General features: G+C 39.9%; 5 protein-coding genes across 5 annotated transcripts; 4 read left to right on the top strand and 1 right to left on the bottom strand.

The window, feature by feature from the left end:
* The first annotated feature begins 14,516 nt into the window (after window positions 1–14,516).
* LOC134628928 (extracellular serine/threonine protein kinase FAM20C-like) lies at window positions 14,517–48,872 on the top strand. Its single transcript, XM_063475765.1, has 10 exons — window positions 14,517–14,965; window positions 16,747–16,922; window positions 20,331–20,409; window positions 20,666–20,758; window positions 20,941–21,056; window positions 21,249–21,429; window positions 22,676–22,785; window positions 47,872–47,953; window positions 48,056–48,115; window positions 48,599–48,872. The coding sequence occupies exons 1-10, from the start codon at window positions 14,517–14,519 to the stop codon at window positions 48,870–48,872; spliced, it is 1,620 nt and encodes a 539-aa protein (XP_063331835.1).
* Window positions 24,258–47,446, top strand: LOC134628798 (dynein heavy chain domain-containing protein 1). The gene is made up of 43 exons (XM_063475561.1): window positions 24,258–24,628; window positions 24,832–25,029; window positions 25,134–25,337; window positions 25,443–25,553; window positions 25,634–25,790; window positions 25,889–26,140; window positions 26,404–26,547; window positions 28,608–28,713; window positions 28,860–29,068; window positions 29,159–29,402; window positions 29,649–29,806; window positions 30,246–30,371; window positions 30,503–30,779; window positions 30,897–31,024; window positions 31,449–31,647; window positions 31,737–31,828; window positions 31,974–32,196; window positions 32,323–32,448; window positions 32,567–32,664; window positions 32,763–35,880; window positions 35,971–36,055; window positions 36,187–36,346; window positions 36,442–36,724; window positions 36,837–38,235; window positions 38,479–38,584; window positions 38,748–38,862; window positions 38,959–39,145; window positions 39,429–39,531; window positions 39,726–39,854; window positions 40,041–40,232; window positions 40,431–40,850; window positions 40,946–41,369; window positions 42,355–42,453; window positions 42,541–42,717; window positions 42,913–43,091; window positions 43,473–44,465; window positions 44,556–44,730; window positions 44,835–44,909; window positions 45,419–45,635; window positions 45,755–45,846; window positions 45,923–46,072; window positions 46,293–46,915; window positions 47,011–47,446. The coding sequence occupies exons 1-43, from the start codon at window positions 24,258–24,260 to the stop codon at window positions 47,437–47,439; spliced, it is 13,353 nt and encodes a 4,450-aa protein (XP_063331631.1). The 3' UTR covers window positions 47,440–47,446.
* A 1,476-nt stretch (window positions 48,873–50,348) lies between the features above and the next one.
* On the top strand, window positions 50,349–59,057 carry baiap2l2b (BAR/IMD domain containing adaptor protein 2 like 2b). Its single transcript, XM_063475147.1, has 14 exons — window positions 50,349–50,402; window positions 50,627–50,702; window positions 51,455–51,541; window positions 52,253–52,314; window positions 52,903–52,974; window positions 53,631–53,720; window positions 53,893–54,024; window positions 55,487–55,591; window positions 56,203–56,305; window positions 56,507–56,714; window positions 57,346–57,411; window positions 57,653–57,989; window positions 58,105–58,148; window positions 58,555–59,057. The coding sequence occupies exons 1-14, from the start codon at window positions 50,349–50,351 to the stop codon at window positions 58,628–58,630; spliced, it is 1,512 nt and encodes a 503-aa protein (XP_063331217.1). The 3' UTR covers window positions 58,631–59,057.
* A 1,725-nt stretch (window positions 59,058–60,782) lies between these two features.
* Window positions 60,783–106,309, bottom strand: LOC134628467 (parvalbumin-7-like). Its single transcript, XM_063475146.1, has 5 exons — window positions 106,165–106,309; window positions 62,783–62,851; window positions 62,489–62,618; window positions 62,236–62,345; window positions 60,783–61,417 (listed from the first exon to the last, which is right to left on the bottom strand). The coding sequence occupies exons 1-5, from the start codon at window positions 106,169–106,171 to the stop codon at window positions 61,392–61,394; spliced, it is 342 nt and encodes a 113-aa protein (XP_063331216.1). The 5' UTR covers window positions 106,172–106,309; the 3' UTR covers window positions 60,783–61,391.
* ncf4 (neutrophil cytosolic factor 4) lies at window positions 80,396–117,238 on the top strand. The gene is made up of 10 exons (XM_063475145.1): window positions 80,396–80,517; window positions 80,827–80,911; window positions 81,024–81,183; window positions 89,204–89,274; window positions 89,960–90,087; window positions 96,002–96,053; window positions 106,311–106,409; window positions 112,812–112,963; window positions 113,763–113,828; window positions 116,874–117,238. Exons 1-10 carry the CDS (start codon window positions 80,486–80,488, stop codon window positions 117,079–117,081), a joined length of 1,053 nt encoding a protein of 350 aa, XP_063331215.1. The 5' UTR covers window positions 80,396–80,485; the 3' UTR covers window positions 117,082–117,238.
* Window positions 117,239–131,234: the final 13,996 nt, after the last annotated feature.

Below are 131,234 nucleotides of genomic sequence, written 5' to 3'. Positions count from 1 at the left end.
AGAGATAAGGTTTAAAGAATATTTGCTCTGGCCCGAAAACGCCATATTTTCTCTAATGGCATGTTGAATATAAACACTGCTCTCATGCTAATGTTAAACTCAGCCCTGAAATGAAAGGTCCGGTGCTCTAAACCCATCAGCCACAAGATTAAAGGTGATGTTTACAACATTAATAACCTTGTTTCAATGATTTCCTAGGAGACCACAGGTCCTGACATTTATATGGGTGTTAGTTTTACACTTGGCACAAGCCTGACTAAACCCACTGCAGTCCCTCACTGGACTCAAGAACCACAACAAACACTCTTAGGTGTTGACTTGGCCTCCAAAGAATTATCATAAAGCTATTTTTAGATGTAAAACGCAGCTACTTACATATTTGAGACAAATTACTGTGAGTTGGAAAGCACCAGCTGCAGATGATTACTAACTGTGGCCTCACAAAGTGAGCCAATTTGCTCAGTTTTGTGGTAAATGTGTACAAATAATACACTGCTCAGAAAAAATGTACACTTTGAAACACATCAGATCTCAATGGGAAAAAAAGATGTTGGATATTTATACTGATATGGACTGGGTAATGTGTTCAGTTTGAATACATGGCACAAAATGAAAATGGTCAACCTACAGAGGGCTGAATTAAAAGAAAATCAAAGTGGAGAAATTATGCAGAGTCCTTTTGTTAAAATCTCATTGCAGTGACTCAAAATGATATCAGTAGTTTGTATTGCTCACACATGCTTGTATGCATGCCCGACAACATGAGGGCATGTTCCTAATAAGATGATGGATGGTGTCCTGGAGGATTTCCTGTCAGATATAGACGAGGACATCTCTGAGCTCCTGGAGAGTGTGAGGTGTAGCCTGGCAGTGTCGGATGGACCAAAGCATAATGTACCAGAGATGGTCTATCAGATTCACGTCAGGTTAGCCTGGGGGCGAGTCAGTGGTATCAGTTCCTTCATCCTCCAGGAACTGCCTGCATACTCTCGCCACATGAGGTCAGGTATTGTCATGCAGCAGGAGGAACCCAGGACCCACTGGACCAGCGTAGGGTCTCACAGCGTGTCCAAGGATTTCATCCTGATACCTAATGGCAGTCAGGGTGCCGTTACCTAGCCTGTAGAGGTCTGTGTCCCTCTCCATAGATATACCTGCCCAGACCATCACTGACCCACATCAAGCTGGTTATGCTGAACTATGTTGCAGACACTATAACGTTCTCCATGGCTTCTCCAGACCCTGTGCTCAGGGTGAACTTGCTCTCATCTGTGAAAAGCACAGGGTACCAATGTTAGACCTGCCAGTTCTGGTATTTTATGAGAAATGCCATTTGGGCTCCACAGTTCCGGGCAGTGAGCACAGGGCTCATTGGAGGACGTCTGCCACCCTCATGAAGTCTGTTTCTGATTGTTTGGTCAGAGAAATTCACTCCAGTATCCTGCTGGAGGTCATTTTGTAGCTCTGGCAGTGCTCATCCTGTTCCTCCTTGCACAAAGGAGCAGATACAAGTCCTGTTTATTGGCTAAGGACCTTTTGCGGTCCTGTCCAGCTCTCCTAAAGTAACTGCTTGTCTGCTTGGGAATGGAATAGAATAGAATAGCCCTTTATTGTCAGTGTACATGTACAATAAAATTGTGGATTTCCTCTGTGCTCCCGAGACTGTGCTGGGAGACATAACAAACCATCTGGCAATGATACAAATACATGTGGTATGAACTATCTGTACCATCAGTAGTGACACTGACCCTAGCCAAATGCAAAACTAATGAAAAAACAGCCAGGAGAGATGAGGAGGGAAAAATGTCATTGCCCTGCAGCTGTAAAACCATTCCTGTTTTGGGGTTTGTCTCATTGTGGCCCCTTTAGTGCACCTGCTGTTCATTTCATTAACACCAAAGCAGATGAAACTGCCTTGGTGTTAATGAACAACCCTCTCTGCTACTTAACTGAGCAGATCAATATCCCAGAGGTTTAACTGGCTTGATTCCTTACTCTGATTTAAAAGTGTTCCATTCAGTTTTTTGACCAGTGGCTTTAAAAACTCAAAGATGTGAAGCCTGTCTGCCAAATGGGAAGAATTCTGTTGTGACTCAATCAAGTGTCTGTTTGCTTTCAAAGTGTGCAGAGGGCTTTTTTTGGCTCAGCATTGGAGGGAGAGAAACCGCCTTTATTGACAGATTAGCAGTATCTTGCAGCTTCTGCCACAGTTTTTGTGCACCCAAAGCACCATGACCCCACACTGGGTCAGTCTGCACTCACAAATACTACAATGCTTGCCAAGCTGTCCTTTTACCTTCGCTTTTATGTCCACACTGTTGTCTGCAGTGTCACCATATTTTCATCTTATGAAGGTAATGGTGACAAATATGTCTATTTTTCTGGCTGTCCCCTACTAGTTCAGCAAAAAACAAAACAAAAAGTTGTCTCCTTCAAAACAGAGGTACAGGCCCGTTTATATATTAGCTCTAAAACTAGCACACATATATAGTAATAAAACACACAGTTCTTCTGGGTATGCCTCTAATGTCTCTCTGGAGGCTTTGGTGTTTTTGTCCGCATGCCTCAGAGTGAGTTTTCTCCTTTAAGAGGTGAATATCTTTCATCAAATCTGATTTTTATTTGAAATTTTTTGTTGAAATGCCAGAAATCATTAAGTATTCCTCAAAGTATGAGCCAAGAAGTCAGCTGGCACAGCTCTAACAGTTTAAAATATCGCTAATCTCATAGCTCTCTGTCTAATCATACTGGATCAGTTGCAGTATGTATTCTTGATGATCTGCATATTAGATTTTACAGACATTTTATGCTGAACACCGTTCTTGACACAACCCATTTATCCAGAGGTGATCAGCTATGGCGTATATAGACATGTACAGAGAAGGGATGGTGGGTATATTAGCTAAACCATGCTGAATGTGGAGATGCCCTGAAGGAGGAACAGAGGAAGACCATAGAGAAGATTCATCGACTGGCCTCTAAAATCTATGCATGGGGGACCACTCTTTAGGGTATACAGCATTAGTGGAAATTAGCTACCTTTTACTTCTATTCCAGTAGAGCTAGAGAAACCGATTCTATGGAAAATGATTATGGACACTGAAAAAAGGGATAAAAAAAGGAGCAGAAAAGTCAGAATTCTGACATTAATCTCAGAATTGTGACCCGGCTCCAGAAAATGGATTGATGAATGGATAGATAATGAATGTGGCGGGAGCCATAACTGTAATTACAATGGTAATAATAGCTGTGCTACAGTGAGCCCATAGAAATGACAAGTACACTTGGCTATATCTTTGCCACAATAATGATTAGATGCCCTGAGCTGTTGCATACTGAGTTGGTGCAGCAGCTCTGTGTGCTTGTGAGTTTGGCTGTTGCTCACTGTTGGCTCAGTGAGGGCAGAGGTAGCACAGTTGTCATCTTCACTGTTCAGGATTCTTTGTGCTCCGTGCTCTGATGTCTCTGGCCACACAGTTCTGTTCTTTTGACCTTTAGTCTTGCCACCTAATCAGAAACACCTCTATCCCCACTGCCCGTCCAGTGCGAGTCCAACTAAACTAAACGTGCATCTTCCCCACTCAATAAAAACGTAACAAAATATATGCAGTAGACTATTCAGTCAATAATTCCAGCAGCATTTCTAAATTCTGATTAGGTGGACAGCCTACAGCCTGCCTCCATAGTCGCCCACCTCCTCTTCTAAACACACCGACCTCTGAAGCATGCAGATCCCTCCACTGAGCTGAATATGTTGTGATGTCTCAGACTGCACACATCAATCCCACACACTCGTGCTTGACCCTGCTCTACACAGGAGGAGGTCAGGCTTGCAGCTGGGCTCCTTCTTAACCCCTGGTCAACAGCTACACTCAGTAATACAATATAGCAGGCCACAGCCCTGCTGTTCTCTGTAAACTGATTTGTTGTGTAGCGGTCATTAATACAAGTAATAACCGATGTGAAAAATTCCTCAAATTCTCTTTGAAAACCAGCTTTTGTAGAGATTATCTGGTTTTGGAATGTCACCTTTACAATACCATAGGACAGGTGATCAGTCAGCTTCCTGCTGTTCATGTGTAGCATGACTTAACACACTATGCAATATTAATAAAAAATAATAAACACTTGTAACACTAAAATGTTTCCCTTCTGGTGAAAAAAGCCTCTGTTCTATGCAGTTTATATAGACTGTTCCAATTTTAGAATCTCTACAGTAAGACCCCTTCTTCTGCGATTCTCCATTAGCGTGACAACCATTGTAAACACCTCAGCTTAATGGCTGACATGGATTTGACAGGGATACGCGTGGATTTGCTTGGGCTGAAGCCAGCGTAATACAATGACAGGTTCACCCAGATTCGCCCGGCCCGTTTTTATGTGAAGGAGCCTGTTTGCTGTGCAATTATTGTAACAACGCTCAGATTAATCCCGCGGGTCCTGTGACAGTAAACATTTATTCCACCCTGTGATGCACCTCATTCATTATTCACCTCAGACAGTCTTTATAAATCTCCTCCTTCTCCTTGTGTCTCCTTGCGTTGTTAAATATTTATACAGTGAACCACGGAGTCACGCTGCTGGTTTGCTTAGTGTCAGCGCTGCGATGCTGTCTTCCACAGCGCACGGAGAAAAGGGTTATTATCCAGCAAGAGGCTCTTTGGAGCTGTCATTGAATTTACAGGCACATTGTCACCTGGGGACAGTGTTAAATAGCTTGTACACATCTCTAAAATACAACACAACCAATGCACATGGTGCTGTGTTTCCTGCTGATTAGAACAGTCTCTTTTTAAATATTGCATACTGCGCGCAGTTCCACAATGCCAAATTTAGCAGTTCGCAAGTGCGAGTTGATGAATAACTGAACAGACTCTCTTGTTCTATAGTTGGCACTGGTTGATGTCTTTACTCTTAAAATAGCCATTTGTGAGCAATTTCTGACCCAAAACATTGGGTGGTGGTTTATAATAAAGATGAGCCTACCAACATTTCTAACATGTAAATAATTGACATTTTTTCACCACATGTGACTACTCTTCTTCTGTCGCTGCTCCCTTTAGGGTTTGCCGCAGCAGATCATCTGCCTCCTTCTCACCCTATCCCTAACATTCTGTCATACCAACCCTCTCTGAGGTCTTCCTGTTTTTCCTGGCAATATATCCACTATTCCTCCTGTGCACATGTCCAAACCATCTCACTCTTGCTTCTCTAACATTGTCTCCAAACCCTTCAGCCTGAGGTGTCCTTCTGATGTACTCATTTTTTATCCTATCCCTCTGTCACTGACTACTCTGCATTTGTGATTATTTGGTATTTTAACTTTGCGTTTTCATTACACTAATACCAAGTTCTGTTGCATTCATAAAGTTATAGGACTAAAATGACAACCTTTGTTAGTTATTACTTTTTTATTACCAACAAAGCGGCGCATTTATGAAACAGACTGGCAATAAAGCTCTGCAGGGTGGAGTGAGTCCCATCTGTGTTTGTGAAAATGAATGAAATTAAAAGTAGCCTATTTTGATTAAAAAAATAACAGCCTAATAGTTTCAAGAATATTAAAATGCAATAAATAAATAAATAAATACGCAGGACAGCTGGGATAGGCTATGACCCTAAATTGGATAAATGGAAAAAAATGAATGGATGAATACTTTCAATAAAATTTTGAAGTCTCAGGTCACACATATTGATGAGCCAGGAGCTTTGGAAAGGTTACATTCTTTGTTTTCCCTCTCCGACTTTAAATTTTATGATTTGGAACTAATAGCTTGGGTGACTCATGACTACTTATTTAAGGTTCATCAAAAGAGGATAATGTGTCAGGAAGATGCAGTCAGTGATACAGATTTACTTCGGTTAACAACTTTTACAGTTGGAGAATGTAAGATAAATAAGATTTTACCATACATGCCCCCGTCCTTTGGCTCCTCAGTGTGTTGGCATTGAGGAGCCAAAAACATAATGTTTCCACCTCCGTGCTTGGCTGTAGGGATCGTGTTCTTTGGTTCATACTCAGCCCTTCTCAGCAAGCTGAGCTGATGCCAACGAGTTTGATATTGTTTTCCACCAACCACAGCACTTTCTCCAAAGCCTTCTCTGAATCATGTTTACTGGCAACCCTAAGACAGGCCTGCACATGTGCCTTGTGGAGGATGGAGACCTTCTGGATGCTGCAAGATTTGAGGCCATTACAGCATAGTGTGTCACCAATGGTTTCCTTAGTGACTGTGGTCCCAACTGTCTCCAGATCATTAATAAGGTCTTTTTGTGCAGTTTTGGGTTGTTTTGGCACCTTCTCATCATCATTCTCACCCCATGAGTCAAGCTGTTGCATGGATTTTGGGCCATTTTATATTTCTTCTATTTCTGAATAGTCACACCAACAGTTGTCACCATCTCAACAAGCTTCTTGCTGGTTTCTGTTGCCTGGCCAAGCTGTTTACATGGTCTTGTGCCCCATCTGAGCTTTATAAAGGTCTACAATCTTGTCCTTGATGTCCTTTGACAACTCTTTGGTCTTGTCCATGGTGGTCACACTTTTGTGATTTTGTTTAAAAATTGTTTTACTTTTGTGAATTCCTTCAGGAGTATTAATCTACACGGGATTACTCAGGCTCAGGAGCCCCATAATTTAGAGACCTTTCCAGTGCTAAATTGCAACACCTGGTAGCAAGACCTTACCGCTATGTATAAATTTTAATGCTAACGTGTAGTCTTGGAGCCACCATCTGGTGACAGGAAGTTGGCATTGTTCTTACTTGGGGTTCCAAGTAAGCAGAGTCAAGTTGAAAATGTGATGAAAATGTCAGCAGATTGCATGCCAACATTTGCCCTGGGAACGATGTCACTGGATATGGCATAAGAATGAGTCCTTTACAAAAATCAAACCTGCCATTTTTGAGACCCGGCTATAGAGGAAATTGCCGCTGCCTTCTCTGGCTTTCTTCTTTTACCCTGAGTCTGAGAAAAAGGCACAGACCAAGCAGCATGTATGCTGTCACCTTAATATCCTCTATTTTTGTGTTTTGTTTTCATCTTCAGGCCGCCTTGCTATAATGACCCCACCCACATTAAGCTTTTACTGAATTTTAATGGAAAATGACCAAAACCGAGTAGAGCTGAGTCAAGCTTAGCAGGTGATAATGGAAAAGAGACTATAGTGGACACAGGTAGAGATCTGTATCTTCTTTTTTCAACATCCTGAAAGAGTTCAAGACTGAAGACGTCTATAGGCTGCTCACAGATTGACTAATACTAAAGACCTGAAGGAAAATGCATAGTTATCTTATTTATGTAATTAAACTAGAAAATATTACTTGTTGAATCTTTATGTTCTCTTCTTCTAGTCATATTAGTTGCGTGAACTACATAAAGGGAGATACAGAGATCACATATTAAAGTTGATCTTTTCCAGCCCTCCTCAAAGTAAAAACAAAGAAGGAAGAATAATTCAGTAAATTGTGAAGAAAGCTCTTTAACCATCATCTAGGGAAAGATTAAAGAGCATTACAGCAGTGTCCTTTGTTTTTCCTAGATGTCCCTGAAAGCATAGCAGTGGTGAGCCTTTTATTCATCTTGTCATGGCAACAGTCAGCGGGCAAACCACACGTGAAATGGGGTTTTATTATCCACGAAACTACACCAAACATTAGTCCTCTAACTGTTGATGCCGAACTTCAATCAGTTTTTTTTTCTTTTTGTCATCACACTGTGTCCTCATTTGAAGCATCTCTCTGTGTTGGAAAAGCTCAGTGCTGTCTCTTAGCAACCTCCTTACCACCTGTGATGGTGAGCGGAAGGTTGGAGCGTCCCTGGGTGTGTGTGTGTTAGTGAATGACACAGGAGGTAAAACACAAAAGAAACCCTTTGGTGCTTGAAAATATAGTGAGTGACAACTCTCAAAATTCAGTAGCTAGTACTGAAAAATGAGGATAAGTGAAAAGAGAGAATGTGGCCTTTTAGAGGTTCAAAAATTCCACAGATTCACAAAGGTGCAGAGAGTTGGAGGGCAGAAGAGTGAGAGGAGAGTGTCAGGAGACAGCATTTAGAGATGGGGGGGGTGGTGACAGAGGATGACAGAAGAGAGCAGGAGGGATAAATCTTTCATCTGAACATTGCTAGCGGCTTCCTTTTTTATGAGAAATAGGAAACACAATCCAATATTAATATGAGCGTGCGCATGTGGGTCTTTTTGCAAATGTGTGCGTGAGTCAGCCCCAGCTCTGACCAGCGCTAGATGTGGCTGTGCATTTCATTAGCTCTTCTCCAGACTGACATAAAAGGGAGTCATGAGTTTTTGGAAAATAGAGAGGCCGGTGAAATCAAATGATAGTAAAAACATGGAGGGGATTTTTTTTAAAAAGAAGAGATGTTTCAGTGTACGTGAGGATAAAACCTAAAAGGGTTTGATTATAAGAGAAACAGAGAGCGGTGGATCACATGAAAAGTAAGTCACAGAAGAGAAGCAAATAAAAGGTTGGAAGGAAAGACAACCAAGTAGCAGTTGGATTGCTGCTTGAGTCCGAGCTTATGATTTATTTCTTTCATTATCTTGAAATTTTTTTGTTACACCTGTAAAATTTGTGAGTTAAACTAAGAGGCCGAATACAAATTACATCTTGTTAGTGGCTTGGAGCGGGGGGGGTGTTGTTGAAATATGATCTGCACTGAGGACGGTAGAAACTTTGAAAACCACATGAAATACAAACCATATTCACTAGCTGCAAGGCTAAACAAAGATGCCGCTTCAATTAAATAAGCAGGGGGGCAAAAGAGTTCAAGCACTCTCTAAATTTAATTCAAAGTGGCCATAGATCCAGTTACTGAATTATCATCCTCAGCAACGTGGTGGATTTTTTAAAAATTGATATATAAATCATTGTTGGGTTTCTTATGTTTTTTTTTATTATTACGTTATACTGGCTCACAGAGAGTTTATAGTTTGTGTTCACATGGACAGGAACATACCTTTGAAATAGTGGTTGAAAAGGTTTGTTACACTGGAGTGATAAGAAAAGAGAAATCTCTATACGATCCAGTCATCAGTAACCCATATCTGATTTAAATGAGCGCAAGCCTTCTTTCAAGGTTGTCACCATGTGTACCTCTGCATGGTATTTGCTACTTTTAGAGTGCCCCAATGAAGTGCAATTGTACACAAAGAATACTTGATACACGTGACCTACCCCAGTCATTGTCTTCTTGCCTCTGGTTCCTTTTCCTCAAAGCAACATTTAAGCTGGAGGGTTCTTGTTTTGACGTACTAGACAAGTTCCATTTTTTACCATGATAGGAAGAGTTGCATAACATACATACATGCATGCATACATTTTTAAGTTCCATCCATCCATTTTCTTGCTGTAATCTAATTCTGAGTCATGGTGGGTTTGAAGCTTATCCTAGCTGTCATAGGGCAAAAGACGGGGATACACCACAGCCAGGTGGCCAGTCTATTTTAGGGCTAACAGAGAGGCAAAAAAGCCTCTCTCACACACAGACAATCACACCTACAGCCAATTTAGAGCACTGATATCTTTGGACAAACAGGTACATGGAGAACATGCAAGCTCCATATAGGGGAGTCCTAGGCAGCCAGCGGATTCAAACTTAGGAACTTCTTTTTTTGAGGTGACAGTCTTAACCACCACATAATCCTGTTGCCCGGTAAAAAGTGTTTACCTTAATTAATTTAGTGTAATTAAAAGGACACAAAGCATCAAAACAGACATGTTGTACTTATTTTACCTTTTTTTGTTAGCAGCCTTTAAAGTCACCTTATTGCAATCCAACTCAAGACCTACCTAATGGTTTAGAGCAGGGGTGGGCGACTCCAGGCCTCGAGGGCCGGTGTCCTGCAGGTTTTAGATTTCACCCTGGGTCAACACACCTGAATCAAATTCATTACCAGCCCCCTTGAGAACTTCAAGAAATGTTGAGGAGCCATTTAAATCAGCTGTGTTGGATCAAGGACACATCTAAATCCTGCAGGACACCGGCCCTCGAGGCCTGGAGTTGCTCACCCCTGGTTTAGAGTGTCCTCCTCCACGATAAAAAAAAAACAACCATTCAGGGAACATATTTTGAAAGAAGGCTTTTCAGCTCTTAAGTGTCGGAGACCTGGATGGTATGCCAAGGACCATTAAAGTAGCTCTTGAATACTGTGACGGTCATCATCAACTAAGACACTTTAAAGTGACTTTACTAAACACACGCATAGTTCCACACAAAAAGAATATTAAAAAAATATTTCAACTATTGAATGGACTGCTATCAAAATTGGTGCATGGAATCCACACTACACAATTTAAGCTGAACTTTAGCTTCTGCTTCAGTGGATGTGAGTGGAAATGAGTCATAAATGTCAAGTCGAGCCAACATTTATTCATGACTTGAGCTTTAACTGGAGAGAGAAGGGGTAAAAAAGGAGAGAGACTTTAGGAAAATAACAGAAATAACTAGAACTCCAGGTGGACTGAAATGAGTCAGTGGCGGAGCAAAAGATAAACACAGGCAAGCATAAACAGTAGAAGTGGCCTGACATTCAAGTATCGATACCAATGATGGTATTGGTATCGATATGATAATAGTGAGATGGGCTGCCCTGTGTCACCCCTCTTCAGTAGTTTTCCACTAATTCTAGTGTTCTGTCCTCCCCTCCCCTCCTCGTAACTGTGGCTAAGGCAGCTCTTACACCTCATTTTATGACAGGCAGACACCCACTGTCAATAGATTCCTCACCCTATACAGTTACACACCAAAGTTTATAGCTAAACCAACTCATTTGGCACTTCAGAGGACGGGTTCAGCAACTTAATTTCATTCTTGAGAACTTTAAGGCCAAATGAAATGCTTTGAGAATAAATGTCCACAATTGTCATTTAAACAGGGGTTGACAACGTCATCCTAACAAAACACACTCTTACAAATCATTTCCTGCTCTTCTAATCTCCAACCACCCTCTATTATCTAAGCAAACCTAAGCACATTCTATTCTAATCGCTGGTTTATTCTACTCACAATGGATGAATAAAATTTGCAGAAGAGCACCACTGCACACACAATCCACTGTAAGCTAACATACAGCTAGCATCTAAACTCTCTGAGTTTAAGCCTAGGGCTAGCCTCACTTTGGCTGTCCAGGGGTGAATTCAACTTAAGGCAAAAAAATGTAGTTTACACCAAGATTATCTCGTTCTTTGACTTACACACAAATGCCTGTAAACTCTGTGAAACTTTCCAGTTAGCCTCAGCTATGGGCTACCTCTTTAGGTAGAGCTAATAGCACAATAATAACGCCTACGTTAAATTCCTCATTTCAGCACAGTTGTTGCATTTACTAACAAAAGCTCCCCTTTCCTTGATTGCAGAAGAGCTCTGTAATAAACGGTGATAAACGTTCACCCCTACCTTTTCACTGTTTGGACATTGTCTCCTTTTTTCTCATCCATCCAGTAATGAAAATGAGACTTAAAATAATCCTTTACCTTTGGGTATTCATCACATGCAAAAATATTTTTGAATTCCTCCAGTCTCCAACAGCTTTCAGCCCCACTGTGGGTTTTATAATGTGTACTTCTGTTTCTTCATTTGCATTTAGTTCATATTGTTATCCAAAACGTCGATGTTTTATAAATGATGATAAATAATTAAAAGAAAACAATCACCTCTGAGAATAGAGGAAAATCCTCAAAGTAAATCTATTTTAATTATTCTATTAAGCTGATATAGATGAGTCACGATGTCAGCACATACCATATAGGTGGGTGCGACACGTGGATTTTGGGGAGTGCTCCCATATCGTTCACGTGGATCTCTCTACACGATCACACGCATACACACACAGACTTTAAAAAGTCATGCTTCACAGAAACAGTGTATCCTGTGGGACTTTGAACGAGTCCTGAGGTACTTGAATCAAAGTCTCAGCAGAAACGCACATGCAGAATATGAAACATCTGTCTCGCCCACTGCCTGATTAAGAAGTCTGCTGCGGTGATGCTTCCAACAGACTGAAGATAAACTGATATGTATCTGGCACATTTCCACAAAATTTAGGACACTGTGTAAAATGTGAATTCAATGATTTCTAATAACTTAAAGCCTACAGGCATCCCTCTGTGTAATCAGATTTCATTATAAAGACATCTACAGAAAACAGTACTGAATATTAGTGATATTGCATTTAAAAAAACAGTGGGAATCACTGCATGAATTTAAGAACACTTCCAAAAATTAACTCTACCATGCCAAGAAATACCAAGAAGATCCAGCCTGCTGCAGAAAGACTTCTGTCCTTCATTTCAGGAGAAAGGAACAGTTAAGAAACAGACATGCATACATACACTACGATCATTTCAACAACAAGATATATGAAGGAAGCCACGTAAAACACGTTGGAGGCTCTGCCATGGTTTCGGCTGCATTTCAGCCAGTGCCATTGGAAATCTTGTCTAAACTGATGGAATTGTGCATGCAGAAAAGTACCATCAGATTTGAATCTACCATGCAATACCATCTGGAAAGCATCTGGTTGGCTACACACTCATTTTTTAGCATGACAATGATCCCAAGCACATTGTCAAAGCAATACAAGTGAACATGGATAGAAAAACACACAATAGAACATTATCAATCATGCACGAGTCTCAACAGAATCTCAACATCTCAGCGTTTTTGAAGCAGTGTGGGACCATCTTGACAGATCAGCGCAAAAGGCAGCCAACATCCAAAGAAGAGCTTCGAATGTCCTTCCAGAAGCCTGGAGAACTATTCCTGAAGATTTCTTAAGGAAATTAGAAGAAAGCTTACCTTAGGGAGTTCATGATATGTTGAAGAATAAAGATGGTCATACCTCATTAGAATTATATAAACTATTTTTAACCTTAAATATTGTATATGAGTATGTTTGCATGTTTCAATGCATTGCTGCACTTATTTCCCATTTTCCTATCAAAATGGAGGTGTTGGAGCAACATATAGTGCAGTTCAGACGACAGAAAAAACTTTGCTTATTTCAACAGGCCAGTGCCAAAGCACATTCCTACAGAGTGTGGTGAAAAGAAGAGGTGATGCAACGTAGTGGTAAACACGCTCTTGTCACAGGGATTTAAAAAAATCATGTCACTGCTATCAAGTTCAGAATGAAAACATGTTTTTTCTCCATATCAACATTAATATTTTCTCATAGTACTTTTCACATAAAATATACATGATTTGCAAAGACAGCACAGTGGTCCAGTAGTGTGAAAGGTTTGTGTTGTGGTCTTTTGTGTTGTGTCACATTAAATTGGATAAGCAGTTAAGATAATGGATGAATGGAGAGTTTAATTCTCGCTTTCTGGCCTTTTTCTTTTGCAAGCTTCCCAAAATAATGAACATTTAAGTAATTTAAGTAACATTTTGAATCAGTCTGATAATCCGAAAACACCCTGAGCCTAGCCCCCTGAATAGGTTACAAAATTTCAATAAGATGCACAAATAACAGCTAATCTAATACTCTTTAGTAAAGGGTTCTGCAAGATAAAGTATTCTGTCACTTGACTCTGCTCTGCTCTAGCATTTTGTGCGTTTGTATGGTTTAGAAAGATGTGTCTTTCTCATGAGTAACTGTGTGTGAACTGAATGTTCTCCATGGAATAAAGTTCATCTTGTTATCTGAAAGTGTGAATAAGGTGTTCTTCAAAGAGTCTTCATCTCTATATTGTCATTGGATCTGAGACAAGCCCGAAGCTTTCAGCTGAAAGCTAGAAGTTTCCTGCACACAGACAGAAGAGCAAAACTTGATTTGGAAAGTCCTGAAATGAAGGACAGAAGTCTTTCTGCGGCAGTAGCAATATAGCCATGCTTATTGTAAGGACAGACAAAATCAGGCTTTAAAACTGAAAACTTATTTAAACTGTGTAAAGATTTAGTAGATTTCGGTGTATTTATTAGGTTTTTTTTTTGCCATACGCTACATTTTTTGCTTTTACTCTTGTCAGAGAAAGATGATGTTATACAGGGCAAATGCTTTACCCCCCAACCCCCTTTCCCCCAATCACTTGGGTTAAAAGAGATGAGTAAACACACTGATTTATTTCCAGATCACTTTAACCTGGCACCACTCCTGGTAGCATGTAGATAAAGAAAACAACTGGGTAAAGGCTGACTGGATACTGAATCTCTTTATTATTCCTCTGGGAAAGACACTAACAACAGCTGAGAGGTGTCAGGCAACATTTAAAAGGTTTGTGTACGTCACTCTTTACTCACATTTTCTCTTCATATGCAAGATGGAGACTCCTGTGATTCATGAATGCATTACAAGGTCAAATTAGTAGAAGAGCAGGTGAAGGAATATGAGCCTTTATCAAGGCTATGTTCTACTTAATACTGGTATTTTGCTTTTTTGGTATGTTTTTGCTTTAAATTTTACACTTTGCTAATGTATCATTAAAAATCTTCTTCCATTTTCTTTTCTCCCCCTCATGCATTCACCTCTCCTCGTTCTTTATTACTCTCTTTTCAGTAGGATGATGTGGCGTATACGCCGGCGCTCCAGGACAATCTGTCTGTCCTTGGCCTTCATCACCATTTTCATTCACCTCCTCCTGGCTCTTGTTTCATTTTCCATTTACCACCAGCCTTGTGACACCCCACTGCCACCCAGGACACACATTCCGAGAGACCTGGCACACACCAACTACACCTCTGTGGTGAGCAGAGGTCCAGCTGAGCTACCAACTGATAATATACAAAGAGATTCTTCCCATAAAGATGGAAAGAAGATGGTTAAGAGTCATGTACGACCACTTTCTGACAAAGAAGGCAAAAATGCCTCAATTGAGTCAGACTTGCTAAAGCTGGAAGCGTTGTTTGGTCACCCACTTTACAACACCCCCAGCCCTCCTGTCCCTGAAGAGGACTGGCTGCTGAGGGTGAAACCAAAAGTCAAGGCGAGTGAGAGGAGCTCCCAGAGGTGGTCAGTATGATGCAGTTAATATGCAAAGACCGTATGCTTGTGACTACGTGCTTCCTTTGACAGCATCACTCCTCAACACCACAACCAAAAGTACTTTAGCTTTCTAAAACCACTTTCCTTCACCAATCTTTGCTTTGGATATTTTGCTTTAGCACCTTTCAGTTCATATTCAGCTCAGTTTTACTTTGTTACTGGAATGTCTCATACAGTTAAATTCATAATTTGCTGGATAAAGATGCAGTTTTTGTAGTTTTCGGTCTGTAAAACATCCCAGTGGAGTTTAAGTCAAACTAATACATGATTGAAGGGCAGAATTTCAGCTGTGTTTCCTTCCTTGAGTTGCATAGGAATAATTCTGTCATCGTGCAGGTCTTTTGGTCACAATGAACTAACCAAGGGATTCTTTTCTTTTTAATAATGTGCCGGATTGTTGACTGACCCCTTAATTCTTAATTCTTTGATAGATGTATCTATTGTTTCAGCATAATGATAGCCTCCCTCACTTACACTCCTCCTTGGGCCTCATATTTGAACTAACACCAAAAAGCTATGAATTGAATCAACCTCAGATGTTATTTCTGCTCCATTTGTCATGAAATAATAAGAGAACAGACATCCCCTGGCCATATATTGCTTTTCAATTGATCGTATGCATAAAAATGGCCTTGTATAAAAATCTGTCTTTAATTCCTAAAGAGTTCATGCACAGTTTTAAAAAAACAAAAGATAGAAAAAAGAATTAAAGCAGAGAGTGTGCAGTACAGTCAAATACTAACTGTTTAATTGAAAATCCACTGTGGTGTATGGAGGCAGAAGTACAAAAAATGTATCTATGTCCTAAAAATTATGAGCCTAACTGTAAGTGCAAAACTGTAAACTGTACAAACTGTTTCCACAGGCCACACACACAATAACAACAAGACATTAGATGAAGCAATAAAAAGCTATAACCTAATCACTGTATTTCTAATTTCACAGTATTCCACAGTAATTCTGGTTTTATTGCACCTCTTTGTATATTCCTCTGAAAACATGGTCAGTCAAGATTTTCACCAGATGGGTGAGACTGCAGGGAGCACACACAGTATCTTGTTGCTGCTGACAGTGTTGCTCCATGTATTCAGCTACTGTGGCCCATGTTGATGTAGCCTAAGCAAAACTAAACATATGGGCTACAGTTTTCACAGGCACAACAAGAAATGTGAAGATGCAGTGCTGGCTTTGTGAAACACACTGAATATGCTGCAGTTGCTGCTGATGAAAGCGCTCCCAGCTGGCTCCTGTTTTACATTTGGCCTCGCTTCTGCGTGCTCTGTTGACGTCTTTAAGCGTTCATTGCAACTATAGTAAAGCAATCAACGTGTCTAACAGTAGGTAATCTTCAAGTAATTCCTCTCCCCTTCAGTTGTCTTTTCCTCAGCTTGGTTCTGATCTGTGCGTCTGTTTAACAGTGAGCAGACACACCCACACACATAGACGGTGAAACAGCGAGCAGAGGAGAGCAGTGACACAGCAGAGGCTCTCAGCTAGAATAAAACTAAAAACTTAAAAAGTGCTCATCAGTTAGGTAAATAACACTGACTGACTGTGCTCCACTTGTCTCTCTCGCTTTTATAATGTAGTGTGGGAGGCCGCTCTTAGTGAACAGTGGTATGGGTTGCAGTTCTCTAGTCATGAATGGTCATGACTGGATGAATGTGTGTCTAATTTTAAAATGCTTGGTCAAAGTAGAAGAGTGCTTTGTAGGTGCATTTCATTCACAAAATGCAATCATTATTCAGGGTGAGTGCGAGCCAGGACGGCTATGAGGATGTTCACTGGAACAGCAGCAGTAGCAGCCACCCTCCATGGCTGCGCTTTCACCTGGGCATCTCCCGCTGGCAGCTCTACCCCCATCATGACCCCAACATGGAGCCCCTGATGCAGCAGCTCGCCACGCACCGCATCGTCAGCGCAGGTGTGATATTCAGCTTCCCAGTTTTATGTTTTTCTTTTGGGCGATCTAGTAAACGCCTCTTTATATTGCTTTCCTTTTGCTGTTATTCAACAGTATCAATGTATGGTTACAGCAGAGCCTGATGCTATTACTCCAACCACATGCTGATGATGAGGTGTCAGACAACCATGGGCTGGGTGTTTTCAGAGTAGCAAACAGAAGCATCTGAGTCAGTTTTTAGTTGAGATAAATAAATTGGTGTGTTAAAGACTGCAGCCTGCTTATGAAATGACTTGAAAAGAAGGAAGAGTAAGAGCAGAATAAAGAGCAGGCTTGTTGTGAATGTGTGACACCTGAGGTTTAGGGCCCGTCTTTCAATTTTAGATTCACTGTGAAGTTTCAGTGAAATGAAAGCCACTGTGAGGGACCTTGGGGGCTCAGCAGAGGATGAGCAGGAGTACTTGAACTACTGACCATGTAGCAAACTTAAAAATACATGTTTCTTTATGTTTGAACTTCTACACTGTGTGCTCCAATAAAGTTGGGGGGGGGGGGGGGGGGGGGGGCTTTTTGGATGGTCCACAAACACGACTTACTTGTCAAAAAGTGTAACAGTATAACAGTATATACTATCAATCATTATGTACGGTGCTGTGAAAGTGTTTGCCCCTTCCTGATTTCCTAGGTCACATTTGAGTGTTACACAAAGATAACCCGAGTAAATATAAAACGCAGATGATCCCCAGGACTTTTGGGAAAATAGTCTGTGGACTGAAGAGACAAAAGATTAACCTTTTAGAAGGTTTGATCCTCATAACATCTCCTGTAAAAGTAACACAGCAATTCATGAAAAGAACATCATATCAGCAGTCAAGCATGGTGGTGGTAGTGTGATGGGCTGTAGTTGCTTTGCTTCTTCAAGACAAGGACTACTTCATGTAATTGATGGAAACATGAATTCTGCTCTCTGCAGGAAAATCTTGAAAAAGAATGTTCATGTCCTGATCTGAAACGTATCAGCACGTCTACTTCTGAATGATTAAAAAACAAAACAAAATGAAGGCCCAGTCAAAGTCCAGACTCCAATCTGGCGGAGATGCTTTGACCTTATTCACGCTTGAAAACCATCCAGTGCGGCTGAATTATAACAATTCTGCAAAGAAAAGTCAGAATTCCTCCACAGTGATATGAAAGGCTCTTTGTCAGTTATCACAAACACTTAATTGCTGTTCTTTCTGCCAATGGTGGCACAATCAGTTACTGGGTTTAGGGGGCGATTAGTTTTTCGCACAGGGCCAGGAAGGGGTTTTTCTATTTACTTGGGTTGTCTCTGCATAATATGAAACATTTTTTGATGATCTGAAAAGTGTGACGCTGTGCAGAAAACTAAGAAATTGGGAAAGCGAAAATACTTTTTCACAGCACCATCTGTCTATTGGTGCTATGAAGTTGGGATAAAATATCATATCAAAATATATTCTATTACTTCCTGTTATGATAGGTAATGGTGGTGTCAGTGATGGTGTCAAATATTCAAATTTTTCTTGAAAAATGCTCTTGCTGTAAATAGATCCCTGTATAACCTTATTCACCAGAGTCAGGTCTTGATTACTATTTTTTTTCCAAAATAAACCGAAGGAAATTTAACAAGAAGAAACTCACAAATAGCAGTGAACTGAATCACACATACAGTACATGAGAAATACAATGTGATACTAACATGGTAACATATTCAACGGTCCTCAAAAATAGTGAAGTGCAGTCTTGACCTTCCATCTCCAACAAAACTATATTACCAGAGCTGCTCCAGTACATTCAGCAGCAATATCTCTCTAAAATTTGCTAACATTACCCACCCAAAGCTAGTGGTCATACCAAACAGACATAGCTTGGGCAGAAAAACTCTGAGTGTTGACGTAGGATGTATTTCACTGATTGGATTCAGCATTTAATTTGTAGTAGGAACAAAATGTTATTTCAGCTCTGAAAGACAATATAGCCTTGGTTGAACAAGGCTATATTGTTCACATGGCATGGTATGTGAATGAAACTTCATACAACCTTGTTAAAAGAAACCATTGTTGAAAAGCACAAGGCCGCACACTCCATGTGTGTAAATAATTGTAGGATTCCAGAAGAGATTCACAGAGATTCACTAAAACTACAGTTGTTTGTATCGTAGCACAGTTGCAAGCATAATTGTGAAAAGCTTTAACCTTTTGTACATTTGTAAATTCAGTTCAGGATCACTTAGATTTGGATTTTTTAAAAATTCTTAGGATTGCTTTATAAAGTTTTTCCAGAGTAGCCTTCCAGAAAAAATGCAAATAAAGGACAGGGTTCTTCTTAAAATGTTACTGCATTTTCTATCTGTACAGTGCTAAAAAATGAGAATACGATTTTATCCATCCATTCATCCATCCATCCATCCATCCATCCATCCATCCATCCATCCATTTTCTTCCATTTATCCAGTTTAGGGTTCTGTGTGATGGAGCCTCTCCCAGTTGTTATACGGTGAGAGTCAGGCGACTTCCTGGCCATATTGCCTGTCTGTTTCTATAAAATGCAGTCTTGTGAAAAACTAAGAATAATTCAGTAGCTTGTAGAACCACCTTTAGCAGTTATAATTTGAATAATTGAATTTATTCAGTCAGGTGAAGGCCTGCACATTGACTGGGTCATAGCAGCACCTCTTTTTCAGTCATTCTGTTCTAGATTTGATGCTGTGCTTGGGATCAAGATCCTGTTGCATGACCCAGTTTTAGTTGTCAGACAGACGGCCTGACACATTTGACCCTAAAATAATTGTTATACATTGTTAGTTCATGGTCAACACAATGACTGCCTGGTGCTCCGAAATGTAACATTTAACATGCTACTGAGGCTTGTAGAGTCTGAGATGTAGCTCTTGGGTTTTTTGCAGTTTTTCTGAGCATTACAGGGTCTGACCTGACCTGGGTTGAGTTTTCTGGGACGTCCACTCCTGAGTCGATTGTGTTAACACACACCTGAAAACTTCTTAAGTAGTGGCTGCTACTTACCCTCTTAACTGTGGAGACAGTAAGAGTGTGCTTAGGTTTTTACAGCACTGCATAGCCACATGACCTAATAATGCTGTTTGTAGTAGATATACATTGTCTTTTGTGAAGTTTCAATATTACAACTCCATATGTTTATATGTACTATGTGTGAGAAATACATTGTGTAGACATTTTGGTGTTTATCCTCAAATGTTTTGTGTGTGTGTGTGTGTGTGTGTGTGTGTGTGTGTGTGTGTGTGTGTGTGTGTGTGTGTGTGTGTGCTTTTTCCTGAAAAATGGCCAGTGTATTGTCACAGCATGGCCTATTATTTGTGTGTATCTGTGTGTTTGTGTGTGTATGTATGCACTTTGTTGCTATGGTAACATCCTCTGTATTGTATTCCAGTGCAGAAATCTGGGGGTACTCAGTTGAAGTTGGTGATGTCATTTCCCAACTATGGACAAGCCATGTTCAAGCCCATGAAGTAAGCTGCTAATGGCAAACCCCTACACAATCATCATAGCTCTCAGTGTGTATAAAATGACTCCTTTATGGCCTCTTGAAACAAGAACAATAAGTGGAGATGGGAAACATGGATGCCTAAGTCGTCAGACAGCTGTATTGTTTGAGTGAATAGTAGAAAAAAATTGTCTCAAACTCCTACTGTCTGTGCGCTTATACAAATCTAGTGAGTCAATAAATAGACTCTTTCTGATGTGCATTTTTATCTTTACTGACAGGCAGGAGAGAGATGAAGAAACCAACTACAACCTGTACTATTTCTCTGACTTTGAGCGGCACAATGCAGAAATTGCAGCTTTTCATCTGGATAGGTATCAAGTCAAATTTCTCTTATCCAAAAGAGCACCACAAGGGAAACGGTGAACAAAATAGCCACATAAAAAGATGGAAGTTATGTAACACTATTATAGTTTCTTATCTCTTCCCTTTTTGGGGGGTTCTTTTATCTCTGCACTTAATCCTCATCTCACACTTTGTTTCACACTCTCTGCAGGATTTTGGGTTACAGGAGAATCCCCCCTGTGGCTGGGAGGCTGGTGGATGTGGTCAAGGAGATCAAAGACGTCACTACTGACCGCAAGCTGGCACGAACCTTTTTTACCTCCCCTGGTAACACTCCAGTACACCCTTTATTAATTCAGCAGGCTTTAAACGCCCTCATAATTCAACCTATTATAAATTCATTTTATTTGTCATATTTTTCCATCACCAAAAACATTTTTTATGCCATTTTTCCTGTCATTTTTTTCCTGTTCATTTGCTTGCTTTTCTCCTTCTCCGTGCACCTTTGGCTCCCCCTAGTGGGGAATGAGTGCTTCTACGGCCAGTGCTCCTACTACTGCTCAACAGAGCACGCTGTGTGTGGCCGCCCCAGGGACCTGGAGGGCTCCTTGGCTGTCATGCTACCAGATCTCTCCCTGGCAAGGCGCAGGACCTGGAGATCTCCCTGGAGACGTTCCTACAGCCGAAGCAAGCTGGCAAAGTTAGTGGACACCCTGGGCTGTCCAGCCATAGAGAAAACAAATGTGCTCAGTGATAAAGAAAAGCTTACACCCTGCACTATATTAGTACAACGTTATTAATACAGTGTTTACAGTGGTGATGAAAAGTTTTAGCAGTGGCATAAATTTTATACACTTTGCCACCTAATTTGTTTTGTTTCTATGGTGTAGCAAATAGCAAACATAAGCATGTCATAACTCTAACTGTCATAACTGGCAAATAAATCAAAGATATGCAAAGAGTCAGCATTAAAGTGTCGACACTTGTGCTTCATAACTACTGCAGTTCCCTGTGGCAGGCTGGATATTAGCTTGTGAACCAAATCCTGTTTCCTTGGTGATTCCATTCCTGCCTGGTCTGTGCATGAAGCTGGTGATGGTTTGTTGGCTGATTGCTGACTATTTGCATTCATTTGGTTTATTCGCCAATCAAAGTCATTGAAAAATACGAGAAGCCCATGAGTAACTATTTGTATTTGGTTTGTAAAATTCACAATACAATTCATAGCGTGTTTTAGCACCTCCTGGCCAACATGCACAACTTCACACTAAACTCTGGACTGCTTCTTTGCCAGCTGCTCTTCATACTCATCTTCCTTCCCACCGCACTACTGCAGAAATAAGAGAGGCAAAATCAGAGGCTGTGAAACAGCTGTGCCAGCCAGCCTCTCCTGGCACTGCCCCCTGAAACCTCTGCTCCACCTCTCCCCCTGCAGCTGAGCTACAATCATACCCCATTACTGCAATGCTTACCAAGTGCTGCAGGATTTAGTATCCCAGCATCTTCTAAACTCCCATCCCATGTAGCCTGCTGTTCTTGTCATACTGTCTCCTGAAACAGAACTGCTAACCTGTAGGTTTACTTACCTAAAGTATAAGTTCCTTCCAAATATCTAACTGCTGTTTAGTCTTACGTATCCTGTAAAAACAGATTAGAAATCCTACATTTAGAAACTACCTGCAGTTCCCAGATAGCTGTCCTCATATTTCCTACACTTGACACTTCTGTATAAGTAGGCTGTGAACTTAATGTTCATTTCTTTAACAGAAACTCATAAACCTTTGATTAATTACGCTGTACATCATGGGATGTAATTAACATGATTTAGTTTTCTGCTGGAGGTGATCATTCAATCCATTTGAATAATGAGCTGTGGCTCATTTGAATGCTAATAAAAAGCTGGATGTTCCTGCTCTATTTTATCTTACAAAGAACGTGGTTTTCAGGTGGGAGACAGAACCCGAGTACTGCTCCATGGTGAAAAAGACGCCGCCGTACGACAAGGGCACGCGACTGGTGGACTTCATAGACATGGTCATACTGGACTTCTTGATGAGTATGTTTTTGTCTGTTGCATTGTCCAGATTGGATTTTTAAAGGATGAATTTCTGTTACAGATGACCCAGCAAACAAGGGAACCTTCAGGGAATGTTCCCTAAAGGTTCCCTGAAAGTTACATTGCCGCTCTCTCTCGCTCTCTCTCTCTCTCTCTCACACACACATAGTGCCTTGCCTTCATAGTAAAGCTTGTGAAACAACATTTTTCATAGCAGGCAGTTTGACATCTATTAGGAGAGGAAAAAAAACTTCTTGCCATGTGGTGGAAAAGTGAAGTCATCAGTAATATTTAAAATACGCTATATTCCACCTGTGATTTTATTTTCCCAAGTATAATAAAAAAATATCTATTAGAGATTGGGGTTTAGGCCTATTTTCTGAGTATGAAAAGATGCTGTTTATAACATTGATTATATTACATTAAATATAACTTTTATAAGACACTTAATAAACGCTCTGCCACCTAAAAACATCCAAAAAATGTCATACATTGTTTCCTGCTGCTACATTATTACGCCGAAAAGCAGCGAGGTTAAATGTCACCACGAACAGTTTAAACTCGGCGTGCTTGACTTTCTCAATCAGACCAACTCTGCAGACCAGCGTAAGCGTCTGTGCGTTACCGTGCCAACGAGCCTTCGTAGTAACAACTTCACAGGTAAGACTCGCCGAAGTATTTGTTAGTTCTTAGTTTAATATTTGGTTTATTAAAAGTAGTTTTTTGAGCTTCGGAGCTAACGCCCGCTGCTTTCTAGTTGTGTCAACGCTGAGCTTCACTGTAAGTCCGTCAAACTTGGTTAAGGACTACGTCTTTAGTTTACTAAAGTATTTGTTAACTTTTTATAACAAGTTTAGCAACTTGCTAGCGAAGCACGGCGTTAGCTTATTTGAGGCTCGTCTCCTTATGCTTATTTAAATGATAAAATGTCATTTTCAATTCCACGATCTGCAGTTATATACTGTATCCAAGAGTCTCTTTGTGTGTTGTTTATTTGTGTTGGATGTACTTGCACTAGACAGTGGTTTTACTCGATTTAAATTTGAGAGACTTCCTCAATTTTATCAGAAAGTCCGACTTTTTAAACGTATTGTAGTGCCGTCATCCCCCTGCTATTGTGTACAGCATTCTTTTTTATTTATTCAATGAAAAGCTTTGAATGAACATCTGTGTGAATGTGGAACTGGTTTAACTAGAAAGAAGTATAAGTAGTAGTACTTTAAAGCTATTCACTACCTAAAATTGTGTTTGCTGCTTACAATCGGCATACAATTTCATATGCAGTACATCTGTCTACAGTTTTAAAGCTTAGTTAAAAATGCAGGGTTTATATATTGTGCCAGTATGGTTTGTGATTCAGACTTAATTTACCTATTTGTCCCCCTCCCCAGAAATTCCAGAGTAAGTCCTATTGCATGATTAACACCGGTTTGTGACACAAGAGCTGCTGATGGTATTTCCGGGAGATCAGCATGTTTGCTGCCAACTCACAGGAAAGATCCCGTGATGGATCGTCTCAGAGCCGTGGTAAAGATGTTGCTAGGCCTGGTCACAAGGCGAAGAAAAAGACTCACTCTCCTAAAGTGACTTTACCACCTCTGTGCCCGGAGCCGTTTCGTCTCTTATCAGCTTCTGCAGCCAAGCCCCTGTTCAGTTGTTCCTCTCTCCTCAAAAATGTCCACTCTGATGGACATTTGTCATTGGCAGACTTGCCTCATATTATTGCTAAAGTAGGACCTGGGATAGCCATAGGCGACACAAAATGGAAAGAAGGACCTCAATTAATGGCTTCAACACTAGGGACAGAAATCCCTGTTAGAATTACTCAGTCAACAACAGAGAGGTACATAATAATACTTACAGATAATTAGACTTTGCCTTTTGTGATACTTTTCAATACAGTATTTGATGGGTGTAAGTGTCATTCCAGATAGCATTTATGTTAAAGATAGTTATAATTTATAGCATCAACAAATAAAATTGTTGTCACACTTCCTGTAAATGAGAGAAACTCCTAAATGAATTTCTTGTGTTTTATTTTTTCAGTATTCAGGAAAAAGGTGAATCAAAAACAGCCAAAGCTTGCAAGTATAAAAAGATAGCAACCTTGAAACATGGGAGGGCTACCAAACCAAGTATATCTCCCCTCACTGGCGCAGAAGTTGTTCAAATTTTGGTTCAGAAAAGAGACCTGGGAGAATATGAGATTTATTACCTCAAAACAGTAGATGGGGATGCTTACAGGTAAAGATGAGAAAGGATATTTAACATTTGAGTTGAGTTTCATGGTTTGGTAAATCTTCCCTTGTCAAACCATAAATCCACTGCCGCATGTCCTTTGTTTTTAGACCCTATAACCTGCGAGTTGTCCATTCCAGTGAAGCTGGTCCTGAGCACTATATCTTCACCCCTGAAACTGTCCTGCATGTTACCCAGACGGGTATTGGTGGAACTGTCAGTCTGGCAGAGTGGTATAGACAATATGTGCTGTGGACAGATTTGCAGAAAATTGCATTTTTCAGGGACTTTAGACTGCAGAAAGCTTTTTTCTGGTAATAAATGTTAATTTTATACCTTTTGCATAACTCAGTGTATAAACTATTTCCTTTTTTCTTTACATTTATTGTTTCCTTTGAATTGTATGTTTTTTTTCCCAGGTGGCATCAAAACACGCGCAAGAGAATTTTTCAGCGCCGGAGCAAGAATCTGGAGGACATGCTGCTCATAGCTGTACCTCAGTTCAGGAATGCCCTGCATCTATTAAAAGGGTGAGTTAAAGCCAGCCACAGTCTAAAGTTTTCAACTTTGAGACAGGTTCAGATTTTCAACAATAAAATATCTTTGACAGAGTAATTGAAGAACTAAAAGAGACACACTGGATGCCTCTGGATGTCTGTGAAGGCTACACATTGACAGAATTCAAGAACATACTGATAAGCAAGAATCAAGAGTGTCTGCAGATATTGGAGAAGTTATCACAGTATCACACTCTCACCCTAAATATGGTACTACACGACAGTCAACTTTTATGGTTTCATCATAAGAGAGAACAAAGCCTTTTTTTTTAATCAAATGATCTCTAAAGACAATTTTATATCCTCAGGTGAAAGAAGACAGCTATAAGAAACACCAGGAGCTGCAGCTACACTTAAAACTTGCTAACGATCCAAAGAGCTTCCACAAACCCATACATTTGCTCATGGCTCATCAGCGCAAGCTAAAGAAAGAGTTGGCCCAGTCTGAAAGCACCTTGAAGAAATTGGGAAATTTTGCAGCTCTTGTGCATCAGATGATTGTGCAGAGTCTCGTGACAGTCATACTGGAAGATGCTATTTCATTTCTCGATCTATTAAAGGTTTAAAATGAACTCTTATTAACTCTGTTTGTGGATGGAAAAAATGTTGATTTTAGCTGTACAAGTCTTTATTTTTCTCTTTCACCCAGTATTTTCATTGTTTACTGTTCTCAAACAATAACCAGAAGAATTACTAATATAAACCTACAATAACTGTGGAGCACCACTGCTGCATGAAGTAACAGATGATGTGTTAGATGAAGTAAAATGACAATGAAGTTATATTTAATGAAATTAACTTTATGTGTATTTTCATTTGTTAGAGGGAGGAACTGCCAAAGCGCTCTCTCTTCCACACCGAGCTGCGTTTCAGTGCTGATAATCAGCTGACGGTGGAGCCGCCAATGCATCTATTCAAAGAAGCAGTGAGCCAAGCACTTCTCACTGTAGGCGACTCTATTATTCAGGTAATTTTCATGCTTCAGCAGTGCATGCATACACAGGAGCAGTTTTCCTTTTTTGTGATTTGGTTTTCATTTCTGCAACATAATCATCATGTACAGTGGGGGAAATAATTATTTGATCCTCTGCTGAATTTGTAAGTTTGGTCACTTCCAAAGAAATGAACAGTTTCTAATTTTGAATGTCACTGTATAAAATAAGCATTCCATCCTCAAGCAAAATACAACTTAGTTCTTGGTGAAGAAGAACAGCGGTAACACGTTTCTTCTACTTGGTCACCAGGTTTGCACACATCTCTTTAAATCCTTTAGGTTTTGCTGCTGCTTGGTAACTCAAATCTTCAGCTCCTCCAACAGATTTTCTACAAGATTGGGTCCGGAGACTGGACCCACAACATTTTTCTTTTTCCAAACACAAAGACCTTGATTTTGGTTTCATTTGACTGCAGCACTTTCAAACCTTCTGACCAACGTTTGATCATTAACAAGCTCCTATGATGTAGTTTTGGGCGGATCCACCACCTTTCTCATGATCAACTCCACAAGTCTACAGTCTTGTCCCTGACATCTCCAAAAATTGATTCTGTTCATCTGGACGTAGCGTTTTGTGGGAGGAACGTTTCGTCACTCATCCAAGTGATTTCTTCAGTCTCAGCTGACTGCAGTTTTCCCCAAATCTTATAAACAGTACATTTGCATAATGACTGAAACCAGCCCAGTGAAGGAACAATGGGCTGGGAGGTCAGTTCCTTAATCATAATTATGCAAATTTGTCTTGCTCGTCTTTGCAACAACCACTGGTCAGTGGTTGTTGATCAATGGTCATGAGAATTTGCATAATTATGATTAAGGAACTGACCTCCCAGCCCATTGTTCCTTCACTGGGCTGGTTTCAGTCATTATGCAAATGTACTGTTTATAAGATTGGGGAAACCTGCAGTCAGCTGAGACTGAAGAAATCACTTGGATGAGTGACGAAACGTTTCTCCCACAAAACGCTACGTCCACATGAACAGAATCAACTTTTGGAGATTTACTTTCCTGGATGATTGAGAATGCATCAAGACCTTGTCCCTGACATCTTTTCACAGCTCTTTGGCCTTGCCCATTGTGGTAGGAAAGTTGGATTTGTCATAACTAATGGACTGATTAGACTCAAGATGCAGACTCGGAGGAATTAAAGTGAGATAACAACAGAATGTGACAACAGAAGGATTTCCAGTTACTGATTCCTAAGCTCTGGTTCAGACAGGTCCGCAGAATATTTCTCCACAGGAATTCTGTCTCTCGCTGTAACTCACTCTGAAATTACACAGAGAAGAACAAGCAGGTGAGCCAACTTCTCTGTTTCCAGTTTAATGATCAGGCGACAAATGAAGGTCCTCCATCCTAAGTAGTGAGCACCTGATCAATACTGATCACACGATTACCAACATGGGAATTAATCAACTCAGTTGCGCTGACCTGAAGGGCAGGAAGCAGGGGAGAAACATGCCACTGAAACACAAGGTGTGGTTAGTCATTCACACAGACACACACATGCACTCACACACAAAGAAAGGACAGATAGAAATTGCAAAGAGGAGCAAGACGAAATGAATGAGCCAGCACAGGAGGACTGGAGGACCATGACAGGAATGTAAGTGGTGTGCTTTGACTGATTGGTTGTAATCTTTGTGCCATGAGGGCTGCGTTTTAAGGCAGAAAATAGTTATTTAACTCAATAACATACAGATTACTTTAACTTTTATATAATTTTTTTTTTCTGGATTTTTTTGAGGTTGATATTCTGTCTCTCTCCATTAAAATAAAACTACCATAAAAAATAGAAACTGTTTATTTCTTTGTGAATAAGCAAACTTACAAAGTCAGCAGGGGTCAAATAATTGTTTCTCTCGCTCTATGTTCTGTGAATAAGCCTGATTTTAATTTGGCCTTTGAGACTGTCTGCTTGTGTTTACTTCACATCAAACAATTATGCATAGTATAATCACATCAGTGTTTTCTTTATGTTTAGTCAAGCAGCAGCCATGAGTTTGTCTCACATCAGCTTTCATTACTTGTAGAAATGTGATGACTGCGGGTTTTTCCTAGAGGTCAGCAAAGATGTGTTAATCTCTGCTCAGGATTTAGACCATGACTTCAGCTATATTAACCCTTCTGTAAATACAGGTATGACCTTTTGTATTGGCGTGTTACGGCACTTAATGTTTCCTTTATATGAGCTCCTTCTGATATAACCTCTCAGTATTGATGTGAAAATGTGCCTGGGCCTGGTCTAAAAGTGTCACGGATTTCTTTATTTTTTTCATACCCAGTGGACAAAAACACTGATGGGAGCACTAGTCAGTTTCTGAGAGACATGTCAACTTGCTGGCAGACACTGCCTAAAGTTGCTTTTCCAGTGGTGCAAGGCAACATGGTGCATGGCTGCTACTCTCCTCTCTCCAAAATCCAGTTAGAGTGGCACATCAGCATCAATGACATCACAAAAGAAGTTGAGAAAGAGCAGTCTAAGATCATGCAGGCAAGACTGTCACTTTCAAGTTCAAGTGTCACTTTCAAACATTAATCAAACAATTACATTTATACAGGTATTTTGTTTTTCTCTGGACAGGAAGTCGAACTAGAGATCCAACAGCTGTATGAGAGCTACGCATGGATGGTGCAGATCCATTTGTTTATTTGTCAGTGGAGTCGAGCCTCTTTGGAATCCATGAGGGGTCGGCCTGCGTCAGTGTACGAGGAGAACATTAGCAAGGTGCGCAACTGGGCTGAAAGAATCAGTGCAGCTGACTCATCATTTTCTTCCTCCAATCAGCTGTTTGTCATCCACTGCACCCACACAAAGGAAGCTCTAGGTATGTCTTCATTGAATGAAATGGAAACTGTATCTTGAGTGTAGCTTGAAGATTCAATTACATTCATATACAAGGACCTTTCTTTTGGTCAATTCAGCATAGCTTCAAAAAGGAGGAACTAATTGTTCAGTGACTTTTTAAAACCGTGAAGTGCTTTAATGTTCTGTCCCTCGGTAGATAAATTCATTACTTACGCTTTGTTCTTCATGATAAATGCCCTCCTCGTCTCTCCCTGTGTTTCTCCAGGGCAACGGCTGAGGTTCATCGAAGAGGAAGTGCAAGAGCAACTAGTTGAGCAGATAAGGATGGAGTCAGAGAGCCTCATATCATATTTGGAGGGAGCTACGGCTGAACTCAAGACAGCACACCAAGACTTGCATGACTTCTCAAAATATGCTCTTAGGGTACAGAAACTTTTTAAAATTACTTATTTGCAAAAAAGTATAGAATGTGATAAAATATAGGAAAAACAGATAGATAATCTTTTAAGGGAGGAGAAAAAGAGTCCTCAGTAAAGACTTTAGGCTACTTTTTTGTGTTGTACCCAAAGAAGGTTGGTGGTCAGAACATTCACATCCTCTGGAGGCACCTCTTGTCTTGTCTCTTGACTTCAGCTAAATTATTTACATCAAAGACTGCTTTGTCAGGGTAAATGTGTTCTGAATTTAGATTCCTTTATCCAGGTGATGCTTACTGCATTAAGATATACATGCTGTTTTTTGAAGGCGCAGTAGTGAAGAACCCTAGTCTCTCTCTCTCTCTCTCTGGCTGTCTGTCTGTTGTTAAATTCTATTTAAGCAAAATTATAAATCAAAATGTAAATCAAAAATTTTCCTTTGACAGGTGAGGGAATTTATGAAGGTCTTGCCTGACAAACAGAAACATTTGGAGTACATTCACTCTCTTCAAAACACGATTTGCATGAACTATAGGAATATGACAGAGACGGAGCTGACTGTGGAAGAAAAGGTCTGAATGCAAATGCAAAGAAATGGCAAATACGCTATAAATAAACACAATATTAAGTGTATCATAGCTTTACATGGGATGTGAGTGTGCTCAGGTAACGGCTCGTGCTTCTGTTTGTGTTTTATATTTAGATGCTGAACTTGTGGAATTGCTTTATTCCCCTGTTGAAGGAAGCAGACGACCTTGTTTGCCGCCATCATCCTTCAATGGCTAAAGCACTGGACATGATGTTCTCATTTCTGTTCTGTGACCTTAAAAATATTGTCTCTGACTCTACATCTGGACCCTTCCTTGATCCTGGCCAAAATGCCAAAGAGATGATGTCCAAACTGAACTACATGTGCATGCACATAAACACTCTCAGTGCAAAGCTGGAACTGCTTAGTAGGAACAGTCAAGAGATGGGAGGTGAGTTGATGCTATATTTTGAATATTTGAAGGATTGAAAGGTTTGGTTTGGTGAAGATTAAACAAACAGGTGCTTACAAAAAGCATGTTTATTCTCTCTATTCTGCTTCCTATTAGAACATACAATAGATCTCACCGTATTGACCATAGATGTTCAGAAGGTCATAGCCCGCAAAGACTTGTGGGAACTGGTAGCAGTGTATACTACATGGCTGGAAGAATGGAAGCCAATGCTTTTTAGTGAGGTAACATGAAATAAATCTTTTTCTCTGTTAAACATATTCAGAGTCAAGAACCGCTTCTCATGCTAATGAGATGACATCTTTTATTTCTTTGGACAAAAACATTGCAATGGGGTATGGCAATCACAGGTTACCCCATGATACAGTCATGTAAGGCCACGGCTATGCTAAATGTACATAATGGCTAAAATCATTTTTGATGCTTCTGTACTGGTTAATCCACCAGTATGCGCAAGCTCAATAATCAAAATGATACTTTTACTGCTAAAATATAATTAATGTTATATGTGATTTTTTTAATCTGCTGTTTTACAAAAACAGCAGATTTTATTTAAACTGTATAGATGTATAAATGTTTTGTTATTATAGCAAACTCTGAGGTATAAATATTTCCAACAGACAACTAACACATGCGTTTTTCTGTCAGGTTGTGGTCTCTGAAGCTCAGGATAAAATTACAGAGTGGAAGGAGCAGGCTCAATCTTTAACAATCACCATACCTGCCAGTGATGCAGTGCTGCAGAAGATTTTAGGATCTCTGGAAAACATAAGCCATCAGCTTTTAGTCCTGGCCAAGCTACAGAGCCCCACATTGAAAGGAAAACACTGGAGAGCCATTTTAGAAGGTCAGAGAGTGTGCCTATGCTATAGCACTTTCATACTTCTGAAATCACAGTAAATGTAATAGAACTGAAATATATGTTCTCTTTTGCAGACCTGGGCCTAAAATATAAATCAGAGAAGAATGTGACTGTTGCTGATCTCATGTCTCAACAAGTTGAAAGTCATCAGAATCTGATTGACAAGGTAGAACACGAGAGAGGTTTTAACTAGAGCAAGCTTTGGCAGTTCTGCTAAAGGGAAATAACAGGCAAACAGTCTGCTAAAATAGTTGCTTTTGAAAACACACAAGCTGAATCTGACATAAGACGCTGCGTTTTTATTTTGTCAGATATGCAGATGTGCACAAAGGGAGTGTGACATGAAGCAGACTTTCCAAAAGCTTTGTCACAGTTGGGAAGGCAAACTCTTTCAGTTGGATGTATTTGCTCCCCTTTGCGTGGAACCACAGTGCAAACACACTGGACTAACAAAGAAGGAGAAGACCACAGAAGGCACCGTTCTCAATGTGCTAACTGACAGGAAACACCCCAGTGATCCTAGATTTACTATAGGTGAGGCTCTAGTCACTGTAAGCATCATTTTTGAATTACCTTCTAGCTGCCCTGCTTGGAGGAAATGTGCATTTGGTATATTCAGCTTACATGTTGCTTACATTTGCTTTGTGTTTCCTCACTCAGATCTGGGAGTACACTTTGCTGAGATTGAGAGCAGTTTGATGATGCTGTCCACAATGTTAAAGTCCCCATACAGTGTTGAGTTCAGGCTGCCGCTGGAGGACTGGATTCAAACACTACAAGAACTTGGTAAAGCGGCAACTAATTTTATCTTTAAAATTTGAAAGACTAAGAGAGAATTTATCTTAATGTCCATAAAAAGTTCAAACAGACTTGTATGAATTATTTTCCATTCAAATATTTTTAGAGAAGCTGCTTGCTTTACTTGAAAGATATCAGCAAATGTGGGCCTTCTTAACCAATGTGCTTGGTGGGACATTTTTCCGTACTCAAAGAGTGGACCTGGTAAGTTCCTGTGCCTTAAACCTGTCATGAATGACAGTTGATGAAGTCAGTGTGTTTGATTAATGATGATTTTTTTAAATCTTTTTTTTTTTTTATAGCTGAAGCATTTTCAACCAGTTGATGAGACATTCGAGGAAATGATGACCTCTATATCAAACGAACCCCGTGTGTTGAACTTAGTTTCCACTGAAACAATTGACAGATTTTGTGGTGATAGCCTTTGCCAGGTTCTTCTTAATGGTTTATCTGCAATGGAAGTCATTTCAAAACAAATGTCAGATCTTCTTGATGACCTCTGTGAAGAGTGTCCCAGATTCTGGTTTTTGAGTGAAGGGGAAGTGATGCAGATACTCTCTTTGGACCCAACACCTTTTGAATTTCAACCCTTTGTTCAAAAAAGCTTTAAAGGGGTTAATTTGCTTGAAGTTGACTGTGAAATACGAAGAGATGGTGATTCTATATCTGAGTGCCAAAGGCAGATGAAGGTGCTGGGTGTTTTTGGCAGCTTCCAAGAACATGTTGCCTTTCAGTCTCCTTTAGAACCAAATGCAGACACCTTGAAGTGGTTCTGTAACTTTGAGAAAGAATTAAAGTTGACCATGGTACAGCTTCTGACACAGTGTGCTGTTGTGAGAAAACAGCTCGAACCATCCAGTCAAAATTTAGCAAGTGATACGAAAGCTAGAGACAACCAGCTCCCCAGTGCAGTAGCTGTGCTGGGCCTGCTTTCTGAATATCCTCTTGAGTGCCTTCTGGTGGTGGAGAAGGCAATCTGGTGCAGCGTTGTTCTACAAGCTTTCCAAGAATCGAGCTCAGTGAAGTTCAGCACCATAAAGGCACATATCTCTGCAAAGCTGAAAGACCTTAGCCATTATATAAGAGATGGAGTCACAGGATCTAAAACTGGAACTCAAGTTTCCAAGTACACAATGATGTGTCTGCGTGCTTTACTGCAGCTTACAATGAGTCATGCAGAGCAACTACATCGACTCATGGATGTTCCGTGTGCGCGGGAGTCATCTTTTGAATGGCTGAGTTGTATGAAATATTATATTAACTCAGAGGAGAATAATGATCCAACATGCTTTGTGGATATTTTGGGCCATCAAATCCAGTACAGCTTTGAATACTCTGGCCCATTAGAGTCGGAGATGGTGCATACCCCTTGCACAGACCGGGCAATACTAGGGATTCTCATTGCTCTGACAACCTACAGATGTTGTTCTGTGGGTGGCCCTTCCATGTCTGGAAAGAAAAATACTGTGATCCAGTTAGGAAAAGCGCTGGGGCGACAGGTTGTCCTAAAACAGTGTTATCCAAGCATGACGCCTCGTGTTATTCAGCGGATGTTGGCAGGGGCCCTTCAGGCAGGGGCATGGCTTGTGTTGAACTCTGTGGACTTGCTAACACACAGTGATCTGTCGATACTAGGACAGCATCTAGTTGACATACACCAGTCATTCAACATGTTAAGAAGAAATAAAAAAGAGAGGCTAAATTGTGAGAAAGAGATAAAAATTTCTGATGGGGTCGCGGGGTTCACAAATGCTGCTGAGTCAGAATGTCACATGACACTTGCAGGAAAACACATTTCTGCCAGTCTCAGCTATGGATGTGTTGCCATCTCGTCAAAAGGAAATATATCTACAGTTCCTGAAAGTCTGCGATTTGCTACAAGATCTGTTGCATTAACACATCCAGATTACAGAATAATTGCAGAAGTAATGCTAACTTCCATTGGTTTTTCAGACGCCATGTCATTAAGTCAACGTCTGGTGTCCCTCATTAGCCTGGCTCAAGAGTCCCATTGTCTACCTGATCTTTTCTCTGACAATGACAGCTGCTTTCTTGTTATCCTGCAAAAGATCATCTCAGCTTCTGAAAGACATTTGCAGCAGGTTGTAAGGGAACGAGAAAATTCAAAGGAGTCCAAAGATTCACTCGACACTGATCTTATGTCTTCACAAAATGAGCCTATCAAACCTTTTGAGGAGGACGGAAGGAAAACTGAAAAGCCTCCAAAGTCACACCGTTGTTATTTGACGGTTGTACAAAGTTTAATGGAAGAGGAAGCAATTGTCAGAGCCATTCTTTCTGTACTGCCACCCGAGAAGAAAGGCACCTCACAGTTCTATATCCTTTTCAAAGACGCTTTTCCTATAGCATGCCAGTTTCCGCTTGTCCAACAATTTATTGAAGAAGCTGAAAAGAACCAACTTGAAGATGCACTTAGAGAAGAAATACAACAAAAACACTTCTGTTGTGACACAGACATCATTTGCAATGCTCTTACACTCTACCAGACCATGAAATTGTCTCAGGCAGTTTTGCTTATAGGGCCCCCCGGGAGCGGAAAGAGCACTTGTTACGCTGCTCTGACTGGAGCACTGAATAGCCTGGCTGCTGAGTCAGTGGAGTTGGTTTTTGACAAGGACAATACGATTGAAGCAGGCTCTCCACAGGCAGATCAAAAGATATCTCTTTCAAACTGGAGCTTTGTTGAAACTTTAGTCTTATTTCCTAACGCTATGTCCCATGATGAGATATTTGGCTGCTTCTGTGAAAAGAGAGGATGGATAGATGGAGCTCTGGCAAAGGTGCTGCGAGATGCAGGACGGCGTGAGCATGCAAGCTTTAAACTCTGTAACAATGAGAAGAAAACTGATGAGACAGTAGTAGTGAAGTGGCTGGTAATGGATGGGGAGCCTGTGGGGCAGCCCGGCTGGTTAGATTACCTAACCACACTGTGCAGTTCTCAGGATGCCTTTCTGGGTCTGTCGTCAGGTGAGACATTGTTGTCTCAGTCAAAACTAAAGCTGCTTATGGAAGTCACTGACCTATGCAATGCAAGCCCCTCTGCAGTGACCCGCTGCAGCCTTGTTTATGTCACAGGAGATGATCTGTGGAAGTCTGTGTGGAAGAGTGAAATTGATGCTCTCTCCTTTAAATACAAACTAGATCACAGAATTGTGAAAATGTGGAATCACTTGGCTGAAGATCTTTTCTCTAGCACCCTTCATTTGCTTGGGCAAAGGAGTTTAACCTCTGCAATCCACGCTAAAAGAAAATCTTGCAAAGCCCCTACATACGGACTGCAAGAAGTCATGTCATTTGTCAGGATCCTGCATGCCCTCCTACAACATTTTGGAAAGGAAGTAGAAAAACCTGAGTCAGTGGCACATATCGACACAAGAGGTAAAATAACTTCTCACAAATGTAAAACCCTGTAAGCATGGCATAATTATGTTACCCTTACAAAAACGTCATGTCTTTCCCCTCTACCAGATATGCCTCCAGCAGCCACAGGTGCCCAAAGTAAGCAGGAGCAGCTCAGCAGAAACATTTTTCTCCTGGCTTATATCTGGGGATTTGGTGGTCGCCTCCATTCTCGGTAAGATTTTTTTTTATTAAACTTTTTTACTTGGTCACACATTATATATTTATACATACTGAGTTCTACTACCGCCTGTCAATATTACTCTCTGTAACCAGTGTTCTTCATATATTTCTGTTTTTATTTAGCCACTGGCCACAGTTTGATTTATTAGCCCGCCAAGTGCTCCTAACTTGCAGATACAAAGTTGTGGTCCCTGATGAAGTCAGTGTGTATGAACACTTCTTTAGTATTGACACTAAGATGTGCCCCAAGAATACGCTGTCGACAGGCTCTGTCATTCCAATGGTTTGTACTTAACATTGTACCTACTATACTTAGAATACATACAGTATTTGTCGCTGCTTCTGAATATTTACAGGTGTCTCAAATGTTTTTCATAGTACAGGAAATACACATATCTCCTGAACCTCATGCTGGAGGCAAAGCAGCCAGTTTTGGTTTCTGGAGAGCCTGGCTCTGGAAAAACCACACTGTGCCAAACTGTGCTGACTTTTGACAAGCCGCACATTAACCTACCAGCTAGTCCACTTCTGAGCTCCAGAGACTTGCACACTATACTGAAAAGCATCAGATGCCAGAAGAACTGTAAAGAGACTACTGGCTTCATGGCAAACCAGCCACGCTTGTTTTTGTTTGTTGATGATTTACATGAAGCCCCTTGTGGTGAGTAACAAAATTTATAACAGAATTTATGTGAATTTATGTTCAGTTTGAACCAGATTTTGTACAGTGTGATTCTTTATGTTGTCATTATTCCTGTCATTTTTGTTCATAGATGTCTTTGGAACGTCTGCAATGGCTCTAGAGACACTAAGACAGAGTATTTCAAAAGGAGAGATTCTAACATTTGACACCTACAGCTCCAAGTTGTTACAGTCGGGAACTATCAGCTACCTGGCTGCATGCTGTATATCTGGATTGGATCATTCCCACAGCGGTGTTATATCCCCACGGCTCTCACGCCTGTTTTCTATCTTTGTGCTTGATGGCGTATCCCCAGACATTTTAATGTCTATCTATTCTCCCTGGCTAAAAATCTGGCTCAGTGAAATGCCACTTAATAGGCACATTGGTGAGGATATGTCATCTTCCATCGTCACTGCTACTAATGAGCTGTATCATGCAGTAAGTGACAGATTTCAGCCCTCTGTGCAGAGGCCTCATTTCATATTTTCCCATCGTGATCTTCAGAAGGTGTTTCAGGGGATGTACCTATGGAGGTCTGTAATCTCAAACAAGGAGAACAAGGAGGTTTCACAACCAGGCTTTCCTCCAGCATCGGTTCTCAACATAGTACAGGTATGGATGCACGAGTGCATGCGTACTTTCAGTGACAGGTTGTGCTCAGAGGATGATAGAAAAACTGTTGTGTCACTCATAGCCAAGACAGCAGCAACACACTATGGAATGAAACTGGCTAATGAAATTGATGGGGACAGTCAGCCAGCAGGTGAAAATACAGACCCTGTAGATCTGCCTAAAGATCTAAACCAGCAAAGCCAATTGCACAGCGCATTAACTAAGCCTGAAAACATCCTTCAGCAGCCACAGATTCTTCAGTATTTGGAAGACACGATGGCACAACTTGCGTTTGGTCCTGATCTCTCTGAGGCCCTTAAGTCGATAAAACAGCAACAATATTTTAAATTTAGCCCTTCTTATCAGGAGCAAGACCTTGATACGCTAGTGCAAAAGCTGTGTGCACTCACGGACGGAAAAGAAGAAGGTGAAGGACCTGACTGCAGCATCACAACCAAATACATTGTACACAGACAGAGGGTGAGTCAGTTGTTACACATTATCAGGGCTTTGCTGCTACCTCGAGGTCATGGAGTGCTGATTGGCTCAGATAGGGGCACAGGCCGCAAAACCACTGTCCGTTTAGCTGCCCACCTTACAGGCTATGAGTTATTGGAGATACATGCTGGTAATCAAAATAATCTTCATGAAATCCTGAAAGAAGCTGGGAATAAGACTAGGTCGGATGGAATCAGTGTCATCATACTGGTCCATGAGGAAATCAGCCAGTCTGTCAGAGAAGAATTACTGGTACTGATGGCTCACGGTGCCTGTCCAGCACTCTTCACCGACGAAGAGCTGAGGGACCTTGTTTCCAGAATGACTGCAGCAAAATACTCACAAAGATATCTTATGGACAACTGGATGTTTGAGAAGTAAGATGAAAAAGTAGCTGATCTAATGCTCATCATGTTAGAGCTAGATTATCACCACATAACTCTCCCAAAACAGACCTAAATACGTTTGGTATAGTCAGTATGTAACATTCAGTTATACTGTAGATTTGGAAAAAACATTTATAAGAAGGGATATATTGGAAAAAATGTTTTGCAGTCAGTTTTAAAGCCAATGTGTGCAAACATTTAAACCAGATGTACTCTTTTTCTTTTTTAACAAAGGCGTTTGAGTCAAGTCCACAGAAATATCCACGTATTCCTGCTAATGCCATACAGCATGTCAGAAAGCACTGACATACCTTTCAAAAATGAAGCCCAAAGCTGGGTTGTAAGTATTTTTATCGAAACCTATGCTTTTATTTCATACCAAAAACACAACTCAAATACTAAACTACTTTTGAAAGTCTGCAGTGTGGCCAAAAGAGCTAACAACTTTTCAAATTGGCTCAGGGTTTATTCCTAATTTAATTTGCACATTATTTGTTGTACAGGGACAAATGGCCAAGGCCCTCAGGCACAGCTGTTGTGTTGAGGTGTACCAGCCGTGGTCTAACCAGTCTTTGGTGGAAGTTGCTGTTCAGTGCCTCAAAACAAGCCCTTGTAAAAGTGAGACACAACATCAGGATTAATCTAAACCCCTTCTTTTTTGTTTTTCTCTCAACTGTAGTGAGACATTACCTTTGTCCTTTTCTTTTTATTAAGTGGTTCGAGAACGCTCAGAGGCCAGCCTGTCTGTGGCTATGGCAGGGATCCATCGGTCTGCATACCAGTATGCTTCTGTCCTTCTAAGAAATCAGCCTTTCAGTCCTCGGACTTATATGGAATTCATTGCCCACTTTGGTTACCTCTGCAGCCTCCTGCACAAGCAGTGCCAGGACAAAGCCAACAGGTACCTCTGAGACCAGGAGGTTTCCCTCTTTTCCTTCCTTTATCTCCATTGTTTGATATCCTGCTGCACATATAACAACACATTTGTGAAAATATTTCTGTGAGCACCTTTTTTCCTGTTAAAGCCAAATTATAGCTGCTACAAAAAGCACAAATTTATAGCACAACTGTACCACAGACTACATCCTCTACAAAATGTCACACAGCTACATTAATCACAGTAACCAAAACCAGCAGGCTAACATCCTATTATGTTTTTTAATATTTATATATATATTTTTTAGAATTGCTGCTGCTGTGTCTCGTTTGGATGCAGTGAACAACATATCCATGCAGCGTAAAGAGCACTTAATAAGTGTGCAGAAGATGGTTTCTGAAACAGAAAAGGTAGAGTGGAGAACTTGTTTTAGTTGCTGGTCTGCCTGTCTACTACACAAGGTTATTCACATTGAAAAGTTTTAAAGAACACTCAGCTAATATTTCAGTTTAAATATGCAGCATTCGGTTTATAGCACATCTGCAGCAAAAAATGATTTGTTTAACTACATGCACATCACGCCTCCCTCCTCTCTGTCCTGCAGCGTGAGAAAGAGCTCCTTCAAGCTGTAGAAGATCATAAGAAACTGTTTGAGGAAGCCTGTGAGAAGTGCGCTGCAGAGGAAAATCAACTGTGTTACCTGGAAGAGCAGATTAATCAGGCTCAAAAACAGGTCAACTTGTTTTCTTTTTGTTACAATAAGTAGCTCTAAATCCTTGAAATAATTGAAAGCATTTCTTCACCCATTATAAAATACTTTTTTATTCATTTGAGGTAGTTTGACAGAAAAAACTGGGAACATTTAATAGTAGTGTTTCACAAAAATGAACTTTAGGTTCATATGTAATTTTTTCCCCAGATAAAACCCGCATTCTTGTCAGGCCTTCAGATTCTTAAGTGTTTGGATCCATCGGATGTGGAGGAGGTGCGCCACTACAGAGACCCACCTGTGGGAGTTGTGAAAGTCATGGATGCTATTTGTTTGCTGTTTAGTCATCCACCGGGCTGGGAAAGTGCTAAACAACTTCTTTCCCAAGCAGACTTTTTCCAGGTGGGAAGGAAAATGTCTTGCAGCAAATTTGTTATAGATTTCATTGATTGCAGTGGTCAGTAAATTAAATAGAGTATCACAAGTGGGTAAAGATAAATCTAAAGTTGTGCCATCATTTATCAGTTTGTGTAGTTATGTTCCAGTTTCTTTGTCAATGTAACTTTGAGGCTTTAATCTTGCTAACGTCTCCTTGTGCAGGAGCTGGAATATTTTGACCGCTACAACCTGACGAATGAACAGCTGCAACAGCTTGGGCAGATAGTTCACAGTCCCCAGTTTGTGCCTGAGGCTGTGCGAGAGGTCAGTAAGGCCTGCGAATCCCTTTGTCGATGGGTCCAGGCTGTGTATGAGTACTGCTGTGTTCAGCAGCGAGTGTTCCTAAAGCAGCAGTTGGAGGTGCAGGCTGCAGAGACGAGAAGTCGGTTGAATCGAGCTGAGCAGCGCAAGCAGGAGGTATACAGCTCACTGGAGGCCACTGAGCTTCATCTGCAGTGTGTTCAAAATGACCTAATGGAACAACTGATGCTGCTACATGAAGCTGAAAGTGCAGAGCAAGAAGCTTCTGCATGTGCTGGGCAGTGTGAGACGTATGGCAAAGTTTGGAGGGCTGCTGCTCAGGTAATTCGCAAACATTGTCCATCACTTGAACATTTAACATACTTATTTTGTATGTTTCTTTATTGAAAATGATTTTTTCTCCATTTTCTGTCTAGGATACAGAGGTACATAATCAAAACGTGCAAGGAAACGCCCTCCTCTTGGCTGCGATCATCTCGTATTTAGGCCCTTTTGGACCTGATGCACGCACAGAACTGCTGCGCAAGTGGCAGACTCTGTGCCAGATAGGAAGCATCGACATAAACCCCAACGACCCCAGAACCTCTCTGTTTACACAGTTAGACACTGTATCTGGTTCCTCATCTCTTGGTTTTCCCATCCCTGTAACTGAGAGGTTGCAGTTGCCTTTGGGTCAGGCATTAGGGATGAATGAGTGGCAAACTGAAGACACTCTCTCTGCCAGGCTGGTGGTTAAGCTGTTGCTGTGTGGATACAGAAGTACCTACATCCAGCACTGGCCTCTACTAGCAGACAGCCAGCAACATCTGGAGATGAATTTTCAAAATAGGCTCATCCCAGGTATGTGCCTGCATTTACAAAATGTCCTTAGTCAGTTAAAACATTTAAAACATGATTAATTTAGGCATGCACCCCACAGAACCTCTGAAGGTGTGCTGTGCTATTATCCGTTAGCTTCTTTGCAGAAGACCATTAGATTCTGTAACGTGTGAGATAGGACCTCCATGAATTGCACTTGCTGTTCTAACAAATCCCACAGATGTTTGGTCAGATTGGATGAGTCAAGTCCTTGAACACTTTTGGGACATTCATCAAAGCTGAAGTTGTTGAATTGTAGCATTTTGTATGAGTATGCTGAAAGAGGCAATAGGAAAGACTGTCGCCATGAAAGGGTGTACATGGTGTAAACAGTGTTTATGTAGGTAGAATGCGCAAAACTAGTAGCTGCATGAATGCAATCTCAGCTCTTCCAGCACTACACAGAGAAGGCAGAGACTCTACTGGCCTGCTACCTTCTTTTAGTTCAATATGCTGCCATCTCATCACCAGATGGTAAATGGTATTCATCAGACCAGCCCTTCTGCTCTTGTTCTATTGTTTAGTTCCAACAATCATGTGTCTAGTGTAGATGCTTGTCTACAAGGATCAACATGGAGAACATTGATATGAAGTAGCAAACAGGAAGTTGTGCGTAGAGTGAACATCCCACAAGACTTGCTTTTCTGGAGACTTTTATCTAGCCATCACAGTTTGTTTGTTACAGTGTAACACATGCATGTTTTTATACTTCTGACACATCAGTTTTAAGAATTGACTGTTCACTTTTTGTCTAATATACTCCCTTCATAGGTGACACAAGATAAGCAATGTTACTCACTTCACCTGTTAGTGGTTTGATTGCTGTGGCTGATTGTTTTGTCCACTGCATGCTTGTTACCCTTTTTATTTCTATACAAATTTTTTATGATTTTTAAATCACACAACTCCATGTAACACAGTGTCTGAATTGTATTGGACCATTGCATGATAAATATCTACTCATCAGGAAAGAACACAAAGCTTGAGGAAGAAATGGATTTTGGGATGGTAATTTGTGGAGATGACGTGGAACTGGTGCACAAGCTGGACCAGGCTGCTGAGAAAGGTGACTTAAGAAAAATATAAGTGAAAGCTCTAAGTGATAGTCTGTTTTCTTCACCATAATAATCATTTTTAATCTTTTGTTTTGTAGGTTTGAGAGTACTGGTTACTCATGTGGAGCGTGCAATCCCCAATCTTCAATTCCTGGCCAAGTTGTCACGTCCTGCTGGATGTTACTTTCCAGGATTAAATCAACCTATTCAGATGGTCCATCCTGAGTTTTGCCTCTTCCTCAGCACATGTCTGCCGATTAGACTACTTAACAGTGGTTAGTTTGATTAGTGGCGACAATTTAACTTTACACCAGATTTCATTCCTGATTTTATTTGTAGAGCAAGTAAAATAAATGACATTTGTCTTGGTTAACACCAAATGTTAATGTAGAGACTAGGTAAACTAGATCCTCTTCTGGAAATTCTCTGGAAAACTTTTAGTTAGTAGTTGTCTTGTTCTTGTTCTGTAGGGATCCATCCATCTATCTTGGCTCAGGTACGTGTGGTTGACCTTTCTCTGAGCTCAGAACACATCCCAGAGCTGATGCTGACACAGCTGCCGCAGCCTGAGTGTAAAGAGCTGCTGATTCAACACTTGCAATTCCAGAATTACAAACAGGAGCTGCGGGAGAAACTGGCCACAGAGGAGGTGACTAGGCCAGCCTTTTGCATCATACTGATGCCAAGTGACTTACCTTGTGTTAAACAAAACAGTACTGAATGTAAAGTAGTTTAAAACCCAATCCATCATGGTCATATAAGGAGCTTGCTTATGCTGTAATTTTTCTGAAAATTGTGCATTTTATATCATGTCATGTTTATGTTATAAGCTGAACACATTCATGCAGAATATTTAGTCCTGACTTTTATTGTTCATTTTATCAATGGTATTGTACTTTGTACCAGTTGTGTCCTGAATTTCTAAGGTTGGTTGTATTTTTTTTCAGTCAAACTGCAGTGTCAGCTTTAAGTCTTACCTGAAAGTTTTGTTATGTTAAATTTTAATAGCTATTTCCGATTCTCATCTTAGGACGCTCTAATGGGTTACATCCTGCAGTCTAACACTGTCCTGCTGCAAGACCCGGATTTTCTTCCCCGTGTAAAAGTTTGTCAAGAAGTGATGAAGAAGCTGCAGGATGAGATGAAGCAGCTGAGGGAGCAGCTGGAGCACCATGAGTCCCTGCTGGCAGTGCCTCGCCACTTCGTGAGGCTGGGTGCCGCCCTCTACCAGACCCTGCAGGCTGTGTCCAGTCTTTCCCCTGCCTATTATTTCTCCCTACATGGCTTCATCACTGTGATGCAAGAAGCTTTCACTGGGAAGGACAGGATAATAGGGAAAGTTCCAGGGAGCATAATACAAGAGTTGATAAATACGATAGTAGTCAAAGTGCTGGTACAATACAGGCCTTGTCTTTTCAAGACCCATGCTGCTGTTCTGAAGCTGCTTGTGTCTTTGGCCCTGCTCCAGCACAACCAGCTGTGCTCTGAGGGTGAGAGGTTGGCCTTCCTCATAGGCCTTGGAGACACACAGCATCCTGGGACTGATTCACCATCCGCCATCGCTGATCTTCCCAGCTGGATTTCCCCACTTATCCACTCAGAGCTACTTCGCTTGGAAAAGATTCCTTCATTCAGAGGCCTAATTGCCTCACTCTGTGCTTCCCCGAAGCAATGGCAGGAGTACCTTCACTTTCCTTCCTCTACAGTGTTAGGGCCCATTCCCTGTCGTTCTCACTGCCATCTCTCTTTGCTGCAGCGGGCTCTCCTCTGGAAGACCATGATCCCCGACTGCTTGGAGGGACTAGCAGATGCCATAAATGCCTGTCAACTCTGCCTGCCTCAAAAGAAAACAGAGACTGAAGCCCCTCTCATTGGGAACCCAGAGGCATTCTCACTATATTTGGTCAAACATAAGGAGCCCATCATTCTTACATTGCCCAATCCAAATAGAGATATGCAGATAAGCATTGAGCCTCTTTGTTTAATAAACCAGTTGGCTAAATGTGTACCAGGAAAAAAAGAGGTGACAGCACAGTTTTGTTTTTTTTAATTTCTGCTATTATAGAGTTTCACCTGTAATACAGTGCTTGATGCATTTCTTCCTATGCTTTAGGTTCAGGTGAAAGTCCTTTCCTTTTGGACTCTCTGTGACAGAAATCTCTTCCTTTCAATGCTGGACAAAGCTGCTAATGACGGCCACTGGTTGGTGTTTAACAACAGTCATCTGTTAGAACAACTGGATGATGACGTAGCGGCTAAACTCAGTCATTTAATCTCCTCAGTCAAAGGTAGGGGGTAAATCAAAATCAGTTTAAATTTATTTATAGAACTTGTCCAGTCTTTATGTTTGTGGATTCTTCTGCCTACTTATGTGCCTCATCCTATTATACAGAGAAGCCTTGTCTGATTCACCCCTGCTTCCGATTGTGGTTTATAACTCAAGAAAACACATCACACCTCATACCAGGTAGATCTATTATGTTGCTGCTTTTTCAAATATTCATTTCCATCTGTTCTATTTTACTCTAAATGTGACCCTAATTTATGAAATGAAGATCTTGTTGTACTGAAGCATACTTTTGTCTTGACAGTGAACAACTGTTAAAAGTAGCATCACTGTTGGTCCATTCAGCTTGAAGATTAAAATGTAACTCTGTACTTTAGTACACTTCCAACCTTTTACAGTGTAAGGAGAGCTATTTTCCACAGGTATATGTAAAAGATTCCTAAAGTGAAGCTTTTGCATAGACCATGTTATGGTTTGTTTTTAGTGACAGAGTGTTTTATGTAGGTCGGCAGTGACCAAAGGTGCACTTACACATTTTGTTTCTCCTATGCTCCTTTTCCAGTGAGTAATATTGGCTGGCGTGCTGGAAATGTGTGTTGTAAATGTGCTTTCAGAAAAACAGCTACTCCAGTTTTGCTCTTGTTATAATAATCATAATGATTGAAATGACTGTCTTTATTTTTAAACAGCATCAGTGCGAATGTGTGCTCTGCATCTGGTCTGTGACTCTTCCTGGGGTCTGAAGGAGGAGCTGAGCTGTTCTTTGCGACAGGTGGCATCCATCAGTCAGCCACAGTCGGGTGTCATGGCTGACAACAAGTCACTCCTCCGCTGCGCTATCTTTCACTCTGTCTTGGTGCAGCGACAGACCTATAAGTATTTAGGCCAGGGAAGAATCTATCACTGGTAAGGAAGTAATTATGCATTGTATAAATTGTTTATGATGGAGAGGTAGAGGTGTTGTATGATGTTTAAATATTTATAATCTAAATAAATATATACATTTCTTTCTTGTTTTTTTGAAGGAGTCAGGAGGACCTTCATGCTTTAGTGGATGCATATATTCATGTTGCCCATCTGTGCCATGACAAGACTAAGGTTTTGCAATATTTAGCAGGTGAAGCAATATGAAAATATAAAACACCCTAATTCAGTTATTGCGTGATTAATTAACGTTTGCTTTCCATTCGTAGTCAGTCTAGTGTATGGTGGCCATGTGACAGACTCTGTAGATTTGGAGGTGTTGGAGAACATTGCCAAGACCTGCTTTACTACAGCTTCACGTCACTTGAACAGCGGACCGCACATCCTTTCGAAACTTGTCAGAAGTTCTGGTCACTCTGGTAACTGAACAGTTTTCTACCAATTTAACTAACATTCACTGTTGACAAGCAAAGGTTCCACTTTTTCTTTAAAGCTCTCAGAGTACTGGTGCATCAATACTGCACCAAAATGAGACTGAATTCCGGACTTAGAGCTGGTGTGTGTGTGTTTTTGTGTGTGAGAATGTTTTTCTGTTGGCTGTTCTGTGTAAAATAGATTTGGGATGTTTTATGCCCTCAGATTTGTCTGGACAGCTGCAGGTCGTGGAGCAGGGTCTCTTGGAATCAGCAAACATCAGCGAGCCCGTGGTGCTGGGCTTTAATGCCGACATAACGACTGAGATAATCAAGATCAACAGCTACAACATGACCATTTTACTGCGGACCTCGCAAACTCCCCTTCGATCAGTAAGGTGTTTTAGCACCAAAGAAAAGCCGCTTGCTACACTGCCAGCATTCAGCGATGCCAGAGTCAGACTGGAGGGTCTCAAGCGCTACCTCACAAGCAAGAATGAAAGTGCAGTAACAAATGCAGGAGCTCTTCCTCGCGGTCCTATGCGTGACTTCCTCCAGGCTGAGTGGGATGATCTCATTGATTCGGTGTCCTTGCTCTTCTCACAGCTGCAGCAGCCTGTTCAGTACTCGCTGACCTTCGCTTCCCTCCTCAAGCTCACTGACTTGTCTGGCTTGGAGAGGAGGGCAGAGTTGCTCAGTGCATATCTGTGGCACCATGATGCTTCAGATCCACCTGGTGCTTATCGACTATCTGCTTTTAAAAACGCCAGAGGCCTGCTGGTGGCAGTGATGAGAGAGGCTGCTCAAGTAAATCGTAAATATATCACTGATATAATTCTACAGTTCCAGGTAAAGCATTCAAATAAAATTATAGTAAACACTTATTTCCTTACCACTAAACATGTTAGTAAGGATAATAAGCTCTGATGTTCTTGTCCACACAGGTTCTGTCTTACAGCACATATCCCGTCTCACTTCCTCTGGCTGCTGTGTATTTGTGTGGCCTGGAACTTAAAGGGGCATCATGGGATACACAACTGCAAGTCCTACAGGACACTGTCTCTCCTCAGTCTTGCTCAGTACCACTTCTTTGTGTTAAAGCTCAAGTCAGGAGCATGAACAGTTCCCATGATACAGCCCCCTGTAAAAGTTCATATTTAATGGATAACAGGAATGTTCACTGTGCAGCCGTCGTTCCCTTAACTACCCCTCAGGTACCAATCTACCACTGCCCACTCTATCTGGACGAAGAGTTGGAGAGTGGAAACTCAGGACTGGCTGATGTTAACATTATCACAAAAGTCCCCCTTCATACCAAGCTAGATCCTCTTCTGTGTAGTTTGAGAAGGGTGAGACTAGTGAGTAGACTCTGACTATACTCAGCTGCCTTATCTGCTGTGATTGTTAAATGAACTGATGCAAAGATTGTAGTATACAGTATGTCATGAGGACTGATGCTCCTGTGATTTTATGTGAACCTTCAAATAAATGTATAAATCCACTTTCATGTCTCTTCATTCTTGTTCTGAAAAAAGAAAAAGAATTTAACAAACTTTCATAAAGTGATTATTTCAGTTCCACACTGTCTTCTCTTCTTTTGGATGACATTCCCTAAAATAGTTGAAAGTACTTTTCTGAATAAAATGTGACTCAATCTATAGATGGCAGATGCACAAAAGTACACACAGTAGCCATAAGCATAAAGATGTTTATGCCAGAATATTTATATTTATGCAGCATGTAAAATGTTTCAGGTTTGGTTACCGATTACTAAGCAAATCCTTTCTTTTACTTTCTCTCTTTAGGTAATATGGACAGGCACCACTATGAAACATTTCAGAAATTTGGCAATAATACTTTTCTGCTACACCTTGACAATGGGAGGGCGTGAGTATTTCTGTTCTGTATGTGTTGCTCATATACTGGGCAGAGGTGCTGGTCAGACTGTAACTTTGACATAGCTGACTCTGGATCTGTCCTCTTTTGCAGATTTGGGCGTCACTCCAAAGATGAGCCTTCGATCTTAACTCCCTTAAAACAGTGCTGCAGGTACAAACCAGACCATCACGTAGTGAATTACTTACACATCAGGTTAATATTATGTTCAGTTCTATCTACATAGCACCAAATCATGACAGCTTTCACCTCATGGTGCTTTATATTGTAAGGATAAAGACTCTACAGTAATAGATTTACAATTAAGGCGACCCCTTATGAGCAAGCATTGGCAACAGTGGGGAGGAAAAACTCCCTTTTAACAGGAAGAAACCTCCAGCAGAACAAGGCTAAGGGAGGGGCAGCCAGCTGTCGTGGATGGTTGGGGTTGAATGGAGGGAGACAGAACAAAGTTCCTTGGCTTAGTTCAGAAAGTGTGAGAGAACAATCACATTGCACCTTAACCATCAGATGCTGTTCCTCTTTCTTTTTCTTCACCCTATTCTCTTACCCAATCATTTGGCAATTTTGAAACATCTCAAAGTAACTTCCTTTTTCCATTTATCTTCTTTTTTTTAAACTTTGCTGTCTCTCCAGAATCCGTCGCTCCACTTGGCTACGCCTGCGTCTCCTGTCTTTACCACAGTATCGTTTAAGCGATGTTATGAGAGCGTCACTTTCTCGTGATCCCCTTCACAAGGTGGCCCCACTTCTGGCAGAGCCCCACCTTACGGCTTTAGATCGACGTTTGAAAACTGTCCTAGGAACTGTAAGTCGCTGTCAAAAGCAGCAGAAAAGAAATGGCAACGGTGAAGACGTCTTCTATGACGACACAGCCTCTCTGAAAGACGTGGCCACTCCCTCTGGTTAGAGCAGTCTCACTTACCTGTCACATTATATCTGTTCATTTTCATACTTCTGCAACATGATGCAGGAGTTCAGAGTTATAAAACATCATTTATAGGAGCTATATAAATGTAAAACCCACTTTGATTAGTAACTGTCAGACACATGATGATAAATCATTAACACAATGTAATGAAGTAGTATTGTCATAAATAGGATAAAATTTTTCTGGGGCTAGCTAGTCAGTTCCCTGCAATATTATGTGTCCTTCTGCTCTGTGGGCGTGCCTGGTACTGGCTCTTTTTGTATGTGTGTTTTCAACACTTTTGGTACAAAGCACCTAATGAAAAGACTTTCATGTATTTGGTTTAGTGCAGCTATAGCATTAAGTACACCAAACAGTGACTATGAGTGAATCTGAGCTTTAATTCAAGTTTTACGCTACATTTAATGTTTTTTCTGTTTTTCTGGTTCTTAACTTGAAGGATCCTTGGTTTGTGTTAATAAAATGATTGCTAATAATTCCACTTGAAACTGTTTCAGCGTTATATAAAGAACTCACATGCACTGGCTGAAGATGCAGTGATGATTTAGTTCATTTTTTTGAAAGGGAACTAACACGTTTCCTGGAATTCAGCAGACAAAGTCAAAACAGAAGAACTTAAAGAAAGTTCAGCTTATCAGATTGCATCCAAATGCAGACAAAATACACAACAGAAGAATGTAAAGGTCATTTCATGAAGTAAAAAGTCACGTGGGGTTGTGAAGAGTAGAGGGGAGCAACCGGAAAACATAGCAGTAGTAACGGCAAACAGAAACCAGGACAGAATTATTGGAAAGAAATGAAGAAACTTAAAACAAAGTCTAAAGAGGAATACTTTTTTCTCTCTCTCACTCTCTTCTACTTCCACACATAAATGTCCCCATAGCACGAAAAATGTTTGCATTAAAACTTTGACTTCATTTTGTGAGCTAACTATATTTAAGTAATTTGTACCTTTTTAACACGGACGTTTATTTCTCGTCAGTCAAACAAACTGTGGCAGGATTTTCCCTCAGGTGTGAGGATACGTCACAACTGGTTAGGCAGCTGGCTGTCCTCCTTCTCCTTTCCTTTCAGGGCTCCAATCAATAATTTACCTTGCTCGGCCGTATCGATGTCAGCTACTCTCTTACCTCTTCCCCGCACTTGCTCACTTGCTCTTTCCATAAAAACTGCTGATGACATAAGGGTAAAAGAGCTCATTAACGAATGACTGAAAAAAAGGAGAGGGAACTGTCAGATAGGTGTTATTGGTCTTTGGGAAAACAGCAGAAGCAGTGGGACCGCAGTGAAGGTGACTTTCACCGCCTTAAGACGCTGATATACACGGGACAGAGAGAGAGAGGCCTGAGTAAACTTCTTCAGAAGTCTGAATGGGAATACAGACTTTTTACAGAAGTTTAGTTTTTTTCTGACCAGCTTTTTCTCATTTTATCGTTAAACTTGAAATCGAGCAATATGTCTGGAGTCAGTAGTGATCAGCTGCACAAATCAACTTTATCTGTCTATTCGGTGAGTTTACATCATGTCCTTGGTTTATTCTTTTGTTTTTGTTCATTGTGTTGAAACCTGGGGACCGGTATAGTATTCATTATTTAAAGAAGGATTTTGTATATTTAAACTAGGCCGGGGCGCACTTAGAGGTGAGTATAAAAATACATTTTAGCGTTACGCTTCAAGTCACTGCTGAGTTCACCTGGTGCGTTGCTCAGTTTGTATTTCGTGTGTTTCTGCAGAACTTGATGGAGCACTTCAACCCAGGCCTTCAGCAGCTCGTTGCTCTTGGAAACAGCTACATCAAGGCCTTTCAAGGTGAGCGAGGTTGTGAATGACTGAAAGGAGCAGTTACACTGTGGATAATGTGGCTTTTGTTGTTAGCACTAGTGTAGATGTTGGATCAGGATTGTACAGAGATGATTGAAGTAAAGACTGCCCATGGAGACCCTAAGAAGGAGGCCATAAGCTGTAATTAAAATCCAAAAAATGTCACAGGATTGTAAATGTCTATCAAGGACCTACTCATTTGTAAAAGTTATTTGGTTAGGAAAAGAAATAAAGAGATTTGTACATGTGAATATGAAAATAAGATTTGATAAAAATAATCTCTATTTGATAGCTGACATTAAGCAGAATTTAAACCTTTCTTTCTCCAGAGATGTCATTTTTTTGTGTGCATCACCTTTTATTTGCTTGTCTGACTTCTCCGACTTTTCCATTGTACATTTTTCCAATCTTAATCACGTGTGTCACATTGTTAATAGTGCAAGCAGCATGCATCATTCATGCATCTCTGTGCCTGATAAAACAATTCAGGCTATCAGCCACAGGGCAGTGGGGCTGTGCCGTAAAACTATACCAAGTGGCACGAGGCTATTCTTAGACCAGAATCACATATCAAATAACACTGCCAGTCTTTTAAAAGTAATGAATAAAAGCAGAACTGACTGACACAATAAGAAGCAGTTTAAATGGTTGTGATTTTACTATGAAGTTTATAGATTTGTCAGTTTGATTTGTCTAAATGTGAAAAGCTACATTTGTCTCTCGATGTCTGTATGTTGCAGCCTTAGGTGTTTGCAGTGAGGCCTATTTCAGCGCTGTGGCTAAGATGGGCGACCAGGCACTTCACACACTTTCATCTCGCTCCCTTGGTACGAGTGTGTGTATTTGTGACTCATTACTAAACAGGTTTCACCCTTAAATTTATTGCTTTCATTAGAGAAGCATCGTTATCAAGAGTGCTCTACTGAGATACTGCACTTGCACAAACACAGTCTAGATTTTAAACCACACAAAGTAAATTTCAATTGTGCTCTCCTTCTTTTCATACATATGTGTGTGTGTGTGTGTGTGTGTGTGTGTGTGTAGGTGTGTGTGTGTGTGTGTATATTTTCAGATATTTTTTTCGCTAGTGTGTGCGCTATATTTTATGGAAGCTTTCACTTTGTCATTAGAGATGTGTGTTATCATTCTTAGTGGTAATTAGCTTTATGCTACTATTAAGACAGTGTTGGCTAGCATACATGTGGTTTTGGTAGGTTGGCTAACTGTGAAGGTCAGGGAACCACAGCGTGACCAGGAGCCCTATTGAGTGGCAGCCACTGAATTATAGATGAGGGCAGTCTTTCAGCTCCACTCAATTTATTAGCTCAACCGCAATCCATGACAATAGACAAGAAGCCAGTAGCGCCCACAGTATAAAGGCTTGGCTAACTTTCCACCATCATAGCAGCCCGACTCGTTCATGGCTCAAATGGTTTTAAACTGTGTTAAAGTTTTAGATCAAATTACTGACATTCCCAATAAGATTTCGCTTTCTTGAAATATTTTTCTGTACAGAATTGTTTTTTTTCTTTAAACAGGGGACGTCCTGATCCAGATTTCAGAAACACAGAGGAGGCTCACTGCAGAGATGGAGGGAGTGGTTGGTACATTTCCTCAGTAAATGCTGATTCCTGCAGTCTTTAAAATACTACATACAACAGTTCTACTTCTGTGAATTTAATTTTGTTTGTTTGAAAGTTTTTGCAAAACTGAAAATGTCTGAAATAATGCTTGGTGGGTATTAAGCTATATTTGACAGAATAATAACTGCTATACATTATTTGTCAAATGATGAGTAAAAACAGGTATAATTAGTATTTTACTCCAGTGTAACTTCCCCAGTTTGTCCCCAAATCTTTGAATTTGTGAGTTCAGCATTTATAGGATGCTGGTAAAAGCAGATTTCACTTCTTATTAACTGCTTCATCGAAGTTAGCTACATAAAACCTCGAGGACACTAGTTTGTCCCTGTATGTTATTTTTCTTTTGACACTAAAACCCCTGTGCCTAATTGTGGTGTGAATAATCAAAGCATGGCCTCTGATTACAAAGTTGGCTTGAGGAAGGAGCACATTTGCATTTAGATTTAGTCAAACAACACAATGAACCTGATAATTAAAGCCTGTGTTTAAACAAGAGGACAGATGGTTCATCACTGGGCCAGTTTATTTCTTTCTTTCTGCTGCAGTTTCGATGGTTCCAGATAGAAGTGTTGCAAGCAATGGAGAAGAATATCAAGTTGGACGAGGAGTATATTGATGTGAGTGTAATACATTGGGAAAGCTTATGTTTTTCTGCCTGTGAAATTAAGAAAACTTACTGGACTATTTTAGGTTTTTTGGTTTATGGTAAATAAACCAAACTTTAACTATCCTACAGTGTGACTGTAATAGTTTCAAAATACTATTGCAATCATTCATTTATTTTTTATTTTTATAATTAACAAAGTACATTTTAAGCTTCCAAGCTTTCTTTCGAGTCAGATCAGCTTGAAATCATCAATAATTAGTAGTTACCCTAAAACTGTCTTAAAGTTGGAACGGGTTAAAAACACAGATGAATACAGTTTTAAACAAACTCTGCAATCTGTGACAGAAACAGGCCATATTCTTCTTATTTATTATTTATTTTTAACAAATTTCCTATGTGTGGGACTAATAGGGTTCTCTTATCTTATCTTTAAAAATCACTCCACGTATTTTTTTTGAGTGAAAATGGAGCTTCTGGTTCTTTTGTCAGCAATTTTGTCTTTGGACTTAATTAGAATAAGAAACAGAGGGGTGCTGCATCGCCAGCAGCACAAGCAGGTGAGAGGAGAAAGATGGAGAGCGGTTGACCAGCACTAGGATAAACACGACCTGCTAAGCTTCTTACAATTTTAGGATAGTTTGCAAATAAACTTTCATTGTGCCGCAGGGCAGTCGCAGAGTGTACGAGCTGGAAGTAAGAAACCAAGCAGAGGCTTTGGAGAAGCAGCTTAGACGGGGAACCTACAGAGACTCTCTGGTAGTTACACAAACATACATAGGAAAATATTATGTGTTGACATTATGCACATTCATATTAATGCACACACAAACACATACACGCACACACACAGTCCAGTAATACACCTTGTGAGTGTATCATTGTAGGTGCATGCCCTCATGTTCATTGTTCCCTGTGCATGCGGTTTTAGGAGAACAGTGAATACATGCTGTACCTGCGGCAGAGCCATCAGGAGATCTTAAAGGAGGAGGAGAGGAGGTATCGCTTCTTGGCAGAGAAACACTGTGGCCTCACTCAGTCACTGCTGTTCCTAATTAACAAGGTATTCATACACACTGGCCATCCTACACTGTAAAGGCATTTACACAGTAAAGTGTGTTGCGAACAAAACTAAACGAAATTCCAAATTCTTCCGATTCAAACTTGTTGTGTGTTTGCGTAAAGTTTATACACACCAAAAGTATGTGCATTTTCCAAAAGTTTATTGTCAAAAATGCCCTGTGAAAAAAAATGAAGCGATGATGAGCTGGTCCTGATTTTTTCGAAACAAGAAAAGGAAGAAACGTTGATCGACTGACTGAAACATTCATCTCTCAAAACAGGCAGCATCAGGGAGAGTTTCATGGTTTGACCCAGGAGCTTGTGCTGTATCACAACTGCTTTCATACATGTTTCAGGATGTCAGTGGGGCAGTTTGAGCTCTTCATAGCAGTTTTGACCACATCTGAACACGGCAGAGAATTTTTTTCAGAGAGTCGATTAACCCTGAGCAGCATCTAACTGTGTGAAATTGAGGTAAAATGGTATTATTTTACTTTTGTCATAATTTATTCAGTTCTAGTGCGCTCTTTGAGCTACAAGTGCACTTGTTGCTTAATGCAATGGTATAACTGGTCAGATCTGTTGATTCAAATGCAACGAAATCAGAAAAATCGAGTTTAAGCAGGAAAAATAAATGTTGTAAATCTGTCCTGGGAGATTACGCTGTCGGTGTGAAAAGCTCCATTAATAGGTGGGTCCCCAAAAAAATGTTTAACATATGAAATATTTTCACAAATTTTACGTGTTCAGTATGTAAAGGCCTTAAATCTTTTATTTTTAGGTGACATGATGATGGGTCAGTTTAGTCAGCAGCAACCTAGTAACCTGCTGAAAGGCTAACTATTGCACATTACATACTTTTTAAAGAAATACTCACTACAGTCTGCTCTGCAAAACAAGGAACAAAAACATGTTAGATATAATACAGAAATGCAAAATTTTGCTTAATTTATATTTTCTTTTACATTCATCAGAAAAAAGCTCACAAGTTGCAAACACCATTCAACTAATACATTTATAAGTGGCATTACTATGTAATACAAGTTTCCTTTGAAACAAAACTTTTGCAGCCTTCAATAAAGCCGATACACTGAATAATAACTAGTTTTCGTAACATTATGAATATATAATTACTGTCCTGACTGATAAGCTGCATTTCCCACTTCATGGTAGTAGAGCTTAGTATTCTGTGTATCAGCTACATCAGCTGCAATCCATCATATTGTGAAGGGAAGGCCGACTGTAGCCATCAGCCATGAGCTTGGAGTGCTTTTGCCACCAAGACACTGAGCTGCCCAGCCTTTTTATCCCAGTCATGTGGGACCTTGCCAGTAGCTTGTTCATCTGATGAAACTCACTTCTCAGTGTCATGTGTCTTATTTACTGAAGCAATATGTCTTAGTCATGTTGCTGAATGATCAAATTGAGATGGAATGAGGCGCTCACCTCTCATGTGTTTTCAGACTGGTGCATCTCTCCAGCAGAAGGCAGACGGATGGAAGGAGAAAGTGAACGACACCAGAGTCTCCAGATCTCGAACACCCACCCATTCAGACCAAGAGGCACAGGTACCAGCACTTTATCAGGTTTACTCATTTTTTTTTAGCCAGTAGGAACATTACACATGAGTACGCCATGCACTATAAAACAAGGTACAGTGGCTGTGGTTTCTCAGCGAAATACTGCACACTCTGCTCCGTTCGAATTTGTGGAAACATAGGAACAGAAACCAAGTCTCACTGTCATATTTTTCTTATAGTTCAATAAATAAACCAAAGTCTATTTAAAATAATTTATTTTAAATTCACTTAATAAGTGGCATCTGTTATTTTTAATAGCATCGCCAGTCTAGTTCAGCAGCTGTATTTGTATTCTCATGTGTCTGTTCACTGCTAATAATGTACTATTTGTGCTGTAAAGGTTGCTTAATCCATCATCTACAGCTGAAGTGCTTCACGGCGAGTGTAAGCACATATTTGCTTGGTTTATTTGTACAACATGGTGTTTAGTTTTTCCAGCATTAGTCTCTGTGGTTCTTTAGAAATCTTCACACCAAATCGAGCACCAGCACCAGCTTGTTTATTTATAATCGTAATATTCCTGCTGAAAGCAAACCTTGCTCTGCCAGACTTCAAATAAAAAATCCGATCAGTGGGATCTGTATTCTGTGTCTGCTCAGCTGCGAGGTTCAGTGAGCTCCCTGCTGCAGACGGTAGCCAGAGATGAGGATATGTCCTGGGCCAGGCGGGAGCAGCAGGCACTGGGCAGAGTCCCTTCTAGAGGTGGGAGGTGTGCTGTACTAATTATAAGAGCTGTATATTAATATGTGATTATTTGATAACCTTTGATGCCAAAGAAGATTAGAAGTATTAATTTTTGCTTGTTTATATGCATTCGTTCATGCATGCCTAAAATATTCCTATTAATATTCTTTTAATCTTTTTCCCCTCTCTGTTTCTCCTTCATCTTTCCTCTCCCTCCAGCACCGTCTCCCCTCCCCAGCCGCTCTCGCTCCAGTTCAGTGGGGGAATCTTTAGGCCTGGGAGGAGGGAGAGTCATGAGAGCGCTGGTTTCTCATCCCTCCTCATCCAACCCAAAGCTCCTGCCTTTCAACAGGGGCGAGACTGTCATCGTCCTGGTCCAGGAGCCACGCAACGGGTGGCTGTATGGGCGCACTGACAGCAGCCTGCGGTGGGAAATAAACATTTACGTGCATGCACCGTTTTTGAAACACTCCGTCTTTACAGTGTTCAGTTATCATCTGCACCCAATCTTAAAATTGATGGCCTTATAAAAAAAGTCTCTCACAGGGTTTGTCCAATAAAAGGGTAAAGATGTCAACCTTTTAACACTTTGAGCTCCTAGATCAAGTCACAAATTTGTTTTGCTCATGATACTATTTGAAAAAAAATACAATTATTACTGTAAAACTAAAAAATAGTAACTCAAAAGACCAGAAACCAGTAAAACAAACAGAAACTCTGATGTGATTGTGGCACATCACATCCGTCTCTCATGAAATCTCCCTCAGGGTTCCTCGGATTATCAGCTTTGGGTTAGTTCGCATCGTCGTGCGATGCTAAGCCCGAACCATCTAACCATCAGTGTTAGGATTATGAGGGAAAAGATTATTATGTGGGAAAAGGTTGAGAACCTGTGATTTAAAGGATTGCTCTTGTGTTTGGTTGACAGACTACACGAGCGCTGAAAAATACACAAGACTGAGAATTACAGAGTCTGTTGCTGGAATTAGTTTTTTGCTGTATGTAAAAGGACAGGAAGACACATGATGATGTTTAATTTTCTGTCTTATCTCCTCCAGTCAGGGCTGGTTCCCTGCTGCGTACGTGGCCCCTATTGAGGATTTCTCCAATAATTTAGCAACAAGGTAGGAGACAGATACTAATCTCAAATCTGTATGCCAAAGTGTTCTTTCTCTGGCATGACACTGGACACCAAGAAAAAAAGATATTGAGGCAAACCACAGGATCTAATCTGTATGATATGTGAATATTTAGGTTGCTGCTCTGGGAGAAGATGTTATTATTTTGTTATCCTTTAGTAAAATATTCCAGATATTTGTCCCACTATGAATCACTTAAAAGATTCTGCTCCTTTTGCCCCAACAGTGGCAGTTCTCTAAGAAGTCACAGTATGAACAATCTGAATGACAGTGACACCTACGCCAACCAGTCAGAGAGCAAGAGTTACGGAGACGTCCCACCCCCGGCCACACCCAATCGTAGAGCCTCAGTGGACTTCAGGCCTATCTCTCCACTCCCTGAGAAGAAGGGAGAAGAGGCGTTGGAGACGAAGCCGAGCCAAACAAGGAGCTACAATGAACATCCACTTCCTCCCCCACCGCCTCCCCCTCCACCAATTCAGAGTGCAAGGAGGAGTTCAGGAGATTTTCGGCCCATCTCTCCCCTACCTGACAGAAAGGGTGGATCAGCATCTGACGTCCAGGTGCTACATGTTTAACTTTAATGAAAATTGTCTCTTTAACACAGAAAAATACGTGACACTTCAGTGCTAAGTGTGGATTTGTATTTATTTATTTATTTATTTGTATTTTTTGTAGGCATTATCACCACATGGACCCCCTGAAAACCCACTGTTTCCCAGGTAATTAGACATGGGTTATGTATGCATTTATGGGTTATTGTTATGTATTGTTCAGGAAAAAAAAATGCCAGTGCAGCACTGCTTTGATTGCATGCCAATATATATGAATCCTATGAATTGTCTTCCCAGAAAACTAGATTACACTTGAGCATATGCAAGGAACATCTTTTTGAATCCCAATTCCCACTGCAAACAATAAACCCTGGTCAAAGTTTACTTGAAACAAAGACCTCCACAGAGTGCTCATTGCACACTGTCAAAATGTACCACCCTCAGGCTGTGGTGTGATGTTAGTGTCTAAACCTAGAGTGTGTGCACCTCTGTCTGAGTGGTTTATTGGTATTGGCAGAAAGCATTTGAGTGCATGTGGTGTTGTATATCATTTTCCATCATCCTCTCGTTTCAGAGGCACAAACCCATTCGCCACGGTAAAGCTTCGTCCCACGACGACCAATGACAGATCTGCTCCTCAGATCCATTAATCCATCGGCACTCGTGCATGCAGGGTTTGTTACTGATGCTGTGAGATCAGGTTGTGGAGGCAGGACATACATTTTTGTTTGTGAATGACGTGACATGTCTGAAATGTGAATGCTCTGAGTGAAATGGCCAGAAGGTTTGTACAGTTTTAAGATAACGTATCTCACATACCAAAGAAGATACTGTAATACACATAGATTAATCAAATATTAAAACCATTAAGTTGATCATAGCATTAATTCAGACAGGCCACAAAGACAAGCTGAGCTGAGCAGTCTCAGCCCACATTAGCTCATCGACATCCCTTTCATAATTTTATATAAGGAACACTGATTAACTTTTGAGTGACTAATTTTTAGTTGTAAAAACTTCCTACTATGAACTTATCAATCCACAGTTATGGTAAATTGTAAGGTTTTATATATCAGGACAGAGTAAAACTAATCTGGTCCTTACCAGGTTTTAAAACTAGCTAGATACAGCCCAGTTGAACTACAAAACATGACATATTACACTGTGTCATAATTTCTTTAACAAAAATTAAGCAAAACTACAGAACGATGTGAAAAACTAAGCACACCGGTACTTTAATTAAGAGAGTATGTAGCAGCTAGTTGCTGCTGGTCAGATTGACTTGATTAACTAATAATCGGCTGGTGTTACCACCACTATATAAGAGGAACGCAATGCTACAAACCTCTTAGGAGGGGATGCCCCAGGAAATTCACCCCAAAGTCAGACTGTGCAGAGCTCAGACAATTACAAAAAAGCACAGAGCTACATCTACAAGCCTCAGTTAGCATACTAAATGGTAAAGTTCTTGACAGTACAATTAGAAAAAGACTGGACAGATATGGCTTATATAGAAGGGTTACCAGAAGAAAGCATTTTCTCTCTAAAAATAAAATATTGCAGCACAGCTTAGATATGCAAAGTTGCATCTGCATAAAACTCAAGACTGTGGGAATAACGAGTTGAGGTGGTTGACCATAATGCACAGCAGCAGGTTTGGAGAAAACCAAACACAGCATATCAACACAAACCCCTCCTAACAATGGGACAGCGGTGGAGGAGTGATGCTTTGGGCTTGTTTTTCAGCCACAGGACCTGGAAACCTTACAGTCAACCTTGAACTCCTCAGTCAAAGCACAGACCTCAACCCGAAATTCTGCAATCGGACCTTCAGAGAACTATGCATAAATTAAAGCTCACAAATCTCTATAAACTCAGGCAGTGTTACAAAGAAGAGTGGATCAACAATGTTGGCTGATAATGTCACACAATTACTTCAAGTTATTGCTGCTAAAGGTGGTTCTATGGAATCATGTGATGTGCTTTGTTTTCAGACACTGCTTCAGTATTTCGGTTTAGGTTTTGTTACATAAATAATAGAAAGGTGTAATATGTCATGTTTTGTTATTCATCTTGGACTGTATTTATTTTATTTTAAAACCTACAAAGGACCAGATAAGTTTTGCTGCAGACTTGCAAACCCCTTTGCAACCCGCCTCCACCCCATGGCCGTCTTGCTGTCTGTATCTGTCTTAACCATCTCTTGTTATTAATGTTCACTCTGTTCTGTACCAGGATCCTGTTGCTCCATAGTGATGTGACGCCAAATATAAATTGCTACAATGTCCAAATCAGCCATCCTCCCCTGACTGAACTAAACTAAAATGTTTATTTTAACAAAACTTTGTACAGCAATTTGAGTTTGTATGTTAATATTCGTTTGAGTCTGTTGGTAAAAATATTCAGAGAATATTTAAAGATTTTTGGAAGTATGCTTGTTGCCAGAAATTTCAAGAAAACACTGATGCTGCGCTGTTTTCTACAGCTACAGCAGCTGTTTGCTTAGCATCTTATTCATGTGTCAGCACCACATTTTCAGTCTCTTTACTATGAAACCTGGCTGTTGGCAAAATATTTATATGTGTGTGTGAGCAAGCAACCTGAGAAAGAAGGCATGTTTCCCAAAATGCTAAGCTGAAGCTCTCTCCACCATCCCAGTGATTGTCATGTTTTGCGATGTTCAGTGTGTTGCATTTGTGTGAGTTCAATGTTGTGTGTTCACTGCGAGTAACAATAAGTAAAGAGACACCTCACGTCAAGTTTTCTTTTTTATTATCATTTCATACTGAGATCTTTTCTCTCTTCACAGCTCTCCTTATATGATTTTATTTACTACATGATCTGATCAGAGGCAGGGAGTGGAGGAGGAGGACGAGGTGGAGAAGGAGGAGGTGGTTGAGGTGAGGGAGGTGAATGAAGGTGGATAAAGAGGAGGAGTGGGAGGAAAGTGCACTGACATGTGAACATCCAGAAATAAAACCAGTCAAGACACAATGCACAACCTGATACACAGAGAGGAAGGAAATTAAGATTTAAGGAGTCTTGAGAACATCTACACCATCTACAACACTAGTACCACCTTTTTTGACCACAGACTATCCTCGCGAAATCATTAAGAATGCTTCTGAAATCCATACAGCATGTGTGGTTAAATATATATATATCTATCTATATATATAAAAAGAAAAATGAAAAGTGAAACTGGTGCCTGTTATGCCTGTATGTTCCTCCTCAGGTGGACTCCCTGTTGGCCTGTTTTTGGTAGTGTTTTGCAGAGAGCAGGCCTGGTCTGACTCCGTGTGAGGGGTCCAGAGCGAGGAAAGGGAGGAAGAGTTTGAAGGTCGCAGTTACAAAATGTGGATGCAGGGACAAAGAGGAGCAGGAAGAACAAGAGGGGAGTTCAGCTTTCCCCTACTCATGCACTAAGGCTTCAAACTCTGAAAAAAAAAAGAGAGCAAAACAAAAATGTAAATGCGCACAAATGAGTGAAACATTGTCAGCATATTCAGTTAAACACCAACAAGAAACTGATCCAAGTATTTCATGGTGTCTGGAACCTTGAACTGTGTTTTTCCTCTGGACCAAAGCTTCTATATCATAAAACAAATCTTTCACCTTTAATACATCAACAGGCCACACTGTTGGTCCAGTTTTCTGCAAAGCAAGTTATCCAACATTTCTCACTCATCCATTCATTCTTGCACTTTTTTATGCCCAATTGCTTTCTATTTAACATTCACACATCAATGTACACATCAGGAGGTTCACTATCTGGCCCAACCACACTTTGGTGTATTTTATGGGATTCCTTATACACCAGCACAGTCATCCCTTGAAGTCGCTGATCGGTGTTACCATAGCTAACATTTCAGATATTGTGTTTTTATGATTATGTTAAAAAAACCCAAAGATTAATTGGCAGTTTTAGTTTATGACATGTTTATTCCAGTAAACAAATTAGATATTTATAAGTTGGTGTTAGCTTGCACAGGTGACATTACATTTTTTTCTAAGTGTGTCTTTTCTTGCAAACTTGCAAATTTGCTTCGGTCATATTCAGTTTTTCAATAGATGTAAACAATAAGAATCAAGTATTAGAAACATCCCACAAAACATACAGCATTTGTGGAAGTGCAGAAAACTTCTTTTAGCCTACTTGCTAACTCTCCTCCCACCCCGTCCTCATCCTACTCTCATCGCCTCTTTGTACCTTTTTGAAGAATAAACCGAAAACATTTTGACACCTTTCTCTTACCATCAATGCCGATCTTGCCATCTCCATCTTTGTCTGCAGCTGTGAGAAATGCTTTAGTCTCAGCGTCAGTCAGATCTCTGCCATCCTTGGAAAAGCCCTTCAGTACAAACCTGAGAAAAGTGCAGGTTGATGCAGAAAGTGGGTCACTGTAGGGCAGCTTTAAGGAACATGTGACGTCAGCGTTATATAGCAGAGCTGTATCTTTCATCATGTCTGCTTTTAGCGTGTTTTTCCATCTGTTTGAGTTTCTTACTTTAGCTCTTCTTCTTCTATAAATCCGCTACCATCCACATCCAGAACCTGAAAGACCTTCTTGACGTTTTCAGCCGACATGGCCTTCATTCCCACCATTTCAAAGAACTTTTTAGGGTCAAATGTTTCTGCTACAAAAGACAAGGCAAAGATAAAAGATTTTATTACATCAACTCCATGTGCACAGAGTTTTTTTAAATAGATTTTTTATGGGTCAGCAAAAAATTTAAGGGTAACTTTTGGCACTTTGCAGCGCTGTGTCTGCTGAGAATAAGCCTCTACAACAGTTACTGACCTGCGAAGGCATCAAGAGCTTTCTTGATCTCCTCAGGTTTTAGCAGATCTGTCATAACCATTTTGTTTCCTGGAGAGAGAGACAGAGAGGACATGAAAGGCACAAAGTTTGGTATTGCATTTCAAAGAGGTGAGTGTAGACAGCAGCAGCTATGCAGCTGAGCTGATGTGATACGAAAGCTGAAAGTAAAATCTGAACTCGTTATGTGCACATGTGTTTGGAAATGTATTTTTAGTTAGACAGAAGTTGCATTTTACAGAACAGTAAATTAAGAGAAGATGATCCATGCTAACAAACCCAAGAAGAATTTCAACCCTGATAGGCCTGGTAGGAATATCTTTAAGGCATTCGAGAGATGGCCTCTGTGGAACTTGGCACAACGAGAGGTTAATTGAAGGACATACGTTAGAATTTAAGACAGAGACATAAATACAGTCTGGCAAACGCCCATGGAGAGAGACAAGCTTTGTACACTGAAATAAGCACCCAGAATTGCTCTGGATTCTCTGTTATCTTAAAAGTATCACTCTGTCGGAGAGATTTAAGCACTTCTGAGGAGAGACTTTCCTGCAATTTTTCTCTTTGACTACAATTTTACAATTTTGACAAATAGAACGTGTGAAACAGCGCACAGCGAAACTGAGTTTGTCAAACAGTACTTTGACATCAGTTAAAGTACATGGTATATTTTAGAGTTAAAGTAGTCATTGCATGATAAACTCTGATGGAATTTATGGTGTGAAAAGAGCCTTTTTTTCATTCAGAATAAGGCATTAAATTGTATGTTATTAATTAAAATGTCTTCTGTTCTCTGTGTCATGTGTCACAGAGTCACAACCAGTGCAACTAGTTACCCTCAGTTGATGCAGATGTTTTCCACACTTTAATCCAGCAGTGTCAAACATAAGGCCCAGGGACCAGAAGTGGCCTGCCAGTGACTCCAATCTCTGTCTTATAATTACATGACAGTCGATAATTTTAAAACATTTAGTTCTTACATTTTAAGCTTATCATGAAATTGCACTTATTTATATGTAGTTAAAATTCTTTATACTGACTAAAAGGGGAGTTTCAGTGGTCTGACCCAGTTAAGATCCAAAATGTGGCCCACAATGTGAGATGATTTTGATTCCTTGCTTTAACATATAAAGAAAATTCCATTAGTTTGTAAAATAACTTTATTAAACCTAAGAAACCTATCCAGTCATTGTGAAATACACACCACTTTATAGCTGAATAACACAAAGTGTGCTGTAGAGCTGCATGTGCTCAGTACAAATGTGTAACCTGTTGTGGTTCATGTCTCATCCGCTTGCTCAGTTCTATTTTGTGATCAGTGTCCTCTTAGTTGCAGTACATGCTTTAGCCTGTAGGTGTCACACCTGAGCTGAACCCAGAGTCCTGTCATTTCAGAGCTCTGGGATCAAGTGCTGAGTTGTCAAGATAGATGTTTGATGAGTGGGTTTTGTGTCTTTAAGAGATGCGAGCTCCTGAGTATGTAAGAGTATATGTCTCACAGTCAGGATACGTGTGCTGAGAGACTTGCAAAGCCCCACCGGGGTCATGTCAGTAGTCCCTGTGCAGATTGCACTATCCTGACCCCTGCAAAATCCCAGGCCTTCCTGTCCAAAGGACAGAATGATAAAAGTACAAACAGAAATTCATTGTCATCCTCTTGCTTTCCGTCCAATCAGCTTCTCAACTGTCACCACACCTGTTATGTGTCTGTTTTTTGGCAGCAAAAGCCAATTAGTGAGCATCTGTTTGTGGTTTGTGAAATGTCTTGAGTTGTGCAGATTCTTTTCCTGTCAATAAGATGATGCAAATAGAAAGCGTCGATGAAATGAAGCCATCTCAGGGATAGCATTTTTTGCCTTTGGGAACGTGCTACAGTTGTTTTTATTACCTATATCAGCAGTCATACGGTTCCAGTTCTGGATCTTGTCAGATTTTGTGTTTTGTATTTTGTAAAACACAAAACTAAACATTCAGATGACATAACTGACATTCTTTCAGGACATTGTAAAATTCACAGGTTTTGTCCCACTGTTCATGAACTTTGCAGCAAGTGTTCACAAGCATGTGCGCTTTCTTTTTCCATGACTGTCCCTCAAACGTAATGTCACTTGGGCCTCAGTCACATAAATCTGTGTTTAAACCACATGTATGAACTGTTTCACACTCAAATCCGACACAAAGAGACAAACGAAGAAGGCCTGGCTATCTTTTAAAGTTTAAACACACATTTTTCATCAATAATAATAGTTGTGATAATCATAATATTTTCATTTCAGATATTATGTGTATGTCTCTAAAAGAACAAGAACAAAAATGCTCAAAATAACATGAAGGATTTTAGCTGAGTTATAATAGTTGTATAATATATTGGATAACATTCTGACAGGCTGAACGATGATACAAAACAGTACACATACACGGCAGAGCCCGAGGTAACTGGGTTTCCTTATGGGGTGGGTAATTGTACGTGCCCACTTATTTCAGTGTGCAGAGTGAGAACGTTTCTGCTCACATATTATGAATGACACTCTGTGACTTTATTTAACTTGCAGTGAAGGATGTGCATGCTGTGATGGATATGTGGGGTTATATTTTAGTATCATAACATAACAGACCTTCACTGAGGATTGAAAGCCACTCTTGCCTGCGAGTGTGCTATAAATAAGTCATGTTTCTTTAGAAAAGTAGATACAGTTCTAACCAGCAACTTAACTTTTTTATTTTTATTTTTTTCTAGTGGCGTTAATGATTTGAAAAGCAGATCAGCATAATACCCTAAAGCACATATAAATATCTGCCAGTTAAAGTTCTGAGTCATGGCACAGAAAAGTGTATTGTTCAGTGAAGCGTGTCTTATTTAAGTCCTCTTTTCAAAATCCCAACAACACCTAAAATCATCTACAGCAGACATTAGCTACTGTACTTAAAGTTACTTAAGTACACAGCTGCTGTGCCACTGACACCTGTTCTTGGTGAAACCTGAGCAAGGAAACACCCACGAGACCAACACCTGCTGCTAACATTACCTTTTATTTAAAACAAGCTACTGCAGAGGAGCGAAAACCAAACTGAAACCACCAAACATCCCCATATTTAACAATTTGTGAATTGATTTCAAAAAGATATATTTACATAGCTTGTTATTCTTCTTTGGCACTCTAATACTGTATCAAGAATATTCATGCACCCCCCCAGTGTTTTATCGACTGGACCTTTTAACTTCATCAAGTTGTGTTTCATAGGCCTCGCAAATCCTGGATCAATGATGCTCCTGATTGATTTTCTTAGTTGAGTTTCTAGTGGAGCATTCACCCTCAGACTTACACAAACACACCCCTGATGCACATCCTGCAGCTACAAACAGTTTATCCCCATGTGTCATTCATATCTTGGTAATTTACAACTATTTCACTTAGCTGAAGTCTCTCTGCTTGTCACAGATAATCCCCCCCCCCCAAAATTGCAGTTAAATCTTCAGCTTCCAGTGTCCTATGTGTGGCCTCTTGCACCTGTAAATGTTTGTGTGTGTGTTTATTTATTTTCTGTCTTACCTGAATAAAGGGGTGGATGATTGCAGCTGAGAAATAAGGCAAAGCAAAAGGTGATGGAGAGGAATTGGAGCAGAGAGAAGACAGAAGGGCAGGAGATGGAGGTAAGATGAGCAAGATGAAGGGGGGACGACACAATATGACTTTTATAGCTGCTTCCAAACACATACACACTTACCCCATACACCCAACATCCCCACCTCTCATTATACTCTATTTTCAGAGGGGAGGAGGGGGGGGGTGGGTGGGGGGTGTCAAGATATGACGCAAGCACTGTTGGCCTGAGAGTGTGATCGTTTTCTGTTTTCTGTGCAGCACTACCATATCACACACGGGACTGGTATAATACCACTTTATCTGTCTTCTTTGGACCTTACCCACATCTTCTGTCTTGATTTGTGCGTCTGTCAATACATTTGGTCCTGTCTCTCACACTCAGTATAACTAATAGCACTGGCTTGGCCATGTTATGAGAGGCTGTAGTTACAACTACTTTTAGAAAATGCCTTCAAGGCACATGTAGCACTGTGTGAAGTCCAATTTCTTTATATTTTGTTAGGAAAATTGGGAGTAGGTGTAGCTGTTTGTTGAAAATTAAGGAAACATACATGGGAATACAGTATGTAAGGCAAATAAATGATGCTACAACCAATCAGACAGATGTATTTCATGGGGCATCCAACTCTGATACTTTTCTGCATTCATCATTACATACAATTTTGACAAGATGTCCAATGCTCAACCCAAAACCATGACAGAGCCTCCACCGTGTTTTACAGATAGCTGCACATGGTCTCTGTTGTACCTCACTTCTTACCTCACATCTTCATATACATATTAATAAAGATTTGAACCAGAAATGTCAAATTACGATGCAGTGGTCCATCAGACCTGCTGGCACTGATTTTCAGTTTGGCATACCTCAGCCCTTTCTCCCTGTTCCCTTTCTTGAGAACGACTTCTTGACCCTTTGAGACAATTTTTGATTAAGTTTCAGTGAACCGCAGATGGATTTGCTTAAAAGCCAGATTTTTGGATTGGATTTTTACCTTTTTCTTAAGGACATGGCTTTCAGATGGTGTTTATCTGCTGTAGATTATTTTTTAAGACAGCCACGTCTTCTTTGTCCATAACTTGTCTAATTCTTGGCTTTTTGGTATATTCAGAAAAAAACAGAAGAGAACATTATTTGAGAGCAAATTATGTACTTTTGGAACATGCTACCAATAACAAAGTGCCTTAAGACAGCAGTCCCCAACCCCTGGACCGGTCTGTGAGTCGTTTGGGACCGGGCCACGAGAGTTGAGGCTCGGGCATGACATTTATAGTTTTCAGGGTTTTTATCGTTTTTTATCGATATTTTGTATCGTTTTTATTGTTAACTCGGTTTCTCTGGGTCTTTTCCTGTGTGTTATGAATAAATCTTCTTTTTTTGGTACTGGTCAGGTTTTATTTTGTTGTATTCATCCGTGACACCGGTCTGTGAAAATATTGTCAGACATAAAACAGTCCGTGGCGCAAAAAAGGTTGGGGACTGCTGCCTTAAGATACACTTTCTTTAACTGTCTTTTGCTAAGTTCTCTGTTATCTGTAGATACAACACTGAGTCTGGCTCTTTGGAAGGAAAAAGAATAGATGGGTGGCTCAAGATTTTTAAATAGCACAGTATAAGTTCAGTGTACAAGATACCTTTGTTATATAGAGCTTTGCAGTACTGACTGTCTAATGTAATTCAGAGTGATTTAAGAGCAGACGCTAAAATTCAGTTTTTATAAGTAAAAGCTACTTAATATAATGATCCTGTGAAGAAAAAACAAGCAAAAAAAACACACAGGACCCCTGTGGTCGTATAAAGTCTTTTTATGTTTATATTGTTTATCTGATCTGACTTGAAATGGCTAGCTTTTTATAGACTGAGTGCAATGATCTGAGAGTGTAGTTTTCTCACAGACCACTTTTAATGTGCTCTAAAATTGTTATAGATTATCTTTGTCCTATGAATCCAAAATAAGCCGCTTACATCAAATTGCTTTTGAATGATTTACAAACGTTAAAGGTCCTGTTACATTCATCCACAGGGGCGTAAGTACTCACTGAATGTTTGGACGAATATTAAAAAAGTGTGCATCATATGCTATACCCTCTGCACTCGGTGGAACAGAAATCAGTAACTATAGGAGATATTTTAAAGCGCGTTCTGACACCGTCGTCAAATACCAAATGAACAAAGAAGAAAGAATGAAGAAAGAATTACATTTCATCCCTCCAGTAACTTCTCCAGAGACTTGGAGAATCAACACCAAGGAACACTATGGCTGTGCTGGCAGCACGAGGTGTCCCAACACCTTCCTAAGATGCTTTATATTGGATTCATAACTTATTCTTGCATTTTATGAATGCAATCAAATGAATACCACTGTATGAATTGTGCCAAAGAAATGCATTTAATTTTTTTTTGATTTGCTGGGATTTCTAACTCCCCTAAGGCAAAGTTATGCTGAAGAAGTCTGTTCTTTCCATCTTTTATCCAAGAGAAACTTTCCCCTCAACTTTGTCCTCCCTATCTGTCCTTTCATCTTAACATCTTCCTATTTTTTATATCTAATTTCTCTGTCCATATCTTCCTACACCCTACATCTGTGCTTATCAGTCTCCGTCTGTATAGGTTGTTAACTTTGTGCCTTTTTTGTTCTCCCTTTTTCTCCCTTTTGTTCGCTTATCTTTTGCTGAGTGATTTAGTAGGCCACCTTGCACCCAGTTAGTCAAGGCCAACAGAGACATTTATTTGTAGTAGTGCATCTATGAAAGAAAAGAAAAGTCAGTAAGATACTTTAGTTGTAATAAAACGGCAGCCAGTTAAAGATACGAAGGGGTTTTTTTGGGGTTTTTTTACTGCAGAGATTTTCATTATGAGCATTAAATGAGATTTCATCCCTGGGAGTTCATGGTTGATTATACCACACTGCCAAGGTATTAGGCTTTCAACATCAAATATTCATTCTCTGCAAATTTTGTGTGGAAGAGAAAGCTGGAAATTACAGCACATTTTAAGCCTTAATAATGACTTGCTAATTACAGGTTTTAATAATCGAACACCTCCATGGTTAGATTTTACTGTTGGCTGTTAGTAATAGTAATGTCTGCCATGGTTTCCAGTGTAAAATTCAGGCACAAAATGTAGTAATGTTATGATATATTCAACTGCGGCTGACACTGTGACTTACAGTATTGTTAAAAAAAAAATGTTACTAATTAAAGAACAAAAATAGCAACAAAAAATGTAAACATTTTAAATTTAAAAGACTACCAAGCATAAAAAGGGAAAATAAAATGCGACTCTCTGTTCCTTCATGTCCTGCGCTGACCCTCTGTTCTGTCCTGAGACACTCTTAGATTTCGCCTCTCTATTGAGTTACCCCCTCGTCAGCACTTTCCAGCATTGTAGAAAAATGGGAAAGGGAGGAGTGAGTTGGTGAGGACAACATGCTGGAAGGATTTGTAGTTGGTGGGGGTGGAGAACGGTCAGGAAGGGAGGAAAGAGAAAGACACTGAGATACACAAAGAGGAATTTGCAGCTTGTTCATGAGATCTCTACAGTCTTGGTTTATTATTAGACTTGTCAAAGGTTTTTGACAGTGTTAACCAAAACATCCTTGATAGAAATATGGCTTCACAGTGTTACAACTTAGTAAAGAAAATTCTGTAGCTAATAACAAAAATGATTAAAATAGCATTAACCTACTTTTTGGACTACAGTGGTCCCTTGTTTATCGCGGGAGTTACATTCTAAAAATAACCCACAACAGGTGAAATCCGTGAAGTAGCCAACTTTATTTTTTACAATTAGTATAGATGTTTTAAGGCTGTAAAACCCCTCACTACACACTTTACACACTTTTCTCAGACAGGCATGAACATCTTCACACTTTTCTCTCTTGTTTAAACAATCTCAAAGTTCAAACCTTCATAGAAAAATAAGTCCAGTATTACAGAATGAAACCAAACGCACCCACGGTTGCCTTTGATGGTGTAAAATGTTTCGTCAAAATTGTTGTGTTTGTTGGGGAGAAAACCTACAAACATACAGTACAGCACTTCGGAGTCACACTGCTAGCGATTGAAGATTCATGTAAATTTGAAAAGCTGAATGAATTCTGTACTGTACAGGAGACACGGCACAAGATCAATTGACAATGGTCTACAGCCAGTCAGGACGCAGAACACAATGCGCTGTAAAAGACAACAAAACCCCAAACAAACAAACAAACAAAAAAACATGCAAAATTGCACAAAAACAATCAGTGAAACAGAGAAGCTGCGAAAGTTGAACAACGTTATAGCGAGGGACCACTGTACATGAGTCTCACTACTTCTACTGCTCTCTTTGAATGACCTACAGGGGTCTGCAAAAATATGCTTTTTTTGTTTTTGCTGATGATACAGCTTTTTATTTCACATCCATACCTAATTTGAATTTGGCTGACTTTCCTCAGTAGGTAGTCTCTTTATGGACCCACTTTCCCAAAGAGTTCAATTCAGTTTTATTTACAGTTGTGGTCAGAAATTTACATACAGTATGAGCATGAATGTTGACTCTGTAATGACTTAAAAAACATGAACTGGGTGCACAAGTTTGAATTTATTTTGGGTTTTTTGTAATACACAGGGTCAAAAGATTCTACAATGCCTTTAAACTGGACAAGACAAAGGCTTATTAACTTCTCATTAGCGATGATGATTTAATACAACTGGTACTTTCTCTTTGTCAGCATAAAAATGATTTGTTTGCGAGCACTCATTGGATTGACCAATACACAGAACAATGGGAAAGTCCAAGGATCTAAGATCTAAGAAGGAGAACTGTGGATTTTCACATGTTGGCGAAGTCTCTTGGAACCGTTTCTTTACAACTCCAGATTCCTGGATCATCAGTTCAAACAATTGTACTTTAAGTACAAGTTGATTCAGATTCAGGAACAACCCTTTAACCACTAAGGCTCAGGCCTGTCATGCACTAGAAACTGCTGCCACACCAGCATTACTGTTGACATTAAAGTAAGTTTCACATCAGCATAGACTGAAAGGTTGCCCACCAAGAAAAAAGCCCCCGCTCCAAAATTGACAGTTTCACACTCAACTGAAATTTGAGGCTGACCACACGGACAAGCCAAATGCCTTCTAGAGAAATGTTGAAAGAGAGACTGAACTATTTTGCCATGATGACAAAAGGTATGTTTGGAGGAGTAAAGCTGAAGCTTTCAAAACTAATAACATTGTACTAGCTGTCAAGCATGCTGGTAGTAGCGTCATGCTCTAGGACTGTTTTGCTGCCAGTACGGGTGCATTGCATAAAGTGGATGGAGTAATGAAGAAGGAGAAGTATCTCCAAATTTTTCAACTTCACCTCAAATCGTCAGTTGGACAGTTGAAACATGGACACAATTGGGTGTTTCAACAGGCCAATGATCCCAAATATGCACCAAAGCAGTTTTTTTTTCATTTGTGATGTCCATGTCTCGCTCTGAACTGGAGATTGCTATACATGCATTTATTTCCTCACGCTTGGACTATTGTAACTCACTGTTTATGTGTCTAAGCAAAAAGTTCTGTGGATCATCTGCAGGTTGTGCAAAATGCTGCAGCTAGGCTTTTGACAAAATCCTCTAAGTGTTCACATGTGACACCGTTGCTATCTCAGCTACACTGGCTTCCTGTTGAATTCAGAGTCCATTTTAAGATCCTGGTCTTGACTTATAGAGCTTTGCATGAACTGGCACCAGCCTACATCTCTGATATGCTACAGCCCTATGTCCCTAGTAGGTCCCTGAGGTCATCTGATCAGGGCTTACTTGCTATAAAACAGACTAAGATGAGAACTAAAGGTGATAGAGCTTTTGCCACTGTGGCCCCAAGACTCTGGAACTCTTTCCCCCAAACCTTAAGAACTGTCTGTTTTACCTTTTTATGACTTTTTATCTTATGTGCAGCACTTTGTGACTCTGTCTAGAAAGGTGCTATATAAATAAAATTTTATTTATTTGATTTATTTGTGTGTAATTGTGTGTTATATGTACGCTAACTGATGACTTCTTTATTGTGTTTGGGATTTTAGATTATCCCCAAATGAAATGAAAGTGCAATAAATGAAGACCAAGAGTTTGAAGGCACAAATTGGGGTTATAATGGAGTGTGATTACTGCCACAGAGAGTTACATAAATACAGTGTAGGCTGTAGAGACACTCGTGATTATAAAGTGTTTAATTGGCCAAGACAGCTTAACACTGAAGTGAAAATAAGCAATGGAAAAAAAAAACAGGGTGACTGCTAGATACAATAAAGTAGATTCAGAATTAGATAAACGGTCACACACATCAAACTGAAAATAGAGAGAATGTGAGAAAGACAGTGACAGACAGATAGAGGGAGTAAGAGGAATTAAATTTGTTTTTAATCACCAACTTGCTATTCAGCAACAGGTGGCATATGAAATCATGGCAGGGGTAGCTACAAGCCACAGCTGTCTATGTGAATAAGTGTGTATGAGTGGTATTGATATCAGTGGGGCATCCCTTGTCTACTTAACCAAAGATTAGCAGATATTGACCCTAAAAATAAACACAGGGGAACCCAGTGTGCTTACTGATCAGGGGTGGAGCTGGAGAATATCGGACGTTTCGCTTGTACAGTCGGGACTCAAAGGCCTCGATCGCTCAATAAGAAATAGCATCTTACTCACTTGCAGACATGAGTGTGGAAGCATGTCTTTTAACACAACTGCTGGAAGAACAGATGTGTTTGGGAGTGATATCTGTTCATTTACTCCCTGGATTCACAAATGAAACCCCAACAAAATTAAAGCTGCTGTGCCGAGTAACTCTGTATTAATGGATCACATAATTTCATCCATGTAAGAATCACAAGAAGTAACACACCTACAGATAACGAACACCTGACTCTGCAGTTCCTCTCAGCAGAACAGAGCACCATTGCATCTGTTTCTTCTTTCTCATCACTCTCATGAAGCAGCACCAGTAACTTCAGTGAACTGCTGCACTGCTTTCACAAGAATATTGCAGGCAAAATAAGTGACTAACCAATGAACATACTGAACAATTGATTTTGCCAGGAGTTGGTTAATACTGGACTGTAATAGAGCAAAACTCTAATGTTTAGTTAATGTTAGTGTTCCTCCATGTCAGCATGGGGCATCATATCACTGTTTAGTGTTTAATTGGAGATTAAGTATTGGAATTTCAGGAGCAGGACCACGCCTCCAAACACGCTCCTTCCGGTTCTCATCTATATAGGTTCCCCCAGTTCTGCAAGCTTTTTAATTCTCGTTTACGTGCCCCACCCTCCCTCCCCTTTTCAGTTCTTTAACTTCTTCACTTCTATTTAGTACATGGGGATCTGCCAGGCCCAGGAGCTGTCGCCAGTCCCCTTTGAGGCCTTCCCCAAACCGCAGCTCATTTCATGTCCAAGCATTCACCTTTACCTACTCAAACGCTGTCAAACCTAAAGTGAGGACATGGGCCCAGCTAGTGAATAGCAACTCTTGGGTTATAAATAACGGTATCACAGCTTATCTGCTTCACCCGCTAAGTGTCCATCAGGTCGATAACATGGATTAAATGAAACTGCTTTTAATGCGATGTAAACTGCTTCAAGCTCAAGCAGATTTCTTAGACTCCGTCTCAAATATATAAAACTTGACATGGAAACTGACTCATTTTGAACCTGTGAGGTTTGCAGATCTTAGTGTCCACTTGTTTGTGCTTGACTGCAGCGATGCTCGAAACCTTGTCAGTTCAGCTCAGGCCAAAATGCACAGTAGAGTGGGAGAAGGAAGGCCCGCAGTTTTCCAAATGTGCACCACAGGCACCGGTTTTTGTGGTATATTTAGTTCTAATATTAGGGCCGGCGTGTGTGGGAGTGTGTGGGAGATGGTGAGTTTTTAAAGGAATGCACCAAGTTCTTGGGAGGTTAGCCTGTTACTCAGCCAACCTGTTAAATAATGAGAAACCAAATTTTTCCATTATCTGAAAGATTCCAGTTAGTCATGCTCGTTGCTTATTACGTGCTATGTTTAGGGACGGTGGGTGACTAGCTTTGTGTCTATAATTACAACATTGGAACTCTAAAGAAGAGCTAAACCTAATCCTCACATCTCCTTTTTATTAATACCTACTGTTGCTGAAAACTGTGTGTCTTACTAATCTGACATTAGTTGAGTACAGTAATTACAAATATGCTGTCATTTTACGTTATTCAAAACAAGTGTTAACAAGTGGCCATTAAATTAGATCTGAAGTGAAAAACATTGATCATCCTGTTATCATGCAGTGCACCACTGAGAAAACTTTGATCCTGACATTCATGCAGACATTGCGTTCACACCACCCACCTAACATCACTGCAGAGCCTGTGTCTGTGTCGGTTCTCGGTCATCCAGGTCATGTTAATTTAAGGAACTAGGCGGTTAGGGACAACCCCCTCTAGGGTTTAAATACCTGGGACTCTCCACCTTTAGGCTTTAAATCTGAAGAAGCCTCTTGGATGAGATGTAAAACATCTTCATGAAACTTAGAGATGTCCAGTTGCCTTCTTTTCCAGCTTCTGCAGACCATTTGCACTCCCTGTGGCACCGGCACTCACCAACAGCAGCAGCCTCCCCGAGCAGACAATGACCCCTGCAATGTTGCAGAACCTGCTCAGAGCTGCCTCAAAAACACAAAACAAACATGAGCCTATGATGTCGTTTTGACCTCTGAACTCCCCACATACAATATGAGCAACTGCAGCGTTTGCCAGAATACACAAGCCTGCTCTACTGAGGCTGTACTGGTCTACATACTGGTGCCACCAGAGGTCTTGTGTTCATGCACCGACAGGTCTGTTCTGACAACGTGGTGGAGATCTGCAGATTATTAGGAAGGTGGTTTTAGTGTTGCTGGTGGTGGTGTTGATATCCAATATTTAGAATGTACACCTATTCTAGTACTTATAAACTTAAACGCCTAACCGGCCAATCACATGACAGCAATGAGACATGGTGGAGATGACCTGCTGAAGGTCAAACCGAGCATCAGAATGGGGAAGAAAGGTGATCTGAGTGATTTGAAACTTGGTGTGGTTGTTGTCTGAGTATTTGAGAAATTGCTGGTGCACTGGTATTTTCCCAACACAACCATCTGAGGTTTATAGCGTGCCACCATCATGCTGTGTGGCATTCCAGAGGTAGATTTTAGATATCGGCTCAGAGTTTTCATCACACAAAACAAAGACTTAACATTTAGGTTACTGCCCAGCGTCACCTCTTCCTCTTTCTGCTTTCCTAATGATGTTACCACAGCAACCAGCTGTCGACATGTCAAACACAATCTGGGTGTTGAGACTTTCTGTCAGTCCCCCTTCTTCTGTTTCTCTGTGTGTATACGTGTGCACTGGTACCTGTCAACTTAATGGCTTATTAGATTTCATCAACACTTTTTTACAGCATGCTTGTATTTCAAAGTTATATTCCAAGGCCAGCATGCAATAAACTATATACAAACACTGTTACAGTACCCTCTTTTACAAGCGCACGCACACATAGGGACACTCCTCCACTGACATGTATAAGCATTCGCAATCCGCAAATTCACCCGGACACACATACACTCAAATGCGCCGAACAGACTCCAGCAGCTGGCCTGACCTTGAAGATAAATACACCCTTGAAAAATGCTTCTGCAATTCATGGCTGGCGGTGGTGTGTTATACGAGCAGCGTTTCAAAGGATCCATCTCGGGCTGCGTGAAAATAGATATGGAGTCAATATGTGATGCACTCACACACACACACACACATGCACACACACATCCGTCTGTGCACCACTGTGTTTCTGTCTTTTTCTCTCGTGCACACAAGGTCACTGTATTACACTCGATTTCTTGAACAAATCATCATTTTTTTTTCCATTTTCTCTCACTCTCCCGATCGTTCTTTCTTGTAGTTGAGTATTTTGCTGTTTACACTAATAATCTGAGTGTAACTGAATCACATGACTGCTGTCAACCATTAATGCAAACACTTTAGTCTCTGTGAAAACACTACCTCAGCGCTAACACCCTCAGCACACACTGTTTGATTTACTAAAGCATGCAACTGCTCCAATCTCTTTTGTCAATCTGAGCATGTAGAGGTGCCACTAATCTGCTGATTCAGGTGTAGTTACAATTCTTGTGATTCACTGTGCTGGCTTAAAGCAGATGTTGTTTCTTTGTGTGCAGCTGTCCAGCTATAAACAAGTGCTGAACTTGGATATAACTGTAAAAAAATCCTTCCGAGTAACAAGTATGTGAAAGTCATCGGTTAGTCAATAACCTTCGTGGCATCTTGAGCACTTAGAAAACCATTTTAGACTGGACGGTAAATCAGTTCGTTTTTTGTTTCTATCCAACTCCCACACATTAACAACTGCACTGACATCTAGTGTTTGAAGCTTTAATAACCCCATATTTAATGTTTGAACTGTTCAAAGCATTTTACTGCACAATTATGTCCCCTCATTGGAATGTCAGCATCACTAGCTGCTGCCTTTATTGACTTATGAATGTCAGTAACGAGAGACACCCGACAGGTGAACGCTGAATGAAGGCATGCTAGTGTCAAAGTGTGTGTGCATGAGATAAGATGTGAGAGAAAAACTGACTAAATAGGTGGTGGAGAAAGCTTGTGTCCTGAACACGCCTTAAAGAACAATGACTGTTCTGATCTCACCATTATGCTTCTCAGTCAAAAGCCAATAACAGCCTTTGTAAGAGGCTGTGTACACATGCACAGTGTACACATGCAGTCGTTATTACTGTAAATAGCTCTTTCTGGTAGGTATTTGTTCTCAGTTAAAACACTTTACTGTACATGTAAAAATCTCTGTTTGACATCCTAATTCATTATCTGATGGCAAAATGCGGTCAGCAAAAATTACCAGTCATGCACGTCACTTAAAGATTTTTTAATTTTTCTTTCTTTTTTGTCTAATTTATATCAACTAAATTTAAACGGTGTCTCTGAAAAATCAGAGTTCCCTGTATCAGGGTTTTACACAGTTTGAAAGCCCGGATAAATGACACTGTTATTTGAAAGGTGCTGCTCTGAAAGAAGAAACCGGTTGGAGCAATTTGGCATTTTTCAGCTCATTGTTTTGGCTTTTCTCCTTTTGTTTTGGCGCCATAATGCAATGGTTACAACAGTAATTGATGAAACACAGAGACATGCTACTTCAGCTTTCTCCTACAATCCAACATCCCTGGTTAACCTGTTGGAGTATAAATGAGGTGTGCACGTGAGCATGAATGGTTGCCCGTCTCTCTGTGTTAGCTCTTTGATAGACTGACGACCTGTTCGGAGTTTATCCCACCTCTCGCCCTCTGACAGCAGCCAGCTCTCCTCTCCGGCACCCTGAACTGAAGCGGCAGAAGAAAATGAATAAATGGTTGGATGGATGGAGATTTATCAGGTTTTTATTTCACGTTTTCAGTCATTACATAGTTTTATTTTCACTTGCTTTTTTAACTTTGGATTCACTGGCTAGGTTTAAGAAAAGATTGTGCCTTTTTTCAACACTTTATCTTAAAAAAAGTGATGCTTAAGGCTACTCAGTGTATTTAAATGTGGAACTAAGGAGTCCTTTACTTGCATTTGTATAATAATAATGATGACAAGTTGGAAGTGACATCATCGCACATCTAAAGATATCTTCTGCGTATCTGTGAGATGCCATTATGATGTAACTCTTTTAGTAGCTAAAGAGCCAGATATTTCTCTCCGAGGTAAAATGAGAATGGATATTCAGCTTTATTGAGTCTGTTCTATTTGAAAATAGCTAATTACCACATTATGACAGCTTTATGGAGTTATAATATGCCAGTGCTGGGTTTACAGATTGTTCTACAGAACCATCAAGCATACAAATGCCATCTAATACACGCTGACACCAGTGGCAGTTGTAATTTCCTCCTTGTGCCTCTGTACTGCGGAGTAGTACATTATTCTAAGCTAAATGACAAAAGTGAGAGGGGCCTTGCTCGGAGACCATCTGTGTACCCTGTAATCTGCCTTTTGTATACCTGTATACCTATGATAACCCATGTTTGGCCTTTGCCTCAAAACTTCCCGTTTTTTATTTTAAATAACAGAGAAAATAATACATGTGGTTAAAGTTAAACATGCTGGCAGTTCAATGATTATTGATCACTTTTACTTAACTGTGACTCTGGGCTTAAACTGAGATGTAGCAGATGCAAAGGTCTGGTGAAGCACACCTGACAGGGCAGGTAAACTTATGGCAAGTTCACTGAGTATGATATCAGAGTATATTCACAAGTTTTCAGATGTCTTATTCATCTTAGGTTATATAGAGATGTGTGCTGTTTATTTCTATTTCAACACTGAGTTAAAGAGAGTTGAACTACAGGAATATTTGTAAGCAAATCCTTTATCCATTATATTATCAATAAATTGAAGGGAAAAAATATGTTTACTCAATGTTTCATAGTTAAACGCAATTGAAAATTGTATTCAGTGGTCAGTATTTGCAGTTAACTATAGACATACAGGATGGCAGCGGAAATCGGACCTATTTAGTTTGCACAGATGCAGTGCAGTGTGTCCAACAAGGCTATCACTACTGAAGAAGACCCTTACTTGGTCACAGGAATCTTGCTAATCAGTTCAATATTTATTGTTATTTTAACTTCCTGGTGGTGGATGTGGCTGGTTGTACATATACTCTGAGGAAGTGTTTCAAAAATAAACCATGAAAGGGCCAAAATCCTGATAAATGCTTGGGGAGTCCCAGTGCTTCATGTAAACCACACAGTTCTATTTTAAAATCTGCCACTGAAACTGGTTTACAGAAGGGGAGTGGCACCTTAAAACTCAAACACAGACACAAAATGAAACTTATTTATAGCAGAAAAAATTCATACATAACATATGTATAATGTATATTATTCAGTGCATGTTACTGGTGAGAGTCTTTTGAGGGGTGCTCAAGGACACAAAATTCATTCAGCTAGTAGTAGCATAGTAGCAGTCATATTGCATTTTAGTATGATTTTCTGAGCATTGTAACGTCACAACATCAAGAAATTCTCCAGGATGTTACAGTGCACACACACATACACACACATTAAATAGCATCAAAAACATAATTTGGGAGCGCAGACGCATTGCCAGTTGCCAGCCAAGGATCTGATGTCCTTTGTTATTTTAGTTGTTGTCCTTAACCTCCACCCTATCCTTGGTGGTTTTGAAAGAAAAACCGTTTTCCTGAGAACCGGAGGCCATAAAGGGCTGAATACATCTGCAAACAGTATATTACCCCCCCCCCCCCCCCAACGATTGGATCCTAGAATCGCCCCTGGCGCACATTCAGAAACTATAGAAATTCGAAACCTGCTGCTTTAGATGATGCATGGTTTACTCAGTCAATCTGTTTTGATGATTGATAATTCTGCATCCAATTTACAACTTATATCGAAAAAGAAAGAAAGTAAAAAAGAAACCGAGATCAGCTCTCCCAACGTGCGCGATGCCCTGCCAGTGCAAAGAAGCGTGAAGTGTGTCACACATGCTGGGTTCATGGAGTACTTGCTTGTAAAGTGTGTAAACACCGGACAGGCACAGTGCGATCAAACAGATGGAGCACATTTACGATGGCTTTGAAGGACCGAAAAATCCAGTACAAAAGGCTGGACACCACAGATATCTAAACGCTCACTAAATCACATCTAAGTCCGCATACGGTTATTTTCTGCTTGAGTGTTTGAGTTTTTATCCTTATGCGTGTTTGTTTCCAGTGAAATTTACGCTTTTACCACATGCCCGCCCGCACTACCTGTTGCTGGTGAAGTGTCAGCTGATAACGCCTGTGCTTGTGCGTGTGCCTGTGTGTGTGCAGTGAGACTTCCCCACTCATCTGTGTGGCCAAACGCGCGCACCCGTCTGCTGATCTTTTTTAAGGAACTTTCGCTTCCTGTTGCTTTTCTCCGCACTATTGCGCTTGTCAGTTTGAAAGTCAGTCAGCCTGTGGTGTGTGTGAAAAGTGTTTTGTTCACTAGCAGCTTTAAAGTTTCTTCTGCGTGCATCATCATGTCGCTGCCGCAGCAGTTACGCGACCAAAGGTGAGTCTGTCTACAGGTGACAGGTTGGAGTCGGTGAGCCGATGTTTTGCGCACAGACTGACTGCGAAGTTCGTTTCTGATCGGTGGTGAATTGGTTTAGTATATCTAATTTGATCTAAAAAGACCAAACTAAATCAAGATCAGCATGTTTTATGGTTGTTTTACTCATACAGCACAGCTGTCGTCATGTTAAAGTCAAAACAAAACCTTTTTAATTGTAGATTATGTTTTTAATTGTTTGCTTGTGTGTGTGTGTAAGTTTTTCTTCGTGTCATTTTTGTCTTACATGATCTGGTTTTGTTGCTTTAGTGACTTTGATCAGCTCCCTCTCAACATCCCAATCAGCGCCACCATTGCTGATATCGAGGAGAATAAAGGCTTCATCGACTACTTTGTAAGCATTAAAAAAACTAAAGGACTGAGATATTTTTCACTGAGACTGGCTCAGAATACCAGGCTCAGCTGTTTCTTTTTCTCTTTCATTCATGCCTCCGTTTCTCTCTCAGAGGTTTGTGATTGAGGTGAAGACTAAAGGAGAGAGTAAGTACCTAATCTACAGGAGGTACCGGGAATTTTTCAACCTCCACCAGATCCTCGAGGCCAGGTACTCTCCAGAAAACCCGGCCAAACTGGGCCCAAACACCTGCATCTTGCCTCCTCTTCCAGGTGTGTGTGTGGGTGTGCACTGTTGATCGTCAGTGGCATGCACGGTGCAAGATTTCACGTCGCTCAAATATGCGCTTGTTAGTGTCCGGCTGCTGGCAGATTGGTTGTTATGCCCTCTGAAGCTTATCTAAATCTTTTCAGGCATGCCTCGAACTCGGACTATGTCAACAGTCACAGCTTCTGATTTTCAGTCTTGCTAAATTGCTTTTCTGAATTGCATGGTATGTGCTGTGATTCCCACCATGGCAGAAATGGCCCACATAAGAGCTGGTGGGTTCACCTAGCTCAAGGCAAACAGACTGAATTTGAATATGTTCCCTAAAAGTCAAACAATAGTTTGGTCTAGTGTGAAATATTGTAATGAGTGTGGGAAAATGGTAGCTACTGTAATGGTTAGTTTCACAGTTTAGCTGTGTCAAAGTTACACAAAGGGAACTCCTACTGGATCCTTCCTGTATTGTCCATAACCTTACATGCTTGCATGCTTATTCTCCTTCATGCATAGGAGAGCAGGTTCACAGAGACACCTGACTGAATTTCCTCTCTGTCTCTGGAAGAACTGAAACCCCTCTTAATACTCTTTCATAAGCATACGGCTACTGTGTTTGTTGCTGTGCTTACATTTTGTTGTTTTGATTTTGTTTTTCTCATGTATTCAGGGGGAGAGTGAGGCATAATTGGATGTTTTTGGTGAATTTAAAAAACAAAACATGGAGAACAAAACATTAGCTGGAGATGAAGTCGGGGCTGATATTATAAAGAATAAAAACTGTTGTGTCCCTTAAAGATTTCATTACATTTAGCCCAAGTTTGGTGGGAGCTCACTTCTATTCAAATCCGATTCTATTTAAGCCACAAGAGCTTAGTTATAGCACACTTTAGGCACCCATTGCTGCATAATAATGTGAAGCATGAGTGCTCCAAATGCTGCATTTACAATCCTCTTTCTCCATCGAGACATCCGCAGAAAGAAGAGTGAGATCTACTCTTGTTCAGCTGAAGTAAAATGGGTTTAGAATGAAGTTTATATTCTACCAAACCCAGTGAACCTTATTGTGCTTTTTCTTTTATTCGCGCTCGCATCTTTAGACACACTTGAAGCATTTACTGTCATGTTATGTGGCTAAATGTCAAAAATCCAGCATTACAAGCCACCGGGTATCATAGTGCCCCTACAAGGTCAGTTTAAAACCAAACCATACATCAGAGGACAGTAATAAGTTTAATCCACAATGACTGACATTCAGATTAGTCAGGAAAGAGCATATGGAAAGAAGGGCAGATGAATGCCACGGGCAAAATACAGACACTAACTTGAAGAGAGAAGGGAAAGAAGAGCAAAGTTGAAGGGGAAGATTTTGAGAGGCAGTAGGAAGAGGGTGATTTATTCATTCATCCATTTCCAAGGGCTTCAGGTATGTAGCAGCCGATGGAGCAGAGAAACCCAAGCACCCTTTTTGTAGTAATCAGTGACTTGTATGCTGAAGCACCAGCTGGGGGATACAATTGCTCCATCGTGACCACTTTTGTCCCTGGATTATCTGTGTAAATCGTGCCGGGAACAAATCTAAACTCAGCAGAGCAGGACATCGACACACTTTAGCATGCTAGTTAGCTGCAGGTTGATACCGAGGTTTTTCTTGCTGATGGAATATACTGACTTGACTGATTAACATCATGATTTGGTGACTTTAAAACAGCCATTTTAAACACGCATCGCATCCCTACCATTACTGAAATTAAAAGTACAGCCAAACATTCTGCTAGCTTGTGCTTAAACTATATATGCTAGTTTGTACTCAAGGTTAATGGGCTCTTTGCTATGATGGCTAAGATGGTGCATTTCTTATGTTATCACTGAAGTTCTTGAAAACTCCTATCACTTCACTTAGCTGGAGTATTATCACTGTTACTTCACTTCTTAAATGCTGTCAAAATGAAAACTACTATCTTAAAGAGACCTTATAAAGACTATAACTGTAAAAATATTTTGAAACATCCATACCTTAGGCCTAGAGTTTTATATTGAGTCGCTTCTTGCTGGCTACTTAAGTGTCTGTGAACAGAACTTTAGTTTTGAAGGGAGGCTGAATCATATAAGTAGAAATAACAAAGAAGTACAACCAACAGAGTGCATCTAGACAGTTAACAATCTGGAAGAAAAGTCACTTTCCACAGCAAATGAGCTGCTGTCGAAGAAGATTAAGCTCTGGATGAAATGCCTGTACTGGACACAATGAAACAAAAACTTTAAATTAGGAAAAGTTGGTAAGTGTGATAATGAGTGAACTACTGAAGTGCTTTTTAGAGCTCAGTGACAGGCAGAGAAGACAGAGTTATGTGAATCCAGTTTCTAACCCACCTAGTTTTTAATATACAGTAGTTATGAAGGTTTTAATTTGATCAATTCTGACAGCATTGATGAAAAGACAGGGTTATACTAGCAGGGCACGCAGATCTCTACTAAAACCCAACAGTCTGATAGTCATTTATTAAAAAATAATGTAAAAGATTGGTTAATTAAGTTCCTACTCTAGCGTTCACCTGCCCATATTCCTATAATTCCATAAATACATCATCTAGTGGTCCAAACACAAGAATTATTGAGCAGTAAGCTAACAGGCTTCAGAGTTCCCACTGTGGTGTAATTTGTTTCTTTACATGAGAGCACACCCATCGCCTCCAACTCATGTAGCTGCTGCTGCTGGCAGGCTCTGGAGCCGGCTGTAGCTGTGGCTGGAATCCAGGGCCTCAAGCCTTTATCACAAGCACTGTTTAATCATTCTAACACTAAGTAAGCCTGCCATTTTTGGATATGTGTTAGCTGCCAAGTTTACATTTGACTCTTTGGTCCAAAATGCAGCAACACAGATGGTTCTTTAACATAGTGTCAGTTACAGTGCTGCCAGCTCCAAGTTAACATTTAGTCAACAAAAACATTTAGTTAGACCTAGCTAACCTCGTCACAGTGGTCCCAAAAGGTTGATCTGTTTATCTGGATGTAGCATTTTCAGTGGGAGGAATGTTTCGTCACTCATCCAAGTGACTTCCTCCGTATCAGCTGACTGCAGGTTTACCCAACCAATGACTGGAACTAGCCCACTGAATGAACAATGGGCTGTGAGATCAGTTCCTTGATCTCACAGCCCATTGTTCATTGAGAGAAACGTTTCATCACGTTTCGTCACGTTTCGTCACGTTTCATCACGTTTCGTCACGTTTCGTCACGTTTCGTCACTCATCCTTCGTGACTGAAGAAGTCACTTGGATGAATGACGAAACGTTTCTCCCACTTTTGGGATTTACATACCTAGATGACTGAGCATGCATCAAGGCCCGTTACAGGAGATCTGGTGATTCTTTGGTAACGTTAAAACACCCATTTTGAACAAGTAGTCTTCCAAAATTGCCAATATTAATGGATTAGTCCAGAAAGGTTATAAATGTTGAGCTTTAGGGAGAATTTGATCGGATGAAAGCATACCGACCAATCAAAAGACTAGCTGACATGGGGACTGCAGCCCTGCAGATGTAATTTCAAATTGGGTTGGGAGCCCATCTCGTTCAATCTGGTGTGACTGTATCATGAAGAAATATCCAGAATCCAGCCCTTTATCAGGATCTACAGCAAAATTAGAATTAATAGGTTCTTCTTCCCAATTCCACCTAACAAATTTCATTGAAAAACTGGCTCAGTAGTTTTTCTGTAGTCCAGAAAACATGAGACAGAGACAGACAAACATGCCAAAGCAATCACACTCTGCACTGCTATTCACCTTGATGATGGATTTAAGATAAAATAATCATAAGCACAGAGACTTGAGATAAAATATTGTAATGTGAAAGCACAAAGTATATTCAGGCCTCAGTCACTGTTTGTGCTGCTGTGTGGCTGTGTCTGTCCTCATCTGCTCTGTGGCTTTGGTTTTATTCAGCTCATTGTTTCCCCATAAGTCTGTCTGTCTGGGAGGCGGCATCAGTGTCTGTATTGATTATCAGTGGCTGGAAACCAACATGTGCACCAATAAAAGCCTGAGGGCTTTGAATGGGCGGCTCGGAGCATTGATTTAAGAAGGATGAGGATAGACAGAGGTGATTGTTTTGTGTGTAAATTACAAATAGATTACAGATTTATTTCTGTGGATTCACAGGCTTTAGCTTGGTTATTAAATTGTTATTGTCATTATTAAACATTATATTTACTTGGCAAAATGGCTCTGTCTCATCATAGTTGCAGTTTTCCTTTGATACAATTTAAAATACAAAACGAAAGTAAAAATGCATTTAAACTTGCCTATAAAAGTGAGCCATTGAGGACCTGCACAAAAGCTAAAAAGTCTGCATGTAGGGAAACACAAGTTGAGATGGGTACTGGACAGCTGGTTAATGGCACTTAAAAAAACCCAACCCAAAATTAATACCGTACATGGTGGTGAGATGTTGTTGGTATTGAAGTGGGACACTACAGTAAATTAAAGTCAGGAAAAAAAGTTGATCAAATATACTTTGGTGGCCATTTGCCTCAGGTTGAGACATAGTGGGGTTGTCCAAATTCATGGTCTGCATCCTCCTGAGGCCGCATTTTTAGGCTGATTATGTCACAGCGACGCGACGAAGGCTGTCCAAATTCGCAGACTCCCCCGAATGCAGCCGACAAATGCGTCCTCCTTTTTCCCGAATTTGAAGGATGGGTCGGGTGTGTCCTTCGTGGCCCACAATATCCCAGAATTCATAGCGCCGCCCAGCCAATTCCGGTTTTCAACAATGGTGGCCGCTACTAAGTTTTAATATTACTCTTATTACTCTTTCTGGGTCACAAAATACACTTTTAACATATTTTCAGGTGAGAATGTAGCTGTGTAAACTTCAAATATCTGCTCGGTTTATCAAGACATCACATATTTGCAAAAGTGATTACTACAAAACTGAAAGCATATTTCATGTTGATGGGGATGCCATTAATGTTTCTAAAATGTCCCCATAAACTACTGAAGTATCACTGAAACTGCATCATTTCATTTATAGGCCAGATTCACCACTCAAATGCACCAGACAATTATTTAACAGGACAAAAAAAAAAGAGGGCTGAAGGAGCCATAACTACACTTTCCTATGTAGAGCCTACGGTCAAATCTAAATAAACCACTTAAAAGTTTACCGAGCTTGACCCCTCATGATGCGAGATCATGAAAGTTTGTCATCCAAGTAGGACATTTCACACATAGAGTTTTTAGTGGGGATAAAAAATAATTTTTTCCTTCAACACAAGCCATCTTTAAAAGGGGTGTAAGCTGTGTCTACTGCAGTATTTTAGCTGGTTTGTAAAATTAGTATTATTTAAATTATTATTTAAAAATATTTTTAAAGTGGAACTTTACTGGCTTTTAAATATTAGGGGGAAAAAGCCTTCATTAGCTACACATTAGGAACCAGTGGAAACTTTTACTGATCTTGTGTATTCTAGAGGTGCTGTCTTATAACTAGAGCCAAATCTTATGCAATCCATTAAAACCAGGCTCCTACTCTCTGATTTCTTAATTCTCCTGTGTGTCCTGCTTAAAGGGTTTCTTTCTTTCTTGTTCTTTCTTTCTTAACTTTTTTGGGCAGAGTAGTGTTCAGAACGCTTTCCTGTTCCCGCAGCTAATGTCAAGGTCATTATAAATCATTATAAATCACTATGATCAACCTACCAAATTACAGCTGTCATATGTTTGATTTCTTATTAAAAAGCAAGAAGGCTTTTACTAAAAAACACTTTATAGTAAAAATTTTTATGATTTTACAATTTGTTGTAACATGTATGGTGATATCTCGCAATGCCAGCTGCTATATCGGGAAAGTTCTACTTTTCTACAAACTCTGATTTAACATCTGCCACTGAGGAGTCTGTTGGATAATATTAGATCTGATGGGTTTAATTGCAGTGCCAGATCTCATCAGGATGGGAAGGGAATAAGAAAGACAGGGGAGAGAGTGAAGGGAGACAGGCGAGGATGGGTGATGATTTTGAGGGCAGAAAAATAAAGATAGCAGAAAAGGATAGAGGTCTGTCTTTTCAAATAAAGCTATTCTCATTAATGAGACGTAAATAATGTTTCAGTATCAAAGGTGTGTGTGTTTCTTTGTTTCTGTCTTGTGAGCTTGGTGCTATGTTATGCTTTTCTATCTTAAATGTTGATTTCTGAGTCATACGTGACAGCTATAAATTCAAGGTCAAAGGAGCATTTAGGTGAGTGGATGGGTGACTGATTCATCAGTGAGTGAGTAAATGAATGAACTTGTGTCTGCGAGTGATTGAGTGAGTTATCGTGCTCCACAGTGAATGAGACAAGGGAAATTGAGTGAAGAGAGAGGGCTGAGGGTCATTAAGACTGTGCTAAATTTGATTTAACAGCAGGGTTAGATGGCCTTGGATGAATTGGTGGGGCCCGATTTAGACTGTTAGGAGTCTGTGCTGTGCCTCATAATTTTTTTGACTGGACGTAATGTGATATTAGGAAGAGTAATATGCTATTTCCCTAATCTTTTGAAGTAAGGAGCATTTGCCTTGTTTGGGACAGGATAAATGTGTTAGCTGTCTAACACATTGACATATGAGTTGGGCTACACCTTTAATCGTTGAATTAAGGTGTTTTCAGTCCCACAGATAAAAGAAGTATAAAATCAAGCGCTTAGCGATGCAGTCTGCCCGCATAAACATTTGTCCAGCTGTACGTAGTGTTATTGCTAAATGAATGAGTTTGGGAATCACGGCAACTCGGCAATGAAGCGGCAGGTCACCTAAAGTTACAGAGCGAGTTTTACTAGCAATTTGCTAACACGCTACTTCAAAACCGTGTTTAGCATCAAAAAAGTGCTGTCGATTTTTACAGAGTGACAAGATTATATGTAATAGGTGGGAACTCAGATTGCAACTGACCCTGTTACATATGTATTTCTGGGAGTTCCTTTCTTAAAGTGCGGGATGTAGTTAGGAGAATATTTAAATCATATACGCAAAAGGATTTACTAACGCCCGCAACGCGCAGTTTACTGCTAATTGCAATGGTATTTAAAGTCAATAAAAGCATGTCTGATAATGAAATGAACTGACTGCGCCTGTGTTTAAGAAACAGCGCATCTTTTGTAGAACTAACCACATTGTTGAGCGCTATTTGGTACTACTTTGCTCTGTTTAGTAAATCTGGCCTATGGTGTGTAAAAGTCACCGACGCTCTGCTGACACAATAACTACAGATTTCCAAACCTCCTCTGGCTGCATGAATTGCCATGAAACTTAAGGACATTTTCTCCCTAATACATTAGCTTAACTTGAAGCTGTGTTTGTGATTACAAAAATTTGCCATTGCTAGCATGCTAACATGCTAAATCAAGTTGTGTAACATAAAAAACCCTTAACTTAAAACTTATACTTGCGACACACGAGCATCTTAACACTTTCAGTCTGTGTGAGTTCGAGCAAGTAAGGATTAAACTCAAACAACTGGAGCTAATGTTCCCTCTGAATCTTCATATATGTACCTTATCACCTTGTCAGTCGGTTGGCCTATCTGAATGAAACTTTGCATAAACATTGTCACACAATCAGTTAATCCGTATATGTTTATAAAAATGACTTATTTTGAATCCCAATCCTTTTTTGTTTTTTGAGTGTTTGCACTCACTGCTAAGGACATAAAGCAGAAAGGTACAAAAATATATGCTAGTAAATATAAATTACCTAGATTATACTTACCTGGGTTTTGTATAGTACCTGCATGCATTTTCCTGGTTTTTGGTGTTAAAAACTGAACACAATCATCAAGCTAAAATTAATAATTGACATTTACAGGCTCTTGGTGTTTACGTGTACTAGAGCATCAACGGTATCGGAGCATGTTTAAATGCTTGCTTTGTTTACAAAAAACAGCTGTGTTGTAAACATACATATGCATGTCCGCTATGTGAATGCATTTTTATGGCCCCTGTTCTAGAGTGTAATCTCACTTGTGCAGTCACTTTTTAAATGTGTTTTCTTTAGGAAAAATCTACATCGGAAACAAAAAGGAGATTGCAGAGAGCAGAATCCCTGAACTCAACACGTACATGAAGGTAATCACATTTCATTTTAATGCACAATGTGGTCTCTTTTTAAAAAATTTCAACAGAGGAAAGAATTGTTGGCATGTTTGCCATCTTCTGCAGCGTGCAGTGCGGTAGCCTACAACGCAGTGGGCTGAACGATGCTGTAGGTGGATAAGCACTGACTCGGATATTTCAACAGTAGTTTGCAGATCGAGCTCAACATGTAGGCGTTGCTGCTCTCTTCTCTTTGCTCTGCCCTGTGCCCACATCACGTCTGACTGACTGTAGTTGTGGGACTTTTGACATGTTTCAGTGTTGCACCATCGCTAAAAACACGATCAGGTTCTCTTTCTCCCACTCACTCACTTCTCTTTTCTGCTCTACTCTCTTTTTTCCCGCAACCTACGTCGCTCCCTCTTTGCCACACTCTCTCGCCTTCACTCGCCTTACACTTCTCGCTTCATCTCCACTCTTTTTAATCCACTCCTTCTCTCCCACCACCCTGCATCTCCTTCTCCTCTTCCATCAAACTCCCACTCTCTTTACACCCCTTTTGTCTCTGTTGACGTCTCAATTCATCCACCCTGATTTCCCTCTTTTTACACCAGTCCTCATCTCCATCTTTCTTGCATGTCCTTATCGTTCATCCATTTTTTTTACTTCACTCTTCCCTCATTCCATGTCTCTCTCTCTCTCTCTCTCTTAAATCAAGAGGTTGCTGGGTTTGCCAACATGGGTGTTGCTAGACGAGGCTCTCAGGATGTTTTTCTACCAGACGGAACAGGACTCTGAGCATCAGCCGCGAGCCCTGAGGCGTCTCCGCCCAAATACCCGCAAAGTGTAAGTCCCACAGTTCCCCATGGTAACAAGCCAAAACACAGATTGACTCCTTTAACACCAAGTCAGACGTCACTATAAAGAAATGTCAAAGGAGACACCGGTTACAAACTGTAATTTTTTACTAGTATTTTGCTAGGTAAATGGGAAATAAGTTCAGCGACTTAAACACACAAAGTCAGTACTTTGTTCGACCAACTTTATTCTGCAACAAAGCCTGAGCTCTCTTAGGCAACCTTTCTTGTCATTTCTTAAAGCAATCTTCAGGAATAGTTCTCTGGGCTTCTTAAAGAACATTCAAAGCTCTCCTTTGGATTTTGGCTGCCTTTTCTTTTTCTTTCTTTTGTGTTTCTGTGTGGTTTTTTTGTGTTTCTGATCCCACACTGCTTCAATAATGTTGAGGTCCTGGCTCTGGGGAAGCCAGCCTATGACTGATGGTGTTCCAGTGTGAGTTCTCCAGGTATGCTTTTACTGCACTGGCATTGTCTTTGGGATAATGCTAAGAAATGAAGCTGCTGCCAATCAAATGCTTTCCTGATGGTATTGCATGGTGGATCAAGCTTTTCTGCATTCATAAATCTATTAGTTTTCATAAGATCCCCAACACTACTCCGTGAAATGCAGCCCCAAACCATGACAGAGCCTTCATCCTGTTTTAGAGATGGCTGTTTCACACTCACTGTTGTACCCCTGTCTGGACCTTTTACATTCATATTGACAGCAATTTGAACCAAAATTTTCAAATCTGGATTCATGACTCCATAAGACTTGTTGACCATCAATTTTCAATCCACTTCTTGTGTAATTTGGAATACTTGGTCTTTCCTTCCCATTTCCCTTTCTTAGAAATGAATTCTTGACAGTCTCTCGTCCACTGAGACCATTTCTGATGAGGCTTTGGGGAACAGCAACTGATCAACTGGGTGATCAAGATGGGTCATTTCTTGATTTGACTTTCAGATAAATGGTCTGGTACATGGACTTGATTGACCAAAAAAATAATAATTTCGAAGAACTTTAAAACCTTGCAGTCTCACTCAGGAGTTCTCCTGTCAAAATATAAAGAAATGTGGGGCAGCCTGAGACTTTTGCACATTTCTCTAAGTACAAAGTATTTAACTGTGCAAAAGGTGTAGCCAGAGTGAATCAGGTTTAAAGTTGACGCATCTGCAAATAATGACAAAGAAGGGTAATTGCTGGCTTTGAAGGGCTTGCTTTCAAGGCATAAATACCTCTGAAAAAAACTGCAAGGTTAAAACGTGGCTTTAATCTGTGAAATTTCAGAAGCATTTTGACTCCTCGAAAAGAAAAATGCCTCATTTAGCTTTGAAAAAATCTTTTTAGATGAATATAATTAAGATCAATCTAGTGCAATTTGTTCTCTTAAGGAACATGTTTCCTCATCTCAAATAACTGTGCTTTGAAATTAAAATAATTACAGCAGACTGGATGCAGGTCTTGTATGAATTATGTGAGCAGGCAAGATGAAGCTCCAGCAACTTCATTTACCTCTCTGAAGATGGAGAGAGAAGAGAATACATTTCCCCCAAAAGCGTAAACCCAGGAGTGCAGATTTCCATAAATATTTAAACTGGTTTTTCTTGCTTGAAGCTATTAGCACTTCAGTGTCAATTCCCCCCAGATGAGATGCACAGGTTCAGGCAAACCTAGGTTCATTTTATGATACAGCTAATCTCATAAACTTGTGTTCTACTTTATGAGTAACTCCTGCCATCTTTGAATGTCTCATGGTCCTTAGACTTGACTTATGTAACTCCTCGTGGAGGATGAAAGGGAAAACATTTTCATGAATGTTCATCACAAAACTTTTTTAATTCGATAGCTGCTGTTAACTTTGAGTACTCAGTCAATACTGAAGGTCATTTAGACTGCAAATTTAATTGCACAGAAATGAAAGCAGAGAGAGATGAAACTTTGTATTTTAATTTAAGTCTTGCAGTTGGGCTTTTGGTGAAGTACACAAGGAGATAATAATGCCAGCAGTGAATCAGTGCTAAAAACATGTGATGCTGCTCTTCATCTGAAACTTGGCTTAAGCGCTCCACTTTTAATTTAAAGGTATAAACATTTTGTATATCTATGAATTCAGGGTCAGTTGACCACATATACCCACAACATGTGTTTTGCTTATATAAGCTTTTACTTCCTCCATAACAATACATTAATAGGCGTTTAGCCCACACACGAATTCAAAATGAATTCACTGAGGGTTGAATAACAGCTTAGATCTCACTGAGCATACTGAGAAAAACTGAAATGCTGCTGCATTCAACACCCAGTTGTCTTGGTTATCATAAATCACATGGAAACTCTTCAAGCTTCCACATGAGGCTTAATCTTGGGTTGGTCATACTGGGAAGGTCTGCATCATCTTAATGCATAATGGACCTTTTTTCCAGGTCATGACTAGGAGAGCATTCAAAATCCTTTGTATTTATGGCTATTCTATGCTCTTATCAGGAAATATGAAGCAAAAAGCCTTCCAGAGGATGAATTAACTTAATACTTTATGTAATGGCTATCCATTTAGATGTGGAATTAAAAGGCTTGGCTCCCAGCTGCAAGCAGTCTGCTTTTAAAATGAATTTCTTCTCATAACTGCAAATTATATTGTCATAAATAACATGGCTAAGGTCAGGATGATGGCGAGTGCTTCTGCAAAAAACTGCAGGTATGAAGTAAATCAGTTGAGCAATAAGCTTAGAGAGTTCACTTGTGATGGCCACCATGCAGCTTTGCATGAATGTAATTGGATACCTAGGAGTCAGCTGGTAGCCAAACAGCTGATGAGTGATTCACTCGTGTGCTTCTAACTTCAATCACTTATTGCAAGAACAACTTCAGCACCCTGCCTGAACTATTTCCCCCAAAGCAACGTGAGTCTTTTATTGCACACAATGTGCGTTTGCTTTTATAGTGTAGATATATTTATAGTATATGGTTCTTAAAACTACTGTACACATGTGAGAAATGACAGCATCAGTGGCTGAGAGACAGGCTGATATGACTGATCATGTAGACGTAGTAAAAACTTGATCTGCTCAATAAATCTGTATTGATTTACTGAAGATTTGTAAAATACAGAACTGTTTTTTATTATTCAAGGACTCAAGGAGTAGGGATCAGTTTGTTATGGATGAGTTTGAGTGTAAGAAACAGCAGTGTATTGATATTGTTAATCAGAGGACAGGTGCTGTCACTCTAAAAAAACGTAAATATTTGATGTCAAATCAAAGAAGGGTGTCCTGACCTGATGACGTCTCAGCTGAGGCAAGGGCACCTTAATTTGGCATTAACCTCCTGAGACCCGAACTCTTTCATGGCATGCATTTTCAGTTTTTCTTTGCTATTTAGACTGATTGGGACCTGATGAATGTAAAAACAAAGAATGACCCGATTTTTTTTTTTTGACTTGATTTTTGTTTCGGAGAAAAAAGAGATCCACATAAGAGGACAGTTGCTTTAAATTTCGATAGAACAGTGGCAGGATAATGTCCTCGTAAGTGGATATCAGGCCCTTGTAGAGCAAAATTTAGTATTTTGGTCTAGACAACCCAAAATGTGATGTCCACATATGTGGACGCCAGACCTAGGAGGTTAAGAATATCTCTATCTATAAAGGCTTTTTGTCCTTTTCATGTTCTACTTCCTCATTTATAATGGCCATTTAGACTTTTGATTGGTCCCTTTCCCTGTGGCTGGATTACATCAACAGAAGATGTGGCAAAAGCAGAGTCTCTCAACAGGAACCTTATGCAAAAGCAGACTTTCATTGCTTCTTCTGCTCTTAGATCGCCTGTCTTGGTTTGTATGGCCTTTTGGTTGATTTGTCTGTTGGAACATTTGAAACTGTTACTTCCTTCCTGAAGAATTGCCACATATTTGATTTTCACATGGTCTTTCACTGCCAGTACCTATGTTGTTTCAGTATTCTGCAGTAAATACAGTATTTTTCTGAAAGAACGGTACTGTGCAACAGTCTCAAGCAACCTTTCTCGTTTATTTTGATTTTGCTTCCAAAGATTGACATTTTCTTGTAATTTTTTAAAGGGTTTTTAACCAGTAGGGTTTCAAAGTTGTTGGGGTTTTTTTTTTGGACTTCCTTCTTTTTACTTCCAGTCAAGTCCTTGTACATGACCATTTTTAAAATAATGTTTGATTTTTCTTTTGGTTCTTTAGCCACTTGACAAAACAGTAGCCTATGAATCATTCAAGTGTAAAAAAAGAAGCCTAACTCAAAGGATGAATCAGTGTTGTGTCTACAAATAACAGAAAACTTCAGCGCTTTGCTATTAGGAGCCCAAAATTCGTTCCCATTTCTTTAGTTTAATCTATAAGAAATGTCACGGGTAATACAGTTTGACCGAGATAGAAATTGTACTTTTACACTCTCAAAGAGTTGAGCTTTAGTGTGCAGTGTGTTCTTAACAATATTGAGGAAGTAGAAAGAAGAAGTGGCAGGCCTCAAAAACTGCACTGAAAATCACAGGCCTTATGGAGTGATGGATCCAATGTCATCTTATTGGTTTAAATCATCATTAATATGTACATAAGAGGTCAGGAGAGAGGCACAGTAGTTATTTACAGCCATCTGTGAAACACGGTGGAGGCTCAGTCATGGTTTGGGCTGCATGTCACTCGGTGGTGTTGGAAATCTTGTCAAAATTGATGTAATATTGAACGCAGAAAAATACCATCAGACTTTGATCCAGCATGCAGTATGACCTGGAAAGCATATTACTGGCAACACCCTCATTTTTCTATATTGTAATGATCCCAAACATACTATCAGTGCAGTAAAAGCATACCCGTACAGAAGCCTGGAGAACTATTCCTGAAATGACAAGAAAGCTGCCTGTGAGGGTTCAGGATCTGTTGACGAATAAAAGCGGTCAAACCAAATACTGACTATTAGACTCATTACAATTTTTATAAGGCATTTCTGTTTGTTTGAATATTTCAATGAATCACTGCCACTATATCCAAAATAAAAAAAATGCTAGGTGTTTCAGGTATTTTATTTTCAGACATGTTTAATACAAAAGACTTTCTTTGTGCTTGTGCATTGTAACTCTGTGAAGCAGTGCAGCATAACAGTGCTTTGACCTAAATGTGACCATACCCACCACGCTCATAGTGACAATTTTAATATCCTTACCATTCTTAGTTTAGCATGATAGCATGGCAAATTTAATCAAGGAAACCAATTTGTCCAACAAGTGTTGGACAAATTGAAATTTTGAAAGTGCTGAATGAAAAGTTTAAGGGCTGTGTGAGTTAAAATGTATATTTGTTTATTAATGTCTAATATTAATACATTATTATTAATAATAATAATAGTGTCTGTTGACCACATATACCACATATTAACCTTTTATGTGGAATCAATACATCTGTGTGCTTAAATACTGTGAAAGGGTTTATGACCCTGAAAATGACATAAGTGTTTTCCAGCATTTATTGACACATTGTTTCCCAGAGTGAGTGTTTTAAACATGTAGTCGCTCCAGTAAGACAAAGAGTCAAATTTAATTATTTCTCATTTTCTTTAAAATGGTTATGGATTCAAATTAATCACGTTAGATAGAAAAACGGTTATCATAACTGCAGCAGGCTTTTCTCTGTCTTGTCAATTACATTTAAGCTTACTCTAAAGCTTACCGTGCTTTATCATTCAGGCCTTGTGGAGCTGACTAGAGAGAGCAGACTGAGCTTTCGAAAAGGGGAACAGCTTCCCAGTTTCTTGATGTTACAGGAAATATCACTGAAGCATCACTGCTGAAATATCTCTTGCGGATTCATCAGAGCGTTTAACTTTGAGGTCACTTCGAGGAAGTACTTGTATGCAGACAGTGTTCCCTTATATGGCTTGTCTCTGTCCATCTCTGTCTTCTAGGAAACAAGTGAAGTCACAAAAGATGGACCTCTTCTCCTCCCCCAGGGCTGAGGTTGGTGTAATTACTATTTTTTGTGCTGTTGCAACCCACGGAGTAACGACCTTTGTAGTCAAACAACCACGCAGAATGCACCGCATCACCCCGAGAAGCATAATCTGATCCTATAAGCACCATCGGCATGACTGCTTTTCATGGCACACACACACAAACACACACGTCTTTATATAGCCGTGGCCACAGAAACCAGTATTTGTTGAAAGTCACAAGCTAAGTGCATAAATAAACCCTAAAAAACAGATACCATACATAAGTGTGTCATCTGATGTGACAAATCAATAATTACGGCGTCTTTTGTCAAATGTTGTGCTGCGGTTTTTGTCCTCCCATTCTCCCTTGACGCTGTTGACCTCATCAATAGTTCCTGCTTCGCTTCACTTCCTTTTTTAATTTCTGTATCCGTTTCTCTTTTCGTATTAACCTCCCGTTCCCACACTCTCTTCTCCTCCCTTCCACACCCCTCCCCTTAAGCATCCCTTAACTTTTGTCCTTTTCCTCGCCCCGCCCTCTGTCTGTCTCTTTCCAAGGTTGCAACCATCTTTCGTCCCTCTCTCCCCCCTCCTCTCTTTCACATCCTCTCATTTCCATTCTATTCACACCTTCCTGCCTGATGCTGATGATGGAAAGAGAAACCCATTTATATTCTAAAGTCGTTTTTCTTAGCATCTGTGTGATTTGGAGGTTGTGGAGCGCTTGTGGTTCAGGTGCTGGTGTGCAGATTTGGGCATGAGGTCAGGTCAGAGGATGAAGCAGTAATGACCTGCCAATTAAACTCTCCATGAGGGTAAAAAAAAAGAAGCTTTTATTCTTTATACGGTCAGCACAATCTTGGACTGAATTTTGAACGCACATGCAGGCTTCTACGCTAAGAGAGCTCATGTTGGTTTGACTCATTCCCTTTAACCAAGATCGCCAAATCCCATACCCGTTCTGAAATCTAATCTTACTCCTACCGTGTTTTTTAAATAATATTTATCCCTCCAAAACATTAAAACCTTCAAAAAGTGACGAGAGGTCTCACTTTCAAGACTTACAATTCAGAATGATCCTCACAAAAATGTAGTAGGACACAGATATGTCAATGCTTATCAGCGAGTCTAAATGGCTATTTAAAAAAATCAGTTAATCAGTTGAGCCTTAATATTGTTTGCGTGGGAATAGGAATGTTGATAGTACAGTCAGACTGATGGAGGACAGCCCTTCTGTCATCTGGTTGCATTACAGTGTGTAAAAATATCTCATCTCTTTGTGTATCGTTGGTTTGTGCAAATTTGCACAGCAGAAATGTTATTCTCATGAGGTAATTTTTGTTTGTCATCTAATCCTAAAAGTTCTATTACTTAATTTACCAGCATGTTAAAGGAGACCAGAACCAATAGTTATAATACCTTTAAATAACAGAATTGTACTATTAGTAAAAATGCACAGGTACTCCTTTATTAGCGCAGTTTGAAGCCTACCACAGGCAGTAGATTTTGTCAAAAAATGTACACTCAAATACTAATCAGTACTAAAACTGATTAATGGATTAGGTAGTGATTTGCTACAGTATTGATAAAATTCCATCTTTGCGTCCTACAGGTAGCACACAACTTCACACAGCGTGCTGCAGACAGGCAGGTACACAGCCCCTCCCCTCACTACCAGCTGAACACGTGAACAGCTGCAGATCAAACTTGGAGAAGTATCTAAAATAATGTCAACCTAGTTTTTATGAGGAATTTCACAAAGTCATTAAAACACTGGTTTCAACAACATTAAAGTTTTAAAGAGTTATTATAAATGTGAACCTGACTGCACACGTTAATGTGGCTGATTAATAAGTGACAATGTTTAGATTAGAGCTAGAAAGCAAATGGTATCAGTCCTATAACCCCAGTGTTAGTATAACAGGATAATACAATTATTTGTGTTTAAAACATGTTATAGTTTTCTTACAGTCACAAATTGAAGCTGGGAAAAGTCTATCAGCAGCTATACAGAAACAGCAGCATCTTAACAACTGATCAGGAACAAAAATATGGAGTCAAGTCACTAGGAGCAGGAAAACAGGAAATAAAAGGGGGTGTGGCTGAATACTTTTGCATTATTGCAGTATCTGATCAGTATTGTTTACATTTTTTATTAGCCTTATAATTTTGTCCTTTTTGCTCCACACTATTGAAAGTATCTTGAGAGACTCACATATTTTCCTCGATTTTGGTATCGGGTTTGAAAATGTAGTGACAACCCCAGTTTGCACAGAAGCATCAATCTCCTGCTTTTTTACCTCTGAGGGGCAAACAATCGGGAAAGAAAGTTGCCTTAAAGGGAAATGAGCTTTAAAGCCGTTTGTTTTTGAACTGTTGAACTGTTAATAAGGTAGATTTACTTTAGTAGCGTCCAAGAAAAACAATGGAAATCAGCATTTTCAGAAAATGGTGGCCACACAGTCAAGTGGAGCTTCATGAAAAAATTTCATATTAAAAAATATGAAATATGAAAAAATATAATACATCTATAATACATCAGTTACATCAGTATGTAGCCCTGCAATAGACTGGTGACCTCTCCAGGGTGTACCCCGCCTCTCACACTATGGGATAGGCTCCAGCCCCCCTGCTGTGACCTTGATAAGTACGAACAGAAGAGAATGGATGGATGGAAGAATTGTTGTCCAGAATACACATGTATATACCTGTTTTTTTAAACTTTGTGTTTTGGACATGTATGCCAAGTAGTGCATTTTTAAGGAGATTATACTGCGATATTGAAGTACATTTTTATTGAAGTATCTCCAACTTTCAGTACAAAATAAATGTCAGTACAATGTAATAATGTAGGAAATCAAATGGGGATGTTGCAACTTAGTTAAAAAGTCAAAACATAATGTTTAAAAAAATTGTTTTTTTCCCCAGCAAATATTGTTAAAAGCTTTTTTCTTCAAATCTGTTTCATCTCATACTCAGCAGCAGCATTTACAGCAAAATGAAAGATAACCAAAAACATTATGGCTTTATTTCTGTGTTTGTCCACATTTCATTTACTGTCTAATTCAGAAAGAATTAGACAGTAAATGAAGATACTGACGCAAGATTCATGAATCATGAAAAGAGATTTCTAAAATCACTGGTCACCTGTCCAGAGTGTACCACACCTATAGGACCATGCCCTCTGGGAGACATGAACTGGATAAGCAGTTAAGAAAACAGATCATGTGTGGCTTATTTATTTATTTATTTTTTACCTCTGTCCACCTGAAGTGTCTCCCTTTGGTTATATCGCACCATTGTTCCATTAATTTCTCTGAAGCTGTTGAAGCAAATTAAAGTTGTTTAGGGATAGACTGAAATATTCACAGCTGACATAATAGCAGCACTGACTAATAGCTGAATTGATCCACTGTCAGCTAATTTGATGAAGCAATCATTTGTAATACTTTGTAGAGAGAGACACCTTTGCTCGGTTGTGTAAGCGGCTATGTCTGCACAGTATGGAGTCTGTATTATGAGTACATGTCCTCAGGCAAAGTCTGTTTCAGTTCTTGAACTCTGTGTGCTGTATCGCCTTTCAAAAGCATTTAACTTTACTAACCTTGCTTGACACACAAAAAAAGGATGCAGGCACACACATTGCATTTCTCTCTGCACACTCCAGTGGTCTTTTATTTCCAAACTAAAAGGAGCAGCTCCATTTTACTCTCTCCTCTTCTCTCTCTCTCTCTTTCGCCCCTCTCTCCCACACAAAAGTAAAACACTGGTGTACTCTACTCATGAAGCTGCCAGCCTACTCAACATTTATTTTAGCTTTCTCTCCTTTTCTAGCTGAAAAGCTTATCCTTCCTCTGTGCGTTAGTGTGTGTTGGTGTGTGTCCTGCTGTGTGTTTTCCAGCACACCAAAGTGGCTGTCCAAACAATGATCAATGGCCAGCCTGAGCCTGATGGATAAGAGCAGAGCGCAGCATTTGTCAAAGCAGAGCCGGTACAAGTGTTAGCGTTTACACTGCAGCACTTCTTTCCACTCCACTTAGCATTAGCTCAGGCTTAGCCCCAAAACACTGCTATGAGTAATTGTCAGCTGTAGTACTATGAGCTTCAGACAAGGTCAACGGGACAGGCTGCTCATGGTTAGGAGGACTTTAACGAGGCAGATGCTGGTGGCATGATTTGCCTGATCTGAAAATTGAGTTAGGGAAAGAAATAAAGGTAGATAAATGATATAAAAAAGGCAAAAAGATATGTTAAAGAATCACAAAGGGTGGGAAAAATATCAATAAAACTAGAAAATGAAAAATCAAAGAGGTCCTTATCGAGGGATAAGACGGTTAAGGCAGAAATTACAATTTTAGATGAAAAACTGATTAGGAAGTGTTAGTGCTTATCTTCACTAGCAAAAAATGTGACCATGTAACATAAATGTGAAACGTAAAAGTAACCAAGAATTTAGGAGACTTGATTCCAGACACTAGAAAATATCAAAGCGCCATCGTGTCATAGAGCAGGTTTTATCAGTTTGTCCTGATACAGTATGTCAGCAACTTTGTGTTTCTTCCTGTTAGATGTTGGCCATATTAGACACTGTAAACAATACGTTGAACAGTTAATTGACTGTGAGCCACATGTTCACGGTGAGTCACAGTATGAAAATCAAAGTCCTAGCGGTTCAGAAACCATTACCTCGCTCATTGTCACCATCACTCGCATCAATCCTGTTTTGCATCAGTGGAAATCTGTTGAAAGTCGAAAAATAATCCACACTTTGAGATTCAAGGTCTCGCTCTCTAGCAAGTGCAAACATTGTCTTTAACTTATGAATGTGTTGATTATTTGAGAAACAGGAAAAAAATGACTAAAAACCAAGTTTGTGCATTACTAACAAGCTTAAAGGTCAATTTTTGGTGTGACCTCCTTTATTCTTTAATCCAGAACTCTCCTCAGCAAATGTTTTCATAATTTGTCTAAATAGGCTTCAAGAATAGTTCTCCAGAACATTTCAAATATGGATTTATTACTCCATAAGAGTGTTGTCTCGCTCCTTCCTTTAGAAATGCCAAGTTTAAGTATAGCTTCTAGGGAATCACCTTATTAGTTCAAATACATTATTTTATGCCAGTCAGACTGTGCTGTCTTTGGCATTTTCCATAGAATCAACTTCAGAAATGGGGGGAAAAAATATTTGTGACTTGCTGCTAATAACAAAGTGCCTAAAGAATCAATTTCTAACTGGTTCTTTGCTAAGTTTGCTGTGAACACTGGTTCTTCTGTTGAATTGCATTGTTTTGTTATACTTAACAGATTAATAAAAAAGAGAACAATCCTCTGAGAATAGTTAGGTACAAGGACTGGACTGAAACATGAATGAAAAAGCAGCCAGTGTCCAAAGAGACACTTTGAAAGACCGTTAGAGACCCTCGAGAACTTTCGCTCAACACCAGAAATAAAGTCTGTGTCATCGGAAGCAAAATATAAAGAAATGAGGGGTGTCTTACAACTTTTGCAAAGTAATATATACACACACACTCAACCTCTGCAACCTGTGTCCATTCTTATATGTATAAAAAGACATGTTTTCTACTATAATCCTTCACCCCAGGCCTTCTAGGAAATGGGGCATCCATTTAAAAAAGACACTTCCATTAAGCATCATCCTCCCTATTGCCACACTAACGAGCTGAGGGTTTAACAAGCTCATTAAGGCGGGGTCAGTGACAGACTAATTGTACTGGATGATTGCCCCTGTGGCTTTCTGAACCCAAGGGCTGTGTGACTACATTTAGAGACCGGCTTTTCGCTGTGCGGTGTACCAACACCAACCATCGGCGTACGATAATGAAAGTAGCGTGTGTGTAGACAAAGACGAGACTCTATGGTCTTATAGTTTGCTTTGCATGGCTGTTGAACAACAAGAAATGACACAGAGAAGGACATCAGGAAGTCTTTTGTTCACCACTAATGTGTCTTGTGATACATTAGGAAAGACAGATTTTAAGGGATGGATGCTTTGACTGCTTTCAGTTCTGCCTCTATTGATGTCACTGCTGGGGGGAGGAGCTGATTCCTTTTCTTCTTGTGTGAGGAATTAAATGAATGCTGAAATAAGACAATGGGCGAAGAAAAAACTACATGTTTATAAATGTATGAAAGCTTACTTCCTTAAGGCTTACAGTCTTTCTAAAATTCATTGTACTGGCCAGATAAAGAGTCCGGTGGTCATTTTGTTACGGTGTTGTATGGCAGACAATCTTTTTGGGTCATTTGGCATCACATGATCATAGTGTCATCACATTGCTAAAATCACCTCAAAGCTCAGCTCTGCTAATGATTGCTGGGGGCTTGAGCTGAACCCCTTTTGATTTCCTCCTGTGTGCTTCTCAGGATAACATTGAGGACAAATTCTTCCCACCCAGCTCCCATAAATGTTAACAATGACCAACATCACCATCATAACGTTTATTGCATCTAACACTTAGTCATATGTCTATGAGCAGCCCAATCTTACCAACAATGAGAACTCGTAGTTTACACTCATCAAGCTAACTACTTGATTAGAAGGCTAAATTATTAATGGAGACGCAGAGGGACATAGTTTAAAAACAGAAAGGAGTCTCTGGATGAAACAGGCTGAAACAGAGATAAAGGGAAAATGACAAGTAGAAGTAAGAGGATAAAGAGGGGGAATAAAGCTGGCGCTGCATTGGAGAGAGAGAAAAGAGGTGCAGAAAGATGGGGAATTGCTTTGTCACATCATATTTTGTGTTTGTGCTACAGATACCAGCTTATCATCTCCAACACATTGTCCCATCATCTATAAATTACAGGCAGCGGCGGGTCAACGCTGTAATAAAAACAGCGTCTGGAATAATGCATTAAAAATAGCAGCCCCAAATTCAAAGCACACGTGTCCTCAGGGTCAGGGTAATCTCAGTGGATTGTTAATCCAGCCAGCTCCCTCTCTCCCCAGCTTCATTAATCTGCCACCAGTCTGCGTCTCATTTTCTGTGGACACACATGCAGCACACACGTGCACTCACTCACACTCACACTCAGATTTGGACACAGACACAGAACTGAAAGTAAAATTCAGGATTTACACACCAAGTTTCTAATGACCAAAAAGCTCAGTGATTGTGTCTGTTAAAAGCAAAACCAGTATCTCATTTAAATCTATCTGCTGTTCACTTCAGTGTAGTCTACTTGTGGATAGCTCATAGCTTCTGGTGCTCGTACTGGTTTTTAGATCACTCCTGTTTTGTTCTGTTTCACTATGGACTTCAGATTTGCACAGACAGGATTGAACGGTGACAAAAGTTAGATCTGTGGCTATTATTTACACACTCACATCACCCAAGCCAGAAGGTGGTGCATCAGGTCAGCAGCGTGACCAAAAGCATGCACGGATATGCTTGCTGCTTTGTGAAACAGAACTTGCCCTGCCAGGTCAGACTGTTAAGAGCGTGCTGTACTCTTACTCCCTGAGGTCCTGAGCTAGTACGTTCAGTGCAATTTGAGTTAAAAGCTCACTTTTAATGTGGTTTAAGGAGATCCACTTTGCTCTGCAGATGTGCCTGCAAGTGGTCAAAATGGGATTTCCAAACATCGCAGGAGTGACATCCATGAAGGAAATTACAAAAACACCACCTGAATTTAAATTTAGGTGGTGCACTCTGCACTTCCTGTTGTTTTTGATGACAGCTTACAGCATTTATTTATTTACAGTCACTATTCATATTACCATCTCTGTATGTGGTTAACTCAATTTGTATATGGCTGTTGATTGGTTGCTTGCTGTTTAAAAAGGAATACTGGGATATGTAGCATTCAAGTTTACTATGTACTTACCACAGGAACCAGTTCAAAACGTCTTGAACCTGCAGTAATATTTTTGGCCACTTGGGGGAGTGCAACAACATGCATACTCCATACAGACCATAAAGAAGAAGCTAATTTCAGCTGCTCCCTTGTCACAAGGGTTCAACACAGCAGGTAGTTATTCTTGTTTGACCAGGATGGCCCCAAAGGGGATTTGTGTCTCTGGCAGGAGTGTCGCACACGCCATGCGAACATGTCAAAGCTAGCATGTTGGTAAACAGCTGCTTTTACACATCCAGTAGACAACATAGCGTTAGCATTTATTGTGATTCTTGATTAAAGCTCTATTCACTCAGGTATTGGAGCTTGGAAAATCGGGGATTTTCAGCTTTCGTTTGGAAAAAATGGACACATGAAAATGCAAAAAACCAAAACCAAACAAACAATATTAGAAGCAGGCCAACGAATATAAATCTAACTGAACAGAAATCTTGGCCAATCATATGCTTCGAAACATAATGAACTGGTGTCAAAAAGAACATAAAGGCACCTTGTTGCAAGACAAAAGTTTCTGTTTCTACTACATGAAAGGGATTTATAACATCTCCATTTTCAATGACCTAAATCATTGTTTACGTGTGGACAAACGGCTAAAATGCCTAGAAAAAGATCACAGATTAGCTGGAATTGGTGATGTTACTTGCAAAGCACCAAATTTCAAAACAAAACATGACAGACATGAACCTCTCTCAGTGTGTCAGGAGGATCAGGTTGAACACATAACTGGAAATCCTCCATTCACTTATGTCAGAGAGCTGCACGGATGGTGTGCAGGAGGCAGCACATGTGACACATCACTGTGAATTTACAAGAGCGTTACCTCTGTTGTCCACTCATGTTCTTACATCCCTCAGCAGCCTAGTTAGTTAGAAAGCGGGCAGGTTAAAGACAGACCTCTGCATCCTGCTAAATCCTGCAGTACAGATGAGAAAAGGTTTTTCTCACATCCTGCCAAATCATGAAGTACGAAAAAACAGAGATTCCCTACTCACTCGCTATCTCACTCCATCACTCACTCACTGCCTTCCCCAGCACCGTGCCTCTGCTTAACTTTAACTTTTCTTATCTCCTCCTCTTTTTCCACCTCTTCCTCCTCCTCATCTTCACCTCCCTCCCACTGCTTTAACCGCTCTGCATTCTTTTTTCAATCGCTCCCAACCTCTCTGATTCTCCAAATTGTATTTATTATTTTTCACTCCCTCGTGTAATGGCTTTCCTCCCATTGTCTCTCACTCTAACCCCACCACCACACCAGCTCCCTCCCTCGTCCCCTTCCCCCTTAGCATTCACGCCCCACACGGGCGTGAATGCTAATGTGAGTGTGCGGTACACCAACAAGAATGTTGTGTATTTGAGTGCGCACTCCAGATTAATACAGAACAAGTATTAGTAAAAGATTATTGTAGTTTGAGTGTGTGCACGTTTGTCATTGTGTATTACACAATGTGCGTGTGTGTAATAGGCTGTTTGTCATCTGTGTGTTTGAGGAGTCTCTTAGCAAAAGGATGGGAATAGGTGTAGAGCCCCGGTAATGACTCTACTGAGTTCTACTTAAAATGCAAATTCAACTTTGGGAGGCTTTTATTCCACACTCACTGATGCAGACTAGGACAGTCGAGTATCTAGCCACCACTCCATACACACACATGCACACACACACACCTTTACATTGCAGTGTGGCGCCTCCTCAGGCTGTATAACTTTTGCGTTTTCCAATGTCCTCGTACCAGCTTTTGACTTCATCCTACACACACTCACGCTTGTAGAAGTGACTACAGACACTGCATATCATATGTTATGTAAATGGTGCCACATGCAGGTATAGTACATAAATGTTTTCTAGATTAGAAAAAATAGGCATCTATAAAAATGGTTAACCTTGGATGCAAACGTTTGTCACACTTTTATTGCTGATTCTCAAAATTCCATAAATATATAATAGTTGATACTGGAACTGATCTTCAGCTGCAGTGTTAGCTCGCACACACACACATGTAGAGTTTTTTGACAGGCTTACACATATTAACCAGTATCAGCAGGAACACTGCTACTTCGGCAGCCCTCCTTTCCTCATTCCTGTGCTTTATTTCTCTCTTACACAAACATACCTTAAAACTCTTCTTAGACTCACAACTTCACTTTCTTTCTATCACATATCTTTTCTGCTCAAAAATATTATCATCTTCAGGCTAATTTTTGTTCTAGAGTCCCTTCTTTTTCTCGCTCTCTTAATTATACACATGCAAAAAGTGTCTTACCCGTCATTGTTCCTTCTTTGTGTTGAATCCGTATGCTCTTTTAAATCGCTCCTCTTTTCTCTCACTGACTTTGTGTGTGCGTGCGCGTGTGTGTACTCTCTCTTTTGTGGTGTGTATGTGTATGTGTGTGTGTGTGTGTTTCTCAGGCGATGTTTGACTTTCGCGGCAACGGCAAGGCGGAGTTGAACCTGAAGAAGGGAGAGGTGATCTTCCTGCTGCGACGAGTCAATGCCGACTGGCTGGAGGTAAGAACGAAGAGAGAAAGAGGGCGAGAATATGAGGGGGACGAGAGAAAGAGAGAAAGGTGGAGAAGGAGAGAGGCAGCGAAAGAGTGGGAGAGTGGAAGCCTGAGAAAGCTGGATGGAGAGTGAGAGGGAGGGGTGGGAAAATAAAGAAGAGGTGGAGGTGGAGATGAGATGTAAGAAAAGAAGAGAGTGAAGGAGATTTTTTTTTACGTTGAAAGAGGTGGTGTCTTCGTTGGGAGTGTATTGGGAAAAGTGAGGAATAAAAATGGAAGAGCAAAAGATCAGAGTGGAGTAATGAAGAGAGATGGAATTAGGGAAACATCAAGAGAGGGAAAATGAGAGATACAATTATGAAGAAGAGTGAAGAATAGAAAGAAAGTAATGGTTAAGTGATGGTTATCTGCTTTTAACTTAGTAGATAAAAAATAGGCAGGATAAGAAAGTAAGGAGAACAGAGAGAGACTGCAGCCTAAATAAATGCACACACATCCACTTTCCAGTTGTCCAGCGCCTCTTCCAAAAGATGGACAAAACTGATGGACAAAAGACTGAGATATTTTAGTTTTACACACATCTGAGTCCCGCAGACTGTTCTAATGTTTGCCCGGACTGTGTGCACAGATATATTCCAGTAAATATACGAACACGTATATTTATATGGAATTATATTTTGGCACTTCTGCAGTCAAATTCCTCAAAATCAATAACCCGCGCGTAGAACTCAGCAGCTAGATGCACAAAGAAGCCATTGTAGATGCGAGTGTCTTCTTGGCGAGCGTTGCAGTAGATTCATGCGCTTACAGGCAGCTCTGCTCTCAAAGCTGAATTCACTTGTTTTGAGGGCAAAAAGGAATGTAATTGGTAATGTAATTGCCCTAATGTAATTGGTAAACAGGTTATGCAATGACGTCATCCAAGAGGTCACAAAAGACCCTTAAACAACAAAAAGGAGCATCATACCAACAGTAAAATATGGTGTTGTAATGGTCTTGGGCTTTTTTGCTCCCTCAGGACCTGGAAGACTTGTAATAACTGAACCATGAATTCTGCTGTTTACAAACAGTCATCTGTTTGTGACCTCAAGCTGAAGTGTACTGGAGGATTCTGCAGCAGGACAATGATTTTGCAGTGGCTTAGTCAAAGTCCTGACCAGAATCTGATTGAGATGATGTGGCATGACCTTAAAAAGGTGGTTCATGCTCGAAAACCCTCAACTTTGGCTGAATTACAACAATTCTGCAAACATGAGTGGGCCAAAATTCCTCCACAGCACTGTAAAAGATTCATTGCCAGTTATTGCAAATACTTCATTGCTATGGATGGCCCAGTTATTAGGTTTAGGGGGCAATCACTTTTTAACGAAGGGTCATGTAGGTTTGGATTTTTTCCCCCTTATATAATTACAAGCACTTTCATTTATGAACTGGATTTAGTTTGACTTGTGTTATCTTTGTCTAATATTTAAACTTGTTTGATGATCGGAAACATTTAAGTGTGACAAACATACAAAAAAACAGGAAGGGGGCGAACACGTTTTCAAACCACTGTACCTCCTTACAAACACTTCAGTAACTGATCGCTGCGGTCACCTGTAGTTTTTAAGGAAGATGCAGCTGTGAGGAGTGTAGCTGAAACCTCAACATTCGCCTTCTGTGTAAAAGTAAAAGTGTCCTTTAAAACTTATTGGTTTAAGGAGGAAGGCACAACTTTTACTTTAAAGGCTGTTACAGTTTGCAGGTTGAGGACCCAAATGCAAACTCAGGAGGAAGGTGGAATAAACAAAAAGCACAGCTTTATTGGTAATAAAAGTACAACATTGAAGTCCATGGACAAAGTAAGATAAATCCTGCAGTATCAGTGACACAAGGAAACACACTAGAATAGTAAACAGTGTTTGCAGACAGCTCTGTGTTTTCCTTGTAAACTATAGGCAATCACTGCCTTCTGCTTGTGACCAAAGCAGTCGTGTGGACGTTTTTGGTGCAGAAGACTCCTTGCAGCGGATTTCACCTAACGACAGCCAGTAAGCTCTAGGACAGGGGTGGGCAACTCCAGGCCTTGAGGGACAGTGTCCTGCAGGTTTTAGATGTTTCCTTGATCCAACACAGCTGATTCAAATGGCTAAATGACCTCCTCAACATGTCCTGAAGTTCTCCCGAGGCTTGGTAATGAAGTAATTATGTGATTCAGGTGTGTTGACCCAGGGTAATATCAAAAACCTGCGGGACACTGGCCCTCGAGGCCTGGAGTTGCCCACCCCTGCTCTAGGAAGCAACCGTGAAACCGTCATGAGATGCACACGTTCCTCTAGTGTACAGAGACTGTTAGACCCTTGTACACTTTGGAAGTGATTTGCTGGTAACACATCGCTTTGAAGCTAACAGCTGATTGCTTGCAGCTATTCTGGGTTTATTTTCATAGGTGACCCTTTAACACAGGGGTGGGGGAACTCCAGGTCTCAAGAGCCGGTGTCCTGCAGGGTTTAGATGTGTCCTTGATTCAACACAGCTGATTTAAATGGCTAAATTACCTCCTCAGCATGTCTTGAAGTTCTCCAGAAGCCTGGTAATGAACTAATCATTTGATTCATGTGTGGTTTCAGGGTGATATCTAAAACCTGCAGGACATCAGCCTTTCATATGTCAGTTAACAGTATTCTTCATTGTCATTGGTAGTTGCTTCAGTTATTCACCTGGAAGTTGCGAAGAGTTTATCACGGGTCCCACCAACTTCTTGTCACCAGCACTTTTTCCACCTGCAGTCATTTAAATGATCAAATGTCACTCACTTTCTCTTGTCTCTTGTTGCCCCGTCGCTTCAAATTGCTTCCAGCGTGTACACAGTTTTGAGGATTGCCACTGGTCTCTAGACATGTGTGACAGGAAATTTATAAATGTAAACAAAAAACAGAAAACAAACAAAAACCACGAACATGGCAAGCCATGACAGTGTCCATGTTTGCAGACTGTCATGATTGAAAGACATGCACATCTGCCTATTTGTTGATTTATTTACTCAGACCAAATAATAAAGGAATATGTCGAAATCTGAAATTATAAAGAAATGATGTGCCAGGTTTGTAATATGACTAGTATCCACAAAGAGTTCAGCCCAATCTGAGATCTAGAATAACAACTATGAGCAACACTTTGTATGGACGTGCTGCTTTATAATAATCTTTTGGTTTGATTTGATTTATTTGTCTTTTACATATTTTTAAAATGTTTTCATTAGGCCTTTTTTAACTGCAGAGGATAAAGAGCCTGCTCTGTGGCATATCAGAGTCGAGTAGTCCAGTGAGTTAAAATATAATGAAAACAATCATTTAAAAAAAAGATTGACAACATCCTACTCGGAATCAGCCTACTACGGTGACCACAGAGTGCCTTCCCTGGTGTGATTGGAGAAGCCCTGCTCTAGTTTCCACTGTGTGTATGTATGAGTCGTGCACAAGTGGATATTTTTATCTAATACTCTGCATTTTTTTTTAAATGCAATGCTGGAATATGGCTGCTGGCAAATAGATGTCATAGTAATTCTTCATCACTCACTCACTTTGTGAGTACTTAAAGAAAGGTCAAGAAAAAAAAGGTAAAGAAACATGCTTGATAAAACTGTGTGAGGTGTCGAGATGTGAGAACGACGCTGGGTGAGTGGGAGAGAGAAAGGAGGTGGAAGCTGCCCTGATGGGAGAGGGAAGAGTGAGAATCACCACAGAGGAGGAGGAGGATGAACTTAACCTGCCCCCGGCTTTCTAAAGAGATAGAAAAAAAAGTAACAGAAAACATAATCTATTTGTCCTTATGCAACACTGCAAAATGCTGAGGTTTTGTTCTTTTTTGGCAACGCTGTTATCCACACTAGTAGTATGTCTTTTGTTTTTTGGTTTTTTTGATGGGGGGGGTGAGGTTAATGCAACACTTACAACTTGTGAAAAGTTGACTGAGTGCGTAGAGTTAGTCAGTGGACAGAGTGGATGTGGGTGGAAAACGTGACAAATCCAACTGGCATACTGGTGCGTCAAGGTAAACATTTCAAACACACCAGAGTGAAACCACAGTTTTGGAAACCGACAAATCCAGCGGATGCAAAGCTGCCAATGAGAAACAGACTTCATCACTAGCTGCTGCGACAGTGCTGCTCAGCAGCCAACTGAAAGGAGAGTGATAGAAGCGAGCAGCTGTGAAGTGTTAATGCAGAGAAAGAAGCCTGCAGGCTTGGACTGGTCGTCAGCTTTGACTTTAAGGAGAACTGGAAGTACTCTGGTAGTAGAACATACTCAGCCCATGACTGCAGTGACCAGTGACTTCTATCGAGTGACTTACAACAGAGAGTACGTCTACAGAGTCTGTAGAAAATGACACAAAGCAGGATCCAGGTTTGTTTCAACATGTTCTATTCTAGGGACAATATCAGCTTAGATGGGTTTGTAATCCAGTTAGTGGTAATCAGAATTTTTTTTATTAATCTAACCACTTGTATTTTCAGCCAAGAATCCCTCAAAATCGAAAAATATTTTTGCTAAAATAAAAAAAAAAAAAGAGCAAATCTTTGGGGGTTGTCCACCCTTGGGAAGATTGGCAGCTGTCCTGAATATTTTTAATTTGTGAAAAATCTTTCTCCCTGTAGATTTATAAACTTTATGAGGTTAAATAATTTGTAAATGGCCTCATACAGCAATTCTTCCCAGACTGATGGGTCCCATAATTTCCTGCCTAAAGATATGATGTTTTTCCTTCTTCACATTGAGTAAACACACATCTGACTGCTCAATAGCAGTAAAGTGCCAATCAAGTTCTGTGTGAACTTTCTTTTCACATGATTGCATATCAGTGACTTTTTGTCCATGTTTTTTAACCTTATTCCTGCTAACCAACTAACCAAATAACCAACCAGCCAACTAACCAACTAACCAACTAACCAACCAGTTTTCGTCATTTTTTTCAATAAAGTACCTCTTGTAGTACTTCATAGTACTTAGAGTACTGTTACTACAATTTAAGAAAGACTAAGCTCAACTATTTAAGCACATTAACTTGCAATAAGATTATTATGGTGTTCTGTTTTTACTGAACGTAGAAATAAAGCACATGCCGTTTTCCTTTCTAGCCTCTTTTAATCCTCGTAAAAAAAAACAATGGCTAATGATTACATAGATTCATTGCTCTGAATTGGAAGAGGTTGAAGCTCCATCAACACTCGCAGTATAAAGAGCAAATTAAAGGTACAGTCAGTATTTGGGGTGTATTAGAAAAAATGTTCTGCCCATAAATGTTCGTTGATTATTATGTAATCTCCTGAAATGAAGCCAGGGCATAAAGTTTTACAGCCTCTTCCAAAGTAAAAAGCCATGAATACATATTGACAGCTGAGGTAAACAGTAAACCTACAGCCTACACACACTATACGAAAATGGTGTCCATAGTTGTTTGTCCTACAGAGGCCACCGCACCTAGGATTATGCTCTTGAATTGTGCGGGTTAAGAAAACTGAATTCAGTCAATTGCAATCTACTGACATCTAGTGGTGAGATTTTACACACTGTACCTTTAACGACCAATCGCCGGTTTCACCCAGATTTTAAAAAATGGCAATTTTTTGGCAATCCAGGTGCAGGCTGCAAGATGAACCACATTGATCAAGCACCAAAGTTGTTCTACAACTACAACCTCTTTCAAGCTCTCTAGACTTTTGTCCTTCTCTACGGGCCTTGGAAGCACGTGGAGTTGTGATAGAAACCTCTGGCCTGTTTCTACGTTGCACTCTGTTACAAAATGATTATCTGGATGTGCTGTCTTCAGATCCTAATTTTTTTAACTTCACTTTTATCAATTGCTTTAAAGTTGCAACACAAGATACTACAAATGCTCCATTTTTATTAAATTCACACCCATTAGATAACATACAAGTCAGCTGACTAAAGAGGTTTGAATATACAACTTTTCAGGACAGACTGGGTGTTATCATCATTGTACTTGATCCAAAGTTGTGATTTCGGCGCGTTACAATGAAAGGCTTTTTTTCACATAATACTGCTTCCTTGTTCTACAATAAATGTGTGAAAGTGCTGGATGCTTTCTGAAACAGCTTCTGTATGTGTTTCTGCAGAGTAACACAGTGAGACACCAGGGGTGTAGTAAAAAGGCTGTATGATTGTGTTTAGTGCTTCCAACATCAGCAGCATATTATGAGCACGCTAATTAGTCGGGAAAACGTCTCTCTAGATGCACTTCCATGCTGCTTTCTTCTCTTTCTCTCCTTTAAATCATCACCTTGTCTAATCATCAGTCCCCTATCACTCCATCCTCTGAGACATAATTCATTTGTTCGCTCATCTTTTGATCATTTGCTTCCTCTTCTTTATGCTCTTCTTCCTCTTGTTCTTTTTTTTTTCTCCTTCAGGGTACAGTAAACAATCAGACCGGTATCTTCCCAGAAACCTTTGTGAAGATTATTAAACCCCTCCCTGAGAGTGACTCTGAAGGTGAAAGTGGGGGCCACACATACAGCTGTCTCCGCTGCTTCCTGCTCACCCCTTCTGGAGTCGACACCAGGTCTGTCTGACTTTAGTGAGCTAAGACGATATCGTGTGCGATTAGATTTCAGGTTTTAAATGCATTGTTTATTTATATGTTACTGTTGAAACAGTATCATGCCAGTGAGAAGAGATCCTTCATATGATCACCACAGATATATGCAAATTACGGTTCAAATGAATCACAAGAATATTGGCTTAAAGGTAGATAAGCAGCTTGTTTCAGACAGTGGATGAACTGAGGGATACACCGAGGCCCAGGATAAGATAAATAAGGATTATTTCAAACTGTGAATCATGCAAAGCTGCTTGAGTATAATCCTGAATAAAAAAATAATTAAAAACAACAATAGGTCCCCTTTAATTTGATACTTTGAGGCTTTAATGGCTTTTGATGACTAACATCAGATGTTAGTCTCAGCCATCAGGTAATGAAAACATTACAGTTAATCATTACAGGTGATCGTACACTAATATATAGCACTATCTTCTATTTGTACAATTACATCCCTTAAATCCTGCACATTTGTTCTTGAAGTTAAAAGAAAATGAATCCTTTCTCATCAGGAGGTGTTCATACTGCATTTCTCACTTCAGCTTTGTGGAGGGATTTGAATCCCCTTCAGTCAGATTTCAGATGTAACAAAATCAAACAAAAAACCTTGGATTGAATTTGTTACTGTGAATTTGTTGAATTTATTGTTGCAGGCGACATAATGTAAAAGTGAATCTCTCCTATTAGCGTTGTGTATATTAATTTTAGGCCTTCAGTTTTCTAAATGCTTCAATCAGAGAATTGTGTGTTCCTTCTTTAACAGAGATGTGTGTGTACAAGAGGACCTCAGCATCCAGCCATCATACAAGGATCTGCTGTCTCGCATGAGGTAAAACTATCCTCAGTTCCTCAGTAATCTGCCCTCAGTGTTGTAGTAGTGCTGGATTTTAGGTTATAAAAAAGCTTTGACATTTTGAACTTTGTATCTAATGTCACACCCTTATTGCATTTACACCTATATGGGAAAAATTAGCATAGGCGCTGAGGGAGAAATTACTGTGAGCGACTTCACACATGTAAGCAAATTACCACACCTTCTAAAATGTGATAATGATTTACTTGGTTAAAGCTTGTGAATACTGTTAAAGGAGACGTTCATGCTATTTCCAGCTGTTTACATTTGCACTGATGTCTTACTGGTCTATTGGTGCATCATGTGCACACCTTATAACTCCTAAATACGTCTATATATTTATATTCAGTGTTGGTCTGGAATATTACAGAAGCTAAGTTTGGTTCTGGTGGACGTCTCTTCCTGTTAAAAGGGAGTTCTTCTTCCCCAGTATCACCAAGTGCTGGCCAAGGATCTCTAACAAGATCTGATTGTTAGAGAAAGGTCTAAACAGATTTTTAGGAGCTTTACTTTACAATGTAATACACACACACACACACACACACACACACACACACACACACACACACATATATATATAAAATTGAATTGAACTGGAAAATTTAATTCAGCTTTACTATTACTCCAGTGAAAATTGTGAAAGATGAAATTAAAGGGATTCAGCATCAATGACTATAATCTGATTCTGTTTTTCTTCTGAGTTTATTGCATACCAGCGGCAAGAAATTGCAACAGAAACCATCCACAGCAGGAGGATTGCGCTCCTTTACACACGTGGCACAACAGCACGGACTTCATTAACTATTACAGACATTAGAAAATGATTGATTAGGATCTAACAGCAAATTACTTCTGGTTCTCTCTCACATAGTTATAGTTTATATGTTGCAGTTTATTACATGTTTTCATGGTGTTTACTAAAGATTATATGAATGTGATCCCAGATCCAATTGCTTTTTATTCCATTAAAATTCTGGACTGTGTATAAGGATGGCTTTAATTCATAAACAGTTTCAGTAAACTCTCTTTGCACAGAAACATGAACCATACTGTACATGCACTCACATAAATATTCCTATATCAAATATTCTTCCAAATTCTTTTCTGAATTAAAAAAAGACCACTTGTTTTGGTTATTTCTACATGAGCAATTAGATGTTAAAAGATTGCAATTTACATTACAAATCTAAGCTTTTGTCCATGCAAAATTGAGCAGATTTCCATATCTGATGTTTCTTCCAGCATGTGCTGATGAACTATGCTGATTGCTGACCTTTGTGAGCACGCTTTCAGCATTTCATTTTTTGTGAGTTAAAATGAAATTCCACAACAAACAACGATGGGTATGAATCCATTAATTCACCGACCTGCCCTGAGGGGCAACATATTTAGTCATTGTGCACTGCAAACCTGCAAATTGCCAGTTGCCAATCCTCACCACTCATCAAATTAGTTCCTGTGGGACCTCCAAGTCCCCCCTCTTGCAATCTTTCCCACAGCAACATCATCGGATGCATGTGCTCATTACGCTATCCGTTCCTCTGTCTTTTTCTCTTTCATTCTCCCTCTCCCTCTATTTCTCATTATCTGGTAATTTAGATATGTGAACGCTATGATTATTAGCCCTCCCCATTCATAATCAGTTCATTTCCGCCGCTTATCTGCTCATTATTGTTTTTCTGTGTTCAGGCCTATTGTGCCCTGGAGTAGGATGGATGAGACCCTGGTCTTGATTTTTAATATGGCTTAGCACTGATAAAAGGGAGGGGGAGAATAAGGATAGGGAGGAAATGGTGTTGGTAACATACGAGAAGACAGGAAGTAGGAAAAGAAAAGACAGATGCCAGCGCTGTACAACAAGGAAGCTCAGAAAATGGGCTTCCTAAGGTATCAACAGCAATTTTATCTCAAGACTGTTTTATTCTGTTACGTTCTAAATCTAGGCGTGCATTGAACGCAGCAAGAAATTGGCCCCCACTCATGCACCACCCAAGAAAGAGCAAAAACAATAGTACCTTTTAAAGTGCTAAGCAGCCATTTATTTGCTTCAGCAGTGAGCAATGCCAAAATAATAAACAAAACTCCCTAAAAAGGTCCCTATGCTTCCCTATACAAAAGAAATCCAACCAAAAGACAGTTCACTTACCTAACATTCTAAAAGAAAAACAGGAGAAAACCAAGTCAGCAAAAATGGCTTCTCACACCTACCAGGCTGCTGCAGGGAACAATATATACACAATATACAATATATACACATCTATTTACAACGATTTACAAGATCAAGGCTCTAACGCCAGACACAGAAATGAGGTTAAACTTGCGAATCAATTTGCAAAGGCACTCTAAGTATCAACAATTGGAAAACACAGGCTGGTGGTGGAGGATGGTGGAGGCAAGGAGGGAGGGGGCCAGGGGGCTGTCATCTGGTGGTTAATTACTGGGGGGTGATCATCCAATTATCCAATCATGGACAGGAACAAACTCCACCCAACAACTCAGCAGCCACTCCCAGGTGTCCATCCCCTAAGAGAGAACAGGAAAAACCCACAGCCATCCTCTGGTGGGAGGAGTCACACATAAAACACAAACACTGATAACACTGAATCATAACAAAATGTGGTTGTTAGTCCAACTGCAGTCATTTATATTTGGTGATATGGCTCTGTTCTGGGATTTCTTCACACTTCCATCCATATACATGGAATATGGAGTATAGCTGGGAGGAGCTAGGGTGGCAGTGGGTTGCAAAGTGGCTTGCAGATGAGTGATGACAATACAGGGTGCAGCTGCAGGTTGAATAGCATGGCCCTTATGAGATTTGCCAGTTGAATGTATAACAGGTTATGAGCCAGGCCATTAGTTGGCTTTGAGATAATCTCAGTCGCTGATCTCTCAGAATTTCTGCCAACAAGAACTAACAACACCCACAAATAGTTTTTCTATTTCTGTAGAATATGCTTAATATTTTTTATACTCTAAAAAAACACACTGATTATTGAAGTGTTTTCTCGTCTCTTCCAGGAATGTTTTCAAGGTGGATGATATTGCCCTGAACTACCGCGACCCTGATGGTGACCTTATTCGTATCCTGGATGATGAGGATGTCCAGCTGATGATCAAGGAGGGCAGACGTCAACAGGACAAAGTCAAGAGACCTGTTAATCAGTTTCCATGGGAACTGCATGTGACCATGGCCTCTGACCTTTCTGTTTACAATACAGAGGCTTGAGAGAAGTTGAAGAGAAGAAAAAAACGAGCTGGGAGAGATATTTAAAAATATTTAGTTGTGTCATATCAGAAAATGAATTTAACCAAGTGTATAGTTGCTGATTTTAGCTCTGTGTAGTTTGCCTTTTACATTCATTCTGAGTCTGTTTCAGTAAATGTTCCAGTCATTTCACTTAACAATAAAATAACTTAATACCATATTTACATTTTGTGTGCTTAAATTTTTTTCTGCTCGCTTAGAGGCTTTTCAACCGTTAGATGTGCTCTCTGACAGAGTTTTACAGTCTAGTTAGTAGTTCAGTAAGGAGAGATTAGAAGGAATTGAACAGGAGTTATTGATATACAGAATTTAGTTCTGCTATTTGACAATTAGACTCTGGTCCCCATCACTGCAGAATGAAGTCCCAGCAGTGATGGGAATTAGGGCAGGGCATTCCCTCAAGCTTTTTTTTTAATGCTATAAAGTAGGGTGTTGTTGTTGTTCATCCATCAGTATGTGTATGAGTAACTGTATTCCCTTACAGTTACCGTTTTAAAAGGTGGTATTCAGAATACAGTTTCTTTGTTGAAATGAAGGGATTACACGGCGGTCTTTTCCTGTTTCATATGTTAGGCTGTTCCCTCTCTATTTCTTGTAATTCCACGTTGGAACAAAACACACACTAAGAGGCTCTAATGTCTGTGTCTCAATCTCGCGGCCCATGTCACCTCTACTTGTGGCCCACATAATGACGTGACGAAATATTTTTAAAAATTATTGTTCAAAAAATTATTTAATATGAAGGCAATAGGCAGAGTGTTACAGGCACAGCCCTAAAGAATGTAGGCTCATGGGCAGTGTAGCCCAGTTGTAAGTAAGCTATTAAGACTCAACTGTACACTGTGTTCGTGCAGCCTTTAAACGCCTCTCTCTGTCTCTCGCTAGCAAAGTTGACCCAGACAACAAAGTAAAGCTAGTTTTCGGCTACGAGCCCGACACGGAACCCACCGTATTAGCCAGAGGTCCCTTTACTATGGTTCAGAGCCGTGGACCTGTTTTATATACGCGCGGAATAGTTTTCTATACGAGATCGCTGCAAAAAGTGCAGCGTTACCTAATGTCCACCCTACTGTTACTCATTTTATATTAAGATTTAAAAATCTAGTTGGTATTGGTATGGCGAGTAACCTTCAGTAATAGTAATAAATCACACAGCAATAGTACATTCATGTAGTTGTAAAAAGCGTGATGATATATTAAGTAATCCAAAGTATTCAGAATACGTTACTCTCATTGAGTAGCGTAATGGAATACATTACAAAATACATTTTGGAGCATGTATTCTGTAATCTGTAGTGGAATACATTTTAAAAGTAACCTTCCCAACACTGCCTACAACACATGGGTACTTGAGTGCTTGGCACTGTAGAAGGCCACCAGTACATTAATAACATTCATGAGAAACTCAATGGTTCTGTGGAAGACAACAATGGAGGACAACTCCAAATAAATTACGCAAATTACCAAGTGCAGAATATACCAAGGTGTCCCCACTACTATTCTGTATGGGGCTTAACCACCTAAGGCAGCTTATTACTAAGAGCAGATATGAATTCAGGAGTGGTGAGACTATCAGCTGCCTCCTGTACATCGATAACATTAAGTCGTTATTTTCAAGCATGAAAGGTGGTTGGAAATAATGGAGCTATGATCCTCTGGGACTTCAAGTTCCAGACATTTGTTGTTCAACCAACCAGACATAGTGGTAGTTGACAATGACAGCAGACTGCAGGCGTGATAGATGTGTCGATCCCAGTGGACAGCAACATAAGGAAGGAGGAGCACAGGAAAACAGAGAAAGACCTTGGGCTGAAGGAACAACTGGAGCAGATTTCAAACTGGTTTACTCTCGTAATAGGAGAATTAGGAGCTATACCCCAAAACCTGAAGAGTGTCCCCAGTAGATTCCAGGCAGAGAGGACTCCAGGAACAGCTAAGATACTGGGAAGAACTCTCAAACTCACGGGCCTCTGGCAGAGGACCTGAGCTTGTTTTGAGCTAATTTCAAAATTGCAACAAAAACTTTGTGTTATTGTAATGAAAAAGTACCAAATAGCAGTGGATTTATTATAAAGCTCCACAGGGATTTTTTTCGTCAGTAGTAAAGGTTATCAACCTTTAGGAGAAAGCTGTGGGAAAAAGTTTGAAAGCTGTTGAAATAACTTTAAATTTATATTGAGATTAATACAAATCCCAAACATATCTGCCCCCAGGGTTACGGATCAATACTGTTACTCAAACTTTTAATCTTGTGAAACCCAAAAGCTTCTCCTCACCTTTGCATAGAGTTTAAATAACATCTTTAAGAGTAATCTGTAATCTGTTTTTTTTTTTCATTTTTTGTACTTTTTGATGTGGATGATAACCTATATATTAAACAAAAATAACAAAACCATTCATTATTAAGCCTGCAAGTTTTTACAGACATTTAATGCCAATGGGTCGCCGTACAGAAAATCTTTATTTAGATACTTCAGCTGCCCTTTAGCTTTTATAAAAACATTGTGTTCCTTATTGTGTTCTTATTAAATCTATATCATTAAATCTTCATGAGGATTACACACACAGTCTTTCTGCATTCAAACCCAAGACATGTTTTCTTTCTGATTATTTTGTCTACATGCATGTTTCATAACATGTATCCATGTTCTGAATCTTTGCAAAGACTTGGCTATTCACTGTATTTAAAACTTTAAAACCAAAACTCTTTATTTTGAAGTTTCAGCTGCACCTTTATGTGGTAATGAAGGAGGATTTCAGGTTTTCACTTTTGTTTATGTTTGCTTCAAAAGGCACAACTGTATCTTCCACGGCTTTATTTCATTCACACCCAGCATTCATATTTCGCTCATGTGTCTGCATTTCATTCATACTCGCCTCAGGAAATCCAGATATTGCCTTTGCTGGCAGAAGCACTTTTACCTCATCTTGAATGCAAAGTTATTCCCATCATATTCTTTTTTAACAACCTCTTTCAGGCACTGTTAAAATTATTCATCTTTAAAAGTTGCTTATCACACTGGAGGCCACTGACACTTTCCCATATTTAAGCATAAACACCCTTTTAACTATTCAGTAGTATACATTGTTATTTAGTTTCTTTGTTTTTCTTTGTTTGTTTTTCTACAAGAAACTCATTAGCATCATTAGGAAAATAATCAATTTATAGGGAAACATGCGTGCATTTCAAATCTATGACAGTAAATTTGACATCTTTTCTTTTTTAATACTTAGAAAAGATTTTTCAGGGCAATAAATCCTGCTTACCAGATCTCCTCAGTTGCCTTCTCTAGCTCTTGTGGAGAGGCAAGATTCCCAAGCTGGATGTGGGACATGAACATCTTTCAGTGTGGAGAAACAGCAAGTCTCCTCTGAGGCTCTCTCAGATGACCAAGTTCCTCATCCTACCTCTAAGGCTGAGCCTAGACACTCAGTGGAGGAAGCTCATTTCTGCTCGTGACCATTGGTACAGTAAGGGTAACAACATGGATTTTTAACAGATCTTTACAACATTGCTGCAAATGTTCTAGCAATCTGTCTATCAGTCTCCCACTTCACTTTTCCATCACTCATGAACAGGACCACAATACACTTAAACTCCTTGTGGAGCAAATGATCCCAAACTCAGAGTGGGCACTGCTTCCTCGTAATAACAATGGACTAGATTCTAATTCTCATATCAGGCTGCTGCTCAGTGTGGCCAGAAGAGCAGGAACAAGACTGTCTGAGAGCCCCTTTGGTTGAGGCTAAAAAAGTCTGTCCATAACAAATTTGTGTTCCCCAGGTGTTCTGTCTATAATCACTGTTTAGCAAATGGAGTCATTTCTTCATGTGTTATAAATACGGTCACACAGCCACTCCTAAAGAAACATAACCTTGAGCCTAATGTCCTTATTAATGATACACCCCAAGTTACCTTACCACTCTAAGATTTCTGAACAGTTCCTGGTTTTGTCCTATAGAGCATAAAGTTGGACTGCTGGGTTTAGTTTTGCACCTGTTCTTCATGTCTGAAATATAGAACCTGTCCACATAAGAAACTGTTTGTCATCCTCAGCTTACATTAACTGTGGCATCCCTAAAGGATTCAATTAGGTCCTCTTTTATTTCCATTATGTATGATACTCCACAGCTTTGTTCACTATCACTGATATGTGAATGACACTGAGATTTATCTACCTGTAACACAGGCAGACTGCTGACAATGACTCAGAAACTCTTTGACTGAATGATCTGAAATTCTGGATTACATAAATTTCTTTGAACTAAATAATAGCAAAATGGAAGTGATTTTATTTGGCTGCCTACACTTAAAAATCTCTCCACTTGGCCCTTTAACCACATACATCCAAACTGCAGTTAAAAATCTTTGGGTTTTTGTGGATAGTTTGCTTACTTTTAACAAACAAATCAGTGATGTTGTGAAGGGCCCTTTTACCAACCGAAAATCATTGCAAAAAAAGGCCAGTTTTGTGTATAAAAGACTTAACATATAATACTGCTAACTTCAGCTCTTTGGAAGCATTTGTGAAGACAGCATGCTAAACTAAGCTGGTCAGGAACTCAAAGTGATGAGAAAGTTGAGCGTTTGCTGACCTTAGCTAGACCCCAAACTTCAAGAGAAGTTTAAAAAAGGTGGTTACGAGGGTTAGTACCTGTTTGTATTTCTACAGAGAATCACTGTGGTGGTCGCTTTGAACTTTCTTTGGGCTGGTTTTTAACTTTGTCACTTTATGGAGTGTAACGAATTACTTTCTCTGGCACGTAATTAAATAACATACTACATTACTTCTAAACAAAGTAATGAATAATGCGTAATGCGCTGCTCTTTTTGAGTAAGACCCCAACACTAAAGACAGTATATCATTCTTGTTATAGCTATACTGGCTGCCTGTGGAATTTAAAATTGATTTTAAAATGTTATTGCTTATTTTTAAGGTATTCATTGATCAGTTTCACAATATATGGCAGATCTTTTAACCATGTATTTTGCTTCCAGGTCACTGATGTCATGGTCTCAAGAACTTTCCTCAGGGTGCCCTCCTGACTGAAAAACTCAGACATACCAGTTCTCAATGCTTTTAATCAGATCTTAGTTGCCTCATCGTTTGGTCAAGTGCACAGTAAATGTGCTCTAGCACTCCTTTTTTGGCCATTTTCACTTTTGATTTATTTTATTTATATATCTACTCTTTTTTAAAAAGAGTTTTATGCTCCTTTATTACTATTTTATTTATCACATTTTAACCACTTGACTTTGTTCACTGTTCCACGGCCAGGATGAAAATCACACTGTAGCCCCTAAATCTGAGGTTTGGCTAATGGATGGATACTCCTAAGCAGAGATGCTTAGGACTGCTGCTCTCACACCCAGGACCAGGATAAGTATTAGAAAATGGGTGGATGAATGGATTATTTTTTTATATACTACTATAAAAAACTAGGTCTTGTTATTTTTTTTTACTTCTAAAATGCTGTTAACTCTCTATCCAAAAATACAGTTGTGATCTCTGGACACATGGAAGTGTAAATGGTGACTGTTCAAGTGTTAATGGGTGTTTTTGTGAGGATATGTTCCACTGAGGCACAGTACCCTGACCTGCAAAGCTCTGATATAAATGCATAGGGCTCTAATTCACTCTCTTATGCTGATGAGTTGTGTGCAGAAAAAGAAGATGTGTGTGCTTCTATTAATGTTACTGTGCTGAAAGCATTTAAAACTGACCATGCAAAACAAACTGAGAGAGACACAAGCAAACCCTCTTGAAAAAAAAAAATCTCTTGAATTTCTTTGGGGTTTTTTGAGTTGAAATCAAAGTACAGAACATGTCCTTGATATTGAAGTTAATCTGTTTGTTTGTTTTGTGCTGTGTGCATCAGGCTCTTTTTGGTTTATGCTACAAAAATCTGTTTTTTCATTTCTAAAGTGATAGAATGTTTACCTCCTTTTCAGTGACTTAGAAGAACAATTTGACCTTGACAAAGCTGGACTGAAATAAACTTGTTACTACTGAGTAACGCAATTCAAAAGGGAGCAATAGCGTCAGGAGCAAAAACCCTTTGCACTGCATCCTTGGTGACTACTTTCAGTCAGTGCCATGTTTTTAGTGTTTTAAGTGTTAAAGTGACAAGCCCTCTGGTGCCACTGTGGTCTTCAGCTTCGGCTGCTGCTCTCATCCTGGGCAACTTGACACAGAGTGGGTGGGTGTGGTGAAAGAGCTTGTCCAAGGACAGACAATCGAGCCGATCAGAGTTGTTATTTTCTCTGAAGTAGAAAAGACTTTCTTGTTTGAGTGAAACTTTCACAGTTGAGTGTTTTCAGACTAAAAGCGCTGGCTGGAGAGCTCCGCTACCATTTGGAAAACATTTAAATTCAAGATCTCTTTATGTCAACATGAGCCTTTTGTTTGTACGACAGAAAGGGCGTACTCTGTCTTGGCATATCATAATGTAGTTTTGCCAGAAAGTGGGTGACAGCAGCTAAGTAATATGATCTCCATCCAACCTTAGACTAGAATTTAATTATCAGCTCTCTTTTATAATGCCATGCTAGTCTGTGGTACATCTAATTAAGCTCATAATTAATGTCTTTTGGGCCTGTCAGCCTGCAAATTAGCCATAAACAGTCAATGCAATGTGGGGTTCATGTGGTGAGGTGTACAGAAACACAACAAGGAAGTTTAGCTTTGCATTTTAAATGAATGTATAGTTTCTCAGCAGATAGGGTGGACATGTGGACATCAGCTGAAAGGTGATGAGCTGCACTGGTGCTCAAGGTTTGATATTTGTTTATTGAAGCCTTGTCAAATTGAAACAAGAGATTAACATTGTGACACAAAAATGTCTTCACCCTGACGCAATGTGGTTTGACAGTGAGCAATGAGATTTCCTCAAATGGAGAGCTGGAGGAAAAATGGGGAGAAGGCAGCTATCCTGGAAGACAGAAGACCCGGGATGTTCAGTGGTCTGGCCACAGGTGAGCAGCTAAAATTACTGATTAATGGAACAACCTGAGACCTGAGTTTGGACGACACCAGCGGGACTGCCATGGCTCAAGCTGCCGAATGCTCTCTTGTACTAAATATAGACTTCCTCAGTGTAGGAGGTTAATTGAGTCACATCTTCTGTGGATGCATAGGGTAGCTGAATCTGTACCTGGTTGTACTGTACAGTCACAGCCTGTTCAGGGACAGGAGTCAAACAAATCCAAGGGGGCTAAGGCGGAAAGGCAGGGAATAAAAGGCTGAAAACCTTCACGTACATTATAAGAGCACTCAGAGAGCACAAGTCCCCCCGGCTATTGTAAAACTTTGTTTTATGCTGATGTCAGCATTGTTAATATGGAAACCAGCTCTCTCCATGACCTTTCATTTGATATATTACTCGATATGGTTTCTTGAAATTTTCTTTCAAGGTTAACTTTGACCTTGTGTGTTAACAATGAAGGTCAAGGACAAATGCTTAGCAATCCTAAGTATTCATGAACCCCAAGACCTAGTACATTGTCAAGTGTGAAGATGATTTAGAAAAAAATTAAGTAATATAAATTTTTGCATTAATTTTCAAATGTGGTGTGACCTTGACCTGATTTTTACCTAAATTAAATCAGCTTATTATTATCTACCATCGCTGAAAGGTAAGGAATCTGATTGAATAGAAGTGAATTCAATTGAGTTGCCTATAAAAATGACCCAAAAGTCTAATCTTAAATGAAACTCAGAATGTAAAATGTTCTGTAATATTTCATTCATAACAGTTTGAATAGAAGCAGCAGAAATAAAGAATATGTTTAAATGCTAAGCTAAAAGGGAAAAATGAATTTGAGCAGGGATATTAGACCTGAGGAGGAACTACAAGGCAAGTTCAGCATGGACATGCTTTCTTGGCTCTCGTCAGACACAGCAGGATTATCTTTGTATTTTGCTAATCCAGGCTTTTTTCAAATTAGGAATTAAGAATAATAACTGTGGTGACCCAACCAGAAAAAGAGAAACACTTTCATGAAACGATGAAAGTGTAAAGTCTGGCTTTTAGACTCAACATATTTGCCAACCATTCATCTCATTTTGCAGTGAAGCCTTTAGACAGACTTTACTTACAGTATTGCACAGCGTGATGTTTACTATCTTCACTGCTTTATTATGTAGTGAACGGCGTAAAAGTTCAAATATTGGTGAATAAGTCAGCTTACTAACCTTTGCTAATGAGCACTGGATATAACTTGCTAATTATTATGTGCCATTAGTTTGTTTAGTAGTAGTGGTAGAATGTTCATTTAATCTACTTTGACTGCTGACGTTCAAAAAGCGATTTCCTGTATTTGCCAAAAAATGATCATCGGTATTTAAACGATTCTAAATGAGCCCTATAATCTGTCAGCCTTATGTGAAACATATCTCCCATGAATGACATCAAGTCATTTTGATGCAAAAAGCACTTTTATATCACAGCGTAGATGCTGCAGTTAATCTTTGACACAGGGACTTTCATACGGGCTGTCCTTTATTTATCAAGGTAAAAACTCTCATTGACGCTAAAAAAGTCTGTTTCAAGAGAGATTGTGCAGGAGAAATTGCAACAGATTCAATATCACAGTTCTATCAGGATATTTTAAGTGACCAAAGGAGTTGATTAATGATAAAATAGAACATAACGTAGGTACAATAACTCAAAGTCATTATGATTCTTGCAAAATAGTTAATTTCTTTATTCCATATATACCCCTTTGTAAATCCTGCTGCCTAAAACATATTCATCAATTGAAGCAAATATTAACAATTAAAAACCCCACAGAGAAACATCAGAAACTTCTTAGCAGATGACTTTTTGGCTGAAATTTTGGCTGACTGAAATTTTGATGTGAAAGGAGGAAATGTTACAGAAAAGGTCATCGGAAAAGCATACTTACATCAACACTACAAATGAAGAGATGTTGGCAGTGCAGAAAGCAGAAATGACAGTGGGCTACAATAACAAGACAAAAACAAGGCATAAGACAGAACATGGGGAAAGTTCAAAGAATGGGGATAATAAATATTTGATCTCCAGCTAAATTTGTAAGTTTGTTCAAAAAAATAAATACTGTCTATTTTTTTTTATTGTAGTTTAATTTTAACAGAATATTAAAAAAGAAAAATTTGGAAAAAAAACACAAAGTTTTAAATTGATTTTCATGGTATTTAATTGGCTCCCAAGCAAACATCTGTTGGCAAGCACAAGTTCATCATCAGGTTTGCACACATCTGAGGAGGGATTTTGGCCAACTCCTTTTTATAGAAATTCACCAAATCCTTTAGGTTTTTTGAATGCTGCTTGGTAACTCAAATCTTCAGCACCCTCCACAGATTTTCTACAGGACTGAGGTCTGGAGACCGGCTAGGCCCTTCCATCAACTTAATGCTTAGTGCTTCTTCTTTAGCCTCTCCATTGTTGTCTTCGTGGTATGTTTTGGGTCACTGTCATGCTAGAAGATCCATCCGCGAACCATCTTCAGTATTCTGGTCGATGGAAGAAGGTTCTCGTCCAAGATTTTATGGGACATGAATTGCCCTCTCAATGCGGTGAAGTTGTCCTGTATCCTTAGCACGACAACATCCCAAAGTATAATCTTTCCACCTACATTCTTGACTGTGGAGATGGTTTTCTTTGGGTCATCCTCAGCATTTCTCTTCTTCCATACACGGTAGGTCAAGTTGATACCAAAAAGCTCGATTTTGGTTTCATTTGACCACGGCACTTTCCTCTCTTTCCTCACTTTTCTTCTCTTTGGTCTTCTCTATCGTGGCAGAGAGGTCTGATTCTATGGACAGGTGTGCACAGACTTGAGATCAGGAGTTTCTGTAATTGATTGATTGATATTAATCTGTGCCCCTCTTGGGTACTTACAAACTAACAAATTCGGCAGAGGTTCAAATTATTATTTCTCCCACTGTGCATAGCAAATGTAACGGCGCTCCACTTGGCCATAAGCTGGATTATGAACATGCAACTAAGAGAGTGGGCTCTTTGAAAGCAGCCACATGAAGTAACTGTCAGGGTGCAGTGCAGACATTGGGATTCATGTCAGAGAATAAAATTAGGGGGTGGCTGTTCACCTTCCTGAGTGCCCAGAGAAAACAGGCCAATATACGGGTCTTTGTCTAAATTTAACAACGTGTGGTTGGTGAAAGGTGTTAATTTTCCCACAAAGTTTCATGAGCTCCAACACCACCATTTCCTTCTTCTTTACCTTTGTGACCTTCCTTTTACTTTCTCTCTTGTCTGGTATTCTCGTATTTGGCAACACCAGTAATATAATCTTCTTGTAGTGGGGGAAAAAACCTGTTTTCCATTTACTTTTGGTGCCCAGCACAAGGGTTAGTTAAATCAAATTGTAATGAGTTAGCACTCCTCCTGCAGCTGTTCTGTTTGAGATTGCTTTTTCCAAAATTGTATCATTCTACCAACTCAATTGCTTTTGGAAGAGCATTTTAATGAAAAAGACATCTATTTAAATCATGACAGACTGTTATATAGCTGCTAAAATTAGCTATATTTTGAGCTTTGCATTCTTGCAAAATTATTCAAACTGTTCATAAATACCATGCATATTTCATTTCGCTATTCATGTTTCTCAGCTATTTAAGATGATCAAACTTTCTGACCTCCATGTTTCCATATTTGATTAAAAAATATATTGTGAGTTTTAATTAAAAGTCCTCATATGTATATATCTATCTATCTATCTATCTATCTATATCTATATATATATATATATATATATATATATATATATATATATATATATAGAAAGTCCTGGCACCGAGAACCCAACTTTTTGGCTTTTGCTGAATGCAAATTAGAAGTTACTGCACAGTCAGCAGCCAGAATTAAATGTAATTGGTCCTATTTATTGCTCACTCAAAGGGTTCTGCTGTCTTCTTCTGGTGGTAAGAAAAAGTAATGAGTGACTATGACTGGTAACATCGAGCCAGACAGAGACAGGTAAGGAGATGAATGAATGTTAAAGTTTATATCTAATTTCTCCTTGTTTCTACATTTTGATATCCAGACTATGAGTACATTGCCTCTCTCTCTCTCACACACACACACAGTGATCTAACACTAAACTTAAACCTTAAGAGTCTTTAGTGTAAATCATACAGCTTTTTCAGAAAGCTGTTAGTTGGCCCAGTGTGCCTCTGCTTTGCTGGTTTAAGACCTAAACGTAATCAATATCCACTCAGCCACGTGATTCAGATTATATTTAATGTTTTTGTTTGCAGTAAAGGGATCAGGAATAAAAAGCATCAGTACATTGAATTGCACAGCAATCCACACTCTTGTAAAATCAATACTTACAGTTTTTCCTCCTACTTACAGTCTTCCATTCACCCCAAATAATCATGATGAAACCTTAACCGTAAATCATTAGCATGGCTAAAATTTGTGGGAATGCGTCCATGACACTAGAGGGCGCTGTTTTACTGCCTAAAAAATGTGAAGCGGATTAAACTGATGCTGCAGGTGTAAAAGTCAGAACTGAGGGCAGACCATCATAACTGTACATGATCAGGCTGTTTAAAAATGAAAATAAAACCTTTTAGTTTAACACCAGTTCGATTTAATTAAAGTTGATCTTTAAAGGTAATTTCAAAGTGGCTTTTAAAGAAATACTCTCTTTCAAAAAATGAAAGAAATGCAAGATTATATACGGTTTACTGTTCCTAATAAGAAAAAGTTAAAAAAAAAAAAAAAAAAAAAAAAGCATGAGGACACCCGTATGTGAATCTCTTTTATCAGCTTAAAAATTTCCAATCTTTGCCACAGAGGGGCGCTCTTGTTCCGCTCATTTCAGAGGTCAGATGACAGTGCTGCAGAGCCAGTATCCTCTTCATCAAAGTAATCATCATCATCATCATGATCAGAGCGGTCAGCATCAGGAGCACCCTGATCACTACCATTAGCAGCATCCTGCAGATTAGATTCAAAGCAAAGAAAACACAATTACCATTTACCGCTCTCCACACTGCTTTCTCTGGGAGCTGGAATACATCAGATCATGACAGTGCACTGACTCCTGCATGCTTCATTACTGCCTGTAAACTTGTCTTCTCCATTTAAATATTTGTGCTTTCCTAATGAGCTGTAGACACAAAGCCGAGGTGAAAAATATGCCCCGTGGTTACCACATTGCAGTCAGAACAGGAGCATGACTGGATAAATCTGTACCACACTGCAGTACATTTTCCATCAGACAAGAGAGGAGGAGGCGAAGGAGGAGGAGGAAGAGAAGGGGAGTTTTTATGGAGAAATTGATCAATACTGCCATTTCCACTTAGAGCTGCAGAGTTTGAGGGGATAGGCAGACAGTGAAGGAGAAAGAGGGGGCAAAGAAAATAAGCAGAGACGGCCCAGTGAGCAGTACTCAAGGCGAAAATGTTCAAACGGGGCGACTGGAGTCACACAGATGGCTAGACACACACAGAAGGTCAATTATGAAGCTGTGGAGGAGGCAGAGACTGCTCGGAGTCTGTTGTCAAGAACTTGGCCTGAGATGTTGGTGTGAGGATGATGTGTGTGTGTGTACTTGTGTCAGTGTCAGAGGGTGTGTTTCTGTTTTCTGCATGAACTTTAAATCTGTGTCTCTTTGAGATATGAAAGTGGGTGGAGAGAAGTTAGGACAAGGCTGAGACAGGTTGGTGGAAGGTGAGAAATAAAACAAGACAGAAAAAAGTGATGGACTGACAGGGCGGGGTGGGGGGGGGGGGGGGGGGGGCTGAGGGGGCAACAGAGACTTATGATGCACATGACAGCAACAGACAAAAGAGGCTGTGCCAGAGATTTAAGTAACAAATCTGTTTGTCTGGATTACAGTAAGCTGGGCAAATTGTTTATTTCGTGTGTGTGTGTTTGAGTGAGTGCGACAGTGAAGATGTGATTAATCAAACATCAACTGATGGGGAATGAAATTATTTTTTAAAAAACCCAAACGTGGCAAAATCTAATCTAAAATTCATTAAAACGTACGTTCAAAACAAAAACATCTCATCAAAGAGATCATCTTTTCTTTCTGTTGCTCTTTTCCTCCATCTGTAAAGGCAGAGGTCAGGAGGACCTAAACGCACTAGATTACTGGACCTTTCAAATAACAACCATGTAATTACATTTGATTGTTGGCAGCCTTTGTTTTAGGGTTATAGACTGACATACTCTCTCCCTTTAAGGTTAGGCTTAAAACTTTTTTTTTTGATAAAGCACATAGTTGGGGCTGGATCAGGTGACCCTGAATCCTCCCTTAGTGACACTGCAATAGGCCTAGGTGGCAGGGAGTCTTTCTTCTTCAACACTTGTCTATGTGTTTATACGCCACTCTGCATGTAATCATTGGCTATTATATATAATCTCTCCTCCCTTCCACAAGAAGTCTTTCACTTCGTTTCCCTCCCATCATCCCCAACTGGTCACCTCAGATTGCCGCCCCTCCCTAAACCTGGATCTCCTGGAGGTTTCTTCCTGTTAAAAGGGAGTTTTTCCTTCCCACTTTTTTCCTTCGCCAAATGCTTGCTCAAAGGGGGTCGTCTGACTGTTGAGGTTTTCTCTCTATTATTATGAGGCCTTTATATTACAGTTGAATTGAATAGAATAGAATAGAATAGAATCTTATAAATGATGCTAACTGAAGTCTGGTGTGGTGTGGATCTTTGGAAAGTTTCTTTATCATTGTCGGATAAATATTTCACATCAGATCTTCAGAAATACAGATCCGCCATCTCTCGGCTCATGATAGGCTTTAACACCACCACAAACATGTGGTTGGATAAGCAGTGAATAAAATAGGATGGATAGATTAATAGATGGATGAAAGCTATCTTCTTGATGTTCTCAAGAAAATGTCACAAATTAATCTGAATCCAGTGACTCAGTTCATTCATGGTATGAAGGGAATTTTCAGTCTTATCAAAGATAAACAGGCTGTGATTGTTGTTGTATTTTGACAATATATCTCCAAAGACCATATTTCCAAATTACTTCCTACAAACAAATTTGCTTTTCTGAAGAAAATAAACATACAAAGGCTGGTTACAGGATATTAAATCCCTGATTTAACATGTAATACAGCAAGAAAAATAAAT

Source organism: Pelmatolapia mariae, linkage group LG6 (assembly GCF_036321145.2).
Source record: "Pelmatolapia mariae isolate MD_Pm_ZW linkage group LG6, Pm_UMD_F_2, whole genome shotgun sequence".
Lineage (NCBI taxonomy): Eukaryota > Metazoa > Chordata > Actinopteri > Cichliformes > Cichlidae > Pelmatolapia > Pelmatolapia mariae.
The sequence above is the reverse complement of the archived record's forward strand: the minus strand, read 5'-3'. Positions and strand labels throughout refer to the sequence as shown.

Bases quoted from the DNA above. Each gene is read 5' to 3' on its own strand.
- LOC134628928 (XM_063475765.1), top strand. From the start codon at position 14,517: ATGATGTGGCGTATACGCCGGCGCTCCAGGACAATCTGTCTGTCCTTG. The intron at 14,966-16,746 runs GTCAGTATGATG...ATCATTATTCAG, and splicing joins GAGAGGAGCTCCCAGAGGTG to GGTGAGTGCGAGCCAGGACG. The intron at 20,410-20,665 runs GTAAGCTGCTAA...CTTTACTGACAG, and splicing joins GCCATGTTCAAGCCCATGAA to GCAGGAGAGAGATGAAGAAA.
- LOC134628798 (XM_063475561.1), top strand. From the start codon at position 24,258: ATGTTTGCTGCCAACTCACAGGAAAGATCCCGTGATGGATCGTCTCAG. The intron at 38,236-38,478 runs GTAAGATGAAAA...TTTTTAACAAAG, and splicing joins GACAACTGGATGTTTGAGAA to GCGTTTGAGTCAAGTCCACA. The intron at 46,073-46,292 runs GTAACTGAACAG...TTATGCCCTCAG, and splicing joins CAGAAGTTCTGGTCACTCTG to ATTTGTCTGGACAGCTGCAG.
- baiap2l2b (XM_063475147.1), top strand. From the start codon at position 50,349: ATGTCTGGAGTCAGTAGTGATCAGCTGCACAAATCAACTTTATCTGTC. The intron at 55,592-56,202 runs GTACCAGCACTT...GTGTCTGCTCAG, and splicing joins ATTCAGACCAAGAGGCACAG to CTGCGAGGTTCAGTGAGCTC. The intron at 56,715-57,345 runs GTGGGAAATAAA...TATCTCCTCCAG, and splicing joins CGCACTGACAGCAGCCTGCG to TCAGGGCTGGTTCCCTGCTG.
- ncf4 (XM_063475145.1), top strand. From the start codon at position 80,486: ATGTCGCTGCCGCAGCAGTTACGCGACCAAAG. The intron at 81,184-89,203 runs GTGTGTGTGTGG...TGTTTTCTTTAG, and splicing joins CATCTTGCCTCCTCTTCCAG to GAAAAATCTACATCGGAAAC. The intron at 112,964-113,762 runs GTCTGTCTGACT...CTTCTTTAACAG, and splicing joins CCTTCTGGAGTCGACACCAG to AGATGTGTGTGTACAAGAGG.
- LOC134628467 (XM_063475146.1), bottom strand. The intron at 62,346-62,488 runs GTAAGAAACTCA...CACTTTTCTCAG, and splicing joins ATAGAAGAAGAAGAGCTAAA to GTTTGTACTGAAGGGCTTTT. The intron at 61,418-62,235 runs GTAAGAGAAAGG...TTTTTTTTTCAG, and splicing joins TGGCAAGATCGGCATTGATG to AGTTTGAAGCCTTAGTGCAT.